The sequence below is a fragment of the Panthera uncia genome, chromosome D4, assembly GCF_023721935.1.
Source record: "Panthera uncia isolate 11264 chromosome D4, Puncia_PCG_1.0, whole genome shotgun sequence".
NCBI lineage: Eukaryota > Metazoa > Chordata > Mammalia > Carnivora > Felidae > Panthera > Panthera uncia.
In genome coordinates, this window is record NC_064807.1 from 27,697,192 (window position 1) to 27,831,295 (window position 134,104).

Sequence of the window (134,104 nt, forward strand, 5' to 3'; positions counted from 1 at the left end):
ATTATCATGCAGATGGATATAAAAAGAAAGCCAGACAAAATAGACTTTAAAACAAAGACTGTAACAAGAGACAAAGAAGGATACTATATAATCATAAACAGAATAATCCAACAAGAATATATTAACAATTATAAATGTGTATGAACCCCACATGGAAGCACCCAAATACCTAAAGCAGTTAATAACAAACATAAAGGAACTAATTGATAGTAATCTAATAATAGTAGGGGACTTTAACACCCCACTTACATCAATGGACAGATCATCCAAAGAGAAAAATCAACAAGGAAATAGTGGCATTAAGTAACACCTTGGACCAGATGAATTTAACAGATATATTCAGAACATTACATCTTAAAACAGCAGAATACACATTCTTCTCAAGTACACATAGAATATTCTCCAGAATAGATCACAAAATATGTCTCAACAAATTCAAAAAGGTCAAAGTCATACCATGCATCTTCTCTGAAAACAATGCTATGAAACTAGAAATCGATCACAAAAAAAAAAAAAAAAAAAAAAAACTTGGAAAGACCACAAATACATGGAGTTTACATAACATGCTACTAAACAATGAACAGGTTAACCAAGAAATAAAGGAGGAAATTTAAAAATACATAGAGAAAATGAAAATGAAAATACAACATTCCAAAATCTCTGGGATGCAGCAAAAGCTGCTCTAAGATGGAAGTTTACAGCAGTACAGGCCTACATCAAGAAGGAAGAAAAATTCCAAGTAAATAATCTAACCTTACACCAAGGATCTACAAAAAGAAGAACAAACAAAACCCCAAACCAGTAGAAAGAAGTAAAAAATAAAGATTAGAGCAGAAACAAACAAAATAGAAACTAAAAACAAGGAAACAATAGAATAGATAAATGAAACCAGGAGCTGGTTCATTTAAGAACATCAACAAAATTGATAAACCTTTAGCCAAACTCATCACAGAGAGAAAGAGAGAGAGCTCAAATAAACAAAATCAGAAATGAAAGAAGAGAAATAACCACCGATCCCACAGAAACAGAAAAGATTGTAAGAGAATATTACAAAAAATTATATGCCAACAAACTAAACAACCTAGAAGAAATGGATAAATTCCTAGGAACACATAACCTCCCAAAGATGAATCAGAAAGAAATAGAAAATTTGAACAGACCAATTACCAATAATGAAATTGGATCAATAATCAAAAACTCCCAACAAAGAAAAGTCCAGGACCAGACAGTGAATTCTACTGCACATTGCAAGAAGAGTTAAAACCTATTTTTCTCAAATTATCCCAAAAATAGAAAAGAAAAGAAAACTTCCAAATTCATTCTATGAGGCCAGTATTACCCTGATACCAAAACAAAAGACACCACACACATAAAAAAAAGAACTACAGATCAATATCTATTATAAACATATGCAAAAATCCTCAACAAAATACTAGCAAACCAAATCCAACAATACATAAAAACTCATTCACCATGGTCAAGTGGGATTTAATCCTGGGATGCAAAGATGGTTCAATATTCACAAATCAATGAATGTGATACATCACATCAAGAAGAGAAAGGGTAAAAGCCATATGATCATTTCAGTAGATGCAGGAAAATCCTTGACAAAGTAAATCTATTCATGATTTAAAAAAAAGAAACCTCAACAAAGTAGGTTTAGAGGGAATATATCTCAACATAATAAAGGTCATGTATGAAAACCCACAGCTAATAGCATTCTTAATGGTGAAAAACTGAGAGCTTTTCCCTTAAGGTCAGGAACAAGACAAGGATGTTCACTCTCACTACTTTTATTCAACATAGTACTGGAAGTCCTAGTCACACCAACCGGACAAGAAAAAGTAATAAATCAGTAAGGAAAAAGTAAAACTTTAACTATTTGCAGATGACATAATAAAATCCTAAAGACTCCACCAAAAATTACTAGAGAAATGATAGATGAATTCAGTAAATTCACAGGATACAAAATCAATGTACAGAAATCTGTCATATTTCTATACACTGACAATGAAGCATCAGAAAAAGAAATTATGGAAACAAATTCATTTACAATTGCACCAAAAACAATAAAATACCTAGGAATAAACTTAAGCAGGAGACGAAAGACCTCTACTTTGAAAACTATAAAACATTGATGAAAGAAATTGAAGATGACATAAACAAATGGAAGATATTCCATGGATCAGAAGAACAAATATTGTTTGAATGTCCATATTGCACAAAGCAATCTACATATTTAATGCAATCCCATCAAAATACCAACAGCATTTTTCACAGAGCTAGAACGAACAATCCTAACATTTGTATGGAACCACAAAAGGCCTTGAATAGCCAAACCAATCTTGAAAAGGAAAATTAAAGCTGGAAGTATCACAACTCCAGATTTCAAGTTATACTACAAAGCTGTAGTTATCAAAACAGTATGGTAATCAAAACAGTATGGTACTGGCACAAAAATAGACACATAGATCAATAGAACAAGATAGAAAGTCCAGAAACAAACCCATGATTATATGGTCAGTTAATCTTTGACAAAGGCAAGAACTTGCAATGAGAAAAAGAATCTCTTACAAATGGTGTTGGGAAAACAGGACAGCAATATGCAAAAGAATGAAACTGGAACACTTACTTACACCATATACAAAAATAAACTCAAAATGGATTAAGGTCCTGAATGGATACCAGACCTGGAACCATAAAAATCTTAGAAGAGAGCACAGGAAGTAATTTCACTGACATTTTTACATATGACACCTGAGGCAAGGGAAACAAAAGCAAGAATAAACTATTGGGACTACATCAAAATAAAATCTTCTGCACAGCAAAGCAAACAATCAACAAAACTAATAGGCAATCTATGGAATTGGAGAAGATATTTGCAAATGACATATCCAGTAAAGGCTTAGTATCCAAAATATATAAAAAGCCTACAGAACTCAACACCCAAATAACAAATAATCTGATTTAAAAAATGGGCAGAAGACATGAACAGACATTTCTCCAAAGAAGACATTCAACTGGTCAACAGACATGGAAAAATGCTCAACATCTCTCATCATCAGGGAAATGCAAATCAAAGCTACAAGGAGATATCACCTCACAACTTACCAGAATGACTGAAATCAAAAACACAAGAAACCACCAGCGTTAATGAGGATGTGGAGAAAAAAAAAACACTCATGCACTGTTGTGTACTGCATCTTCTTTATCCGTTCACCTATCAGTGGACACTTGGGCTGCTTCTATTTTATATATATATTTATAATATGTATATAAATACATACATACATAATATGTATAAATACAAACTTATATATATGGATGTGTGTATATATATATACATATATGACTCAAGATATGTATATATTAAGTCATAATATATTGAGCCATTAAAAAAGAATGAAATCTTGTCATTTACAACAACATGGATAGAGCTATAGAGTATAATGCTAAGCAAAATAAGACAGTCAGAGAAAGACAAATACTACATGATTTCACTCATATGTGGAATTTAAGAAACCAAACAAATGAACAAAGGGGGAAAAAAGAGGCAATCCCCCCAAAAAGATTCTTAACTATAAAGAACAAAGAGATGGTTACCAGAGGAGAGGAGGGTGCGGGGGATGGGTCAAATAGGTAAATGGGATTAAGAGTACACTCATCTTGATGAGCACTGAGTAATATACAGAATTGTTGAATCTCTATATTGTACTCCTGAAACTAATATAACACTGTATGCTAATTATACTGGAATTAAAATAAAAATTAAAGGGGTGGCTGGGTGAGTCCAGTGACCGACTCTCGATTTCAGTTCAGGTCATGATCCCAGGGTTGTGGGATTCTCTCTCTCTCTCTTCTTCTGCCCCACTCCCACACTTGCTCCCTCGCTCTCTCTCTCAAAAATTAAATTAAATTAAATTTTAATATTCCATGCTCACACACATATACACAAACAGAAATGTATTCATAACAAAATAGAAAGGAAATGCTCATGACAATTACAGTCTCTATCACTGGCACTGGTCACGTGGTCCTACATAGCTGGTATTTATAACTACTTTCTTCCATTAGGCATTCTGTATTTCCTTAACCTTCAGTTTGCACCTGAGCTAGTTGTGGTTCTTTACACGATATGGTGACCCTAACCTTCATCTCTTATGGGTCCAGGCCATTATTAGTCCTGCCTAGATTGGACTGTTGTAATTTTCCACTGACCTTAATCATAGGCCACCCAGAGAGATCTCTTGTATTCCAGACATACCCTTCCTTACCTCCACTGTGGAGTAGCAAGTAAGGAACATTCACACGAATGAGCTCCTTCTTTACCTGTTGACTCAGAGGCATGAGGAACCCAAAGTGGCTGGGAGGTAGTATTAACTTCCACACCAATAGCTTCACTGTTGTGTGGCTTCACTATTTTCTTCTTAAACTAAGATATCTAGGCCAGAAGAGCGTAAGGTTATAAGAACAATAAACAAAAATTTACTAGTAGGTCACTAGAGGTAATAGTGAGTGGTGCCATTTCCATTTCCACCCCTTAATTCTCAGACCTTTTTATCTTGTTTGTTGGGGAAAAAGCACCATATTGGATGCTTATTCACACCACATACAAACTCCTAGAGAACCTTACCTTAGCTTTAAATGTATTGCCACCATGTTGGCACTGTAATTGAGCCTTCAAAAGGTCATTCCACCATTCTATCAAGCCAGCTGTTCTGGATGGCAGGGAACATAATACCAATGAGTTCCGTGAGCATGGGACCATTACTGCACTTCATTGGCTGCAAAGTGTGGTCCTTGAACACAGAAATGCTGTGTGTAATACCATGACCATGGATAAGGCATTCTACAAATCCATGGATGGTAGTTTTGGCAGAAGCATTTTGTGCAAGGAAGGCAAATCTGCTGTATTCAGACTGTTCCAGGAAGAACAGAAGACTGCCCATTCCATGACAGATGTGGTCCAATGTAATCAACCTGCCACCATGTAGCTGGCTGATCACCCTGGAGAATGGTGTCATATCAGGGACTCAGTGTTGGTCTCTGCTGCCAGCAGATTGGGCACTCAGCAGTGTCCATGGCCAGGTTACCTTTGTGAGTAGAAGTCCATGTTGCTGAGCCCATGCACAACCTCCATCCCTGCCACCATGGCCACTTTGTTCATGGGCCTGTTGGGCAATAAATGGGGTAGGTGGGGAAAGAAGCTGAATGCTATTCATAGAACAGGTCATCTTACCCACTCCTCCTATTAAAATCCTCCTCTGCTGAGTTCACCCTTTGGTAAGCATTCACATGAGACACAGATATCTTCATATTTTCTACCCATTAAGAGAGGTTTACCCACATACCTTTTCCCTAAATTTCCTTGGGGCCATTTATCCAATCATGGTCCTTCCAAGTCTCTGGTCATCCTACTAAACCATCAGCCAAGCTCATGAGTCAGACTATAATCCCATGTCTGGCCATTTCTCCTTCCAAGCAAAGGGAAAAACTACATGCACCACTAGAAGTTCTGTCCACAGATAGGATCTCCCTTCCCCACTGTTCAAATATGTCCCAAAGGAGCTTTGGTGCTACAGTTGTCTATTTTTGGGTGGTGCTTGTCCATCATAGAGAACCAATTGTAAACTAAACCTCAGTCTTCTCTTTCTCTACCAACAGACTATAGAGAGATCTCAGTGAGGCCATAAGTGCAGGTTGGAAAGAGAAGGCAGAGGTTGGGTACATGGGCATTTGGGTCCCTTCCTAAGGTAAATAACCTACTTGTGCCCTCAGGGCCTACTTAGGCCTGATTGTGCACATACCACTTCCATCTGATGGAGTGTTGATGTGCATGTCCAACTTTATGGCTTGGTGCATCAGATAACATCCATAAATGATAGGCATCCCAGGTCCCACTGTAATCTAATGACCTGTGGTTAAACTTTCAGTCTCTACTAAGGCATGATAAGGTAGACCAAGACCTACTTATCAAAAGGAGAGTAGGGCTCTCCTCTAAAATCCTCAGGGTCTGTGCTGTGATTCACCTATAGGGGACTGGCAAAAGTTCCAAAGAGCACCCCTATCTGCCACTGATGCTTCAAGCACCATTGGATGCGACCCAAGTGGCCAAGTGGCCTGAATAGCAACTGAACCTTATTCTTACCTCACTCACAGAAGCAGTATTTTGGGTCACTCAGCAAATAGGCTGGAGTAACATATCCAAATGAGGAATATGTTGCCTCTAAAATCCAAAGGTAACCTTGTACCTCTGTTTTGGTTGTAAAAAAAAGCAACAACTTATCCTTCCCCTTAGGTGTGATATCTCACCCTGCCCCATACCACTGGACAGCCAGAAATTTCACTGAAGTAGAGGTTCTTTATTTTTTGTCTGATTTATTTCCCATCCTCTAACACATAAAAGTCTTATGAATATGTCTGGAGAAGTTGCTACTTCTTGCTCAGAGGTCCAATCAACATAATGTCACAGGTGTAATGGACCACAGCGGTATCTTCTGGAAAGGAGGGGTAATCATGATCCAAGGAAACTAAATTATGACATAGGACTGGAAAGTGTACACATCCCTTAGGTAGGACACACTTAGTGTATTGCTGACCTTTCTAGCTAAAAGCAAGCTGCTTCTGGTTGGTCTTATGACAGGGATTAGAAAAAGGGCATTTGGCCAGATCAAAGATGCTCACCAATACCAGGAGTAGTGTTAATTTGCTCAACTAATGCAAGCACATTTGGTTTTCATTGCAACTAAAGCCACCACGTAGTTAAGCTTATGATAACCCATGTTCTCCAAAATACATCTGTCTTCTCCACAGGCCAAATAGGAGAGGCAGATAGGGACGTGGTGGGAATTACCACACCTGCACCCTTAAATTACTTGGTGGTGGCACTAATCGCTGCAACCTCTCCAGGAATGTGATGTTGCTTTTGGTTGTTTTCTCAGGTAGAGGCAGTTCTGGTGGCTTCGACTTGACTCTCCCACCATAATCATCCTCACTTCCTGTCAGGGAACCAATGTGGGGATTCTGCCAGATATATGGCTATATATATCTATTTCAGTTATGCATTCTAGCACCAGGGAAATAACCACAGGATGGTTTCAAGACCTATCAGGCCCAATGGGAAATGGAACTGTGCAAAACCCCATTGATTGCCTGACTTCCATGAGCCTATACTCTATTGGACCATGGTGATATTTGAGGTCTGGAATTAGTGCCAATTCAGAGTGTCTAGCAGTCCCTGGAAGGTCTAATTATTTCCAATGTAGAGTTATCCTGGTAAAATGCCATAGGTACATTGGGGATAGCTGGTAGAAAGATAAACAGGGTAATTTTTGGTAGTGTACCAGTGTCCTTCCTTAGGGGGACCTAGACTCCCCTTCATTCAAGGGTTCTGGGTCTATAAACGGACTCAAGTCTGGGAATTGATTGAGAGGTATTATCTTCTGTTTTGTGATTCAGGGTAGTTTCTTGTTCACTTGACTTGGAATTTTTCTGCTTCATTAAAATTTAGCAGTCTTTTTATCTATTTTAGTTCTAGGAACACTGTGATCAACCAGCCAACACCACAGGTGTGCATGAGGCAGACAATTCTGATTGCTGCTCTGACTCTGCTGTCCATCACAGTGATGGCACCGGCCCTGCCTTGGGCTGCTGAGTGTTGCCACTGGGCCTATCACAAATTCATTTCTCACAAGGTGGTAAAAAAAATATGTCTTCTGCATCCTCCCAGTGTGGGTGTGAATGTCTTAAGTGATAAATCCAATCTAACATTCCAACCTTCCTATACCTGTGAATCCCTGCCTCTACATTAAACTAGGGCAGGTCCGGCATTTCCAACTCACTCACTATGGACCTTTTGGTCCATGTATCACAACCAACCAAACAAACTGCTAGACCCAAGCTGCAACATTAAATGCAGAACCTCTTCTTAGGGAGAAGAGATATGAATTCACATCAATGAATTCATTCTTATCCAAGTTTATGTTCTTCTTCCCACTGCCTCACTCCCTTAAGATCCATTCTTATACATGTTCCCCAGAGTTGGTTACATAAGTTAGAAAACTCGAGTAGTTCCTTTGGAGTATAGTGCACCTCCTCATGGGTCACACTTCATACCTCACCTTTAGGGGCCTGTTGGGACTAGACTCTATTTACAGGTCTAGAAGCAAAGAAGGGAGATAGGGGTGGGTCCTTTCTTAGTCTTAGCCTGTCTTAAACTGTCTTTGGCTAGCCAGGCTACCATAACAAAATATCACAGACTGGTTGGCTGAAATAATAGAAATTTATTTCTCACAGTTCTGGAGGCTTGAAAGTTCAAGCTGAATGTGATAGAGGATTGGCTTTATGGTAAGAGCTCTCTTACTGTCTTGTACATGGCCAGCTTCTTGTGGTGTCTTCAAATGGCCTTTCCTTGCTATGTGAGCTGGGAAGACACAGACTGAGAGAGACAGAGATCTGTTTCTGTTCATGTTCTTACAAAGTTACCAACCTATCATATTAGGACCTGACCCTCTCACCTCATTTGACATCAATTACATCTTAAAATGCTTTATATCCAAACAAGGTCACATTGGGCATTAGACTTTAGCATATGAATTTGGGGCAGAATACAATTCATGACAAAGGCCATGAATTTGTAGGGAAGAAATGATTCTTTTTACCGTTCTTGACTAAAAATTAGCATTCCCTTCATCTATATATGTCACCAACAAATCAGAGTAATATTTACAGTACCCATGACTTTGTCATCATAGGAAATCAGATATTTCATATCAATTATGGTTGGTCTAGATATCTTATAAAAGTATTTACTCTTGTCACTATTTTGAAGTTAGAACACTTAGAAGATCCCCCACTGGAGGTACACATATTATCATGTTACCCAATTTGATTGATATATTTTGATAAATATATTTCAATATCCAGTTACCTTGTTAGTACATGTATTTTATTTCAAACATTTGAGAGCATTATTGTGAGACAGGACCCATGGGTATCATCTGATTGCCAGAGGTTCCAGGGCTGAGAGGCCCCCATTATGGTTGTTGGATTTGGGGTCACACTCTGCTGGTTAACAACTATCAGGATCACCCAGGATTGTCTCAGAAGTGATGTGTGGAAAGGTGAGCTGACAGTTAGCCATGAAGTCCACTGAAGACAAAGAAGTTTAATGATCAAGGCCTCTAAATTCAAAATTGAGAGCATAATATTTGATAACCAGTACAGCACAATCATGGTCAAGAACTCTGGAACTATGTGAAGGAGTCCTGAAGCTTTGAAAATAAAGATAAAAATTACCATCATGTTGATAGAATATTAGCAACCTACCTTCTCTCATAGAATTAATTCTGCACTAGCCAGCACATAGCACATAGCACCACATGGTAGTACCAGCCCCGGGATTGAAGGCTGGCAGTCATTAAAGATAATCAAAGAGAATGCAGAGGACAACAGCTAATGCTCTATGCTGCAGTCCTGGGGACAGCAACCAAGGGACCACAGTCTTCCCTGGGGCCCCATGCCATTACCCCAGGCACAGTCTCTAACCCTCTGCCATTGTGTCCATTCAACATTTCTGGAAAGTGCCTCCTTTGTCTGTGACTTGCACTGATTCATGGGGAGATCCTCCCTTCTCAAACCAGGAACCACAACTTCTTCTCCTAGCAGAAAACTCCTCCACTCCTGAGTTATTTCTTTTAGAGTAGGTCCTGAGGTGCGGTTGTCAGGGCTGAGGGGAGACTGTATCAGATGTTGAGAGAGGCCCTGTAGTGGCCTGCAGACCTATGTCATACATGACAGTGATACTTTCAGAAATGTCAGTGTTATTTTCAGGTTTATGTTTCTTTTCTGGGGACATGACTCCTCTACAGTCAGGGACATCTTTGTCCCACAGAAGATCAGGATTTGAATAGCAGGAACAAAAAGAGGACAGAGTCACTGTTCAGCATTTGACATCCTGAATACAATTCCTGAGTCCACAAGAGTCTTGAGCACCAAGCTTTGAAGAGAGAAAAAGGGTGTCCTAATCCCAGGGCCCAAAAGGAAAATGTCCTTTAAGGTCACTGTCATCAAGGTATGAAGTGTCCATTGTCTATGGACGAGAAGGGAGAAGGGTCTCCCCAATACTGGGAAAGGGCAGAGGGTTCTCAAAGGCCAAGGGCAGGAGTCTGCTTGCATTCAGGCTGTGCATGGCTTGGGCCTAGAACAGGTGGCTCTGGAAGATTCCCAGGCACTGCCTTTGGCCACAAAATGATCAGGTCACACATCCTGGAATGACAAAGGGCAGCAAATACAGTTGTCCCTAAGACCCCAGAACACTTGTACAGGCATGGGGAGGAGAAGCTCCTTAAAGAAACAAAGAGACTAGATTTTACTTGAGTACTTACAAGTCACATTTTATTTTAAGAAGAATAGTGAAATATGATAGTTCTCTTCTAGTTCTACTCAGCCATTAACAAGGATAAAGGTTTACAAACAATAAAAGAAAATGTCTGACTCTCTAATGGGTTAAGACATTTTTGCCATACCAGCCACGTGCGCTCAGCTTTGGGTTCCTGTGTCTGGACTACTTCCCCACCCTCTAGTCTCCTCCACCTGACTTGTATGCTTTCCTGTTGCAAAGGGAACTGTTCTCAGTTGATGCCTCCTGACTCGCATAGTGGAGGCTCAATGAGCTCAGAGGAATCCCAGCAGCCTGGGCAATATCCAATCCAAGCTGTGCCAAATGGTGTTACTAGAAAGGTCAGGCTTGGTGCCTATGATCATCTGTACAGGAGAAGATCCCGCCCCAGGCACACAGGGCTTGGGTTGAACACAGGTGAAATGTGGGCCCACAGCCGCCTTTTCCAGGCACCACAGGGCAATCTACACACTGCACATGCATTTCCAGGGGCCGGACAGGAGATATGCTGTTGCAGGGAAGATACACAGCCTGCTGCACCCCTGCTTGCTCAAAGCTTGTGATCCAGACAGGTGGGGCAGCAGAAAGTCCCAGCTGGCTGGTCACACTCACAGGACTGCACCAGGGAGCTGGACCCCAGGAGGTCAGCACTGCCCTCCTGAGACCACACACCACCATCGTGCCCTACTTGTTGCTTGTTCTTTTTCCAGGAGAGAGGGAAACAACTTCCCACACTCACCTGCTCACTGGGAAGCAAGTTGAATTGCTTTTTACTGTGGTGAAATACGCATAACAAAATTGACCCCTTTTAACCATTTTCATTTAGTGCAGTCACATTGTTGCAACCCTCACCACCATCCATTTCCAGAACATTCCTCATCTCAAACTGAACTCTGTCCCCATGAAACAGTAACTCCCCACTCCCCTCTCCTCCCAGCCCTCCAATTTCAACTGTGATGAGGGTAACATTTTTGGAAGGCTTATGTTCATTTTTATTGACTTTATTTTATGCAACCCACCCTTGATTCACCAGAAGCATCCATTGCCTTGGGAAGTGTAGTAAAGGAGAGATAAAAATAAGAGTCAAATATTCAGGCTTTGAGCTCTTGCCTTTCAATAAAAAGCCAGGCTTTATGGAAGGACAAACCATCCTTCCAAATGCCAGAAGCTCAGGAGAAGCTGGGTGGGACCTAGGCCATCCCGACTCACAATCGTTTTGTCTCCCACTGTGCTCGTCTTCAGGAAATGAAAGATGTCAGCAAGCAGCATGATAACTGTGTTAACAAATGTTTACGTGGCTATCGTGGATGAGGATTCCAGGCTTCTATGTAATGTGGAAGGAAGGACAGGGATGGGAAGTTTAGACAGCAAGTGTCAGGATACTCAGGGATTAAAACCTGTTCTTCCCATTCTCCATCCCCGTGTCTATGGAACAGAGACGCACTGACCCCTGTGTTTCATGACAGGGCCGTGGTCTGACATGTGCATGACTCCAGGTTTCCTACTAACGCTGAGATCTGTGAGCGCGTTTCAAGAGCAGCCAGAATCACTGTGCTTCCCAAAGTGAGGTCCAGCCTGTGGGACAGGAGGTGAGTTTTATAGCATCAGGTGATGGAACCCACATGGCCTCTAAATATATCATGGGAATGGGCCTGTGGGGCTTTCTTTGTACTTCTATACACCACTTTTTCTGGAAAAAGCATAACAATGAAGTTTAAAACCTCACTGCCCAGAACAAACTGGTCACAAATCTAGAAAACAGAAATAAGAGCCACTGGATTATTTTTTCGCCCACGATTAAATTATTCAATTTAAAGAAATAGCCAAGTATTCCCAGACTCTAACTTTCCTCATTTTTTCAATCTATTCTTCTCTTTTAAAGTGACACTATAAATAATTAAATAATTAACATAAAATTAATTACTTTAAGTAATTAAAATTAAACATGCTTTGTGATGACAAAAGAAATAGGAATTGTTGCCCTTCTTTTTTTTTTAAATGTTTATTTATTTATATTGAAAGAGAGAGAGAGAGAGAGGAAGCAGGAGAGGGGCAGAGAGAAAAGGAAACAGAGAATCCCAAGCAGGCTCTGCACTGTCAGCACAGAGCCCGGCACAGAGCTGGACACGGGATTCAATTGCAGAAACCTTGAGATCAAGACCTGAGCTGAAATCGAGTCAGACATTTAACCGACTGAGCCCCCCACACACCCTGGTACCCTTTGCTCTTTATAAGCAGTCTTACTTTGCAAAACGAAGTCTCAGTCTCCATGTTCTTCATGAAATTTTACTATTCCATGAAAATCCCAAAGTATGGGAACCTCTGACACACAGGAGGGCTGCTCAGGGTTCCAGAGTCAGTAAATGAGAAGCTCATCTTTATTGGAAAACAGGCTCAAACTACACACTTTGGGAACTGAGGTAGTAAAATTTATTTGTATTTATCTTCAGGACAGCATCTTGCCAAAATGATGAATGACACCTAATCAAGTGCACTTTGTCCAGTTTGTGGGCGTAAGTTAGATGTCACGAAGAGAAACAATCGGAACATTCTAGAAGATAACCAGTTTTGCATGTTTGTCCTAGGACTGCGTGTTCTCTATATGGAAGGGTCTTTCGTGGGGTCCTCACTATTCACTGCCCCTGTTGACCAATAAAGTCTTCCAGTCATTTCTCAATGGGAGTGCGGGCAAGGCCCAGCTGGACAGCAGGCTCCCAGATGCAGAGACATGAGGAGGCTGGAGAAACGGGGACCTGAGCCAGGTGGCAGGGGAGTCTCATATGGAGAAGAGCCCAGAGCAAAATGCATCCCCAGCGAGGGGAGCCCGCAAAGGATCTCAGCCCCTCAAACCAGATGAAGGACACAAACCCCCATAGAGTGGTTAATGAGAGTCAACAATCAATGAACACTCAAAATAGGTCACTAGATGAGAAATCTTCACATGTCTGAAGATTCTAAAGCTTATGTATGAAAAAAATATCTAACTTGATAGAAGTTTTCCAGATTTGAAAAAAATCTTCAAAATTCTTACAGTATTACCAATAGTGAGTTTTGAAGCTGGAGGTTTTCAAAAATATCAACTATAATATTGACTAATCATTTTTGTCTTTCATCATGGTAGGAAGATTGAATTTTCTTTCCATTCCTACTAAAACTTCACATTATAAAAGCTGTTATATGGTAAGATAATGTAGCAAAAAAGCATTATAAAGTGTGTAAACAGTTAATTAACAAATTCATATATTTTTAGAAAAAGTTCTCGGGGTGTCCTATTAGTCACCCTGACTGTGGGAAATGGGCACTCATGGATAAATCAGTGAGGGTCACAGCTCTTGGCCATGAGAATAGGTCTTTAGAGCCAGAAAAACCCTTGACTCATGAAACACAGACACAAAACACACACACACACAACACACACATGCATACACAAACATTTATAGACAAATGCACACGTATGCATACACACTTTCACAGTATTCACATATAAGTGTACACTCAACACACACACACACACACACACACACACACTACATTACCATATAAATACTTAGCACAGGAGAATAACAGGCCCCCAGGTGTGGGAAGATGGCCTGACACTTAGTCTGAATTGTTAGTAATTGATGGCACAATTTTGTCTAAATCTCTTAAACCCTTTGTCTCCAGATCCCAAGACTGAGTTGAAGCAAACCATCTGTAAGTCTCTTTCAGTTGTAAATTCTGTGATTTCAGGAGGACAAGGAACATCATCTACCCAGAGCTGGCCTTAGGCCCTTCTCTGCCCTGACAGGAGCCCTACAGGCTGGAGTCACAGCCTTGGGCACCAGCCAGGCCCCCTCACCAAACAGCAGTCCCTCACAGCCCCATCTATGGGGAAACTCTGCTCTAGAAACTTGTGGAACTTCTTTCCTGCCCCTCCTCCCTATGCCCACAGTCTTCTTCATTCCTTAGGAGCAAAGACTTGGCCCTGTGAGCAACAGTCACAACCAGCAAGCAACTGAGGCTGGGGTTTGGGGAGATTAGCAGCTGTCCCCTGGTTCATTTCCTGCTCCTGCCACACACATTTCCAGAGGTGCCTGTGACAGGGGCCTGACCATTCCTTAAAATCCCCTTTTAGGGGCTCCTCCCTCTCCCTCCTCCAGGGTGTTCATCAGGGACTGTGCTCCCGTCCCTGTCCTGGCCTGTGTCTGGAAGCTGCTAAGTCCCAGGCCTGAGGGGGTTGAGGCCCCAGCCTCTCAGTAGCATGTGACCTTTGGCTGCAAACATCAAGTCTGATCTTGCTCTCAGGTGGCCACCCAAAATACAGCTCCAATCCCTGAAAATAACCCCCCAGGGCCAATTTTTCAGGCAGCTGTGGAGTTGAGCCCCATGACTGGCTCTGTGAGCAGGTACATTGTCATCCACCTTGTGCCCCTGTCATGAGCCCCAGGCTGATGCCCATGATAGGTGCTCAGCAAATGTCTAGGGACCATGAATCAGACAACCTCATAAGCAATTTGGCCTGATTAAGTCCTCAAGAATCCAAAGTCTTTATGGCCTTTATCCCATGTATGCATTCAAACAGGGGGGAAAAAAAAAAGATTCACAGCAAACAAAAGACAAAGATGCCAAACAAAATTCTTACCTTCTTTTCCTACAGCAACCACTTTAAAAGTTGTTTCTGAAATACCAAGTTCTTCCAAAACAGCAATCTATCATTTTTTCTATCCCCATTCCCCTTCTTTGGGGGCCCTGCTTTGTTGGATTCTCTAAACACAACAGACGACCTTGCATATTCCTCCGCAAGCTAAAATATTCCCGGATACTTTTAGGTTTCAGCTTTATCTTTTTTAACTTCATTTTTTAAAAACTGTGGTAAAAGAAGCATAAAAGGCCAGAGGCAGCCGGTACGTGGGCATTGCTGTGCACCGCCACCACCAGCCGTCTCCAGAACGTCTCTCATCTTGCGCAACTGGAAACGTCGTCGTTGTATCCTTCAAGGAAGGCATTCCACTTTGAGGCTCACTTCCCCTGACATCCCTCCGGGTTTTACAGCCTGGCTGCCATCTAGCGGCTGCTTATGCAGGAACAGCCAGGCCGGCCCTTCATGTTGGAGGGGCTTTTCCAGGGTCACGCCATGAAGGTGTAGGGGCCAACGGCAGCTGCCAGAAATGTGCCACTTTGGCATTTTGATTATTATAAATAAAAATTACTTAAGACACTCAGACCCTCCCCCATTCCCCTGAAAGCAGGAAAGAACTCTCCCTGTGGCAGGCGCCCTCCCTGCGCCAGGAGACAGACGTTCTCGTCACCGGAGAAGGGGATTCAGAGCCCAGAAGGCTGTATAAACAACCCTGTTACTTATTCCTAATTTCGCACCGAGTCCAAATCCTGTTCAGAATTACTTACTGATTGAATCTCCTGGAGTTAAATTTTCCTGATTTTTTTCAGTTCCTCAAAGATCCATTGTCTCTCTGGGAGAAGACATTTATAAATGACATATCCAATAAAGGGTTAATATCTAAAATATATACGGAACTGATACAACTCAACACCCAAAAAACAAATTATCCACTTAAAAAACGGGCAGAAGACATGAACAGACCTTTCTCCAAAGAAGACATCCAGATGGCTAACAGACACATGAAAAGATGCTCAACATCAATGATCATTAATGAAATGCAAGTCAAAACTACAATGAGGTATCACCTCACACCTGTCAGAATGGCTAAAATCAAAAACACAAGAAACAACAAGTGTTGGCGAGGATGTGGGAAAAAAGGAACCCTCGTGCATTGTTGGTGGGAATGTAAAGTGGTGCAGCCACTGTGAATGTTACTCAAAAAGTTAAATCCAGCAATCACACAACTGAGTATTTACCCCAAGAATACAAAAACACCAATTCAAAGGGATACATGCACCCCTGTGTTTATAGCAGGATTACTTACAATGGTCAAATTAGAGAAGCACCCCAAGTGTCTATCGATAGACGAATGAGTAAAGAAGATGTGGTATATATACAATGGAATATTATTCAGGCACAAAAAGAAATGAAATCTTGCTATTTGCAACCACATAGATGGAGCTAGAGAGTATTATGCTAAGCAAAATAAGTCAGTCAGAGAAAGACCATATGATTTCACTCTTATGTGGAATTTAAGAAACTAAACAAAGGAAAAAAAGAGATACAGGGAGGGAGAGAGACAGAGAGAGAGAGAGAGAGAGAGAGGAATCAAGAAACAGGGGGCCTTGTAGGCTTGAGACTGTCCTCCACCTCATGCACTCCTGAGGGCTTACGGGGTCTCTTAACTTCCACCTTCTCCTTATACTTCCTGAGTGGGAACTTGACACTTTTGAACACTCAGAGATCAAATTAAACTATGTGTTTCTTTAGTCTGCAGACTGTAAGCATTTGTCTTCTTTTAACAAATTCTGAGGTTAGGTAAATTCAACCTCAGATGATCACTTTGGATGCCGTCACCTTTCTGCCACCTCTGAAACCCCAGCACTATTTCTGAATCCACCCCTCATGTCTAGGGGCTTACCCTCAATCCTTATGGACCCACAACACAAATTCCTGGCAATCTGCTGTGTTCGGTCCTTCCTCACCTGTAAAGTACTGACATAGTCTTCACTAGCAAGTGGGGACGATGTACCCAAAACTGACTCTATGACATCCGTCCTTTAACTTAGCTGGGTTGTAACCATCTAAGGTCAAATGACCATGATATCTAGTGCACTTTTTTATTTTGGAAATCCTATGTGTGTATTTACTTTTCTAACATGTGAAGTTTTTTCCTTATTAAAATAGTGTACTTTTGTGTTTATAGATCATTGGTCACATTTTGTTCCATTTAAGGGTTGAATCAAACAGTGAAAGAGCAGCTGACATGAGATGTGCATATTTACAACTGTAAGAGCCAGAGGCCACCCAGCCTTTCCCCTAGTGGACCCCTGGCACATTCAGTTATATCCCTAGAGCTCAATCACATTTTTTACTTTACAAAAAGTTATTAGAAACTTCCCCACTACCCCTTTATTTTTAATTTTGCCTCAAAAGGTGACATTTATTCAAAGGAAAAGAAAAAAGAAGAAATGATAAGATGTCCATCACTTGGCTCCCTTCCCTCCCCCCCTCCTCACTACTACTCAAGTGTCTTACTTCAGCTCCGGTCGTGATCTCAAAGTTCGTGAGTTCGAGCCCCATGTCGGGCTCTGTGCTAACACCTGCTTCCAGTTTTGTGTCTCCCTCTCTCTCTGCCCCTCCCCCACCCTTGCTCACTCTCTCTTTCTCTCTCTCTCAAAAATAAATAAAGAAAATTTTTAATTTTTTTATTTTAAAAGGTAAAACTTCATACATCCTTTTAAAACAATAAAATTTCAACATATTAGACGAGTCAATCATACAAAGCTGTTTACAGCAGTAATAAGCAAAGTAGTAACATTTTACCAGTATAAAATACCACAGAATCAAATCACAACTTGTATCCTCAAAGGTTCAAGTGTTTTATCCCACATAATAAAGTGTGGTCAGCTTTAAAATTCATTTTCTGGATGTTTTGTTGCCAATCAAGGTCTTCTTCCCACCATCATCTCACACAGTAGGAAAGCTGGCCAAAGAGGCGATTCCACAATGGTTGTCCCGGTCTTTGGCCATCTTTATGTAGCCATCCATGCCCCAGTCAGTACCCCAGCTGAAAGAAGACAGCATTTGCCATTTTATTCAAATAAATCAAATACATTTGTCTTTATTAACAATGGGACTTGATACTGAGCAGTGCACCAGAGGCCAAGACAGATTCAGAAAGTATCAGGAGAGGCTGTTCTTGTTCATGGTTTACGTTCCAAACCTGCACAGAAAGCTATTCCCCCAACCTTTCACGAAACTGCAAAATGAGAGACAGGAAAAAGAAACTCTCAGGGCAAGATGTATTTCAGAAATAAGAAAATTTTCAAGTTTAGAAATGCAGTGGTACCAAAACTATAGCAAGGACCTTAGCAAACTTGAGACAGTACCTTATTAGTATCAGCCAATGAATATGTCTGTGTTCCCCCCGTGTGGGGTAAAGACTTCTGCGACTTCAGCAGTGTGCTCAAGGGTTTGAGGACCTGCATCCAGACACTAATTCCAAAAAGGATTCCCTTTTCAATTTCAAAGATAAGTATTTTTGGCTTTTTATACCTGTTTTTGATAATCCAGTATTTTTGGTTCTCTGTCTCTGTTCCGTCAGCACCATAGCCAACCACCAGAACACCGTGACCCACGTCTTCACTGCTACAGCTTGGATCATAATAAATGCCTGGAAAAGTAAAATTCAATGCTGGGGTGACATGTGGCTTATCAACCATGCTGGTAGGCATATCAAACTTCATTAAATATTTAATGAATATTTAAATTACATATTACATAAATTACACTAAATATTGAAATAACATAAATCCAGAGAGATTTTAAAAACAAGATTTTTTAATATGCTAGAGATTTAGGCCCTCATCTAATGCCACCAGAAATACAAGTTGGCACAAACTCTTTTCCAAATAACTTGCCAAGAAGCATAAATGACCGCTTATTGATGCCTTGTCATTCTACTTTTAGGATGTCAGCCTGGGGATACAGCACAAAATACAAAATTATTTGAGCCAAGAGGTTTTTTTTTCTAGTTTCAATTATATTAATACAATTCCTTAGAAATTTCGAAAGGTCTGGTAACTAAAAAAATGTAAATTGAGCTATACCAAATCAAATTCTGTAGCCATTTAAATATATTTATGACAAGCTTAAAATCATGAAGATATGATTCAAGTAATGTCACACAGAAACAACAGGCGCAAATACTACATGTACAGAATGAACAACCATGTTAATCAACACACTCAAAATTCTACATTGTATTCTAAATACCTACTAGCCAATTATATGGTACGTCATGGTACCATTTTTCTACCTAAATTTCCATATGAACAAATGCTTACCTTCTTTATAGAAGCGGAAGGTATCCAGGCTTGCATCTATAGCAGCAGAGATGGGCCCCACAGCTGCCAATGTGATCATAAGTTCATTCTCCTTACTAGGGACGTCCCAGTAGTCAGTGACATTGGCAACAGAGTTCTCAGGCCTGTATTTGCAGGAGTCTCCCTTTCAAAGGTAAAGGGGAAGAGACTTGATTACTACCATCCACCTCCTGGGGAACATGAGTTCAAAACAGTTTCAAACTTACTGAATTCAAGACAAATTTGTTATAATTCACCCCAGGAGCTGAAATGCTATTTATTGGTTGTTTTGAAATTGAAAAATCAGCAGGTGTATATTCAATGACACACTCTCGGTCTCCTTGTCCATAAGAAATTTTTCAATCTGGAGAAATCCATACCAGTATACAGAATGGTATACTGTACTTATCTCCACATAACATAGAAGTAGGAACAACTATATGGTAACCATCAAGGCAGAGAACTATGCCGGATTAATAAATTTTAATGACAGTTCTGACAGTCTGCAGATACAAAGTCTACAATCTAAAATGTGACTATAAATATGGTAGCTGTTGTCTTTGAACCTGTTCAACTTGGATAACAAGACAAGAAGCTCTCTTTACCTGTGCATGATATGGATAGGATTCCTCTGAGTCCAGGCCGCCGTTGTCCTTAACATACTGGAAAGCATCATCAATTAGGCCACCACTGTAGCCCTCATTGCCTTCAGTCTGAGAGCAGTCCACCAGGTTCTGCTCACTCAGTGAAACAAGTCTGCCAGTTTTCCGGAACATCTGTCCTTCAAGGGCACCAGTTGCACTAAAAGCCCAACAACAAAGACAATAACCCTGAAAACAAAATTGAAAAGCTCTTAGTCTACAAAATAAATAGGAAGAGTTTGACAACAGCCCATAGATCTAAAACTTCCTAAAACAACAAACTGCATATTCTTCCTCAACATCCATAGCAAGGACACTAATTCCTTTTGTCTTCTATTCTTTTTTTTTAATGTTGTATTTAATTTTTGAGAGAGACAGAGACAGAGACAGAGTACAAGCAGGGGAGGGGCAGAGAGAGAGGGAGACATAGAATCTGAAGCAAGCTCCAGGCTCTGATCTGTCAGCCCCATTGTGGGCCTCAAACTCACAAACCGAGATCACAAAACTGAGATCACAAAACTGGGATCATGATCTCAGTCGAAGTTGGACACTTGACCAACCGAGCCACCCAGGTGCCCCTGTCTTCTATTCTTGAGAGGGACCTGCTGAATATTGTCACACCTGATCCTTCACAGGAGTTACATAGCCTTTCTCTCTCCAGTCCACAGATGAGGGGATCTCAACAAAGAAAGGTGCTTGGAACACTTTCCACTTCTTGCGCTTCTGGATTTTAAGGCCATTCATCACCTGCCTGAATTCTTCATTGGTCTTCAAGGAAAAGGAAATAGAATGTTGACAAGCGTGAGATTTTTTTTTAAGTGCTGTGAGGAAAATAAAAAAAACAAAAAATAAACAAATATATAAATAAATAAATAAATAAATAAATAAATAAATGATATTGTGAGGAGGACACACATAACATTCAGCAATCCATGCCACACTCACCATGTCACCAAAGGCATTCATTGCCATTGTGAAGGTGTGTTTCCCTTGACTGTGTTCCCGATTGTGCTGTTCAATCATTTTCATATTCCTCTCCCACACTGCTCTCCTCCATACTTCATCCTGCAGAGAAACAAGTATCTTATCATCTTGATTTCTATTTGAAAGCAAATCACCTGCACCAAGTGGATGTGCTCCCAGCAAGGAGGAGAAACCACAGCCAGGGATGGCCTGATGCTTCTGTGAGCTGTTCTCCAGCAACCACATAGCAGGACATATGCCCACGTTGTATACAGTCAAGGTGCCCTGCTTACTGCCTTGGTAAGAGCTGGTAAGAGCAGACTCAAGCTACTCTGTGTTATGAACTCCCACCAGCGTGGAACATTCTCTGCAAGTTTCACTGGGCAGTTTAGATGTTACCAACCATGCCATAGAGTTTCCCATGTGTTGCCTTCCACTGGGACCATCGTGCATCTAAGTTTTGATAGAGCTGTGGAGCAGCTGAGGCTACCCCCAAGCAAAGGGCAGCCAGGAAGAGTAAAGGATGCATGTTTCAAAAACCTGGGAAGGGAAAAGAAATGAGTATCTGATCAGGCCAAGCTGTCTGAAAAGCCAACCTCCTTTTTTCTGAGATGTAAAAGCCACCCCGGTGAAGTAAAAACATTGAATTTATCCTCCCGAGTATTTCCACAGAGCTGTGGAAGGAGGAAGGCTGAGGATGTGGGATGTGCGGGACACTGCCCTGCGACCTCCCCTTCTTCCGGGGGACTTGGATCTCAGGGAAGGGGGTGGGGGGAGGGCCCCGCAGGAAAACCTGCGGGGATCAGGGGGCCGCGGCTGGAGGGGCCAGACCTGCAGATAGAGCTTCCTGGTAGCCCCAAACTCCCGACTCCCAAGGCTGGAGGCCGCGCTGGTTCCGAGAGTGTCCCTCCCGACCCCCTGCTCAGGTCTTGCGCTGGAAAATCCCCTGTGACAGGTGCAACTGTGCAGGTGCAGTCACAGGTGTGGGTCCGGGGGCTTCCCACTCTTCCCAGGGAGAAGAGTGCATCCTAGGTGCATTTAAGGCCTGGGACTCTGCCTGGAGGGCTCCGCCCCCACCACCTGCTCCCACCACGATTGGTTGAGCCGATATGTGGGCAGGACCTCCGTGCTCTGGGACTCCAGTCTTGCTCCGTGGCTGGGTTCATGCTTGACCTACCTAGGGAGGTCTTAACCGTCTCAGTGGTATCCTGGCCAGGAGAGCTGGGGGACCAGGAACAGGACTGAGGAGGGAGGGCGGAGTGGTGGTATATGGCGCCTGCCTGGGGACCCGAATGAACTAATTACCCTGAATCCATGAGCTGGCTAGTGGCTCATGAAAAGTAGTTCATAAGGAAGCCTAAATGGGTTTTCAGCGTCACCCTGCATGTCCTTTAGTCACCGAATTTTTGGTAAAAATCTCCCAGAGGATTGAGAACAGGATAATCTAGTCTAGTGGTTCCTGTTTACTCCAGGCAAATGTGGGGCAGGTAGACGAAGTGGCTAATGCCCACCTTCGGATGTGTTATCACTGTTACAGGAAGGGATGCTCTGAGTTTGGGAAGACTCTGGAGTGGACTGGAAATGAAAACTCGGGACGCAATTGGACAAGGCTCAAATCCTTGGACGAAAAAAGGGCAGACGGGAGGGGTGTCCAGGGAAGGCGTGGCATTTTGTAATGCTCCTGTCCTACCTCTGACTGTCAAGAATTCTTCTTCCCTCTCAAACCTTTCTCCAAACCGACAGTAACATATTATTTATTGGGGGGGGGGGGGGTGGAGAATGGTTTAAAGAAATGGAGGAAAAGTAGAATCTAGAAACTACATTTACCTCTTCAGTATCCAACCTGGTTTTCTTGAGATTTAAGAACTTTAAGAAAAATTAGCAAAACAGCGTTTATCAGGAAACCATGAATTTGCTGTCTGACGACCGGTTTTGCTCTCCTTAGAAACACGATTCCATATGTCTACACCGCCTACTTCTCTGGACCTATGTCAATGATACACCCTAGTGACCTTCCTCACACATCTTCAGGACTTCTCTGCTCCCGGACAGCCATGGTCAAAGGGATTCTGAACACCGCCTGGAGTCAGGGTTGGGCCAGCATGGCCATTCTGCAGCTCTCTCCATGTGGGCCCCTCAGGCCCTGCAACACCCTCAGCCTGTTTCTTCAGTGAGGACATGAGGCAATAACTACATTTTACTCAGAGGATTAAATGAGATAATACATGTCAGGCATGAGCATAGAGTAGGGCTAATTTAATACTGCTTCCTTGTGAGGGCTGTTGAACAGAAATCCACAGGCCCAAAATGGTGTCACTTAGGTTAAGGGCCCAAGTCAGGAAACCAAGACTTAATACCTAACCCAACTGCAGGTTCAACCCCTAGCAAGGAAACCCTGAAAGAGTCAATTTCCTGGTCCACACTGGGGAATTTACTGAGAGACTTTCTGCTCTCATTAGCAGGGCTACCTTGTCCAAACAATGCATTCTTTGCTAATAAATTCCATTCTTCTCTTTTGGCTATTCCCCTGCTTCTTATTTATTTTTAAGATTTTATTCTTAAGTAATCTCTGCACCCAATGTGGGCTCGAACTCACAACCTCGAGATCAAGAGTGGCATACTCTACTGACTGAGCCAGCCAGACTCCCCTGCCCTGTCTTTTAAAATCTTTCTTTGGTCTAGCTCAGCTGAGTTCCCTTCTACTTGCCAGATGGGATACTGCCTGATTCATGGGTTGTCTAATAAAGCCAATTACATCAAGTTTACTTGGCTGAATTGTGCAATTTAACAGATTTGGAACAGAACAGGAACAAGCTCTGGAGTAAACTTCCAGCAGCATTCAGGACAAGGAGAAATACAAGGCATGGTTTCAAGGTCTTCCTTCTTTCCTAACACTGTGGGTAAGCTCCTCTGGGTCAAAGGTCCATTCTATTTGTCTCTAACTTTGCCTTGAAGCTCCTGATCCCATTAACCATCCATTACAGGTCAGGTCAGCTTGAGCTGCAGATGGTTATGCCAGGAGCCCAATGGTGCTGGTGTGTTTGCCAGGACTTCCACTGACCTGACAGAAGGGTCACCCTGAGGCAACCCCTGCCTTTCATGCCACATTCCTCAGCAAGAGGTTCCCAAGGGAATGGATGGTGGTGCTCATAGGGCCTTCCTAGTGACGAGACACAATGCTGCTGATATATGAAGGAACATGTTTGTCCTGTTTGTGTAAATAAAGGCTATTGCTAGCAGGATCTTGGAAGCCAAAAAGCCACAAACATTGGTAGGCAAGGGTCTAGCATTTAAAGGCTGCTAGAGCTCTGGCCACCTCAAGAATCTGCCATGATAGAATAAGTTGGTCATAGAATAGGTTAGATGGACACTAGGCCACCCTCCAGCTCAAGAAAACTTCCATGCAATAAAAATACACCGTAAAACACACACTATCCCCAGTCCTGTGGCACTTCCCTCTTAGGTATTAGTTCCCCTCTGAGAAAGCCAAATTGAAGGGATCCTTCAATTCTAAAGAGTCAGGTGTGCTAGCTTCCAGCACACTTGCTTATTTTGTGCCTAAAAACTATGGTCCCAGAAGTTATATCAGCAAGATATATAGCTTTCTAGATATCAGTAGATAGCAACAGATATCTAACAAAATGGAAAAAAATTCTTAAAAATAACCTAGAATTACAGTGGCCACCATGAGGAACCTTCCAGTTAGGCCAGATTGTTCATTTAAGAAGTGTACATGAAAGTCAGGCATCCCAATCTAAATAAACAGAGTGGGGTGCCTACTTTAATTCATATGCAGAAGCCTCCAAAAGGCTTCAAGATTATAAAATTGTCCCAGTGAAAGATTCACTACAAAAGGCTACTGAACAATTAGAAACACGAGAGGTGCTTAGGACCAAAGACTGTAAAACTGACTTATGTCCTCCACCTCCTCAGCCCTCCTTTCCCTGAACTCTGTGTCTGCCATTTTCCCATCCCAGGTGCCTTTCCACCTGAAGAGACACCCACCTTTTTTACAGGACACCACCTGAGATTACAGGTGGTCCTCCTGAGAACCTTTCATCCTTGGTCAAAGACTGAACTAAGGCTCACAGTAAAACATTTCATAAACACAGCCAGGGTCCTCAAGAGTTTTCATTTGTTTGTTTGTTTTATTCTTAAATAGATTCCCCCTGAGCCCAGGTGAGAGAAGGAAATAAAAATTCACATCATCCCTTCCTTTCCAACTCCAGACCTATTGGCTATGAATCCTTCTTTCCTGGGAAAAACTATTTCCTTCTTGTTCCTTTTGTTTTACATCCTAAGAACATGGTTTGGCTTTCCACTTGCCTCAGCTCTCTCTTTGGCCGTCTTTGGGAGTGGGTCTAGATTTTGTAAAAATAGTATCTTTTACACCCTCTTTGAGGATACCTCTTGGGTCCATGAAATCATTTAATACAATCAGAAATCTTTACCGTGTTTTGGCTAAAACCCAACAAAATATTTATTTTTAATTTAATAGCTTTATAGTCAGAAATCTGGCCCAATTAAAAGCTGATATTCAGAGCCTGATAGATTTTTGTTTTTTAGCTTCTCCCTTAAAGCAAAATGCACTCAGAGGAAAAAGAAGGCTTTCTACAGGCGGATGGGTGTGTCAGTCCTTTGATATTATTTAGGCAACAACCAATTGTTTGAGAAACTAAACACTGCTGTCCCTGTGAAACTGGGAAAAATACTAGCAGAGAATGGAACAGAAGGCAGATTTGTTAAGCTACACGTAAGTCACTATTGATCACTGTGGCAGAATTTTAGCTATGTGTTGTTTAAAATAATTGTAGTTATAAACAGAGAACACTTCCACAATCACGTAAGGTAACAAAATACTATTGATAAGATCACAGGACATATTGCCCCAGTACACTACATTTTATTAACTCACTGACGTACAATAGAGACATTTTGCAGAGTTACAGTCTTTGAAGTAGAACAGACCCCCTCCCAATCAGACATGGAAGCAAAGACTAGAAGACAGCATCTTAAGAATGTGACTTCATTCTCCAACAGTCCTTGAATGCCACTCCACCCGGAGACCCTGGCTGTAATTCTTGCCCTTAAAAATCCTCATTTGTAAGCCAGGGGACAATTTGAGACCTTGAGCATTAGCTCCCTGCTCTCCTGGGTGACAACACACCAATAAATAGCCTATCTTTCTTCACTGCAACAGCTGGGTGTTCCTTTACTGGCTTGCAGTGCATTAGGCGGACAAACAGTCTTTAGTTCCATTATACTTCTTTTATGAACCCAGGCTTTACAGGACCAGAGGTGTGCTTTCAAAAACAATTCAAAGACCACCAATCCTTTTTACCAATCCCAACACCTCCCTTATTTATTTTAAAAGGCTTATAAGTACTGTAAAGAAGAAACGTCCTTCTAGAAAGTGTTTGTATTTTTTTCCCAGTGCCTTTACAATGTAAATACTTAGCTTTCAGCCTGGTCTTCTCCAGGAACTCCTTATGGCCCATCTCTTTAAGATAAAAATTCCAAGAAGATATTTCTTCTCAAGTAAAAACAAGGAGGAAAGGCCAATGAAAATTTGACCCTCCAAATAGAAATACAATTTTAAGTTTCTTCTCCACATATTTTTTTCAAAAAATAGCTTTAGCCATGTAGACCAATAACCTTAACTTATTCCATCCACTAAAAAACCCAAACCCAGATCCAGCTTTTATAAGTAGTAAATTTTGTACCTATTTTATGGCAGTAATTTTAAAACAGAAGGTGTAAGGTCTGTGTCTATATATTCAAGAAGCTGCGTGAAACTCAGACAAGATGAACTCTCTGTGCTCAGAGACTCACTCTCAGCCTCCCAGAATGGCAATGCATACCTACACGTCACCTCTTCTTGATATATTCATCTACCAACTGACACTTGGGCTGCTTCCATAATTTGGCTACTGTAAATAATGCTGCACTAAACACAGAGGTGAATATATCCTTTTGAATTAGTGTTTTTGTATGCTTTGGGTAAATACCGAGTAGTGCAATCACTTGTTCATATGGCAGTTTTATTTTTAATTTTTTGAGGAACCTCCATACTATTTTTCACAGTGGCTATACCAGTTTGTATTCCCACCAACAGTGCATGCACTAGACTTCCTTTTTCTTCACATCTTCATCAATGCTTATCATTTTTTGTATTTTTTATTTTAGCCATTATGACAAGTGTGAAGTGATATCTCATTGTAGTTTTGATTTGCATTTCCTCCATGATGACTGATGTTAAGCATCTTTTCATGTGTCTGTTGGCCATCTGAATGTCCTTTTTGGAAAAATGTCTCTTTGTGTCTTCTTCCCTTCTCCCCCCCCCTCCCTTTTTTAATTGGATTATTTGGGTTTCTAGGTGCTAAGTTTATCAGTTCTTTTTACATTTTGGATATTAACGTTTTATTGGATATGTCATTTACAAATATCTTCTCCTATTCAGTAGGTTGTCTTTTAATTTTGTTGATTGTTTCTTTCTTTTTATTTCTTTTTTTTATACCTTCTCTCTGCCTTTTAAAATGTTTCTTTTGCTTAGTTCAGTGGAATTTCCCTCTATTTGCTAGGTGGAATGCTGCCCAATTCATGAATCATTTAATAAAGCCAATATAGATCTTCCAATTTACTTGGTTGAATTGTTATTTAAGAGGTCAAAGACAAAATCTTTCCAGAGGCCTTGCTTATTTCAGAAAATAGTTATTCAAGAATTTCATACACAGGCAATTCCTACTTACTTTTTACTTTCCACGAGCCAGGTCACAAGATTGGTGAAATGTACCATAAAGTATAGTGGTAAGCAAGCTTATATGTTACAAGCCAAGATACAGCTAGTAATATTCTTAAATTTGGCTTCTGAAATGATATATTACTCATACATGTCTTAGGACTACACTCACAGAATCTAAAATAAAATTCATTGTCTCCTGTTTTACCCATCATGCCAGAGATAATGTTCTATTGTAAATTACAGATAGCTTTTCTTGCCTATTTGAATTTAGGAGGTCATTTGAGGGTGCTTAGGTGGCTCAAGTTTCCTTAAAAATGATGAGATTACAAGGAGATGACATTTCATACCCAGCAGAATGGATGAAATTGACAAGGGTGCAATACTAAGTGTGGGTGGAGATGTGGGACTGTAACTGAAATAACATGAGTTTGCTCCCTAGTGAATTACAGGTAGAGACTACAACAAGTGGAGTTGTTACCACAAAGAAAACTGTGTTTGCATCAAATAAGGAGATCACAGGAAGTCTTTTTGTGAAGACATGAGTCCCTAGGTGGGGATAAAAGGGTTTCTTTTATGTAGGGTTAGGATGAGCATTCAGAAAAGGGAGTTTTGTTTTCCATGTAAAGGCAGGCAGATGGTTGCACAGGTGTACTTAAAATACCTATACATGTTATGTTAATGAAGCGTGGGTGGATATTTTAACATTATAATGAGGTAGAGGTAACTGCTGGACACCCCAAGGTCCATCCACACAGATATGAGTCTGCCATTGATCAAGCCCAAAGTGGTCTAGGCCAGCTAAAGCTCTTTCTGTTGTTTGCCTATAAAAGATTAACATGCCTGTGAAGAATGAGGGTGAGTGGGTGTCTCCAGGTGACAGTTTTAACTTTATAAACACTATGGGGCACAGTTTCAGAACCACAGGAACTCTCAGACATTACTAGTGAGTGTAAAAGGTAAACCACTCTGGACAGGGGCTCATCAGCTTCTTATAAGGGTAATTATACACCAGCCCACCAGCTCAACAATTCCAGTGTTAGGATCTGCCCAAGTGAGAATGTTCACAGAAGCTTTACTCATAATAACTTCCAACTGGAAACACATGGAGGGGTGTCCATCCAAGGAGAGTGGGTAAACACATGGTAGTATATTAATACTCAACAATTTAAAAAGAACAAAGTATCTCTATGTGCAGCAACAAACATGAATCTCAAAAATACTATGTCAAGTAAAAGAAGGCACATATGAAAAGAACATAGTATATGAAGTTTGAGCAGGCAAAACCAATCTATGGTGATAGAGACCATAACAATGGTTACCTGCAAGGGAAATATTGACTGGAAAGGGGCACAAGAGAACTTTCTAGAAGGATGGAGATTTCTATATTGTGATCCTGGGGATAGTTACTTGGGTGTAGATACTGGTCAAGATTGACCAGGCTATTCATTTAAGATATGTTAATTTTAATCTGTGTTAAATTCTACCTCAATAGAAACTGCATTACCATAAAATTCGTGAGATCAGGGCAAAAATGGAAAGTTACATTGTAAAAAATAGAAATCTGTATCAGGATATTGAGCAGATTCCCAACTTTTCTATGAAAAAAAAAAAACTATAAAAAAGTAGCCAAGATCTTTCTATTGGCCCTAGAGCTATGCCCCAAGTAAGATTACTGTGCTTGATGTGGTAGAAATAAGAGGTGACAGTAAGCCTCCCTCGGAAAAGCAGTTGGGAAAGGAAAGCCTGACCTCCAGCCTCTCCGGTCAGCAGTGCCTGCAGCCTGGGTTCACCAGAAGCCACAGGGCAGCTGTCAGCAGACCCAGTGGTCCAAACTCAGGGTGAGCTCCTGGGAAGTCTGTCCACCCATCCGGGCCTTACTCTCTTCTTCTGTAAATTATTCTAAAATAGCTGACACAGGATTTAAATACCATTCTTTCATCTTTAAAGCTGCAAGAGAACAATTAGTTACTGATTTCACATTTATTTGTAAAACAATAAAAATTTCCTCCAGATCCTTAGTCTGTGTTTCTAAAGTAGAGCATTAGAACATTTCCCAGGGAGAGATGCCTGGGTGGCTCAGTCAGTTGCGTGTCTGACTTTGGCTCAGGTCATGATCTTGCAGTTTGTGGGTTCAAGCCCTGCATTGGGCTCTGTGCTGCCAGCTCAGAGCCTGGAGCCTGCTTTGGATTCTGTGTCTCCCTCTCTCTCTGCCCCTCCCCTGCTCATGCTGTGTCTCTGAATAATAAATGAATGTTAAAAATTTTTTTAAAAAAAGAAAAAAAGAACATCTCCCAGGGAAACTAAGATGTGTGCACCTGCTGGGAAAGAGCAGAAGAGGGGGAGACACGGGAACTGACTTTCCTTCAGGAGGAAAGCTGTTTTTTCTTCTGTATTTGACTTTTCTGTTTGAAAAGTTTGTTTTTCTGCTCTGCTATGAGGGACCTCATCTCTACTAAGCTATGTGCTCTAAATCTTTCTATAGAAAATAAAAACTCTGCAATAGTGCTTGCTTTCAAAGATTTACAATATGTTTATGCATCTTGGGAAAAAATTTATTAGTCTAGCCAACCATTTATTGAGGGTAGTTGTCCAGTTCACTATTCCAAATTATTGGAGATTACAAGGCCTTTAAGAATTCACACTATTATTTTATATCACATCCATTATAGTTTTCAAATATCTCACATCTTTCTAGTAGCACCAGAATGATCCATTAATAGGGGGAAAAATCACTTCCAGACAATTTAACAGTAACTGAAAAAGATATTCACAGTGAGCATTTGTGACTTTACTCTAGCAGGCGACTTCCCCCCAACCTCCGTAAGATATGGGCAGGAAATGTTGTATTTTGACTGATTTAAAGTCATAGCAGCTGGTTTTTCATTAATTGTTACTATCTGCCTTCCAATGACCAGAAAATTACAAGTGTATCATTGACTTACTAAAATAACCACTTCACTTTGGTTTCACTTTATCAGCAACAAGAACAAGTTACTTGCAACTTTTAATTCAGATATTCTACAATCATCATTATCATCACCACCTTGGTAGCATTTGTCAACACTTATGATATGCTAAGTATTGTTAGTTAAAATATATCACTGCATTTGTTTCCATAGTAACTTCTCTGTGAGAGAGCCTCTGAACACTTGCTCCCTTTCCCAATAATCTAAATTTGGAGGGTGGTGGGGGGTATTCTAATTTAGTGTATGCAAAGAACAAAAAATCTTTGAGTTTGAGTTAGTGCTGAGTGAAACCTGAGTAACAGCTCAAGTGGTTGTGAGATCTCCTTGAAGACCACATGAAAGGTAAGCCGAACCAATTGAACTTCTTCTAAAAGGCATTTGGGAAGAGATATTGGGATGTTCACAGAATTGACCTCAGGCTGGAAAAACAGATGTCAGGACCAAAACAACCAGAATCCAGGGCAACAATGGCATCTGAGTTGCAGGACATATTCAGCAGCGTTGTTGGGGCTCAGCTGTTGGAATGAATAGATTCACACTGTTTCTTCCATCCTGCATAACTCTGCTCAAGATTCAAGATCTGGAAGACAACATCTGTTAATATCCCATCTGCGTCTAGAGAAAAGCATGCCACCTTGATTATAGCTCCGGCAAGACTGCTTATAATGGAGAAATCATATAGTGATTTCTCAAAAAGAAATTAGAAGAAAAGAGAAGAGAAAAGGAGAGGAGAGGAGAGGAGAGGAGAGGAGAGGAGAGGAGAAGAGAGAGAAGAGAAGAGAAGAGAAGAGAAGAGAAGAGAAGAGAAGAGAAGAAATTGCATTGCTCCCACCAGGACAAGAGGAAATGCATGCTGGTGCCTAAGAAATAGCCTTTGTTCAACACACCAACTGCTCCTTAGCTTTCTCAACATACAGAGAAGCTTTTTCTTTCATTAAACTTTTTCTTTTGAGATAATTATAGAGTCACATGCACTTGTAAAAATAATATAGAGAAATCCCATGTCCCTTTTGTTGGCATAAAAATAGACACAGATCAATGGAACAGAATATAAAACCTAGAAATAAACCCACGAATACATGGCCAATTAATTTACAACAAAGAAGGTGAGAATGTACAATGGGGAAAGAATAATCTCCTCATAAATGCTGTTGGGAAAACTGGGCCACCACACCAGAAGAATGAAACTGAACCACTTTCTTATACCATTAAAAAAATCTAAGACCTAAGAGCATGAAACTTCCAGAAGAAAGCAGAGGCAGCGAGCTCTTTGACATAGGTGTCGGTGATGATTTTTTGAATCTGACTCCAAAAGCAGCAAAAGCAAAAACAAACAAGTGGGAAAGCTATAGAAAACTAAAAAGCTTCTGCTCAGCAGAGAAAACCATTAACAAAATGAAAAGCCAGCCTACCGAATGGGAGAAAATATTTGCAAACCACACATCTGATAAGGGTTTAATATCCAAAATATATAGAGAACACATACAATTTAATAGCAAAAAAAAAAAAAGGTTAAAAAATGGTCAGAAGATATGGACAGACATTTTTCCAAAGAAGACACACAGATGGCCAACAGCACATGAAAAGATGCTCATAATCATTAATTATCAGGAAATGCAAATGAAAACCACAATGAGCTATCACCTACACCTGTTAGAACAACTATTTTCAAAAGGACAATAATTAAGAACCATGGCAAGGATGTTGAGAAAAGGGAACTCTTGTGCATTGTTGGTGGCAAAGTAAACTGGTGCAGCCACTTTGGACCTGTGGAACATAGGGTGAGTTTTATAGTGTCAGGGGATAGAATCCACATGACCATGAAATATTTCATGGGAAGGGGCCTGTGGGGCTTTCTCCACACTTCTATACACAGTGTAGAGCTTTGCCAGGACAAACAAAACAATAATAAACTTGAAAGCCATACTGCCCACAACTAAATGGTCATTACTGCAGTGAAATATAGCAATAAGGACAAATGGATAGGTTTTTTTTCTGAGATTAAATTATTCCTTTGAAATAAATGTCCATTATCTTAAGACTCTAACTTTTCTATTTTTTCTTTTAAACTTTCTTCCTTTCTTCCTTCCTTCCTTTCTTTCTTTCTTTCTTTCATTCTTTCTTTCTTTCTTTCTTTATATTTAGAGAGAACATACCTCAATATAATAAAAGCCATATATGACATACCCACAGCTAACATCACACTCAATGGTGAAAAACTGAGAGCTTGTGCCTTGAGGTCATGAACAAGACGAGGATGTCCAATCTTGCCACTTTTATTCAGCATAGTTCTAGAAGTCCTAGCCACAGCAATCAGAGAAGAAACATAAAAGACATTCAAATTGGAAAAGAAGAAATAAAACTCACTATTTTCAGATGACATGATACTATATATAGGTAACTCTAAAGACTCCACCAAAAAAACATTAGAACTAATAAACAGATTCAGTCAAATTTCAAGATACAAAATTAATATACAGAAATCTGTTGCATTTCTATACACTAATAATGAAGTAGCAGGAAAATTTTTAAGAAAAAAATTCTAGGGGCGCCTGGGTGGCTCAGTCGGCTAAGCGTCCGACTTCGGCTCAGGTCATGATCTCACAGTTCGTGAGTTCAAGCCCCGTGTCGGGCTCTGTGCTGACAGCTCAGAGCCTGGAGCCTGTTTCAGATTCTGTGTCTCCCTCTCTCTCTGACCCTCCCCCGTTCATACTCTGTCTCTCTCTGTCTCAAAAGTAAATAAACGTTAAAAAAAATAAAAATAAAAATAAAGAAAAAGAAAAAATTCTATTTATAATTGCACTCCCCCCCAAAAAAATAAATAAATAAATAAAATAAAATAAAATAAAATAAAATACCTAGGAATTAATTTAACCAAGGAGGTAAAAGACCTATACTCTAAAAACTATAACACATTGATAAAGAAATTGAAGACAATACAAACAAATGGAAAGATATTCCATGCTCATGGGTTGGAAGAACAAATATTATTTAAATGTCCCTACTACCCAAACAAATCTACAGATCTAATACAATCCTTATCAAAATCTCAATAGTATTTTTCACAGAACTAGAACAAATAATCCTAAACTTTATATGGAACCACAAGAACCTTAAATAGCCAAAGCAATATTGTGAAACAACAGAGCTAGAAGTATCATAATCCCAGATTTCAAGATACACTACAAATGTAGAGTAATAAGAACAATATGGTACTGGCACAAATATAGACACAGAATTCAGTGGAACTGGATAGAAAGCCCAGAAATGCTTATATGGTCAATTAATCTATGACAAAAAAAGGCAAGAATATGCAATGAAGAAAGACAATCTCTTCAATAAATGGTGCTGGGAAAACTGGATAGCTACATGCAAAAGAATGAAACTAGACCACTTTCATACACCATACACAAAAATAAACTCAAAATGAATTAAAGAACTAAATAGCTTTAAAGATGTGAAATCATAAAACTCCTGAAAGAAAACATAGGCAGTAATCTCTTGGACATCAGCCTTAGCAACACGTCTCTGGATATGTCTCTTCAGGCAAGGAAAACAAAAGCAAAAAGAAATTATTGTGACCACACCAAAATAAAAAGCTTTTTCACAGTGAATGAAACCATAAATAAAATGAAAAGGCAACCTATTTAATGTGAAAAAAATATTTGCAAATTAGATATCTGGTAAGAAGTTGGTACCCAAAACATGTAATGAATTCATACAACTGAGCATCAAAAAAACACACAAATAATCAGAATTTAAAAAGGACACAGAGGGGCGCCTGGGTGGCTCAGTCGGTTGGGCGTCCGACTTCAGCTCAGGTCACGATCTCACGGTCCGTGAGTTCGAGCCCCGCGTCGGGCTCTGGGCTGATGGCTCAGAGCCTGGAGCCTGCTTCTGATTCTGTGTCTCCCTCTCTCTCTGCCCCTCCCCTGTTCATGCTCTGTCTCTCTCTGTCTCAAAAATAAATAAACGTTAAAAAAAATTTTTTTAAATAAAAAGGACACAGGAACTGAATATACATTTTTGCAAGGAAGATCCACAGATGGGCAACAGATACATGAAAAGGTGCTCAACATCTCTGATCATCAAGGAAATGCAAATCAAAACCACAATGAGATATCACCCTATACCAGTCAAAATAGCTAATATCAAAAAGACAAGAAAGAACAAGTATTGGTAAGAAAAGAAAACCCTCATGCACTGTTGGTGGCAATGAAAACTGGTGCAGCCACTGTGGAAAGCAGTATGAATGTTCCTCAAAAAGAAATATCATATGATCCAATAATTTCACTACTCGGTATTTACCCAAAGAAGATGAAAACATTAATTTAAAAAGATATATACACCCTTATGTTTATGGCAGCCTTATTTACAATAGCCAAGGTATGGAAGCAGCCCAAGTGTCCACTGATGGATGAATGGAGAAAGAAGAGGTGACATATATACACAATGGAATATTACTCAGCTATAAAAAGGAATGAGATCTTGCCATTTGCAACAACATGGATGGACTTAGAAGGTATTATGCTAAGTGAAATAAGTCAGGCAGAGAAAGACAAATACCATATGATTTCATTTATGTGTGGAATCTAAAAAACAAAACAAATGAACAAACAAGCAAACCAAAAACCAAAACAGGCCCATAAATACAGAAAACAAGTCAGCCGTTCCTACAAAGGAGGAGGTGGGGGATGGGAAAAATAGATGAAAAGGACTAAGAGCCACAAACTCCCACTTACAAAATAAATGCCTCACCACAACGGAAAGTACAGCACAGGAAATATAGCAATAATGTCGTATTAACTTTGTGTAGTGATAGGTGAAGTACACGTCCGGTGGTGAGCATTGTATAATGTACAGTATGGTCAAATCACTATGTTACACACCTGAAACTAATATAACATTGTGTGTTAAAATTATAAATTTTTAAAAAACTGGATAGAGTTTCCCCAGATCAAAAAATAATCTTAAATATTTATATGGCACTACCAATGAGCTTTGAAGCTGAACGTTTTCAAAACTATCACTAACTATATATTAACAATGATGATGGTGGAATAGTGATATTCTCAAAGTTGTTATATGTAGCAAAAAACTGTAGTGAGAGTATTATAAGTTGGGTCAACAGCTAATAAAATAATGTTTTTCCAGGGGGAAAAAAACAGATCTAGAGAAACACACATGTAATTTTGTGCACAGCAATAAATGCTTCTCTCCTTGAATTTTAATTGCTTTGCGACAACCCATACACACAAAAGGAGTTCCATGTCCAATCAAAAATACAAAAAAGGAAATTGTGCGGACAGATGTTGATCCCATCTTTATTTATAACAGGGAAATATGCCTCAGTGTTTCCTGGTCAGGAACAGTTACGTGAATCGAGATAAGGCAACACCATTGTCCTATGTGCCATAAAAACTGGTGTTTCTGGAGAGCTTCCAATAACATTGAAAAGTAGCTGTCATGGTGTCAGGTTTAAAAAAAAAAGCAGTATATATAATTGTACATTTTGCATGATTTCAGTTATGTGAAAATATGTCAGAAAAAAAAAAAGATAAAACTTTTTTTTATCTTGGATAAAACTTCCATTGCATCAAAGGGCCCCGAAAGCCAAGGGTGTTGCCTGAGCTTCAGAGATGGCCAGTACTGAAAGACTTTGGTTTGCTGACTTGCAGAGGCGGGACTGTCACCAAAAATGCCTGGCCTCTCCTTTCCACGAGAGTACAGTCACGGATTCACATGATTCATCAGAGTCAGCACGGGCCTCGTTCTCGGGTGACTGGCCTTCCCTTCTTGGAAGACAGAAAGATTATCATCAGCACTGGCTGTGATGCAACCCGAGGGCTCTGCAGGACCCCGTGGGGCTCACACAGGGGCGGGGATGGTGGGGAGCTGGGGGGAAGAAGAGAGTCCTCACCTGCTCTGTGAGTCTCCCTAACTGTGGGGAACAGGCACTCGTGTATGGATCGGTGAGGGTCATGGCTCTTGGCCGGGAGAACAGGTCTTTAGGGACAGAGAATCCTTTACCTCATGAAAACACACACACACACACATTTATACACAGTACACACATCACACACATACATACACAAAAACACAAACATATATATACAGGCACACATACCCTTACCCATAGGGACACACACACACAGTTCACATATGCACATGTGCATACACACATACACACACATACACACACTTATGCACGTAAGACACACATGCACACGTATGCATACTCAACTTTCACCGTATACACATATAAGTGTACACCCGTGACACACACATGCACACACACACTACTTTACCATATAAATACTTAGCACAGGAGAATAACAGGCCCCCAGGTGTGGGCAGTTGGCCTGATACTTAGTCTGAATTGTTAGCAACTGATGGTACAGTTTTGTCTAAATCTCTTAAACCCTTTGTCTCCAGACCCCAAGACTGAGGTTGAAGCAAACCATCTGTAAGTCTCTTTCAGTTGTAATTTCTGTGATCTCAGGGGGACAAGGAACATCATCTACCCAGAGCTGGCCTCAGGCCTTTCACTGTGCCCCTGACAGGAGCATCGCAGGCTGGAGTCACAGCCTCGGGCACCCGGCCAGGCCCCCTCACCAAATGTCAGCCCTGAGAGGGAGGGCACATCACAGCCCCATCTCAAGGGAACCTCTGCTGTAGAAACTTGTGCAACTTCTTTCCTGCCCCTCCTCCGTATGCCCACACTCTTCTTCATCCTTTCCGAGCGAAGACTTGGCCCTGTGAGCAATAGTCACGACCAGCAAGCATCCGAGGCTGGGGTTCTGGGAGATTAGCAGCTGTCCCCTGGGCCATTTCCCGCTCCTGACACACACATTTCCGGAGGTGCCCATGACAGGGGGCTGACCATTCCTTAAAATCCCCTTCCAGGGGCTCCTCCCTGGCCCTCCTTTCCAGGATGTTCAGCGGGGACCTGCGCTCCCATCCCGGTCCTGGCCCCTGTCTGGAAGCTGCTGAGTCCAGAGGGGTTTGAGGGGGTTGAGGCCCCAGCCTCTCAGAAGCACGTGACCTTTGGTTGCAAAGATGAAGTCTGATCTAACTCACCCAAAATACAGCTCCAATCTTGAAAATAACCCCCCAGAGCCAATTTTTCAGGTACTGTTGACTTGAGCCCAATGATGGGCCTGGGTAAACAGCCATATGGTCACCTGGCTTTGTACCCCTGTGCTCAGCAAAGGTCTGGGGGATAATGAATCAGATAACCTCACTCCTCATAAACAATTTGGCCTTATTAAGCCCTCAAGAATCTAAAGTCATGAAAGGACTATGGCATCATCTCATATATGGATTAAAACTGAAAAAAAGAAAATTAAACAGCAAACAAAAGAGAAAAGAGCCAAACCTCGTCTCCCTATGATAACCACTTTAAATATTTTTTGAAATAACAAAATATCATGAAGATGCTTCCAGTTGCCATTTTCTGAATGCCTCCACTATGCCAGACACTCTACCAAGTGCTTGAATAAACAAGGACTCATACAGTCTTCATGGATGAGTCTCAAAGAAATTTATTGATCCCTGCTCTAAACTGTGTCTCAACAGGGCAGAAGCTGGTGTTCAAGTGACATGGGCCCAACTGGGGTTCCTGGGAGCTCAGAAGGTGCAGCACCAAAGATTCAGTGGCTGATGGAGATAGTAAACCTTCCCTGGTAACATTTAAAGCTTCACCCCCTTGGAAATGATTGAGAGCACTTGAAATTTTGCCTGTGGGAAAAAACTGCCTGGCCTGTATCACAGCATCAGCCGTGAGTGGAGATGTATTCAAGAATCACTCTTCTCATACTTGCATTTGTCAAACTGCTAATGGGATTATATTTTATAAGTTTTCTCATCCAAGTGGATTTTTGGCTCTGCCTAGAAAATGTATTGATTTACTCAGCAGTCATTTATTAAACACCTACTGTGTGCCTGGGGCTTTGCTAGGTGCCCAGGACAGCATGGTGTCTGGTTTCACTAGGGGTATTGACCAGCCATGCTTCACTGGGTCATCGCAAGGTCACTTTGTGTGGCTCTTCCTCTGTCCTTCGTGGGGCTGTGACACATGCAGCGGGAGAGGCCCCCTGTGGGGGGGGGGTGATTTACAGTCCGGGCAAAGGGACTCTAGGCGCGCTCCCCGGTGCGGTGGGCGGGCTACTGTACCGTTCAGATAGGCGTTCTGGATGTCGATGGCCTTGGTGGACTGGTCATCAGCCGCGCAGTGCGGGTGTTGGGGCGGGGCCACCACCACCTCTAGGGTCCCCCTGGTGAGACCGGGCTCGAACATCATGCTGCGGCTCCTGATGTTCACATGCTCCCAGCCCGGGTACAGGTTGCTGATGCTCAAGGAGCCTGCAGGCGGAGGGGAGGCAGTGAGACCCCGCCCCACGGCGGAGTGTGTGTGTGTGTGTGTGTGTGTGTGTGTGCGCGTGCGCCCCTCCCACCTCGCCATGCCCTGTCCCTTCCCAGGACACTCTTGTCCCCACTCCTGCTACTTGGGGCTGGGCCTTGTGGACCCGTCACGTGTGCTGTCCAGAGTAGACTTCATCCTCAACAGAATCTTCTGTCACTGAGCCCCATGACCAAGTCTCCCTCAGCACTGCCTGAAGGACGCTGCTATACACCGTGACCCTGGCTGATAACCTGGCCTTCCTGAGCCTCATTTTATCAAGAATCTACTTCCAGATTCTTACAGATGTGGAAGATGAATATAGGGGATAAAATCTCACCCTCCTGGGAACCCACGTGTCACTTGATGTGTAGCTGATTGAGTGTAACTCCTAGGCTTCTGGGGCATAATCTTCATACCCAATGAGGACTTAGAAAAAGTCCAGATCATAGATCTAAATAGATCTCTCTCCCTCTCCCCCACCTTCTGTCTGTGTGACACACACACACACACACACCATCTCATAACTGCCCCCACCCCTACCCCCACCTGTGGTTGGGTCTGGAGTGAACTTCAAAATTGACATTGTGTGAGAAACTCTCTGAAGGCCTCTATTCTTATCTTTACAAAATGGAATTCCCTCACTAGGGGGATTCAGGAAAAATAACTTCCCAGGTGGCACAATTCCCTCTTGGTCCCTGTGGATGTTTCTTAGGCATCCATGGGCAACCCTGCAGTTCTGGATGTGAATCCACCCATAATTGTGTCTGCAGAAGGAAGGGAAGACAGCAAAGCCAGCCTCCCAGGCAGGCTCCATGCATGTGCATGGACCATTCGTGAAATCATTAAGGAGCCTTTCAAGACCACCAACCAATTTTGAGACACCCAGGAACGTGCTTCCACAGGAACCCAACTGTGCTGCTCTCTGCTCTCAAGTCACTGGATGTGCCCAGAATTCCAAGAAGAAAGCCTAAGGGGAGGACCCATCCTGGGGCCCATATTGGGGATCTGTGCAATCTGGAAACTGTGCTGTCCAAGTTCGTTGTGTCTTCTGGGGGCCAATTCCCCAAGAAGAACCCAACACCATCTGCGATTGGCAACATTGCAATTTGGACCCTTACGACTATGACCGTGATTTTGGTGAGGACTTGTCCTTGCTATTGCAGAGGCATCTTCGATTACAGGCCAAGAAGGGCCCTCCATGGGGCTGACCACACCTAAGGCCACCAAGGTAGTGGGACTCAGGTGACATGAGCCAAGCAACCAACACAAAGCCAGCACTCCTCCTAGACTGTGCCAGGAGACAGCACAAAAGCAAGCATGGAGTGGAGAGAAAGGAGCCAGGGAGGAGGCCCCTACTCGCCAGCTTGGATTGTAGGGGTGAGGGTGGGAACCTTGTGGAGCTGGTAGAGGAGAGTCTGGGCCAGCATCTTCTGAAGAAATTTTCAGCAGCCCACACTTGAGAGATCCTCCCAGAGTGGTCTTCCCAGACCCCTAAGGGCCCAGCAGCTTCACTATGACTCAAGATTGGAGGTTCTATGTGGGTCTCACCTGCTGGACGAAGGGTCCTCAGTATGTATCCTAAACACAGGTGACAGAGGGTGTATTACTCACAGAAAAAGAGAAGGCCCTGAGCAGATTGTCATTGTTGATTCTCATGTTTGGAATCCCTGGCTGCTTCCTTCCTGGTCTGCAATTCTTTTTGTCTTTTTTTAAAGGTATTATTGACATATAACATTTTATTTGTTTCAAATATGCAACATAACGATTCAGAATTTGTATATATTGTGGAATGATCATCGTAATAAGTCTAGTTTACATCTTTCACCACACATACTTAGAAACATTTCTTCTCTTGTGAGGAGAACTTTGGCGGTCTATGCTCTTAGCAACTTTCAAATGCGTGGCACAGTATTACCTGTAGTTCCCATGCTGTACATCACATCTCTAGACTTACTTGTTGTATTTCTGAAGGTTTGTACCCTGGTCTGCGATTATTACCCATGTTGCAGATATGTTCTATTCTGTCCCATTGCATCAAAAACAATGCATGCAAAGTGCACATAACAGGTAATTGACCGTTTTAGCCATTTCAGAGTGGACGGAAGCTCTGAGGCTTTACTACATGCACAGTGTGTACACACAACACTCACTGGGTTCCAGAGCATTTCCATCCTCTAAGGAAGCTCCGTAGCTATAACCAGTCACCCCCTCTCCCTGCCTGGCCCCTGGCAACCACCAATGTGCTCTCTGTCACCAGGGATGTGCCTGCGTCCAAAATATTTTGATACACCAGGAATGGGCTGGAGGAACTCCCATGAAGCCCTCAATTTAAAAGGCACCCAGGGTCAGCCTGTCAGGGTAGTCCAGGGACACCTGTTCCTCTGTGTGGAGGGGTCCTGTTCTGTCATGACACCGTGATGGCACCAGATGCTCAGAAGAGGCATCAGGAAATACAAACATGAATGCTGTGGTGGGGCCGGGGACCCCATAAACTTCCCACTGTTCTCTCTCAGCCCTACAGGGAGAAGCAGGATAATTCATAGATTCACTCACTCGCTCACTCTGTTCATAAGAGGCTCATGAGATTTATAGAGAGACTTGGAGAATCTGAACGCAATAGATTTTGATGCAGAAGTACAACAGAAGGTTCTGAAATCTCTTTCCCACTGCAGGTGGTGGCACAGGGACTGGTGGGGGCCCAGACCAGTGACCCAGGAGAGGTAACTGCCATCCACCTGACAGGTGTGCTCTCCAAGGTAGACTGTGGTTCTGATATAGAGAGGGCCTGAGGAAGACAGTGAAGTGCTCCCAGCTAGCTCTGAAGGTGAGAGGCACCGATTTCTTTGGACGGAGCACAAGTCCCTCTGTGGTCTCTACCTACCAGGAGATCCAAGACCACCTGTACCCTGGTGGCCAAAAAGCCCCTCCTGGTTAGACCTTCCTACAGTAAACCCAGAGAATGAGGAGCTGGGACTATGATGTTTCCTAAATTCTGCTTCTTGCCTTGAAATATTCCTCTGTGTGTCCCTGCTCCTCAGGGAGGCTGGTGTGACTGGAGGCAGACATGAGACCTGGTGTGTCCATGGCTGTGGGCCTCTAACAGGGGAGGATGCCAGGCTTGGGAAGAAGAGTGGAAAGCAGAAGAGAACCCGAGGATCATTCTAAACCAGTCCTGCCTTCCAAGTTTTCATATTGGTGTATTTATGTAAGTGAGAGGTAGGATATGTGCTATTTCCGTTTGTTCACTCTAACCTTATATTTTACATATTTACCCAGGGATGGGAGCCTCCTTTTGCACTCCTGCCCATGGCTCACAAAGTGTCTGAGCCTGGATAACCAGATCCAAGTGCCCTCATATCTCACTGGCCTCCAAGATCACCTTCTACCTGGCCTCTCTGGGCAGTGGAAGGGAAATTCTTAAAACCAGAGTCAGATCTTGTGCCCACCTGCTAAACCCTCCTGGACCAAACCCAATCTCCTTACCTAGGTATGTAAGGCCCCCTACCTTTCTGATTAGATCCCCTCAGGCACCTTTCTCCCAGACCACCATGCTCAAACCCTGGTGCCAGCCCCCATCCACCCTCCTTTAGGTTTCTTTCCTAGGTGACACCCAACTCCCTACTGCCCCAGGCCTTTTGCACTCACTATTCTCCCTGCCATCCCCAGCCCCTCTTCTGGCTGCCTCTTCTTTCTTGTCCTTCACATGTTGGTTTAAATGTCACCATTAGAGAGGTGTCCCCTGAGCAGTCAGTGGAGAGTAACCATGGCCCCAATCTCTTTCTCTCATTTCACCCTGTTTGAATCCCTACACTTATACCAGACCAGCAATCCTTTCTGTAAAGTGACTGGTGTTCTCAATTGTGAATGCCATGTCTCCCAAACCACTCATAAACAATAGGAAATGAAAGAGGTGTTTTTGTTCCAGTAACACTTTATTAAAAAAAAAAAAAAAAACAACAGGTGGTGGGCCAGCTTTTGTACATAGGCCACTCTGCCAATCCCTGACTTACCCCGTCTGGCAGTTTTCTTATTTGCTTATAGGCTGTGGTCTTTCCTGTGCCTGGGACAGTTGTTGGCATATAGTAGACACTGTGGTTATCTTTGAAGCCCTGGTGAATCTGTTTCTTCTACTTTTCCTTTTTTTCAGTGCTTTTTCGCACTGGCAACTTAGCTCCACTTTCTCATTAGCAAAGGTGATTGAACCTCAGCAGACCGACATCAGTATCTGGGAAAGCCAGAGGAGGCATGGAGAGCTTACATTGTTTTCCCCACAAGGCAGGATGCAATGGGTCCCAGCATGGCAGGAGCAGCAACTCTCAGTGATGCAAATGCAGCTTATTTGTGCTGAATTTTAAATTTGGGGCAAACTCTACACCTTGTCTTATTTTCCAAAATATTCCTGGGCACCTTTCTTCACTGTGTTGTCTTAGGCTTGGAAAAAGTAAGTACTTTAATATCAGCTTGCAAACAATCTGATTAGGAGGATAATCAAACAAAACAAAAATGAGCTAACTTCCTAACCCCCTGAAACTAGGATGCTCAAGTCAGATCAGAGGAATAAGCCCACTGCCCCAATCAAAGGAGGGACACAGAGACCCGGAGCACAGTGAAGCGAGGCTATAATCAACATTCTTGCAGGAGTGGGTGTCTGATGGACAGGCACACTCAAGGCAGTCACAACAATTTATCTCCTAGCATGTAAGTCCCTCCCTGGTTCCTCATTGGCTGAAGACTACAGAGGTTACACCCTTACCCGGATGTTGCCTTTGCATATGTAAGGCAAAAAGCAGTCTGGTTAGAACAAATGTACATTCCTTGAGGTGACACAGAGACTTCAGTTTTTTGGCGCATGCTCATTGCAAAGCCCACAAAAATAAGCCCCTGAAATGGAGAGGGGAGGAACCAGAAGTGAAGTGTCTAAGGATTTGGGACTCCATTGTGGGAGGACAGGGTTCGTACATATTTCCAATATGCTGTAAACCTATTGTTAATTAGACAACAGTTTTATTTGGTATTTCTGAAAATGAATCGTCTCCCTTACTTCTTACAATCCCTCCTCTTGTTTTCTACATTAATTCCATTTTCATATATAGGTTATTTTGAGTATAAGGCACAGACATTTTCTTCTTAAGAGGAACCTTAAGCCCAAGACAGTCTGCTGTGGTCAGAAGCTCCCAGCATTGTTGCAAAATATGTTTGTTTGTTTGTTTGTTTGTTTGTTTTTTCCACTCAGGTCCTAACCTTTCTCTTTCTGCCTACCGAACCCCATCCTTTCCTATCATATTCCCTCTTTGAACATATGACTCCTAACTACCATTAGGAATTGAGATGATGACCAATCTTAACTGTTTCCTGCTGAAAGGGAGCGATAACAGGGGCACAGCAGTCAGGGCAGGGTCAGAGGTCAATCGAGAGGTTCAAAATAATGGGAGGGTATTTGGAACATCTGGGCTAGCAAAATTTTCTTGGATGTCTTATTTTTCTGGCATATGTGACAGCTTCTACAAATGACATATAAAAAGAATATTAAAAATGAACTATTGGGACCTCATCAAAATAAAAAGCTTCTGCACAGTGAAGGAAAGGAAACAATCAGCAAAACTAAAAGGCAACCGATGGAATGGGAGAAGATATTTGCAAATGACATTTCAGATAAAGGGTTAGTATCCAAAATATATAAAGAACTTAGCAAACTCAACACCCAAAAAACAAATAACCCAGTGAAGAAATGGGCAAAAGACATGAATAGACACTTCTCCAAAGAAGACATCCAGATGGCAAACCGACACATGAAAAAATGCTCCACATCACTCATCATCAGGGAAATACAAATCAAAACCATGATGAGATACCACCTCACACCTGTCAGAATGGCTAACATTAACAACTCAGGCAAAACAGATGTTGGCGAGGATGAGGAGAGAGAGGATCTCTCTTGCACTGCTGGTGGGAATGCAAGCCGGTGCAGCCACTCTGGAAAACAGTATGGAGGTTCCTCAAAAAATTAAAAATATAACTACCCTGTGAACCAACAATTGCACTACTAGATATTTATCCAAGGGATACAGGTATGCTGTTTTGAAGGGACACATGCACCCCAATGTTTATAGCAGCACTATCAACAATAGCCAAAGTATGGAAAGAGCCCAAATGTCCATCTATAGATGAATGGATAAAGAAGATATAGTATATATATACCATGGAGTCTTACTTGGCAATCAAAAAGAATGAAATCTTGCCATTTGCAACTATGTGGATGGAACTAGAGGGTATTATGCTAAGAGAAATTAGTCAGTCCGAGAAAGACAAATATCATATGACTTCACTCGTATGAGGACTTTAAGACACAGAACAGATGAACACAGGGTAAGGGAAGCAAAAATAATATAAAAACAGGAAGGGGGACAAAACATAAGAGACTCTTAAATATGGAGAACAGAGGGTTGCTGGAGGGGTTGTGGGAGGGGGGATGGGCTAAATGGGTAAGAGGCATTAAGGAATCTACTCCTGAAATCATTGTTGCACTATATGCTAACTAATTTGGATGTAAATTTAAAAAAATAAAATTAAAAAAATAAAAATTAATTAGTTAAAAATAAATAAATAAATAGAATATTAGACCAACAAAAAATATTCCAAATGCAATGTTTCCAAGGAGGAGGTCACAACATCATGGAAGGGAAAGTTGCGTTGTAGCCATCCAAAAAGTACCTGACATGTCTAGTCATTTTCTTTTTTTTTTAACTATAGTTTTTCCTCCCTCTTCCGTATTTATTTGGATCTTGTGATATTGTTGGTTAGAATAATTAAGGATTTGATCTAGTTTTGGTTCTCAATCCTCAAATCTTCCTTTGCCCATCCAGTTTCCATAGGAACAACTCCATGAGGTGCATTTAATTTTACCTCAAGGAAATATCGATCTTCCATACACAGATTATTATAAGTGCAGGCAATTGTTTATCGATCCGGAGCTAGTAGCACTATAGTCCCTAATTCAGTCATCTTAAATCTCACAATGAAAGAGCTACTTGTAATCTTATCATGGTGTTGCATCCCTCTGTTTCTCCTTCCAACACTCTAGCTTCTTATGGGGACTACATGCCTGTTACATTACGGACGGGGAGAGCCTAGATAAGGTGAGCAGCAGGGAGCAGAAGTGCATGTTTTAAGTCTGGATATATATAGATCTAGGACCCAAGGAGAAGAAGGTTGAGGTGGAAGTCTTCCCTTCCTCCTCCTCTAGGTCTGCTTTGGGTACAGGCAACGGACCCTTGGTGCCCTCCTTTCATCATTGTGAACCCTTGAAAAGGGTTGCTGATAGGCCAAGATCGACCTTATACATATCTCAATTTTCTCTTAAGATCCCCAAAACACGGAGCATAGGGGACTTCTCCCAGTTTCCCCTCAGATTTCCAAAACAAGTCAAACTGTAGCATAGCACTGTAATTGATATTTCCCTCTGGTGGCCAGTTTTCCTCCTCCAGTTTGTATTGGGGCTGAGCCTCGGTGCAAAAGCAAATGAGTTGCTTTTTCTTTAGGATTGTGGATCAAAATCATCCCAACTTTTCAGAATGCATACCGAAGGAGTATTGGCCTTGTTTGGGGAATTGCCCATCTATAGGAAAAAGGAGAAAAAGGCATCCTTTATCTCAATTTCCTATAGCTGGTCAGGAAAAGCCTCATCTCTTGGCCCTGCATTTTGACTGGCAAATCGACTGGTAGCCAAAAGCCCTGTAAGTCTCTCGAAGTGCTGGGAGTAGTCGCTCTCACTACCTCTGAGAGCTGACCATCTTCCCTGGTTTCTCCTACCCCTCCATTTCCTGCCTGCGGGACTTCGGGGATATTGCCTGTGACCAAGCAAGATTCCCTTGGTTGTCAAGGGAGACATTAATTTTATTTTGGCTCAACAGTAATTTACATATTGATCATAATCAAACTGTTCCTGTTTACAAATACATTTTTTTAAATTTTTTAAAATGTTTTATTTATTTTTGACAGAGAGAGAGAGAGACAGAGCATGAGCAGGGGAGGGGCAGGGAGAGAGGGAGACACAGAATCCGAAGCAGCTCCAGGCTCTGAGCTGTCAGCACAGAGCCCGACGCGGGGCTCAAACTCACAGACCGCGAGATCATGACCTGAGCCGAAGTCAGATGCTCAACCGACTGAGCCACCCAGGCGCCCCTTTACAAATACATCTTAAAGGGCTGGCAAAAACCATTTCTTTTTCCTAAGGATAAAATCAGCCATTGAGGGGAACTAAAAGGGCCAAAGCCGAGGTTTATTCCCCTGCCTTGTTTTGTCAATGCCCACATAAATATGTTCCAGCCATGTGGGTGTCCATTTTAAGGTCTCTAGATTGGTACAAGTCAGCATACACTGGGCTGAGTGTAGCAAAATGGCTCCCATGTATCCCAGTAAGAGTCCTTCATATATCACAGTCCTCCACTCCTCATATGCCACAGGCATCTATTCTTATGCCTTCCAGAAACAACACAAATATGGAGCATTTGGAGGCCAACAGCAAGGACAATGCCACCGTCTCCCCAGCCTCTGGATCAAAGGTGTTGGGGGGCAATTTCAACCAAGCCTTGAGCAAAACAACTCAAAAGGGCATATTGTTCTGCCCTTTTGGTTTAAATCATAGTTCTTTCCATCTTTTTGGGCAAAGCAGAAAAAAAACCCTTTACCTTTTTAATCAAAAACAGACCAGCAATCCAAGAAAACTTTGTGTTTTTTTTTAACAGAGAGTAAAGGATAATTTTAATCTTATATCCGTGTACTTTTAAAATCCATAAATTTTAACCTTAGTCCGTCCTGACCACACATAAAATTCCTTTCCAAAGATTTCCCTTCACAAACATTCTACAACTTTCCTTTGCATTTAGATCATGTCTCCAGCCATTCTTCTTCAAACAACCAGTCTCATTTAGCACAAAATTATTTTCTTTTACCTCCAACAAAAATGTATTTCCATTATATATGTACATATATGTATATATTTTTACATATCTACTTTTACATACAAAGTTGCTATTCTTATTTCCATTGTTATGCCCAAAATTCGTGATCCCCAAAGACCACCAGGGAGCCAAGTCCGATGCAAAAGCAAAGAGCCTTTATTCGAGCTAGCTGGAGCTCAATCCCCTACCTGCACCGACACAGCGGTGAGATACTGGAGAGAGAGCGCGAGTTTCAAAAGCACAAAGGTTTTATAGGGGTCTAGGGATAGTCAGTGAGGTAATGGTCGTGGCCTTAGCCGATTGGCTGGGGAAGGGTCAGAGTCCCATTACACACGTGCTGGGCGTGGTTTGATGGGGAAGTTACTCAAGGGGAGGAGGCATGGTCTGAGGTTTGAGCGGGAATTTCTTTCTGTGGCCATGTCGGTGACATAGTCACTCAAGATGGAGGATACAGAACAAGATGGAGGACACAGAACAAAATGGAGTTGGCCGGCCTAGGTCTTCTCTTTCACCATCAGTCTTAACTGCATTTAGCAGAATTTTAACTCTTAGAAACCTTAGTCTCCAGTGAAAACTAAGTAGTTACCAATTGTGAACTATTACATCAGCATTTTTTAAATGGCAAATTTATGCACAAAGCATATTTACCAACAGACCCAAATGGCCTTAGTTTCTTTGCAATAAGAAATTAAAAACAAATCTATGTTTGGTCATCACTGCTTTAGCATTTATCTCATTAGATATCCAATGAATTTAATCCCATTTATCATGCAAGCAAAACTTTAAAGTTTCAGACTATCAAAGACTTTGAAAGCGATCTTACAATTACTCATCCATAAAAATTTCGAGAAGCCATCATTTTAAGTCATCATTTTGCTAACAAATTGCAACAGAGATAACATGAGCTTATTTGACCTTCAGAAAACCTAGGTAATAAAACAAAAACATTAAGGCACCAAGGCAGCCATGAGTTCCTCAAGGAGGGTCACGTTCTTCATGTTTTCAGGTGTCTATCAGTGGGCTGCAAGCTGTAATGAGACTTCTTTAAGCTACATTTCTCTTGCCTTTGTTTTCCTCATCATTTTTCTCCCCAAGGGGGTCATCTACTTCCCCCTTTCCTTTCAGTCATCTTCTCCACAGTAGTTACCATAATTTTTGCTTTCTGTTTTTGTCTCTCTTCATCCCTTTTATCTTTTGTGCCTCCCTGAGCAGTTCTTCTATCTGCTTCTCATTCCATCCATCCATCTTCTGTAAATTTCTGGCATTATCAGGCCAACTTCTAGTGGCAAAATTAACCTTCAGGAGACCCTGCCCCATTGGACTTTCTGGATATGGACCTGAATATTTCCTCATGTGATCCCTAAGTCTCTCTAAGAAAACAGTTGGGGTTTCTTCCTTCTCTTGCTATATCTCAAAAAGCTTGCCAACATTCTGATATCTTGGAGCTGATTCCCTGATTTCTTTGATTATTAGCTCTCTTACATCCTGCATCTTAATCCTGTCCCCAGGATCATTATTGTCCTAATTAGGGTCTACATTGGGAAACTTTTATTCAGCTGGCTGACCAACCTAGCCAGGAAAGTAAGTCTCATATTTAATGCTGGTAACTCTAAATACATGTTTATCTTAATTAAACCAACAAACTTAAGTTAGTTTAAACATTGAATATATTCCACTTGCATCCACTTAAAAGTGAATCACTTGTTCCCCATTGTCAGTTTTCCTGGGACACCCTTGGGGGAATCTGAAGTAGGCAGTCCAACTGGGTGCTCTTCCCTCCTTGACATCCAGGATGAGAGGAGCAGCCAATGGTGCCTGAGGCACAGAGGAGGGTATGGAATCAGTTATGCATGGCCACACCCTAGGTGGTGCAGAAACAGGAGGAGGGGGAAGGGAAGGCAGAAGAGGTGAGGTGCTAGCAGAAAGCAGAGAAAGAAGATTCCCAGTTCTAAATCTTGTTAGCTCAGACAGAGGAGCAGATGCCATGTTTTTTACCCACCAAAGTGGAAATATGGAGTCTATGTCAGGCCAGAGAAGACAGGGAATTTCCCCAAAACAAAAGGAAGGAGTTTGGCAGCTGCTTGGGAATATTCCTTAAAGTCTCCCTCCTGAAGTAGACTAACTAGAGACAGTTGGCTCCAATTATCATAGTCATTAACCCAGGAAATGAATGAGGGAGAAGCCCCCACATACAGCTAGAATAACTTGAGTCTATCAGGAAGGAGGAACAGTGAGAGTATCAGAGTCCCCTTCATTAGGGATGCCCTGTGTTTACTCCAGCAACCTGGGTTTATTCAGAGGAGGCCTGTTTAGACAATCATAACCAGCAGAGAGCCCCTTTCCTCCAGTGTACTAGAACTTTTGTCATTCACATAAAGAACTAGAGCCTGATAGAATCAGTCTTCCTCTGAGCCAAAAAGCAGACTGCCCTTTAATTGGGTCTTTAGTCCAAACAAAGCAACAGAATTTGATCATTTTATGTTTGTTCTTATTCCTTGTACAAGAAGCATCCTCCCAGTACTGTAACATTTGCCCCAGAGGACTCTCTGGGAGAATCTAAAGAGACTCGACCTCTTTCCGTGTATCTCTTCCCTTACCCCTAGGCCTAGAATTTTTGTTCCCCATCTTCCATCAGGCTAGTTCCTGCTCCTGAGTTTCCCTCAACCCACCTTAATGGAGGTTTCTTGCATTCTCCAGAGCCTGCTTCATCTGTCTCCAGCCATTTCCCTTGCAGGAGAAGGGAACTGCAGATCGAGACACTGCATTCCTTTCGTATCTAGGATACATCTCAGTCACACACACTCAGCCTGAGGATTTCTGACCACAAAGGCACTAGTTAGAGTCCAATTTTCCTACCTTGGTCTATGCACAGAGTTACCAGGTCGCTGCAGTGCCTGTCTTTTACTCTTTCCGCAGTGTCACTTATTCTGTCTCCAAAGGAAAAAAATCTCAAGCTCCACAGACCCCACAGAGGACAGGGCCCTCCCACAAAAGACCACCCAAACCAGGGTGGGATGTGTCTCTCCTCTTACAAGAGGACCTGGACACTGCAGGTCAAGGTCCTTCCTGGACAAGCCCCCAAATGTGAGAAATAAGCCCACTGACCCAATCAAAGGAGGGACACGAAGACCCAGAGCACAATGAAGCAAAGCTTTAATCAACATCTTGCAAGAGTGGGTGTCTCCTAGACAGGCACACTCAAGGCAGTTACAGCAGACAATTTATCTCCTAGCATGTAAGTCCCTCCCCTGCTTCCTCATTGGCTGAGGACTACAGAGGTTACAGCATTACCCAGACCTTGCCTATGCCCATGCAAGGCAAAAAGTAGTCTGATGAGAACAAATATACATTCCTTGAAGTGATGCAGAGACATCAGTTTTTTGGCGCATATTCATTGCAAAGCCTGAAAAATAAGCCCCTGAATCTGAGAGGGGAAGAACCAGGAAGTGAAGTGTCTAAGGGTTTGGGACTCCATTGTGGGGAGTTCTGGGCAGGTTTGGGCAGCTGCATTGGCCTGGTCAGTTGAGGGGGTGGTGGGGAGGCACAGGGAAGAGTTGGAGGGGCCGCTCCTTTTGTAAGAAGGTGGTTCCCACAACCCAAAGTGTGGTTGTGGGGCTCCTGAGCCCCCAGAGCAGCAGTGGGCTGCTTCGCCAGCTCGCTAGTGGTGAACAAGCCTTGATTTGCAGCACCGGCTGCTTCCTGGGATGTAAATACTGTCACCAGGGCTGATTCCAAGCCCCCAGTGTGAGGACACTGAACACGCAGGTGGGAAGAGACGCATGTGGTGGGCTCTGCGGGGGGGCACCAGAGGCTCCAGCACATGGCTGCCCCCCAATCACTTCGTGGTGAACTGGGTCACAGCACACCTCGCCCAGCTCAGGCCTGTCCCGGCTTCTTCCTTCCCCCACAAGCTCTGGCCTGGCCACCCCCACCCCCACCCTGCCCAGACGCACTGGCTGCAAGGTCTCATCTCCCCAAGGTCAGCCCCCCTGAGCTGTCTCAGGACCCAAGTAGCCTCTCTCTGTGCTCTGGCCAGTCCTCTGCTGCCCCCTGCAGGTCAAGAAGAAGGGGTCTTTCTGTTGCTAATTTAGCCCACTTGGAAACCTATGTTATTGGCCACCCCCCTGCTTTGCAGATATAGACTTCTAGCATGAATGTGTTTAGGATCCACAAGAGGGGGTCTTACAGAGAGTAGCTCCCCCAAGGGGTGTCAGGAAATGTGTATAATCAGTTTTTGATTTCACATTGAATGGCGAGGGGCGCTATGATTGGAGCTGCTTGGGGTCTTCATGTCTTATAAGGACAGGAAGCCCCACCCACCCCAAAATGCCCACTGCACCCTGGTGAGAAACACTGGGAATATCAAGAAAAAGTGACATGGAAAGGAAATAAGTATAAATTGCCCTCTGCCTTTCCCTTAGCCATGGTTACTGATTGTGATCACTCTCCTCTTCCAGATGGTCTGAGTTATAGCTGCAAATACATCTATTGTCTTGGCCTCTCTGCAGGTATGGTCTGCTCCTCATGACAAACTACCAGGGAGTTAGCACCTGGCCCAGGGGCACACAGTAGAGCAAGGCCAGAATGCAAACATTCAGCTCCTACTCTTTTTCTTCTTGGACAGAAAGCCAGGGAATTTGGGGGGAAATCTCAGCTCTCTTTTTCTATGCCTGACACTTTGCTGGTTCTTTCCACTCAGTTTTCTCTAATCTGCTCAAGTATGTGTGTTGTGAGGGTGTCTGTTTCCATCTTACGGGTGAAGAAGCCCAGGAGGCCGAGTGACTGCCACACAGCTGGTGAGGGGTACATTCAGGATTTCAACCTACTCCTTCTGACTCCAAAGTTCAAACTTTCCACTACACTGACAGGCCTTTCTTTTGGGAGCCTGAGTAGTGTCTCTTAGGGCACAGTGTTTTGCAAACTATAAAATGCTGGGCAAGTGGAGGTCATTTGGTTGATGTTGGCTTTCTTGTCATTGCAGAGGCTCCATGAAGGACCTTGGTCACTGAAGTTCCTCTGCCTGTGTACCATGCAGATCTTGGGTCTCCAAGAGAAATGTTATCACCAAAAACACCAAAAGACAACTTTAGTCAAGGCTCAGATTTTTTCAATGGGAACAGTGGTTCCCAAAGTTTGCCACACGATGAAATCACCTGGGAGCACTCACAACTGCAGTGTCCAGGTGGCATCCAGACCTAGGGAAGCAGAGTGTCCAGAGGGAGTGGACATGTGCAGGCACAAGGAGGTGCTAAGGACCCCAGCGATTCCAGTGTGCGGTCAGATTTGGGAACCACTAACCTGAAGCCTTTTCTTATGTCAGTAAGGATCTGGGCAGTTGGGCATGAATTCCTGGTTGGGCTGTGGTGTCCGACAAGATCCCTAATTGACCCCAAAGCAAACGAGAAGCCCTCACCTGCCCGTTGGAGACACCTGGGGACTTTAAGGGAGAGCGAGAGATGGGTGGGAGACTGCCTCCCCGGAGCACCCACATGAGCTTCCAGCTTCGGCCCAAGGCAGTGGTTCTCAGCCGGGGCCATCTCGCACCACCCAGGGAACACTTGGCAATGTCTGAATGTTACTGGACCCCCAAGACCAGGTTTTTGAGTCTCAACCCTAAACTTGAGAGAAAGTAGGCAGGCAGAACTTATTAGAGATAGCCTGTGTACGAGGGAGCCAACAAGCAGGAGGAATGTTGCTCCCAGAAGGGACAGCATGCAAGGCTTATAAAGGCACGTTTCCAAAGGGTGACAGCAAGCAGTGGGGAAGCATCCTTCAGTCCCACAGTCATTATCTTGTGGTTGTTACTTTTTAGTGGATACAAGACAATCACAGGATGCCTTTCCCCATGTTCAACGTTCCTTTAGAACTTCTGGAAAACAGAAATACTTGTGCAAGGAGCCTTTAAATTGCTACTTTAATTTTGCCCAGACCACCGTTACTCCCCAATGGCTCTTATCTCTCCCTTGTTCTCCCTTCCAGAAGGAGATTTTTGTCTCTAAGCCTATGGAAACATTTAACCCTTGCCTTAGGCCAGTGGCTTTATAGGAGTTAAGTCCCTTTTGCTTTCCCTATATTGTCTCATGAAGACACTTTGGGTTGTCACGTGTTTGGGAAGGCGATGCTGCTGGCATCTGACGCCCAAGCCAGAGATGAGCTAAACATTCCGCATGCGCAGGACAGCCCCGCCCACACAGTAGAGATTGATCTGGTCCCAGACGTCAACAGTGCTGAGGCTGAGAAACGCTGGTCTCATGAAACCCCGCGCATGGCTCAGATTATGACTCCAGTTGAGAAATTCAAAGATGTGTTAATCAGATTCGGGCGTCCGTGAGCTTCCGTGGGAATGGAACTTTAACTGTTACTGATAAACATTGAGAGAGGGGCCGAGATGCTTCTAACTCTTGTTGAAAAGATACTGTTTGTATTGGCATGGAAATTGCAATTTTCTACTTTCGAATTTGTAATGACTTTAAAACTGCAGTCCCTAAGCCTCCATTTCCTCCTTGGGGGCACGTGAGCAGCCTCCGTGCCTGCCTCCCCCAGGCGACTCCCAGGGTCAGTGCAGGCACAGCCCCGAGAGCTGGACCAAGCGCATGATATCGGGAGGTGCTCCCTACATGTTAGCCGGTGTTGTGCTTATTCATGGCACAGAAATGGAAGTGAATTTGCTCGCTACGAAACTGCAGCCCTATGAAAATTCTCTAATTGAAAGGTGCTGTGAACTCTAATGTCCTCCTTTTATGTTCACTGAAACTCTTTAGGTCAAAATGGTCTGAAAACTAAGCCTTTTCTTTGAAGTGCACGGTTATTACCAGCAGCTAGCCTCAAATGAGTGCTGAGATTTGTGCATACACAGAATCTAGGTGGGTCCTGGCTGGCTCAGGCTGTAGAGCGAGCGATTCTTGATCTCGAGGCTGTGCGATCAAGCCCCATGTTGGGTGTAGACATTACTTAAAAATAAAATCTTAAAAGAAAAAAAAAAAAAAGCAGGTGGCTCAGTCGGTTAAGTGACCAACTTCCCTCAAGTCATGATTTTGCTCTTCATGAGTTCGAGCCCCGCATGAGACTCTGTGCCGACAGCTCAGAGCCTGGAGCCTGCTTCAGATTCTGTGTGTGTTCCTCTCTCTCTCTCTGCTCCTCCCCAACTCGTGCTCTGTCTCTGTCTCAAAAATAAATAAACATTAAGAATTTTTTTAAAAAATCCAGGACACGCTCTGCCCACCTTCTTTGTTTCCAGTGCCCGTTGCACTTGTTTCTGCCTCTGAAGGCAGAACTAGTGTATGGAACAAGCAGCCCTTGTGCGAAGGAAAGAAACAAATCCTCTTTCTCCAACAGGATGGGAAGACAGCAGAACTGGCTAAATCAGAACAGTACGAGCACGTAGCAGGTCTGCTTGCAAGGCAGAAGCTCTGTTTATTGGTCTGAAATTGTTTTTATGTGAAAAATTCTTTTTCCTTGTAAACGATGAGATGAACAAAGTGAGGCATTGGACCCCCACCCCCACCCCCATCCTGTGGTTTGCATACAGTTAGCGAAACACATATCAGTTTCCTCTTCTGTGTTTGGACATGGAAATCATGTGACCTCCTTACAGTTGGTATGCCTGGTTTCCCTCCTCCCACCCTCTCTGTAATAACCGTCCCCACAAAGTAGACAGGAAATGAGAAGGCTGACTGCTTCTTTCCTTCTTAATGTGTTGAGCTCCCAGATATCACATGATACACTCCAGTAGAGGAAACACTGTGACTCTAAGGTTTAAGGATACAGGACAGAAGTTAGTAAATGCAGGGGTGTCTTTCCCGCCCACATCATAGGAATGTGTATCAAGAGTCTTTAAAATAGTCACACCCTTTAAGCTAGGAACTCCATGTCTGGGACTCTATCCTAAAGAAATGTAGGGGGGAAAAGTTTTATGTGCAAAGATATTCATTGCAGTGTTATTTATAATATGGTAACAAAAATTAAAAACATCAGATGACCAACAATAATGTCTAGTAAATTGTTATGCAGCTACAGGATAGAATGGTTTGGGGACATTAAAATATTGTTGAAGAGGTTTTAGCAGCAGGACTTTAATGCTTAGGTTGTTCCTGGCTTCAAAGCGGAAGATAATATTAAGGGCACATTATAATCCCACCTATGTTTTTTAAATAAGCATAGGGGGAGCCTGGGGGGCTCAGTTGGTTGAGCGTCAGACTTCCGCTCAGGTCATGATCTCGTGGTTTGTGAGTTCGAGCCCCGCGTCGGGCTCTGTGCTGACAGCTTGGAGCCTGGAGCCTGCTTCAGATTCTGTGTCTCCTCCTCTCTCTGCCCCTCCCTTGCTCATGTGCTCTGTCTGTCTGTCTCTCAGTAATAAATAAACGTTAAAAAATTTTTTAAATAAGCATAGGAACAAAATGTTAACAGTGGTGTTTTGGGATTTTACTACTGTGATTAACACTTTCTTCTTTAAATGGTAATGTATTTTTCCCAAATTTTCTCTAATACAGTTGACAGTTAAATAACATAGGTTTGACTGTGAGGACACACTTCCATGCGGGTTGATTTGTCTCTCAGTGCCCTTCAGTGGGCTCAGTGCTGATTCCTTGCCAGCCTTCCCCGGTGCTGAGCTCACATGCTGTGTGGTGAGCCACAGTCTCCTTCCATGGGTCACCAGGGCCTGTTCCCTTTAGCAGAGTCTCCTGGACTCCGTGCTCACTGAGACCCGTGATTTGTTTGCTACAGTCATTCCCTCAGAAGGTTCTAGACTCAGCTTCCTGTTGAGCCGGAAAGGGAGGAGTTGGCTGCCACATTCTTAGTTTTTTTTTAGTAAATAAGTCCCCAAATAAGTAACTGCTTGGGGTTTTGGGGACACCCGGTCCCAGAATCTGGTTCTTGAAAGTGGTTGAGGGTCACAGGAGCGACCCTGGAGAATACGTCAGCAAGGACTTGTGGTAGATTGTCAGGAGGAGCAGGCAATAGAAGCCAAGGCAGAGAAGCCAAGACAGTAGATGAATTTGCAGTGATAAGTCTGGTCATCTGGAGGGGGAGAGTAATCACACTAGGAACCACGGATAAGGGAAAGGAAGAGGACAATTTCTACATAGGAGCATCTTGTCACCAATTTCCTTTCTTTTTTTTTTTTTAATGTTTATTTATTATTGAGAGATAGAGACAGAGCACAAGCATGGGAGGGACAGAGAGAGGAGGAGACACAGAACCCGAAGCAGGCTCCAGTCTCTGAGCAGTCAGCACAGAGTCCCACGTGGGGCTCGAACTCACTACCGTGAGATCATGACCTGAGTCGAAGTCAGATGTTCAACCGACAGAACCACACAGGCGCCCCACAAATTTCCTTTCCATGTCATTTCTTCTTGATGTTCCCAGTGTTTCTCACCAGGGTGCGGTGGGCATTTTGGGGTGAGTGGGACTTCCTGTCCTTGTAAGACATGAGAACCCCAAGGAGCTCCAGTCATAGTCCCCCGCCCCCATTCATTGAACTCAAAAACTGATTTTACACATTTCCTTACCCTCTGTCAAGACCCCCTCCTGTGAATCCTAAACATATTCATGGGGAGAAGTCTGTATCTACACAGCGGGTTGGGGGGGGGGGTGGCTTTAAATTGCCTGACCATTCCATAGGTTTCCAAGTGGGCCAAATTAGCAACAGAAACACCCCCTTGTGTTCGCCTCTAATCACGTAGAAGAGCCAGGAATTTATCTTTAAAAAACATGGTTAAAGAAGCCACGGGCTTCTGGTTCCAGAAATACAACCTAAGTCATCTTGTTGACCTGCAGGGGGCAGCAGAGGACTAGCCAGAGCACAGGAAGCGGCTACTTGGGTCCTGAGACAGCTCAGGGGGCTGACCCTGGGGAGATGAGACCTTGCAGCCAGTGCATCTGGGCAGGGTGGGGGTGGGGGTGGCCAGGCCAGAGCTTGTGGGGGAAGGAAGAAGCCGGGACAGGCCTGAGCTGGGCGAGGTGTGCTGTGACCCAGTTCACCCCGAAGTGATTGGGGGTCAGCCGTGTGCTGGAGCCTCTGGTGCCCCCTGCAGAACCCACCATACGTGTCTCTTCCCACTTGGGTGTTCAGTGCCCTCACACTGGGGGCTTGGAATCAGCCCTGGTGGCAGTATTTGCATCCCAGGAAGCAGCCGGTGCTGCAAATCAAGGCTTGTTCGCCCCCAGCGAGCTGGCGAAGCAGCCCATCACTGCTCTGGGGGCTCAGGAGCCCCACAGCCACACCTTGGGGTGTGGGAACCACCTTCTTACAAAAGGAGCGGCCCCTCCGACTCTGCCCTATGCCCCCTCACAACTGACTAGGCCAGTGCAACTGCCCAGACCTGCTCAGAAGTGTGCTGTTGCTTAGTCAGACCAATTCTGCCTCCCAGGAAGACGAGGGGTGCTTATTAGGATGTTGGGGAGGGAGTACAGGTAGATGTCATGAGTGCATGTAGTTTTACTATCACCACAGGTGCCCTTCCGATCTGATTTTAACATCCTAGTCTGAGGGATGGTTAGGAAGTTACCTTATTTTTATTTTGTTTGATTAGCCTCCTAATCAGATTGTTTGCAAGCTGATATTAGAGTAGTTACTTTCTCTAAGCCTAAGACAACACAGTGAAGAAAGGTGCCCAGGAATATTTTGGAAAATGAGACAAGGTGTACAGTTTGCCCCAAATTTAAAATTCAGCACAAATAAGCTGCATTTGCATCACTAAGAGTTGCTGCTCCTTCCATGCTGGGACCCATTGCATCCTGCCTTGTGGGGAAAGCAATGTAAGCTCTCCGTGCTGTCCTCTGGCTTTCCCAGATACTGATGTCTGTCTCCTGAGGTTCAGTCATCTTTGCTAATGAGAAAGTGGAGCTAAGTTGCCAGTGAGAAAAAGCACTGAAAGAAAGGAAAAGTAGAAGAAACAGATTCACCAGGGCTTCAAAGATAACCACAGTGTCTGCTGTATGCCAACAACTGTTCCAGGCACAGCAGAGACCGTGGTGAGCACAGAGCACAGTGTCCACAGTGTGCAAGACTCAACTTGTAAACAAATAAGAAAACTGCCCGATGGGGGAAGTCAAGGGTGGGCAAAGAGTGGCCTATGAACCAAAGCTGGCCCACCACCTGTTTTTGTAAATAAGGTTTTATTGGAACAAAAACACCTGTTTCATTTCCTATTGCTTATGAGTGGTTTGGGAGACATGGCATTCACAATTGAGAACACCAGTCACTTTACAGAGAGGATTGCTGGCCTGGTGTAAGTGCACGGATGCAAACAGGGTGAAATGAGAGAAAGAGTTTGGGGCCATGGCTACTTTCCACTGACTGCCCACGGGACCCTTCTCCAAATGTGACATTTAAACCAACATGTGAAGGACAAGCAAGAAGAGGCAGCCAGAGAAAGGATTGGGGAAGGCAGAGAGATCAGTGAGTGCAAAGGGCCTGGGGCAGTAGGGAGTTGGGTGTCACCCAGGAAACAAACCAAAAGGAGGGTTGATGCGTGCTGGCACCAGGGCTTGAGCATGGTGGTCTGGGAGAAAGGTGCCTGAGGGGATCTAATCAGAAAGGTAGGGGGCCTTACATACCTAGGTAAGGAGATTGGGTTTGGTCCAGGAGGGTTTAGCAGGTGGGCACAAGATCTGACTCTGGTTTTAAGAATTTCCCTTCCACTGCCCAGAGAGGCCAGGTAGAAGGTGATCTTGGAGGCCAGTGAGATATGAGGGCACTTGGATGGGGTTATCCAGGCTCAGATACTTTGTGAGCCATGGGCAGGAGTGCAAAGGAAGCCCCCATCCCTGGGTAAATATGTAAAATACAAGGTTAGAGTGAACAAACAGGGAAATAGCTCATACTTTGACTCCCACTTACATAAATACACTATCTGACCACCTGGAAGGCAGGACTGGTTTAGAATTCTGATTCCTCGAGTTCCCTGCTGCTTCTTCCCTCACCCCCCAACTCTCCAGCTCTTCACAAGCCTGGCATCCTTCCCTGCAAGAGGCCAACAGCCATGCACACCCCAGCCTCACCTCTGCCTCCAGCCACACCTGCCTGCCTGGGGAAGGCAGTGGGGGAACACACAGGAGAATATTTCAAGGCAGGAGCCAGAATTTATGAATAAAGACAATTTTCAACTTTTAACCTTTGTGGACCCTGCTTCTGGGCTCACAGAGAAGCTATACTGAGATTTACCAAGTCAAAGTGACTTAGCAAAACCTGAAAGCATAGGCTCTATTTCTGCCCCGAGCACACACCTGCCCCGAGCATATATCCTCTTTGCTAGCAAAATGACCAAAAAGAAGCATTCCGAACATGAAAATAAGAAAAAGAATAAAAATCCTGGTTCCCATAAGATTAAAATCATGCAGATTGGCATATGCTAAAAACATAAGATAAAGTCTGTAACTTTCTGGAATATCCTCCATCATGATAATTTGTAACTCTTTATGTAAATATATTTTATTATATGTATTTAACATATAAATATATATATATTATTTTTATATATATTATATATATAACCATATATATATGACCCTACACTAAATGTTCCTTTCTGGGAGCATTCTCTTCTTTGAGAAGATTGTGTCTCCTAGCAGTTGTCCTATCTTGGACTCCAATAAAACTTGCTTTTTTTCCTTTAGAAATTCTAAAATGTTTGCTCATTTTGCGTAGACAACCATAGTCCCAGCTCCTCCCTTCCCAGGCGTTACTTCAGGAAGGTCTGACCAGACAGAGTTTTGTGACCACCAGGACACAGGTGGTCTTGGGGCTCCCGGGAGGTAGAGAGCACAGAGGGACTTGTGTTCTCCCTCCAAAAATCGGTGTTCTCCCACCTTCAGAGCTAGACGGGAGCAACTCGCACTCACTTCTTCCTCAGACCCTCTCTGTATCAGAAACACAGCCAACCTTGGAGAGCACCCCTGTCGGGTGGATGGCAGCTGCCTTCCCTGGGACACTGCTCTGGGCCTGCCACTTGCCTTTGCATCATCATTTGGTGGTGACAAGTGAAAATGCACCCATCAGCCAGGGGGGAGAGATTTCAGAAACCTCCATGTGTACTTCCATATTAAAATTGGTCTCCGTGGAGACCCCACAGGCCCTGCACCCTTACTGTCGCCGCCACACCATGGAGGATGTTCAACACCTGGTGCCTGACAGCCACTTGGAGGAGCTGCTGCCGATCCTAGATGCCGTGGACATTTGTGCCTGGGACCTGAGCAGCAGGACCATGAGGGACATCCCTAACCTGATCAAAACAGACAAACTACACCATTCCTGGATGGTGAAGGAGGATGAAGAGAGGGTCTACGGGTAAACAACTGCAAGATTGCCAATCGCAGGGCCGAGCTGCTGGTGCTTCTGGTCAACCACAGCCAGGGCATGGAGGTGCAGGAGCGAGGGCTAGAGATGGAAATGATGAAGTGCTGCCTCCGGCTGGACTCTGTGTGCAGCACCGCGGAGAACATCATGGCTACCACACCCCCAGGGTTGCTGACAGTGAAGCATTACCTGAGCCCCCAGCAGCTGAGGGAGCACCATGAGCCCGTCATGATCTACCAGCCACGGGACTTCTTCCGGGAGCAGACCTTGAAGGAGACCTCGCTAACACCATGGGTGGGTACAAGGAAAGCTTCAGCAGCATCATGTGCTTTGGGTGTCATGACGTGTACTCACAGGCCAGCCTAGGGATGGACATCCATGCATCAGATCTGAACCTCCTGACCCGGAGGAAACTGTGTCATCTGCTGGACCCGCCCGACCCCATGGGGAAGGACTGGTGCCTTCTGGCCATGAACTTGGGTCTCCCCGACCTTGTGGCAAAGTACAACACCAATAACAGGGCTTCCAAGGAGTTCCTCCCAAGCCCGGTCCACGCTCTGCTCCGGGAATGGGCCCCCTACCCCGAGAGCACGGTCGGCATCCTCATGTCCAAACTGTGGGAGCTGGGGCATCGGGACGCAGCAGACTTTCTACTGAAGGCGTCCTCAGTGTTCAAAATCAACTTCGATGGCAATGGCCAGGAGGCCTATGACTCCAGCTGTAACAGTGGCACATCTTATAATTCCATCAGCTCTGTCGTGTCCCAGTGAGGGCAGCCTTTGGCTTGGGCAGGGTGTCTTCGGACTGCAGAGCAGGGGGATGCAGCCCATAGTCCTGGCAGAAATTCCCCCATCCCTCCCTGTGCCCACATCCTGAAGGTCCCCGCCCTCCCTCCTGCTTCACCAGTTTCTCTGCCACTACCTCCCTCCTCCCACACATTCCACTGTGTGTGAACGGTCTTTGTAGTTACAGAGCAGACCACAGCCTGTCCTTTGGCCAATTGAGAAGCCAGTATCCCTCCTCCCTGTGTCCTAGATCATCTCTCATCCACCAGCACCTTGCTTCTTACTGATAATTTTACTGGAATTCCTAACTTTTCAATGAAAATTTTTTAACTACTGTATGAATTGTCCTAAAAAAAAAAAAAGTACATTTATCCCAAATGTGTTTCTTATAGTCTTTTCCTTGTCAGGCCATGTCCTCTGCTTATCCCTTTGATGTTCGTAGGACAGACTCCCATGTGTGGAATCCCACTGTCTGACTGACAAACAGACAACATGTGAGGCCTTTGCAGAAGAGGCTGTGTCTGAGACCATCCAGGGAACGCTCCCTCTGTGTCCCCTGCTGTCTGCTGATCACCGCCTGAGGTGCTCCCCCCTGAGTTGCGGTTTTTCCAGAAATTTTTGTGTTTCATTTCACACGGAAAGGGGAGGAAGGAATCCTCTTCTAGAGTGATTTCACACACAGTGTTGTTTTCATGGTAAGACACGTCCTTGCTGCTCTTGTGTAAACGTCAACGTGCGCGTCCACGCGGAACCCTCAGAGTGTCCGCTGATCATTCCCGCTCATCTCAGGTAGAAGGTGACACAGCTGCAGGAAAGGAAGGTCTGCGGGAGGACTCAGCAGACCCCTGACTCCTGCTCGGTGGCAGTCCGCTGTCATTTGCGCGGAGCAGATGGTTTTCACATGTAGATCCTGGTTCGATGACTTCCTGTCTGTGAAGTCCGACAAAGAATGCGAGGAAGCAAGATTTCCTGCAGTGATTTTAAGTAGTGATGGAGTTTTAAGTTGAAGTGAGGGAACACGTCCTAATTCTTCTGTCCTGAGAAGCGTGTAATTTTAATGTTATAGCATCTATCACTTATCTATCTACATGCAGTATGTGTATATACATGTATTAATAAAGTTAAGTTTACTTAATCTATAAGATGTAGTCAATAAGTTGCTGATTTTTCTTTTTTGTTCTTTTTCCTTTTGTTTCATTTTTTTATAAATAAAATGTCCCTTGTTTCATTAGTTTGTTGGAGTTTCATTCAAAAGGAATCCTTTTTCTCTCTTTTTTCTTCAATTGCCAAAACCCCACATGGCAGGGCAAACCAAACTGAAGTCCAGGAAGTCAATTAACCTAAACTCCCGTGTGGAAATACCGGGCTCATTTGGGGGCATTAGTACTAAAACTGGGGATGGTAGGGGGAAGCGGGAAGAGCCCAGATGGTTTTCACACTGTTGTCACTTGAAGAAGGGAGTCCCTTCCATTGTCCTTGGGTGATCCAACACCACTGGGGTCCTTGAGTGCCGGCCAGGCACATGGGGAGCTTTTTCTGTCTGTACAGAGGTGCGGGGACCAACCCACAGGAGCAAGAGAAAACCTACTGCCAAAGATTCGTATCTCCTGCCCTTCTTTCCAGACAGAGCCCGCGGCCCAGGCCAGCTTTGACTTGCATGGAAACGCTCAGTGACAAAACCTGCATTTAGTAAAACCTAAACACTGTTTAAAGAAAGGAGAAAGGATTGGAAGGAAAAATAAGATGGTAACGATGATTTTTTTCCGTGGGGCTGGGAATACTGTTTATTTCTGTCTTGCCCAAATTGTCTGCAATAAAAATGGTCTGTCTATGTTATAATGAGAAAAAAAAAAAAAAAACGAATGAAATGATACTAAAAGCTGCACATTGACATGCCAGGAAAGGATGGCACTGAGATAGAAGCTTTGGTCACTCTAGAAGAGTGGACGATCTTTTTTTGTGTTGCCTCCATCCTGAAAGGTCACTTCACTCTCTCCTCCTTCAAAAAGAGTGTCACAGGGGAGGAACATGGCACAAGGCCACTGGAACCCAGAGGCAAGGGGTTGGTCTCTGCCTTCATCTGTATGTAAAATCCCAGAGAAGGATCTGGTCCCACATGGGTCCTGGAGTAGCCTTGTGCAAAATGTGATAGCCTCGTCCTGGGACCATGGGTTGAGTTTGGGAAAGAAGCCCAAGAAGGAAATTCTGTTAACAGGAAAAAGGGGACAGAGGGAGGATGCTGGGCAAATAAAAGCAAAGGAAAGCAAGAGTTTTTATACTTCTCTTTCATGCAGGTGCCTGGATTGGCAAGTGTTCACAAGGATGCAGAACCACTGGGATGCCTGAAGTGTTGAAGCCATAATAGGAATCATTACAACCCAAATCCAAAGGGCTTAAAGACCACTGACCTCACTGTCCCATCCTGGGAAAGGCCATGGAGGCAGGCCAGGGAGCCTTTTGACATCTTTAGTGCATGAACTCAGGTGAAGCTGGAACTGTCTGGCAAAGTCTCACCATGAGAAGCCAGCTCCACCCACTACAGGAGGGAAGAAACCAGAACACGTCTCATTTCCTTCAGCCACAGTGAGACTCATAGGGTGCAAGTTCTTAGGAGCCAGAAAGCAAAGCCTCCTAGGATCTTTTTCTTAGTGTTGCCGTGAAATGCACTTGGGAACCTGCTCTTTGTCTCCTATGGGCGGTGCTGACCATTGGCACAAAGTCCACCCTTAGGCTGCTCTCTGGTGCCTGTGGTCTCCTTTTGGACAGGAGATTCCCAGGGACCACAGCAGCTAGAGGACACTGTGGGAGTTCTGACTAGTTCCAAATCTGGATGGCACTGTAGGTGGAGATTCTGGTGGACAGTTTGCAGAAAGGGGGTTTTAATTACAACTACAGGATTCCCTGAAATGTTGAAATTGACCGGCTCCCCTCGTGTGCTGAGTCCACACGGGTCTTACTAAACCCTGATGGGGTGACCCTGAAAAGCCACTCCAAAGCGAAGGGCTGACTTAGGTCTTCCTACATAAACAGCGGCTACATGCCTGTGAGGCAGTAAAATTGAGAGGGTGGTCAGGAGATCCGAGCTTGACAAGTGGAAGGCCTTCACAAAGGGTAAAACAGTAGATCCAGTTCTGAAGACGAAAAGAGTTCTGGGGACAGATGCTAGTGATGGTGCATGGCAATGTGCATGTGCTTGTAAATGTGGTTAAAATGAACAATTTTATATTCTATTTTACTACAATTTTTTTAAATAGAGAAAATATATAAAGGTAGAACATTAAAAAAAAAAATCCAGGTAACAATAAGGCTTGCAGAGGGATGCAGAAGATTATCTGCTGTGTTTAGACCATCCAGCAAAGCAGGACTCCCAAAAAGAGGGATATAGAAAAAAAAAAAAGATAGATTTTGTTTTGGAAGAATTTCATGTGTGTTATTTCAAAAAAAAATTCTTTAAGGGATGTCTGGGTGGCTCAGTCAATTAAGCATCTCACTCTTGATCTCAGCTCAGGTCTTGATCTCAGGGTCATGAGCTCAGGCCCAGCTCTGCACTGGGTGTGGAGCCTACTTAAAAAAAAAAAAATTCTTTAAAGTGGTATCATGGGAAGAAGAAGTAAGAATTTAGTTTGGCTTCTTTTCTCTTTTTCTTTACTACTCAATTTTTTTTTTCCTCAGTTTCAATTCATACATGGGATAACGCCATAGTCTTTTCAGGACATTGGATTCTGGAAGACTTAATCAGGCCAAACTTTATGGGGAGTAATGTTGTCTGATTCATTATACCCCAGACCTTTGCTGAGCACCTACTATGGGTGCCAGCCCCAGGCTCACAACAGGGCACAGAGACAGGTGACCATGTGTCTGCTCACCCAGGCTCATCACAGGGATCCACTCCACAGCTGCCTGAAAAGGTGGCTCTGAGGGGCTATTTCCAGAGACCTTTGCTATGCTTTGGGTGGCCACCTGAGGGTAGATCAGACTTCATCTTTGCAACCAAAGATTGTGCATTTCTGAGAGGCTGGAGCCTCAGACCCCTCTGAACTCAGCCGCTTCCAGACACGGGTCAGGATAGGGTTGGGAATGCAGGTCCCTGCTGAACACCCTGGAGGAGGGAGGACCAGGGAGGAGCCCCTGGAAGGGGATTTTAAGGAGGTCAGTCCCCTGTCATGGGCACCTCTGGAAATGTGTGTGGCAGGAGCAGGAAATGGCCCAGCGGACAGCTGCTAATCTCCCAGAACCCCAGCTTCGGATGCTTGCTGGTCGTGACTATTGCTCACAGGGCCAAGTCTTTGCTCGAAAAAGATGAAGAAGAGTGTAGGTGTAGGGAGGAGGGGCAGGAAAGAAGTTGCACAGGTTTCTACAGCAGAGGTTCCCCCGAGATGGGCCTGTGATGTGCCCTCCTTCTCGGGGCTGATGCTTGGTGAGGGGGCCTGGCCGGGTGCCCGAGGTTGTCACTCCAGCCTGCGGGGCTCCTGTCAGGGCACAGAGAAGGTCCTGAGGCCAGCTCTGGTTAGATGATGTGCCTTGTCCCCCTTAAATCATGGAATTTTATAACTGAAAGAAATTTACAGATGGTTTTATTCAGCCACACTCTGTGGGGTCTAGAAACAAAGAGCTTAAGAGATTTAGACAAAATTGTACCATCAGTTATTAACAATTCAGACTAAGTATCAGGACATCTGACCACACCTGGGGATTCACTTTTCTCCTGTGCTAAGTATTTATATTATAATGAAGTATGTGTGTATTGTGCTGAGTGCATGTGTAAATGTGTATATTGTGTAACTGTCTATGCATATGTATGCATCTGTATATATGTGCATAAGCGTATGTGCATAAGTATATGTGTCATGCATATCTGCAGGTGCATATGTGTAACTGTGTATTGTGCCTATAGGTAAATTTTATGTGGGTACATACATGCATAATGTGCGTGTGAGAGAGTATGCCTGTGTATATATGTGCATAAGTGTGTTTTCATGTGTGTGTACCTGTATAGTGTGTGTATTTTATATATGCTTGTGTATATGTGAGTGTGTGTTTCACAAATTAAAGGATTGTCTGTCCCTAAAGACCTGTTCTCCCGGCCAAGAGTCATGACCCTCACCGGTCCATCCATGAGTGCCTGTTCCCCACAGTTAAGGAGGCTCACAGAGCAGGTGAGGACTGTCTTCTTCCCCCCAGCTCCCCACCATCCCCACCCCTGTGTGAGCCCCACAGGGTCCTGCAGAGCCCTCAGGTTGCATCACAGCCAGTACTGATGATAATCTTTCTGTCTTCCAAGAAGAGAAGGCCAGTCATCTTATAGTCATCTTATAGGGAGACCGGTGCTGACTCCTGTGAATCATGATTCTGTGACCAGCCCTCACATGGTACAGAGAAACGTGGAATTTATTGCTGACAGTCCAGTGTACTAGAAGTCAGCGAAACAAAGTCCTTTGGTGCTGACTCTCCCTGGAACTCGGGCAACAACCCTCTGGGATTTGAGGACAATTTGATGCAATGAAAGTCTTTATTCCCTTCAATTTTTTTCCTAGACATATTTTAATGTAACTGAAATCACAAAATGTACAGTTTTACATCCTGCCTTTTTAAAATTATTTTTTAATGTTTATTTATTCATCTTAGAGAGAGAGCATAAGTGGGGGAGAGGCACAGAGAAGGAGAGGCAGAATCCCAAGCAGGCTTTCCACATTAGAACAGAGCCCGATGTGGGGCTCGAATTCACGACCTGAGATATCATGACGTGAGATCATGACGTGAGCCAAGATCAGGAGTCAGATGCTTAACTAACTGCGCCACCCAGGCGCCCCTACATCCTGCCTTTTTTCACCTAATGTGTCATAACAGCAAAAATTCAATGTTATTAGAAGCTCTTCAGAAAGTACAGTGTTAATGGCAGCATACACTTACATGTTCCCTACCATGAAACACACATTTTTCCCTATTAGAAATAAAGCTGAGAGGGGTGCCTGAGTGGCTCAGGCAGTTAAGTGTCTAACTTTAGTTTTTGGCTCAGGTCATGATCTCACAGTTCGTGGTTTTGAGCCCAACATTGGGCTCGGGGCTGACAGTGCAGAGCCTGCTTGAGATTCTCTTGTCTCCCTCTCTCTTTGCCCCTCCCCCACTCACTCTTTATCTTTTCCTCTCAAAAATAAACATGAAAGAAAGAAAGAAAGAAAGAAAGAAAGAAAGAAAGAAAGAAAGTTGGGATAACCAAGTTCCTGGACTTTTCTTCTGTATTTTGCATTGGATATGAATTTTTTTTTTTTTGCTTTGTCACATGACAATTAAAGTCCAAGGAGAGAAGCACTTCTTACTGAGGAGAGAAGCACTTCTTGTATTTATATGGCTCTTTCTCTGGTTTCCTTTTTCCCCAGAATGCATTACTATATGGATAGACTGTTGACACACCTCATAATGCTTTTAATACAGTTTTTGCTACATATAACAGATTTCATAATAGCACTCTGACCAAAACAGAAAGATGATTCAATCATTCCAACATGAGAAATGAAAATGATTTGTCAGTAATTATAGTTACTGATAGTTTAGAAAACTTTCAGTTTCAAAATGTATTCTTGGTACTACCATGCACATTTTTAGGATTATTTTCAAATCTGGGAACCTCTATCATGTTGTATTTTTTTCTTATTGAAAGCTGTAGGCTTTTCTGATGAGGAGTTTTTTTATCTAGTGACCTATTTTGAATGTTTCTTGATTGTCAACTCTGGTTAACCAGTCTGTGGGGGTCATCGTCCTTCTCTGTCTGGTTTGAGGGGTTGAGTTCCTCTGCGGGCTCCCCTTGTTGGGGACACAGCCTTACTAGTGCTCCGGGTTCTTCTCCGTGAGAGTCTCCCCTGCCACCTGGCCCAGGTCCCCACTTCCCCAGCCTCCTCACATCCCTGCTCCTGGAGGCCTGCCATCCAGCTGGGGGCTCTGCCCCCCTCCCATTGGGAAAGGACTGGGGGACCTTATCACTGTAAATGGTGAAGATGCCAAGAAAGACTCTTCTTTCATGTGGAGAACACTCAGCCCCAGGGCCAACATGCAAAAATGGTTATCTTCTAGAATGTTCTGATTTGTGGTCTTATCTGATTGCTTTCTCCTGCTGACACCTAACTTATCCTCCATAGTCGGGACAAAGGTGGACTTCAGGCCCAGTTAGGTTCTCATTCATCATTTTGGCAAGAATGCTGTCCTAAAAATAAGAAATAAAAATTAATTGTACTATTCTGTGTCCTCAAAGAGTGTAGCCTGAAGCTGTTTTCCAATGAAGGTGAGAAGCTGTTTTCTCATCTACCGACTCCTCAACCCTGAGAAGCCCTACTGTGTGCCAGTGGTTCCCATACTTTGGGATTTTCATGAAATAGTAAAATTTCACGAAGAACATAGGGGCTGACACTTTCTTATACAAAGTAAGACTACTTAGAAACTGTTGTCACCAGTCATCACAAAAAATATATATTTTTTAAAGATTTTATTTTTAGGTAATCTCTACATGAGGTTCAAATTTACAACCCTGAGATTAAGAGTCACGTGCTCCACTGGCCGAGCCAAACCAAGCAACCCACTAAAATTTGTCTTTCATATGTGAAGACATCATAAAAGAAAGAGTAGATTTCAAAAATCAAAAAGGGTACAGTCTTGGAATATTGGATATTTATTTCAATTAAATAATTAACCTTAAGAAAAAAATCACCCAGTGGTCCTTATTTCTCTACCTCACTAAACTATTGAACGCATTGTTGTGGTTTTAAAAAGTTTACTGTATGGTTTGTTCTGTATTGTGTGTAGAAATGCAGGGAAAGCCCACAGGCCCTTTTCCATGTAATATTTCATGGCCGCGTGGATCCCATCCCCTGACACTGTAAAACTCACCCTGTGTTCCACAGGCAGGGCCTCACTTTGGGAAGACCAGTGATTCTGGCTGCTCTTGAAACATGTAACAGATCTCAGTGTTAGGAGAAAACCTGGAGTCACACACATGTCAGACCATGGCCCTGTCATGAAACACAAGGGTTGACAGGTCTCTGCTCCAAAAAAGCCCGGGATAAGGAAAGGGAAAAGTAGTTTTTAATTCATAAGCGCGCTGACACTTGCCTCCTGAATTTCCCATCCCTGTTCTGTCTCCAGGTTACATAGAAACCTTGATATCTGGGGCACTTGGGTGGCTCAGTCTGTTAATCGTCAGACTTCGGCTCAGGTCATGATCTCGAGGTTGTGAGTTGGAACACGGCCTCGGGCTTTGTGCTGACAGCTCAGAGCCTGGAGCCCATTTGGGATTCTGTGTCTCCCTCTCTCTCTGCCCCTCCCCTGCTCACACTCTGTCTCTCTTTCAAATATAAGTAAATGTTAAGAAAAAAACTTTTTTAAATAAAATAAACCTGGATTCCACGTCTACAATAGCCACATAAATATTTGTTAAAATAGTGATTATGCTGCTTGCTATTGTTTTCAATCTCCTAAAGACATATATAGTGGAAGACAAAATGATCTTGAGTCAGGACAGCATAGGGTGCACAGCCTTTCCTGTGTTTTTTTGGCAATTGGTAGCACAGTGTCTCTCTCTTTATAAAGCCTGGGTTTATGTTGAAAGCCATGAGCTCAAAAATCTTGTTTTGAAAGTTAAAGACTGAACATGTGACTCTTTTTCCTATCATTTCATTTTAATAATCCTAAGACTTTCTAAGGCAATGCATAGCTCTGGCTGAATGAGGGGCGGGTTGCACACAAGAAAGTCAACAAGAAGTGAATGTTACCCTTTCAACCTTACCACCTGGGAGACTCAGGGGAGAGCAGGGCGTGCCTAGCTCCCTGGTGCTGTCCTGTGAGTGTGACCAGCCAGCCGGGACCCTGTGCTTCCCCCACCTGTCTAGATCATGAGCTCTGAGCAAGCAGGGGTGCAGCAGGCTGTACATCTTCCCTAAGGCAGCGTATTTCCTGTCTGGCCCCTGCAAACGCTTGCACTCTTTGTAGACTGCTGCAGGGTGCCTGCAGTAGGGGGCAGTGGGGTCACATTTCACCTGTATTCAGCCCAAGCCGCGTGCGCCTGGGGCGGGATCTCTTCCTGTGCAGGTGATCCTTAGCAGCACACCCTGACCTTTCTAGTATATCCATTTGGCACAGCCTAAATCTTGTTTGTGCCCGGACTGCCTGGAGCTCACCAAACACTCCAGTATGGAAATCATGGGGCATCAACTGAGGACAATTTCCTTTGCAACAGGAAAACACACAACTCAGGAGGAGGAGACTCAACTGGGAAGGAGTTCACCAGCCAGGAGGCACAGGCTGAGCGCACATGGCTGATGCGGCAAAAATGTCCTAACCCATTAGAGAGACTGTGGCATTTTCTCTGTTTGTCAACCTTCACCCTGTTAGTGGCTGAGTGGGACTAGAAGTTAGTGATTCCACTGCAATGATAGGAATGGCCTAAGGAGAAGCGGTAACCTTAATCCCCCACATTCCAGCAACCCTGTGCATTTCCTTTCATTTTTTGGGAAATGAGTCCCTTTCAGCTTTAACATGACTCCAACACTGCCCTTGGGTATAATTACTGTCCACACTGTCGAGAACTATCATATTCCTTTATTATTCTTAAAATGAATCTGACTTGGAACCATTCATGCAAAATCTAGCCTCTTTCATTCTTCAACAAGTGTCTCCTCATGGAGAGTGCAAAGGTCCTGGGGTCTTATGGGCAGTCTGTGTTTCCTACTCTTGGTCATTTCAAATATGTGACCTGTACCCCTTCTTGCCAAAGGCTGTGCTGGGAATCTTCCAGAGCCCACCAGCCACACATGAGTGTAAGCATGAGTGTAGGCAAGTGGTTCCCTTCAGAGCAGCCTCCTGCCCCTCTCCCAGTGTTAGGGAGACACCTCTCCCCTCTCCCACTATTGAGTGGGAGACTTATTCTTCCCTGCAATGACATTATGGGAGGTTTTCAGACTGGGCCCTAGGATTAGAAAATCTTTTTCTCTCTCTTTAAAGCCTGGCTTTCAGGCCCCTCCTGGACTCAGGAATTCTAATTGGAATGTCAAGTGCTGGACAGTGACCCTTCTTTGCATTCCTGTTGTTAAAATTCTGATTGTCTATGAGACAAGGATGTCCCTGGTTGTAGAGTAGACCTGTCCCTAGAAATGGAACACAAACAGGAAAAGAATACAGACATTTCAGACAGTATCACTCCCCTGTGTCACACATGACACAGGTCTGCAGGCCACTACAGGGCCCCTCTCTGCATCTGATACAGTCTCCCTCAGCCCTGACAACTGTACCCTAAGACCTACTCTAGAAGAAATAACTCAGGGTGGAGGATCTTCTTCTAGGAGAAGAGGGTGATGGTTCCTGCAGGGAGAAGGGAGGTCTCCCCATACACAGTCACAGACACAGGAGGCACTTTCCAGAAATGTTGAGTGGACACAGTGGCAGAGGGTTAGTGACTGTGCCTGGGGTAATGATGTGGGGGCCCAGGGAAGACTGTGGTCCCTTGGTTGCTGTCCCCACACTGCAGCATAAAGTATTAGCCATTGTCCTCTGCAATTCTCTTTAATGATCTTTATTGATGTCCAGCCTTCAATCCCGGGTCTGGTACAGCCTTGTGTGTTGCCTTGTCTGGAGTTACAGCCCCTGAGATCAAACCCTGGCTCCCTGCTCACCAGCTGAGGAAGCTGCCAAGCCCCTCCAAGCTTCAGTTCATTCATCTGTAAGGTACGATAAGGGGTATTATGGTAAACAAAGGCCATCATCCAAAGCAGAGCATTGGTGAGTGAGCCATACATCCCAGTTGTCTACTGGCTTCAAGAAGCCACAAAGACCAGAATTTTGGATGCATTTTTCCCCTTTTTTTGCTTATCTGTACTTTTAAAATTTTTCATAACGACTGTTTTGGTTTTTTAGCAAAAAAAAAGGGGGGGGAGGGGGGAAAGAAAAAGAAGAAGAAACAGAAGGAACCAAAGAAAAAACAGAAAAAACTCCCAGAAGGACAATGGCCAAGGTCCCTCTGAGAGTCCTTGAAAACAGCCACTGCCAAGTTGTTCATAAAAACTCTAATGAGACGAGACAAGCCAGGGTGACAATGCGCTTACTGTCCCATCCCCAGGGGCACAATATAAGGAATGTGTGACATTGTGGTTCATGAGCCAGGTAACTGGTTGGCTAATTGTTCCTCTTGGGAATAAAACAGCCACATACTCCATATTTACAAAAAACCACTGCCTTTTCCATTAGATTACAAATAGGTCAGGACCTAGAGACTGAAATTTTAAGGCAACTGTTCATTCATATTTGTTGGCAAGTTCAGTTTGCCAGGACCAATTGGAGAGTGGATCCACTAGACACCTACAAAGTCATTTTTCACTTGCCTGTTATTTTTCTGAAAACATGCAAGAGAAGAGGGGGAAGAACACCAGATTCCCAGATGGATCACCGATGACCAAGGTTCACCAAGACGAGGCCTGGACTCAGCATTGCATTTTGCCAACAGTCTGCCCACAGTTGACCTATTTCAGTGCGTTGTGCACATTTGGGGGCTCCACAAGCAAGGAAATGCTGGGGGGAAGCCATGATGATGGAAGCTGGTTTGGGTGAGAGTCTCCAAGGTCACCTTAGTCCTTCGCTCTCCATCCAGCCTTGAGCACAGAGCACACCGGAGGCAGCATGTTGGCATGGCTCCAGCTGAGACTTATGGCCTCGTGTTCCTAATCCTCTGTCCACCTCTGCTGGGTCTGGTGACCTCAGGTGTTTGCCCCCTGCCCCACAGCCCTCAAGGGCTTATCATGTGTCCTATTGTATCTGGACTGTCTGATATTCTAAAACTTTCAGTGATATATCTTAAGATATGACACCAACAAGGATGTTTTGATGATAAGAGCCCTCTTAAATTCCAGAACATCATTTAGCATAATAATAGTAGCTACATTCTAGGGATTGTATGCTGACCACCATATCCTCTATAATCCTTAGAAATAGACATTTTTTATTCCTTTTGACAGGTGAGACTATAGACCCTCCAAGGTGAAGTGTCTTGCCAAAGTTACATGACTGTTGAGAAGCAGAATCAAAATTTGAAACTAAAACTGTTTTGCTTCAAAATCAATGGCCTGAATTAGTAAATATTTATTTACATATCATGTCTCTTGCCTGCCAACCACCATGTTCACCACTCACCTGATATATGATTGGCCTAAAATAAATATTTGTTGAATGAATGAATGCTATCTCCCCTCCAGACCTAGGGAATGGAGGCATAATGGTGGAATGACAGATCATTGTTTTGTTTTGCAGTTCATTGAACTATTAGGGCCAGTTGCCTATGGCTCCAAGGAGTCCAGCCAACTCCATGGTGCCTATAAAAGGGGGGATGCCTTGTTGCATTGCAGAAGTACGTTAGTTCAAAACTTCTATAAGATTTCTTTTTTCTTTATCTGCACTCTGCATGTTAGATTCATTAGCTCTAGCTGTTATAAATCCAAAAAATTCTGAATTAAGTAGAAAACATGAACAAAGAGGCGCCTGGGTGGCTCAGTGGGTTGAGCATCCGAGTTCAGCTTAGGTCATGATCTTGCACTTCCTGAGTTTGAGCCCCGTGTCAGGATCTGTGCTGACATCTCAGAGCCTAGAGCCTGCTTCGGATTCTGTGTCTCCCTCTCTCTCTGCCCCTCCCCTGCTCACGCTCTCTCTTAAAAATAAACTTAAAAAAAAAAAAAAAAGAAAAAAGGAAACATAAACAAAATGATTTTCAAAAGGGAAAAAACTAACTCTAGCTCAAATGGAAATTCCTTGCCCAAAATATCACTTCCTCTAAAAAATATGGCTAGCTTTGTTTAAGGTCATCCGTGGATTGCTGACAACTTTCTAGAAAGGTTTTTGAATGTTTCTTTTGGCCACTGGGGACAGAACTGCTGAAGCACCAGGGAGCATAAAGGAAATGGTCAGATGGAGGAGGCTGAGGGAAGCGGAAGGCCCAGCGGTGATCCCTCAGGGCTGTGTCAGCATGATGAGAAGGCGGGACCCACATGCCCCAGGCAGAAGGGCCTGTCCCTCCGACCCCACGTCATGGGAGAAAGGACTTGACTTTCTCCCACAGATGAGAGTCATTATTAATTACATTGGAAGTGCAGGATGCATTTCTGCCCCTTTCTCCACCCAACCTCCCACAAATAGAAGCCTCAGGTAATAGTAGCTTGCCCTGATACCAGGAGCTAGTTCAGTCAAATGTATTTTTAATTTCAACATCTCCTGAAAATCCTGGCACATTCCCCAGCTAGTTACGTTTCCAGTTGTGTTTCTTAAATGCTTAGTTACATAAATTAATATTCATATATAAACATATTTTCCTCCATTGAAAATATTCTTACAAACTGCCATGGAAGTCCTGGCATTACATGTAAATTAAAGTAATAACCACCGAAGTAAAAGTCATTTAAGCAAATTTCTTAAATCTAAAGAAAAACATGTCGGATACTGAGGAACATAATACTCCATAACACAGAGAGTGGGAAAGAAAAAGCAGTTTCTACATTTTGCCTTTCTTTTATTAAGCCAGATTTTTCTGTAAATGACACGTTTCTGTCAGTTCTGAGGAAAGAAGAATCCCTGCCTGGGGGAGGCAGGACAGGAGCCTTACCAAATGCCATGCCTTCCCCGGACACCCCTCTCCGTCTGCCCCTTTCCCTGAAAGGACTTGAGCCTTGCCCAGCGCATGCCCCGTGTGGGGCACTGTCAGCCCTCTCCAGATTCTTCATAACCCAGGGGCATCCCATCCCGACACAGTGATAACACCTCCCCCTGTGGGCTCTGCATCCTCCGCCAACCCTCCGGGAGATTTTAACCCAAAACGCTAGAACTAAAGGACAGGAAGGGTGACGCTGAAAACCCACTTGGGGCTCCCTGTGAGGTTCTTTACGTGAACCACCTGCCAACACATAAATTCGTGGTAATTAGTTGATCCGGGTCCCCAGGGAGACGCCGGACCCCTCCACGGGGCTGTCACTGGTCCCCCGGCTCACCTCCCCCGGGGCCACTGAAGCAGGTAGGGCCTCCTCTCTGGGACAATTGATCCAGGCAACTCACTCCCCAGGCTAACAGAGCTCCAGGGCACAGAAGCCCCGCCCACAGGCTGGCTCAGCCACTCGCAGCCTGAGCAAGGCGAGCAGGGCGGGGCTGGCCGGGCCGAATCCTAGGTCTTAAACGGGCGGCTGCCGGCCCAGTGCAGGGCCTTCTGGACTCCCGGACCTGCACCTGTGACTGAGATTGCTCAGCTGCACCTACCACAGCTGGTCTGCCCCCGCCAAACCCGAGCAGGGGGGCCATCCGAGGAACCAGCGAGGCCACCTGCCTTGGGGGTCGGAGGTTCGTGGCTCCCAGGAGGCGCTGTCCCCGGGCCTGACCTCTCCTTATGCGGCAGCCTGAGCCTCCGACGCCGCGCTGCGAGGCCCTCCCCTCCCTGCGCCAAGATCCAAATCCCTTGCCAGTGGGAGGCGGATCTCAGGGAGGGGAGCAGGGCAGCAGGCCCCCAGCACATCCCACATCCTCAGCCTTCCTTCCCAGCCCTGTGCAAACGCTTGGGAGGATAAATTCAATTCCACCTTAGTGGCTCTAACATCTCAGAAGAAAGGAGGATGGCTTGGTCTAATTAGAAACTCATTTCCCTTTCTAGGTTTTGAAACATGCATCCTTCTCTCTTCCTGGCTGCCCTTTGCTTGGGAATAGCCTCAGCTGCTCCGCAACTCAACCAGAGCTTAGATGAACTATGGTCCCAGTGGAAGGCAACACACAGGAAGCTATATGACATGGTTGGTAACATTTAAACTGCACAGAGGGACCCCCGCAGAGAACAGTCTGTGCTGGTGGGAGTTCATAGCAGGGAGTAGCTTCTTGAGGCTGCTCTTACCAAGGCAGTAAGCGGGGCACCTTGACTGTACGTGGGCATATGTCCTGCTGTGTGGTTGCTGGAGTACAGCTTGCAGAAGCATCAGGCCATCCCTGGCTGTGGTTTCTCCTCCTCTCTGTGAGCACACCCGCTAGGTGCAGGTGAGTTGGTTTTAAATAGAAATAAAGATGATGAATTATATGTTTGTCTCCAGGATGAAGAAGGATGGAGGAAAGAGGTGTGGGAGAAGAATATGAAAATGATCAGACAGCACAATTGGGAACACAGCCAAGGGAAACACAGCTTCACGGTGGCAATGAATGGCTTTGGTGACATGGTGAGTGTGGCATGGATTGCTGACTTTTTGTGCTTCCTCTCCCCAATACTTTACCAAAAAAATCTCATGCTTGTCAAACATTGTATTCCCTTTTCCTTGAAGACCAATGAAGAATCCAAGCAGGTGATGAATGGCCTTCAAATGCAGAAGCACAAGAAGGGGAAAGTGTTCCAAGCACCTCTCTTTGCTAAGATCCCTTCATCTGTGGACTGGAGAGAGAAAGGCTATGTAACTCCTGTGAAGGATCAGGTGAGACAATGTTCAGCAGGTCCCTCTCAAGAGTAAAGGCTAAAGGAATCAGTGTCCTTGCTATGGTAGACTGAGAAACAATGTGCAGTTCGCCATGTTTTAAGAGTTTTCAAATCTGTGGGCTGTTGTCAAATCTTGATATTTGTTTTGTAGACTGAGAGCTTTATGATTTGTTTTCAGGGTCCATGTGGTTCTTGTTGGGCTTTTAGTGCAACTGGTGCTCTTGAAGGACAGATGTTCCGGAAAACTGGCAAACTTGTTTCACTGAGTGAGCAGAACCTGGTGGACTGCTCTCAGGCTGAAGGCAATGAGGGTTGCAATGGTGGCCTAATGAATAATGCCTTCCAGTATGTTAAGGACAACGGAGGCCTGGACTCAGAGGAATCCTATCCATATCATGCACAGGTGAGTGGAGCTCTTTACCTGTCATTCCAGTTCTGTTTTTTAGAGTTAAATACATTTGAAGAAAACAGATACCACATTTAATATGTGCATTTTATTTTTAACGTTTATTTATTTTTGAGAGAGAGAGAGAGTGGAGGAGGGGCAGAGAGAGAAAGAGACACAGAATCTGAAGCAGGCTCCAGGCTCTGAGCTCTCAGCACAGAACCCAATGCGGGGCTCGAACTCATGAATCATGAGGTCATGACCCGAGCTGAAGTCAGACGCTTTAACTGCTTAACCGACTAAGCCACCCAGGCATCGCTTAATATGAATATGCACATTTTAAATTGTAGACTCTAGATCTGCAAACTGTCAGATCTGTCATTAAACTGTATCGGCCGGGCACATTTCTCTGCTTAGATCGTTACCATATAGCTGTTCCTATTTCTATGTTTGTGGTGATATACATACCATTCTATATATATTGCAAATTTCTCCAGAGCAACAAAATTCTTATGGACAGGTAGACTGAGAGCGTCTCATTAAATACACACCAGCGAATATTTCCATTTCAAAACAACCAATAGCATTTGAACTCCTGGGATGTGTTAACAAACCTGACTTGGAAATCTTTTACCTGTAAGCTGTCTTGAAGTCATGTTCCCAGTGGATGGTAGTAATTAAGTCTTTTCCCCTTCACCTTTGAAAGGATGAATCCTGCAAATACAAGCCCCAGGATTCTGCTGCCAATGACACTGGCTTCTTTGACATCCCTCAGCAGGAGAAGGCCCTCATGGTGGCTGTAGCAACCAAGGGTCCCATCTCTGTTGGTATAGATGCAAGCCATTTTACCTTCCAGTTCTATCATGAAGGTAAGCCCTGTCTATGTAGAAATTTAGGCAGAAAAATGGGGAAACCACCATAAGGTACAGCAAGATTGACTCTTTGTTATGTAGAAGTCGATGTAGAATTTTGGAGGGTGTAGATTTAACATCATTCTGTACATGTAATTTTTGTGCCTGTTGTTTGTTTGACATGACTTGAACCACATCCCCACAATTTTAAGTACGCCATAAATATATTTAAATGGCTATATAGTTCAATTGGCATACTTTAATTTACTTTCTTCTAATTGTTAGACCATGAAACATTCCAAAGAATTTTACCACTGTTGTTGAGATTGGACAACAATCCCTTGGCTCAAGTAATTTAGTGTTCTGTGCTGTTTCCTTAAGCTGACATCCTAAAAGTCAAATCACAAGGTTTCAATGAGTGCTCTTTTAAGCCTCTTGACAGGTTGTTTTATGCTTCTTGCCAAATTGTCTTTCTGCCGGTACTAGATGAGAGCCTCAATCCCTAGCCTAGCTCAGAAAAGATCTGCTTCTAACTCTTATCTGGTGTTATGTCATTTCGCTGAAGGTTGAAATGCCTCCCTTACTCTGGTTGATAGGCTGGGTTGCTATCACATGTCACATGGGAATCCTCACCCTAGCATTGAGTTTCACTTTTCCAGGCATTTATTATGATCCAGACTGCAGCAGTGAAGACCTGGACCATGGTGTTCTGGTGATTGGCTATGGCACTGAAATAGGACAGTCGATAAACAATACATATTGGATCGTCAAGAACAGGTATAAGAAGCCAAAAATACTTATCTTTAAAATTGAAAAGGGAATCCTTTCCGAAATCAGTGTTTGGAGGCATGTTCTCAAACCCTTGAGCACACTTCTGAAATCACAGAAGTCTTTACTCTACGTAGGGGAAACACAGACATATTCATTTCATGACAACATGAAGACACTGTCTCAAGCTTGCTAAGGTAGTGCTATAGTTTTGGTACCACTGCATTTCTAAATTGGAAATTTTTCCTTATTTCAGAAACACATCTGATCCCAAGTGCTTTGGGGTCTCTCATTTTGTGGGCTGTGAAAGGTCTGGGGATAGAATTCTGTGCTGGGTTAGAATCCAATCATGAACAAGAATGGCCTCTCCTGATTCTTCCTGAATCTGCCGTAGCCTCTGGTGCACTGCTCAGTATCGGGTATTGTTCATAAAGATAAATGTGTTTGTTTGTAATCAATGGCAAACCCTGTCTTCTTTCAGCTGGGGTGCAAATTGGGGCATAGATGGCTACATAAAGATGGCCAAAGACCGGAAAAACCACTGTGGAATCGCCACCATGGCCAGCTTTCCTGTTGTATGAGATGATCTCTGTAGAAGGCCTTGATTGGGAACAGAATACTACGAAGAAGAATTTTATCTTACAACTGACCACACCTTATTGTGTGGAGCAAAACACTTGGAGCTCGAACTTGTGATTTGATTCTGTGACATTTTATACCAGTAAAATGTTACTTCTTTAAATACTGCTTTGAACAGCTTTGTGTGATTGATTTGTCTAATAACTTCTGAATGTTTATATTTTGTACTGATGTATAAAGTTTTACCTTTTAAAATAAAACCATTTCAAAGTAGAAGTGGGGTCAGTTTTCAATATATTAACTTTCTGTAGAATCAAGCTGTTAAATAACAAAAACTCAACCAAGTAAATTATAAAGAGCTAATTGGTTCAATGAAGGATTTATGGTTCATGAAGGATTCATGAAGGATTTATGAATCAGGCAGCTTCTCATCTATCTAGCAAGTAGAAGAGAGCTCCAAGAGCTACAGAAAAAGAAAGGTTTGTAAAGGTAGAGAGGGAACAGAAAAAAGGAAATTATTAGCAAAGAATCTTATTTTAGGCAAGATCACTTTCCTAAGAAGAGAAAGAGTCTGTTGATGTATTTCCTAGTGCTGACCAGGACATTCCCATTATTACTGGTTAAAGGTTATATTTCAGTGGGAAGGGAGTTGAAACTGCAGTTAGGTTAGATACTGAGTCTTCATTTGCTGATTTGCTTCATTTAACTAAGTGCTACCATATTGGGCCTGTAGCTCAAAAGACCTAACAATGTGCCCATGGTCCACTAGGAGAATGCTGGGTGGGGTCTGGCTCTTGTAGTTGTAAATAGGCACATGTCATCTCAGCTGCCCTTTGGCTGTGTCTGTCCCAACCTTTGAATGGAGCAAATAGGAAATACATTTGAGGGCAGGAGGCAAAACTAGTGGAAGATGAGGGTTATTTAGGAATTGTGTCTGCACAGAGATGTGTTCAGTGCTGTCTTCCAGCCTCCAGTGATCAGGATGTTCTCTTGCTGGAAACTTTCTCAGGGGAGAACACCTTTCTCAGGGAAATTTTATGACCTGCTTCTGGAAAGGGGATGTCAGAGAGCCCTTCCTGCATCTATCTGCTGCTTCTCAAGTGCCTTCATCTCAAAATAACCAATATGCCACTGTGGCTTATTTTGGAGTAGCGTGTCCTGAACCCCTACATCCTTATTGGGTCATTTGAAAGTCTTAGGAGCAAAACTGAGGTCTCCAAGGGAAGAAGGAATTCGGCCTCAAGACTGTGGCATAGGGTGTGTATCTGTGTGTCTGTGTGTCTGTGTGTCTGTCTGTGTGTGTCAGGGCAGGAAGGCTTGAATCCTATTGGTTGTGTTTCTCTGGAGAACTCAGACTGGTACACAGACCCATCTTATAGACCCACCCACCATGTCCTACTTTCCTGCATATCTTTCTCATGCCTTTTCCCCTTCTTTGCAAATAATAATAATAATAATGATAGAAGATGGTTAGATTTCATTACAGGAAGTGAATACAGAGAGTAAAGATGGTGTTGTCATCAGGTTAGGTGGAGCAAAAGGGCTTAGCATGGTGCCAATATATTTATTTCTTTCCACATTTGTCTATTGTGATGTCCCTTGAACTAGGGAAGGGATTTATTTCCATGTTCATAAAAGCTGGAGCAGGTTTCTAAGTAATTCGCAACTTTCTCAAACCACTGAAGAGCTTTCCACAGTCAACCATCTCCCTACTGCTGGACACTTCGATCCTTCCCATCTTTTTGCTCTTACAGACAATATGTAACTTTAGAAAGGCTCATCTAGGTTTTCCTGCTGACCCGCAGGTCAGAGGCCCTGCTTATCTAAACTTCTCAATGTCCACAGAGCTGCCACATTGCCGTCCCGTGGCCGTCCTGTGATCTGTCTCTCCAGCAGGCAGAAGAGGGCCATGTCCCAGCACCTGAGGACATCTGAAAGGATCAGTCACTGCTGTTTATTGTGCATCTGCTAAGTGAGAACAGATGGGCCATGTTCTTCTCATTTCCTGATCCTTAGGGAGTCTCACCATCTTCCCACTAGTTTATAGACTATTTGTATTTTTCTCTTCACAAACTGCAGTTTTATATCCTTAGTTTATCTCTCTGGGGGGGGTGGTTTATCTTTTTTCTCTTAATATGTATGATCCTTAATGTGCCTTTTATTACCTGTCACAAACATTTTCTCCTGCACTTTGGAGTGACTTAACTTTGTGTGGGGGATGTTGTTAAATCGCATCTCTTTCCTTTATACATTTTTCTTGCTGTCTTTTGGTCCCGTTTAGGGTCATAAATATATCCCTTTCATACTTCCATTTTTTATGTTTAATTCTGGAATCCGTCTGTAATATGTTTTGCAAATCCACTTCTATTTTTTTCCCAGACGACTAGCTAATTATCCACCATTCTCTTCCCACTGATTTGAAACAGCATGCCTTCTTCTTATTTTTAAAAAACATCTATTAAAATAATCATATGGCTTTTCTCCTTGTGTTAATGGCTCTGCCTTCCAGTTGCTGAAGCCCATTTGCCCAGAGTACAATGCAAACCAGTGAATAGTCCCACCTTCCCCAAGTGGGGCCAGACCCATAAAGAGTACTTTGGGAAATGCTAGAGAATGGAAAGCAAACCAAGAGGCACCTGGGTGGCTGAGTTGGTTAAGTGTCCAATGTCGGCACAGGTTATGATCTCATGGCTCATGGGTTCGAGCCCCACATTGGGCTCTGTGCTGACAGCTCAGAACCTGGAGTCTGCTTCAGATTCTGTCTCCAACTCTCTCTGCCCCTTCCTCTCTCTCTCTCTCTTACTCTCTCTCTCAAAAATAAACATTATTATTATTATTTTTTTAGAAAATGGAAAGAACACCTGGATTCCCCCTGAGACAGGCCCAAACATTTAACCTGGGAAGGCAATCAGGAGAGAATGAGAAACCAAGAAGAAAGGGATCCTCAGATCACTTAGACCAGAGATCCCACCAATAATTCTTCTGTCCCCTGCCTATGGAAGGACAGTCACTCAGGCACCATTCCACCAATTCCCTCGAATCTTTGATATGTGGCCTCTGAGAATGGAGTGGGGGAGTCCTAAGCTCTTCCCAGCTCCTTGTTTCAGGATTTCACTTACAGGGACCCACGGTCTCAGCCTGAAGAAGGAGGCGTATGAATGGTGCATGGATCTTCTGAGCGTCCGCCACACTTATCAAAGCAACACACACCATGACCGAAGGTGCTGTCTCTCACCTCTGTTTCCAGCAAAACCTTCTCCTCATGGCTGTGCAGTCTTTAGACCAGGTGCTGTACGCTCACCAAATCAAAGTGTTCCTAAGAGATTTTGAAGTGAAGACTTCAGTTGGGATCTTTGAGATAAACATTTCAGATGAAGTCTATAATAAAGTAGCCCATTGGTTAAAATCAGAATGTTTCTTAAAAAAAAAAATTGATGTGTCCTTTGGAGAGGCTGAAAGCATTTCAATTGCATATTAAAATTTTGCCGCTATTGTTACTGCTGCCAAGCCATATTTAGCTGAGGAACAACGCTGAGTCCTGAATTATACACATGCTGACATCTGCATTGGGTTGTATGAACCACCCACCCAAAGCCACAGTGAGAAAGGAGAGCCTCGCTTCTGTCCATGGCTCCTCCTAGTCCCCACCTCCCCACCACCATTGCCTAATGCATTACTTTAGTGGACTTTCTAATGTTGAGTCACTCTTGAATCCCTGGGTTAAGCCTGATGTTGTCCTGATGCATCTTTGTTTTAAGTACTTCTGGATTTGATTTGTCAATATTTCATTAAGGATTTTTGTCCTCTGGGTCCATATACACATATAGTAATTCTTGTGAAAACAAGCTGAGGTTCCTGATGTATATGCCACCCCAATCGCAATGCTGACATAATTTTGAAAAATGATTGATATTTAACTATGCACTCTGGTCAGGCCCTAGGATAAATTAAAATCTTCTCCCCAAAATGAAAATTCAAAGTTAAGGGGTTGAGAAAAGTAGGTATTAATTTTTAAATCTTAACTCTGTTTCATATGTGGCTTAGTCAACAGGTGACCACACCTTTCTGTTCAAACAATTATTGGGCATCCAAATCATCACTCCCGAAAAAGGCTCAATCTGAAGCTTCAGAATTTAATAGCCATAGGATTTCTAACTCAAAACGTATCCAAAGTAAGACAAAAGCTCTTCCGTAACTGCCAGCCATTTAAGTACATGTAAATATACATTTAAATATAGAATATATATTAAATACATTTATCTCTTTCACAAGAAAGGAAATGAATCACTACAGGAAAATACATTAGGTTCAAATTATAAGCCAACCAAGACAAATTCTTAGCTAATCTCTGGACTTTTTGCCGCAAGTCGGTAGTTGCCAATTCCCTGGCTGGCAGACTTAGAACTATATCTCTACTAGCTGCCGCCCATGAAAGAAGACAAATCAAAGTTTTTCTTTTCACACGTGGGTTTTTATTTTGAGCCCTTTACACTGAGCACAGAACCGCCTCTAGGGTCTGGATCTGTGACAAGCAGTTCACTGCTGTTCTGGATGTGACTCAGGAGCTTTGCCTTTTGTTACTCGTCACCATTGTTTCCACTTATCGTTTATTTAGGGCCCTTAATAGAAGGGACAAGGCAAAGAGAAGACAGCTTGCAGGGTCAAACCCACTACCTGCCTGCCTGGCTTTTCTGTACACAGGTGAGGTATTCCTGCACATCATCCGGGGACCCTAGAATGAGGGGAACTCGTTGGTGAATGGACTCCGGCTTCACATCCAGAACAGGCTGGGTGCCTGTGGTTGCCATGCCTCCCGCCTGCTCTATGATGTAGGACACGGGATTGCACTCGTACAGGAGCCGGAGCTGTGGAGAAACAGAGTCAGGTGGACAAGCTTGGCAAGCTGCCAAAAGTCCTATGACACACCCCTAAAGCTCAGTGAAGGAATTACAACTGCTGAACTTCTGTCTCATTAGCATGAGCACACTGGGCACCCCAGCAGAGTGGGCTTCCTGAAGTCAGGGCCCTCCAGAAGGCTGGGTGCATCAGACGTTGTTCATCATCACATCTTTGGGGCACTGCTGGTCAGTATCTACCCATCTTGTGACCTTTGTGTTCATAGGAGACCTGCCTCCTTGTCTGGAAGTATGAGATCTAGATACTAGTTTCTTACAGTTTGGCAATGAGGCAAATTGACGCTGAGGCCTGGTCAGGAGCCTCTGTACGTGAGGCCTTATGACTAGGAAGGAGTCCAGCTTGGGTGGGATGGGAGGTCACCTGGAGAATACTAGGTAGCCTCTCAGGATAACCTCAGTGTCTGAGATCATATGGAGGAATTCCACATCTCAAGCATCAACTTGACGAGGTAGGTTGCTAGTATTTAAATGGTCTTTTCTCTTAGCCCCCGAGACTGAATTAACTTCTACTGCTTGCACTCCAATAGCACATCCCTCTTCATATATTTGTCACACTGAGCTCTGTTTAGTAACTGCCTTCCTCCTTATATGCTCCCCCTTGAAGGCAGCAACAGAGTCTGTCTTGGTTGGTCATTGTGATATCTCCGTTCCCAGGACTTGCTGACACAAGGAAGTGTCCAAACAAGGCTACTGCATCCGTTACCCAAGGGTTCCCAGTGGAGGGCCACAGGGGGCAGGGTAAGGAGAGTAAAGTCAGCCTTTGTCCTGCTTGCCAAGTTGTGCGTGTGGACCCAGGGCTGAGACTGTCCTGAGGAAGGGCTGCCTTTTCTAAGAGGCACTAAGGGAACTAGCAGGTGTCTGCCCTGCATCCAGTGAGTACTTAAAAAGTTGAAATGAAATGGGCTGGGCCGAATGCTTTTTGGGATCTATTTCTGTGATTATGTTGTGATTCCCTCCTCCTCACCACCCCCACCCCCACCAGACACACACACACATATCACATTAGATCCAGGGGGATGGTCCAGCTGCATGTTCTACCTCAATATCGTACCACCTTCTCCTTCCTTCCCCAATAGGTACAAAATTTGCATTTAAAAGAAAACCAGTTCATTTCTGTAATCAGCTTCCAAAGTGGTTGGCCCAGCTCTCTGCAGCTTTTTCTTTTCTATTCTTTTCTTCAAATCAATTCTGAAGATCATTTGAAACTACCTTGAGAAGCAGTCATATTCTGTGCTGGTTTTTGAATTATTATTTCACAGTGAGGAGCAAAAGATCTCTGGTCTAGGTTGGAGAGCCGGACATTCAGGAGACAGTAAGTTAAGATTCCAGAGGGCATTTACTGCCATTTTGGTAAAACAGTGTATGCTGCCCTCTCCCTAGACCTCTAGCTCTCAGAGTTGTGGGCATCCTAGCAGAGTGCAAAGAAGCCCCAGTGGGTGTGGACACACTTGGATTGGCTAGTTTTGTCTCTGATCATCCACAGGAGGGACACTGGAAGCCAATCGGTCCTAGGTCAGCTTATAGACCTCAGCCCCTTCTTCCCTTGCCTGGGAATTTGGGATGTCAGCAATAAAGTCTCAGACTGTAACCAAGTAGCCTTTGTTTGTACCATGTTGATTCAGATACTTTAAAAAAACAACATAGGATTCTCGCATAAAGTTTGTCCAAGGCTGCCCTTCACCTTAAGTTTCCCTTAGAGTAAATCCACCTTAAGACACAATTCTCAGGTTTTCAGAGTTTGGCCTGCTGTCTTCATGATCTACTTTATTCTGCAGTTAAAATCTAAATGGATAAAAAGAGACAAGCACACATAGGAGGAAAGGTGTACACAACCACCCCACCCCCAAAATACACACCAGTGTGGTCACAGAGACCACAAAAGCTAAAACACTGAGTTCAGGAACCAATGGTATTTTCAATAGGGATGATGGTTATGGTGTTATGAATATAGATCTATATATGGAATTATATGTACTTACAGAAATGTCTAGGTCATTATATGTGGATATTTTCTGACTTATTTTAAATCATTTTATTTTGTTTTACTTGTATTTAAATCCAAATTAGTTAACATATAGTGTAATAATGATTTCAGTAGAATTTGGTGAATCATCACTTTTAAGTCATTTTAACAATTATTAATAATTAGCCTAATGTTTTCTGTGTTGAACTGAGTAGGCAGCAAGAGTGGTTGTATTTAAGCATTTCCTCATTTTCTGGATCTCATTCAATCCTCCAGGCCAGCCCCTCTCATGCAGACTTATCTGTGATTCTTACTCCCAAAGGTTATAACATACATGAACTAAACACTCGCATGAAGAGAAATTCTGATACACCAATCTGCATATTAAAAATCTTCCTTCTGGTCCCATGTGCTCTGAGATTTCTTACCATGGCTTTGAATCCGGCATTCCAATAATTCAAATTGCACACCCTGGGAGACATATATACATGTGGCTAATTGTTGCTGTGCCCCAAGAATACAGTAGATCTGTGTTTTGATGTGTCTACTTACCTATGATTTCTGTGATTGGCTAAAAAACAGACACGTTTCTATGGGAGGGTCTATTCAAGACAGATGCACTTGGATCATAAGATTCCCACCTAATAATACAAGTATTTTGGGGTTTGTGTCATAAACTAGCAGTAAGATCTTCCAGGAGCTACCTTTGTAGAAATATTGAATAAGTTCTGATCTGTTTTTATTCTAGAGTTTGGGAACTCTCTAGGGGCTTCATGGGTAGACTTCAGGTCATCTGTGAACCCCCTAAAAACGTATGTAGTGTGTATGTTTATGTGCATTTTTTTTCTGGAATGTGAGTCCATACTCTTCATTAGATCTTTAAAGGATCCTTAATCTAGAATCAGGTGGTGCTGAAGCTACAGGTCAGGCACAATATGTAGAAAGTGGTAGATGAACACAGCTGACTCATGGTGAGTTACAGGCATGAGGAAAAGGGGAAGTGAAGGCCAGTGAAAATTGCCAACAACGACAATTTTCGTCTCTCCCACAGCCTCAAATTCATTAATGGGAAATAGCCCTCATTTCTCTTCCACATGCCCACTGACAAGTTGACGCGAAAAGGACAGAGCAGTAACTAAAAAGCAGACATGAAGAGAAAGGGAACTCCAACTGGCTTACGGACCAGAGCCACTGGACAAAAGAGAATTACCTTGCCCTTAGGACTTTTCTGGTTCGCTGGGTATAGGAAGATCCCTCCATACACCAGGGTGCGGTGCACATCAGCCACCATGGAGCCCACATATCTGGCCCCATAGGGAGCACTGCCATCCTAAAAGGCAGAGAGAGGAGATAAGATGCTCATCTGAATTAGATACTCCATTACCAAAGTATCCTGGTTTAGGAAGTTTGCAACGCACGGGAAATTAACTATTAAAGGCTTCTAAGGAAAGAGGGAGACCCCAAAAGCATTTAGGCTTGGATTAGACAGCAAGAGAAATTCACCCAACAAAACAAATTGGAATGCAATAAAAACAGGCACTGTAGGTGATTCCAAACCCTGAGTATTAGATGCAATGCAAAATCTGCAATATGCTCTCCTAGATAACAACATGAGTAGCCATGTTCAGAAATCTTGTATAAATTCAGCTCAATAAATAATTTTCAGGGGCACCTGGGCGGCTCAGTCAGTTAAGTGTCCAAATCCTGATTTTGGCTCAAGTCATTATCTCACGGTTTATGAGACTGAGCCCCATGCTAACATGGGGCCTGCTTGGGATTTTCTCTCTCTCTCTCTCTCTCTCTCTCTCTCAAAATAAATAAATAAACATTAAAACAATTTTTTTTCAGCATCTTCTTTATGCCAGGCACCAGGCTGGGCCCCGAGGAGGCCAAAATTGGGAAGACAGTCCCAAGGAAATCACCAACTAAAGGGGGAGGCTAGCATACATAAATGAGTAAAAATAAATGAATTTGCAATTCAATGGTAAGAAGATGAATAATCCAATGTTACAAAAAACCGAAAAGCTTACCTTATACCATATGACAAATTAACTCAAAGTTGATAGATGACCTAAACATAAGAGCTAAGACTCTAAAACTCTTAGAAAATATCAAGACTTTTTGGGGAAGAAACTCGAAAGAAATGATATTAAAATTATCTGCCAAAGTAAACCTGAACATTTATGAAAATGAAGAACAAGAGAAACATATGTATCTCTACCAAATCTAAGAACATATAGTGAACTAACAATGTTTACATATTTAAAGAAGAAATGCAAACACCAAACAGTAGATCAGAATAGAGCATGGTCCTGGGCCTAAAGATAGACAAGAAATTCATTTATGGTTAACATGACCTTCCAATCAACATGGAAGAGCACTATACAGAGAGCAGCACTGGGCTAGCTGCTTAGAAAACAGGTGTGTAAGACTCCTACCCTCATTCTTGACAACCAAATTACTTCAAGATGGAGATAGACTTAAAAAGAGAAACTCACAAATAATTTAGAATAAGGCTGTCCAATGAAATTCTTTGTGATGATGAAAATGCTTTTTATCACCATGTTCAACTGTTCAACATGGCAGCCCCTGACCACATGTGGCTGTTGAGCTCTGGCAATGAGACTAGTATAGATGAAAATGGAATTTTACATGTTATTTAATGGTAATTAATTTAAATTTAAATAGCGACATGTGGGTAGTAGCTATGTATTGGACAGCACAGAAGAAGGAAACATGAATACGTTAATTTATAATTTGGTACACAAAATCCATTAGATATAACAAAAAATAAATATATAGAAAAGACCCTGAATAGCCAAAGCAATCTTGAAAAAGAAAACCAAAGCAGGAGGCATCACAATCCCAGACTTCAAGCTATACTACAAAGCTGTAACCATCAAGAAAGTATGGTACTGGCACAAGAACAGACACTCAGATCAATGGAACAGAACAGAGAACCCAAAAATGGACCCACAAATGTGTGGCCAACTAATCTTTGACAAAGCAGGAAAGAATATCCAACAGAATAAAGACAGTCTTTTCAGCAAATGGTGCTGGGAAAACTGGACCGCGACATGCAGAAGAATGAACCTGGACCACTTTGTTACACCATACACAAAAATAAACTCAAAATGGATGAAAGACCTAAATGTAAGACAGGAAGCCATCAAAATCCTCGAGGAGAAAGCAGGCAAAAACCTCTTTGATCTTGGCCGCAGCAACTTCTTACTCAACACATCTCCGGAGGCAAGGGAAACAAAAGCAAAATGAACTACTGGGACCTCATCAAAATAAAATCTTCTGCACAACGAAGGAAACAATCAGCAAAACTAAAAGGCAACTGACAGAATGGGAGAAGATATTTGCAGATGACATATCAGATAAAGGGTTAGTATCCAAAATCTATAAAGAACTTATCAAACTCAACACCCAAAAAACAAATAATCCAGTGAAGAAATGGGCAAAAGACATGAATAGACACTTCTCCAAAGAAGACATCCAGGTGGCCAACTGACACATGAAAAAATGCTCCACATCACTCATCATCAGGGAAATACAAATCAAAACCACAATGAGATGCCACCTTACACCTGTCAGAATGGCTAACATTAACAACTCAGGCAACAACAGATATTGGTGAGGATGCGGAGAAAGAAGATCTCTTTTGCATTGTTGGTGGCAATGCAAGCTGGTGCAGCCACTCTGGAAAATAGTATGGACGTTCCTCAAAAAACTAAAAATAAACCCTACAACCCAGAATTGCACTACCAGGCATTTATCCACGGGATACAGGTGTGCTGTTTCGAAGGGACACATGCACCCCCCATGTTTATAACAGCACTATCAACAATAGCCAAAGTATGGAAAGAGCCCAAATGTCCACCGACGGATGAATGGATAAAGAAGATGTGGTATATATATACAATGGAATATTACTCAGCAATCAAAAAGAATGAAATCTTGCCATTTGCAACTATGTGGATGGAAGTGGAGGGTATTATGCTAAGTGAAATTAGTCAGAGAAGGACAAATATCATATGACTTCACTCATATGAGGACTTTAAGAGACAAAACAGATGAACCTAAGGGAAGGGAAGCAAAAATAATATAAAAACAGAGAGGGGTACAAAACGTAAGAGACTCATAAATATGGAGAACAAACTCAGGGTTACTGGAGGGATTGTGGGAGGGGGGATGGGCTAAATGGGTAAGGGGCACTAAGGAATCTACTCCTGAAATCATTGTTTCACTATATGATAACTAATTTGGATGTAAATTTTAAAAAATAAAAAATCAATAAATAAAATAAAAATAAATAAATATAACATGAAATTGTAAGCATCTCTATAGGATCAAAAGTTGAAAGTCCCGATATATTCCTAATATGAATAACACACAAAGGCTATTTTCCTTCATTTACTAAGAACTTATACAAAGCAACAAGAAAAAGATAAATAATACTAATTAAATATTTGAAAAGATAGAAATAGGCAATTTACCAAGACAAAAGTAGATGCTTAATAAATACAAGCAAACATGTATGACATAAATCATAATTAATTACACACTAGTCAAGCCACAAGGTTCATTGTTTACCATCAGATGGACAGAAATTTTTAAAGATTCACCATATCTAGCACCATCAGGGATGCAGGGAAACGGGTACTCTTTCATATGGCACCAGAGACTAAATTGATGCAACTTTTGTGGAAGAGTATTTGATAACATTAACATGTTAAGTGCTCATATACTTGGATCCAGTAACCCCAGTAAGCAATGTGCTGTGCACATCTACTTGCACAAGGTCACGAGTGGACACATTTGGGCATCTCCATTACAGCTCTGGGTCTCCTGGTGGAAAATCAGAGGCAAGCAAAGCTTTTCTCCATAAGGAATTAGCTCATTCTCTCCTCTCAACACAAGGCTGGGCAGCCCCTTCAGTCAATGCCACAAATCTGTCTGTGCTTATGTAGAACAATCTTCAAGTCATGAAAGAGAAAATCAGGTGAGACTAATATGCTCTACCTGATCTTAAGGGGTGAAGGGGTAGATATGGAGATGGATGTGCATAATCCCTCCCGCTGTCCCAGCTCAAAGAATAGAAGCAACACTGAGCAGTGGTCATCCCTGGAAAGAGCAACTTGGCTGGGGGTATGGGAGGGGGGAGGCTTTTGCTTTTAATTTTGTATATTTCTGTATGTTTTACATTTCCTCATCTTAGATCACATTTTAAAATTGAAGTAAAATTCACATCAGATAAAATTAACAACTTTAAAGTGCATAATTCAGTGGCATTTAGTACACGTTCATAATGTTGTGCAACAATGACTGTCAGATTACAGAACATTTCCATCAGCCAAAGGCAAACCCTGTACCCATTAATTAGACCCTGCCATCCCCTCCCTCAGCCCCTGGCAACCACTAATCTGACTCTATACATTAACCTTGTCCTTGCATCTGGCTCCTTCTGCTCAGCATAAATGTTTCTGAGACTCACCCATGCTGTGGTATGCAACAGTACTTCACTCCTTTTTGTGACTGAATAATACTACCGTGTGTGGATGTACCATCACTTATTCATCCATTCTTCAGTTGATGGACATTGAATTGTTTCCATCTTTGGTTATTATAAATAACGTTGCTATGAACATTTGTGTATAAGGTGGGGCTTTGTGTGTGTGTGTGTGTGTGTGTGTGTGCGTGTGCGTGTGTGTGTGTGTGTGTGTGTGTGTTTAAATCCCTGTTTTCAGTTATCCGGGGTATATACATAAAAGCACAATTGTTGGGTCAGATTGTAATTCTATGTTTAACTTTTGAGATATATTACTTTTTAAATTTTGTTAACAAGAATAGAAATCGGAGTTTCAGTCAAGTAGAAACATTGCAAACTATTTTTTGCCTTCTTCTTTGGACCTTTCTTTTTTGTTTTTTTTTTTTTTTTTTATTTTTTTTTTTTTTTGGGGGGGGGGCATGAATGAGAGAGGGGCAGAGAGAGAGAGAATCCCACGAGGGGCAGAGAGAGAAAGAGAGCAGGAGGGAGAGAAAATCCCATGCTGACAGCACAGAGCCCAAAGCGGGGCTTGAGCTCACCTGATGAGGGGCTCTAGCTCATGAGATCATGACCTGAGATGAAGTTGGATGCTTAACTGACTGAGCCACTCAGGTAACTCTGGGCCTTCCTTTATTTAAAAATAGTAAAAAGTACTTAATAAAATAAAGCAACAGCTTCAAGCCAACACCCATCAGGCCAACCTCTCCTGCTTTCATCTCTGCCCCTCTCTCTTCACAGAGAATTTTTGAGGAAGGGGGCACAGATTATTTTCCCTAATTTTCTTTTAATTTCTTTAAGGGATCACTGCAAACCTCCACTACAGCCAGGAGGATGCCCACCACCCTGTTGAGTGTATTCCCATTTGTCCAAAGTCAAAATTCCTTTTTGTATTTTTAGGTAGAAATTCTGGGATCCAACTCTAGGTTTCATTCTGTTCTTCTGATCAGTCAGAATTGGACGCTCCCAAGACCATCTGGCACTTGAGTCAAAATGGATCATTGTTTTTACATCCAGAAGAAAGTACCTCCCTGGACTCTCAAGCATTGCCTGAGAAAATTATCAAGCATTCACACTAGTTTCCAGCCATTGCATGTAGACTAAACTTTCTAAGCCAGAAAGCGACTTTCCCTAACAACTAATCCCTAGTCTTCAGTTTATGGAACTTGTAAGGGATTTTATGTAAAAGTAAGCAAGCAAAACCAAAACGTCCTATAGGCAAAACAATGCCTTTTATGCTAAGAACAGATACATAGTAAATCTCAGGTTTCACATTAAAAGGCAACTGGAGGATTCTGGAGATTTGCTTTATATTGGGAAATAGGTACCTTCCTTTGCTGTTTAAAAGGGTCTCATCTTTGATTCCATATAGAAATATTGGTTAATATGTTGGGCTCAGCAGTCTACCATTTCTGTGATAAGTGAACACTGACTTTTTAATTCCAATGACATGCCCCAGAGTTTGGTGAGAGAGGGTCCCACTTGTAAACAAGCTTGAGCCCCTCTTCCAACTTAGACCAGAATTTACGCTTCTGGTCTAGAAATTCTTTGGCTCTGCTCCCATGCCTGTCTTAAAAGCTCTCTTAGTATGGTGGACATACTGACTGGAGTGTTTGGGCTGCATTAACAGCCACATGAAGTCTAGAACGTGGTAATCCCTTTGAGAGACAAAAAACGTCCTAAAGCTTGGGGTAAACACAAGGCCCTGATATTAGGGCATATGAATGGGACTTTCAAATAGAATTAATTATTCCATCTAAAATGGAATGACCAGGGGCGCCTGGGTGGCTCAGTCGGTTGGACGGCCGACTTCGGCTCAGGTCATGATCTCGCTGTCTGTGAGTTCGAGCCCCGCGTCGGGCTCTGTGCTGACCGCGCAGAGCCTGGAGCCTGTTTCGGATTCTGTGTCTCCCTCTCTCTCTGACCCTCCCCCGTTCATGCTCTGTCTCTCTCTGTCTCAAAAATAAATAAACGTTAAAAAAATAAATAAAATAAAATGGAATGACCAGAATCTACATAGGTGGTAGCTCAGTAAACAAATGACTTGAGAAGTTCAGGCCTGAATCCTGAATTTTGAAAATGTAGTCTGTCTTCTTCATAAACAATGTCTCCTAAAAAAACTAACTGGGGAATATTATCTTGAGTAGGTAACTTTAGCTATAAAAGACTTTGGTCATTTATGAAGAAAGGCAGGGTCAGTCATTCTCATACCAACCAGAGCCATAATCAGTGGCACCGACCTCTGTCAGCCAGGCTCCCAAAGCCACCACCCAAACAGGGATCCAGTGAGGCAGCATTCTCCCTGCTACTGTGTTAGACTTCCTTCACTCACCTCTGGAAATTTCTTCTTCTGCACATATTCCGAAGTGCCAGCATCAAAATACTTGGCATAGCCCTCATTCAGACTGAAAATCTTTCCTTTCTTTTTTATCTTGACATCTTTTTCCACCAGGATAAATTCACCGAGAGCCTAGAAAGATGAAGAGAAACACCTGGAAGAAGAGAGAAACCAGGAAACAGAAGCCCACAGCACACTGCCGAGCAATCAGAGAGCATCAAAAAATGTGGGACTGCTGGAGGAACCCAGGGGTGCCACATCCTTCCATAGCTCCACGAGCAAGAGATGAAATAATTCAAAGGAAAGCAGGAACGGTTCCTTGGTAATGTTCACTGCCTGCCCAGTTACTCATTTATAGGGAAGCTTGCAGTATTTATCCCCCAAGTTCTCATCCCCAGTTAATTCCTAATGTTTCAAGGGAGTTTTGTGCCAAAGACAATGAGAGGAAGAAGTTTCACGGATTGGATTTGTCATAAGGGTGGGCGATGCAGTTCCCCTACCAATGTGTGGTCCATTTATGTAAATGACTCAGTCTTAGAAACCATTAAAAGTTCCTGATATCCCAGTGACTCTTACACAAGTTAAGGAGGAAATCCCTTCCATCAGAAACTGTATTCACTTGGCATAAGGAGTAAAATGGATAAAAATTTTTAAAATCTTCAGAATCATTAATAAAAATGTGGCAGTGCCCCCACTGTGGTTGCTCTGCAGGATATCCCCAGTGTACCCCTTTATCTGAGTGCTGGTATTATAAGGACATCCCTCAGGTACCTGTTTATCTGAGTACTTATGGATGTGATTAGGCGGTTGCAGGTATCACTTTGAAAGGCTAGATATCTCTCTAAGTCACTAAGAGGAAAACCAGGCTTGGAAATGTAATCAGCTTTAATGAACTTCAAAGACTAAGAAAGTGAAAATCCCCCACGATGACAGCTCACAGCTGGCAGCTAGACTAGAAGGTTCCTAATAAACATAGGAATTTACATTCCAAGAGTATAAAGAGGCAAGACCATGTTGACCATGTCTGAAATAAGACAAGGATAAGAATACTCAACAGCCACAAAAGTAACTAAGCATCCCTCTCTTCTGTATGTGATGATTGCTTCTTTCCCAATGAATCTCTACCCTCACTTTAATCTTCCCACCTCCTAGATAAAAATTATTGATATACAATCATTAATTGTGCCCACTTCTAGACAACTCCCAAACCAGAACTAACCCTCTCTTTCTTGAATCCTCCTGAGATCAAGCAAAAGCCCACTTGCTATATAGTTAAGTCCATCCCAACTCCCTCCTACCACAACACTCTACAGTTCCTCTAGAACACATCCTCCCTTGTTCAGTAAACCCAACTTCTTTTTATTAGAGGCAAGTTCTTGGTGGTTTTTAGTTCATTAAATTTAATAACTTGCTGTGGACATTTGTTGCTTTGGAACAGCCCAGTGTGGAGTAATACTTCCTAAAAGCAGCCTGACTCCCTTTGAAGAACTAACTCTCCTCAGTGGATGCCAATCTAGGAAGACTAGACTGAGCCTCCTCTAGCTCAGTTCATGCATTTGACTTATCTTGGCAAATTAAATTCTCCTCCCTGGCAAGTGAACCTGGAGTGAGAGACACAGAATCAGAGGTAGTGTCCAAACCAGACTGGCCAAGCTGCAAGCCCATTCCTGTGACTCCTGCTTCCTGGTCCTCAAGACCTGCCCATTTCAGCTTTCATTTTGAGCTTTACCATTAATGCAGTAACATCCTTTACTTAATTGGGAAGAACATGTATGTTAGAGGCAGTCCTACAAACCCAGCTGTCCAATAGGGTAGTCACTTAAGTTAATTAAAATAAAATAAAATTTAAAACCCAGTTTCTTAATCACACTAATCATGTTACAAGTATTCAATAGCCACATGGGGCCAGTGGCTACCAAATTGGACAGCACAGATTATAGAACATATCCATGGTCACAGAAAGTTCTATTGCATGGTGCTGCTCTAAAAAGTCCATGTTACTGTCTAGACATTGGCAACATTATGATTTTTTAAATCATTGTATTCCCATAAGCCAAAGAGGTTTAACACATTTTTAGATTAGAAACTCCTTATGGACAGGGTCTGGGTTGATAAGACAGACCCCTAAGAACCCTTCAAATGCCCTCCATTACACAAAAGTCTTTAACGTTTTTTGATGTTGGTGTTGGCTCACCAACTAGACTCTCTGGCCCCAAAAAGCAAGTATTAAGAATGACCAGAAAACTATCCCAGGGGACTGGAATTAAAGCACAGAGGCACATGGAGTCCTAAGTACTGATGCTGCCATATTGGGTACCTACAGGGTCAAGCATGAAGAGGTCCACTCCCTGCCCAGTGGAAAGAGCCACGAGGGTTGCACTGCCATAGAGGGCATAGCCCGCAGCCACAATATTTCGGCCTGGCTGCAAAGCATCCTTTTCGGAAGGCTCGTCGTCTGAGGTCTGCGGAAGAGAAAAGAGGAACATGGTGTGTTATTGTCTCTGGACAGAACCCTTTGCCAGAGGCCGCTGGCACTGAAGGAAGCGCAGTTCTCAGCATTTTGAGCTGAAGCACATGCACCTGGAGGGAATGAGCTGCCATATTAATGAACAGTTCTACCTGAGCCATTTTGCAAAGGCCATTCTTGGACTTCTCCCTGGTTTCTGAACACATTCGTCTGCATCCTGCCAAGAAATCACTCAAGATGCTAAAACCACAGCCTCTCTTCATAGTCATAAGCAAGAGGGAAAAATCTTTATCAACTCCATTGTGTAGATGAAGCACTCAGAATCTAAATGTTTGGATAACTCACCCGACATCAAGAAGCCTCAGAGGTGGAGTCAAACCCAGGCAGCCTGGCCCAGGGCTCTTCCCTGTTCCATGTGTTGTACCTTGAAGGCCTAGTCCTTGCCTGCTCCCCACCTCCATCCCCACACCACAATGAGCCCATGTCTACAGTTCGGAACATTTTCTTCAGGAAGCCTCCCCCTTTGCCATGGCAGCAATGCAGGTGTGAGTGAGAATTCAGAGACAGGACAGGTGGGGATGCCAAGGAAGAAGCAACAAATATTCTCGATGGAGGGATAGAGCTGCAGCTGAGACTCTATTTCATAACCCAGTTTCCCCAATACCTCTCGAAGGTTCCTTCCCTCCCCACCTCCTTATGCTCTAAAAGGCAAGTTTATCAAAACTTATGAGTTTGGTGGGGCATCTGGGTGTATCAGTCGGTTAAGTGTCCAACTTCAGCTCAGGTCATGATCTCATGGTTGGTAAGTTTAGGCCCTGCATTGGACTCTGTGCTGATAGCTCAGAGCCTGGAGCCTGCTTCGGATTCTCTCTCTCTCTCTCTCTCTCTCTCTCTCTCTCAAAAATAAACACTTAGGGGCGCCTGGGTGGCTCAGTCGGGTGAGCGTCCGACTTCAGCTCAGGTCACGATCTTGCGGTCCGTGAGTTCGAGCCCCGCATCGGGCTCTGGGCTGATGGCTCAGAGCCTGGAGCCTGCTTCCGATTCTGTGTCTCCCTCTCTCTCTGCCCCTCCCCCATTCATGCTCTGTCTCTCTCTGTCTCAAAAATAAATAAATGTTAAAAAAAATTTAAAAAAAATAAATAAACATTTAAAAAATTTCTTAAAAATAAAAGAGAAGAGATGGAGGTCAGGGGAGGTACCCACACAACATCTTGAAACCAGTGAGTGATAAAGCTGGGACAGACCCACATCTCCCAATGCTAAGCCAGCATCCTTCATCCTTCAACACTGTCACAGAACATGGGGCTAGTCTGACCGTTGCAAACAATATCCTAACAACTTGATTATAATTACCAAACCTTACCCTTCTTTAAAAATGGCATGTTCCTTTTAATAGTTTTTCCTTTTCCCATCTTACATTCTTTCAAATAACTTTTTTTTTTTGCAAATAATTACATTTCCATCTGACTTGGACACATATTCAATAAATTGGCCTTACTTCCAGATTTACTGGTCACATACAGATTCTGAGAACCAGATCCCAGAGCAGATTCTCAAACTGGACCAGCAGCATCAGTATCGCCAGGGATCTTGTTAGGAGAGCAAATATTTGTCCCCCCTCCTCCCCCAATCTGGCTAGGCCTACAGAATCAGAAACTCTGGACCTCCAGAGTCAAGCTTCCAGGTGATTCTGAAACAGGATAGTTTGGGAACCACAGCTTTAAAGAATGAGCTCTAAAGACTTTTCAGAAAATTGAAAGGTTTTTAATTAAAACTTTTAGTCTTCACCATTGATGCTCCTAAAACACCTCCATTCGGCCATCAGAAGGACCACATTTTCTGTGTATGAAACTAGGGTTCCTTCCCACTGATTTTTCCCTGACCAGAGGCTGTTCTATCTTTGAGCTGTGATCCTGTAGCCCCTGCACAGGGTACCACCCTCTCCGTGGCCCTCTGGCCTCTTCCCCATGGCTGGAGGAGAACCACTCCTTCCCCTTGGCTTCACTAGCTTTTAATAACAGGTAGAACTCTCTGGTCTAAAGAAATAACAAAAAATACATTCCAGATCCCAAAACTTCCCTCTAGCCATTGCCCTATCTCTGTCTTCATGTAGATCCTGGAGTCTGAAATGCCTGTCTACAGTAGCTGTCTTTCTTCTCCTGCTACCACCGCAGGCTACCAGCTGTCCACTCTATCAGGAGCACACTGTCCAGTCCTCCTGACCTAACCCCTGGGCAATGTTGGGTCCCTTGACTACTGTCACCTTCTTAGGTCCCTTGACCACTGTCACCTGCTTGGGTCTCTCCTAAGCATCTGTCCACTTCCCTCTTTTCTGGACTGCAATATTGTGATTTATAAGAAATATGTATTTGCTCCTTCAGATGACCAAAATGCATTTCTCCTATATATTTGGTTTTTGCCCACAGTCCCTGGCTCACAACTTCCAAAACACTCAGACTTTCCTAAGTGTTGAGAGTGATGAAGGTGTCTTTGTCATGATGATGAGTGACTTTGGGACAGCACCTAAGGAGGAGGGCTGGTTGCCCAGAGAATCAACCACGTGATCACATGATTAGAAGGCTGAAACTTTCTTCTTCACCCTCTGACCTCCTGGAGAGGTGAGGAGATGGAGATTGAATCAATTGCCAATGGCCAGTGATTTAATCAACCATGCCTATGTAATGAAGCCTCCATAAAACCCGAAAAGGACAAGGTTTGAAGAACTTCTGGATTGGTAAACATCTGGAGATACAAGGAAAGTGGTGTACCTGGAAAGGACAGGGAAGTTCTGCACCCTTTCCCGCTTACCCTGCCCTAGGGATCTCTTCCATCTGGCTGTTCCTGAGTTATATCCTTTAATAATAAACTGGTGATCTAACAACATGTTTCTCTGAGTTCTGTGAGCTGCTCTAGCAAATTAATCAAACCTGAGGAGGGGGTCTTGGGAACCTCTGATTTATAACCAGTCAGAAGCACAGGAAAAACCTCGGCTCTCGACTGGCATCTGAATTGAGTTGCTGGCAGGGGCAGTGGAGGGAGTCATTGGAGCTTTCAATCTATAGCATGTTGGTCAGAAGTACAGGCTTGCCTTGTAGGACTGAGCCCTTAACCCCTGGAATCTGATGCTATCTCCAGATAGATAGTGTCAGAATTGAGTTGATTTCTTGGACACCTGCTGGTGTCTGAGAATTGCTTGATGCTATGTGGGGACCCCATGGCATCCCCATGTTGGAATTGGGTCCAGGAACCTTTCATGGACTTCTTTTGAACTCTCTCGCTGTGCGTTCTCATTTGTTTTTGCCATCCCCTATTCTTCTGATCCCTTAATGCAGGTACTCCTCCTGGTTCTCCGCAGTGCAAAATGGACTTTCTTAACTGCCACCCTATCCAATGTGGAGACTCTGAATTGCTGTGAGACAGAAAAATTTAATGACGTCTGGGGTAGATGCCTGACCCAAACTTCCCCAATCACAGTCTACCCAGAAATCCAGATTTGGGGCTAGAACACTCTGGTTTATGTCAACTTGGGAGCTGTGGGATGGCACCTTTCTTCTGCCATTGGCCAAAGAAGCAGAGAAAACTTGGTCCACAGAAAGAAGGAGTGAACTGGCCACGTGGCAGGAAGGCAAGATAAGAGACTCTTTTCTGGTCCTAGCTTTCCCTGAGGCTGGCCATATTCCTACCTTGGAGTTTCCTAATCCATTCCTGCCATTCCTGCCATTTACACCAGAGCCCTAACTAATAAAGCTCTCTTCTTAGTCTGCACACTGCTCAGTAATCTCACCCACAACCAGAGTTCAAAGCCCTACACACACTCCCAGTCCTCCATCTTCATCTCCCCTGAGAGCCCAGCCTTGGAGTCACCTGCCCACCAGATATCCCTAGTCAGGTATCCCACAGATACCCCAAACTCAATATCATCTAAGATGGAATTTGTCTGCCCCATCTCAACCCCAAAATCCCTGCTCTTCTGCCATTGCTTCCTGTCTCAGCAAATGGCACTGTCATTTGCCCAGTAGAAACCTCAGGGTCACCTGCCCCTCCCTTTCCCTGACCACCCTCCTTGCCCTTACCCCATGCCCTCCACTCAGTCACTGAGCCCAGTCTCTCCTAGCACCCACTCTTCACAACTCCATGGCCTCCTCTCCATCCTTACCATCACCGCTTGGCCCCAAGTGACCTTTACCTCCTTCCTGATCCCCCAACTCCACCCTTGCCCCACTCTGGTCCATGTCACTTCTCGCTTAAAACACGTTATTGACTTCCCACTGCCTCAACGTCTGATATTAACTCATTTTACCAGGTATTCCATGATCTGTCCCCCATTGGTTGACCAGCCTTGTCCAACACCATCCTCCACCCCACACCCAGGCCCCACGCTGCAAAAATACCGAGCTTCTTTTCTCTTCTTGAACATTCCACCACCCTGCATCTGAGCTCCAAGAATCTGTATATGACTTTCTTTCTAGCCAGCATGGCCCAATCTTTTCTCCTCACACCTTCTGCCTGAGGAACTCATAGTTAACCTTCACATCCCAGGTGAAGCATCATCTTTCCATGGAGGCCTTCTCTGACCTCTTGGTTAGTCTTCCAGGTACTTAGTGCTTCTCCTGGGAAGCTCCCAACACACCTTCATTAGTGCTGTTTAATGTCTGCCTTCCTAAATAGACTGTAAGCTGCATGGTGGCAGGTGCCAGTTGTCTTGTTCAGGCCTGTTTTCCCACCATGAGGTGCAATCTGGCACATGGTTATGGCATTCAGTTGATTCACACATGCAAACATCCATGCAAGTTAATACATGTGCATATATATGCATGCATACATACATTTTCAGGAGCATGCTGGACAGGCAATTGCAAGGCATTCCCAAATTTCATCAACCTCTTATATAAATTTAGACTTTCCTGAATTTTAACCTTTTATTTTAAAATAATTAAAGATTCACTGGAAGTTGCACAGATAGTACAGAGATCCCATGTACCTTTCATCCAATTTCCTTCAATAGTTGCACTGTAAATATTTTGCTACAGTACAATATCAAAACCAGGAAATTGGCATTGGTATTAAGTCTGTGTACCACTCTGTGCCATCTTGTCACATGTGTAGACACCACATAAAGACACAGAACTATACCATCAGGCACAGAAGTCTCCCTCATGCTACCCCTTTATGGTCATTCCCACCCTCCGCCCCTCCCTGCTATCCCTAACCCCTGCGACCACTGATCCAGCTCTATAAATATGCCTTTTAGAGAATATCACATAAATGGGATCATAAAGTTTGTGAACTTCTGAAATTTTTTACTCAGCATGAAACCCATGAGATCCATCAAAGTTGTTACATGTATTGATAGTTTATTCCATCTTATTGCTGAGTGGTTCCCCATGGTATGAATGTATCACTATTCAACCATTCATCTGTTGTAGGACGTTTGGGTTATTTTCAGCTGTGGGCTATTACAAATAAAGCTGCCATGAGCAATCACGTGCAGGTTTTTGTGTGGACATAAATCTTCAATTCTCTGGGAAAAATGCAAAAACTGCCAAACTTTTCCTGAGTGGCTGTGTCACTTCACATTTCCACTAACAATGCATGCCCTTGTAGCAGTTGGTATTGTCACTGTTTTCTATTTCAGGGGTTCTATTAGGTATGTAGTGATGACTCATCATGGTCTTACTTTGCATTTCCCTAATGGCTAGTGATGTTGAACATCTTTTATGTGCTTCTTTGCCAAGGAACTTCTTTTCACCTGTTTGGTGACACGTCTCTTTATGTTTTATGTTCTAATTGGATTGTTTCGAGTTTTTTACTGTTGAGTTTTGAGTCCTTTGTCAAACTCTCATTCTGTAGCTTGTGCGCTCATCCTCTTTACAGAGTGTGCTTTTTGAAGAATTGCTCATCTAACTTGTCCAATTTATGCAGGTAGAGGTGTTTATAGTATTCCCTTTTTATCCTTTAGATGTCTCCTTTTTTTCAATATCAAAACAACTCTGAGATGAATAGTCTAGTGAACAAATACATGTTTCCCTGATTATTTTCCCCAGAGAAATTCCAAATAATGAAATTATTGGGTGAAAGACTTTTGATATATATTGAAAAGTTGCCCCTCAGAAAGACTGCATTAACTTATAGCTTTACCATCAGTGATAAAAAGCATTCACTTTAATTCAACCTCATGAACATAAAAGAGCACTATCTTTTCAACTTGGCCAATTTGGTGACTGAAAAAAAAATGATATTTCTTTTGTTTTAATTTCCATTTTTTATAGTTAACAAAGTAAACTTCATAGCCTTCTTGTCCATTTTTATTTCTTATTTTGTAAGTTGCCTGTTTCATATCTTTGCATATTTTTCTCTCAGGGCATTTGTATTCTTGTTGTTTATTGTAATACCTTTTTACATATGAGAGATATTAATGCCATATATTTGTTACACCTATTTTCCTCAATTGTCATCTGCTTTTTAATTTTATTTACAGTGTCCTTTTCTTTTGCAGTGCAGTTTTTCTAGTAATTGAAATTATTAACTACAGCCCACATTATTTTCTTCTCTTGTCTTTATGGTTAGATAGAATTTCCCCTACATCAAAACAAAGCCAGACAAATATTATTCTGTTTTTGCTCCAGTTTCATCTCCCATCTCTCCATCAAGTCCATTAAACCATCTGTAATTTACTTTAGTGCATGGAAAAAAGAAAGGCTCATTTTTTTCTGGTTCTGAGACTTCAAAAATCTACTTCACATTAGTAATCTCTATTGCCATGACACTTCTCTCAGAAAATCTCAGAATAGTTTGCAAATGATTTGGTGTTATCTTTATCAGGTGTTTTTTTTTTAATGTTTTATTTATTTTTTGAGAGACAGAGCACAAATGGGGGAAGGGCAGGGAGGTAGGGGGACAGAAGATCCAAAGCAGGCTCTGCACTGACAGGCTGACTGCAGGGGGCCTGATGCGGGGCTCGAACCCATGAACTGTGAGATCATGACCTGTGCCAAAGTCGGATGCTCAACCAACTGAGCCACCCAGGTGCCCCTCTCGGGTCTTTTTATTTCTTCCTACCCCAAGAAAATATCTAAATCTGTCACGGGTAAAGGAAGGGATGCATCATATGGCAACTTACCAGTAAAGTTAGTGACAATTGCAAAGGCTCAATGTGTTGGTGGTAGAGGGTATGGAAAAGTAGACTATTTTTCTTTTTGTTGAGGTATAACTTAAACATAGCAAAGCACACAAATCTGAATTGTTCAGTTCAATGAATTTTTACATACGTGTAGTATATATTCATGTAACTACTGAGATTAGCTTGCAGAATATTTCCAGGGCACCTGGGTGGCTCAGTCGGTTACACATCTGGCTCTTGACTTCAGCTCAGGTCATGATCTCACAGTTTGTGGGTTTGAGCCCTATATTGGGCTCTGCATTGACAGTACAGAGCCTGCTTGGCATTCTCTCTCTCTTCCTCTCTCTCTGCCCCTCCCCTGCTCTTGTCACTCTCCCTCTCTCTCTCTCTTTCAAAATAAATACACTTTAATTAAAAAAAAAAATTACAGAACATCTCCAACAACCTAGCAGTCTCTGGATACCTCTTCAGTCATTATCACAGCCTCCAAAGGTATCATGTGGACATCAAAAGGATAATCGCCTTTGCCTGTTTTCATATAAATGAAATTACAAAGCATGTGTTCTTTTGCATCTGCTTATGTTTCACAACATTACGTCTTTGCAATTTTATCTATGTCTTTGCATTCAGAAACTTCTTGTTCTTTTTCATTGCTATGTAGTTTTCTGTTATATGAATATATCACAATTATTTATCCATTCTAATGTTGATACACACTTGGGCTTTGTTTTCTAGTTAGGGGCTACTATGAATAATTTGTGCATGTCTTTGGGCAGTCACAAGTGCTCGCTTATCCTAGGTGAGTACCAGCAGTAGACTTGCTGGGCCACAATGTATTACTACATGTTTATCATCACAGGTGCCATGCCAACCTTTCCAAAGTATTTGTATTACTTTTTACTGCCGTCAACAATGTACAATTCCAGTTTCTTCATCAACACTTGGTATACATTTTTCATTTGAGCCATTCTTGTGGGGATGAATGATGTCTCATTGTTTAACATCCATTTCCCAGATGACTAACGACTTTGAGCATCTTCCTTGTGCTTATTAACCAGTTGTGTGGAAAATATCTCTTTAGTGAAGTGCTTATTCAAGCTTTTGCCCATCCCTTTGATTATACTGATGGTATTTTTTTATTGATTTGTAGAAGCCCTTGATTTATTCTGCATAGGCGTTCCTTGTTGGAAATATGTATTGAAAATCTTTTCTCCCAGTCTTTTCACTTATCTTGTCTTATGATGAATGAAAGTTCTTAATCTTAATGAACTACAGTTTATTAGCCTTTTTTTTCATGGTTAGTGCTTTCTGTGTCCTATTTAAGAAATATTTACCTTCCCCAAAGTCAGGAAGATATTGTCCTATGTTATTTTCTAGAAACATATTGGTAGTTGCCAGAAGCAGGGGTGGAAGGGTGAGGGGGAAATGAGTGAAGGTGGTCAAAGGGTACAAACTTCCAGTAAATAGATGAATAAATCCTAAGGATGTAATGTACAGTGTGGCGACTATAGTTAACAATACTGATTGTATGCTTGAAAGTTGCTATGAGAGTAGATCTTAAAGGTCTCATCACCAGACAAAAATTTTGTTTAACTATGGTGATGGATGTTCACCAAACTTACTGTGGTTATCATTTCAATATACATATATTATATATATCAAATCATTATGTTGTTCACCTATTCTAATACAATGCTATACATCAATCAGATCTCAGTAAAATTGGGAGTGGGGGCAAGGAGCTATTAAGAGCCATGATGGCAGAGTTGGAGAGCCTGTTTGAATTCTTGTCCTTCACGTACCAACTGGTGATTTTAGTTGAGTTACTTAACTTCTCTGTGCTTCAATTTGTTCCCTAGTAAAAAAAAAAAAATGTAAAAAAAAAAATGGTAGCAGTGTGTGCACCTGCCTCATGGGCTGAGGTGATGAGTGACCCAGGAGCACTGTGCTTGTAGGTGGGCAGAAGAGTTCCTGACTCATGCTCAACAGTCAACAGTATCGGCCACAATGAAAAAGCCAATATTGAAAGCTACCTCAAAGATACAACTGGTGTCTTTTTTCAGAATCTCATAAAGATCATACCACCTATCTCTTTATTTTTATTTCCAAGCTATACTTCAAAAAGAGAAGTCACGTTCCTTTATACACCTATCTCATTTTGGCTTAACCTTCAAATATCATATTAGTCTTTCACTTTCTCAAACACCAGAGAAAGTGTCTTGGGTCATTTTCTCCTGCTCCCTCAGCAAAATTCTCCTTTTCTCTCTTCACAAGAAAAAGAGAGAGACAGAGAGAGAAAGAGAGAGAGAGAGAAACACCAATTGGGAAACATTCTCAGAGTATTCCTCTAGCCTGGGCTGGCTTGGCTTACATTTGGTTCTCCAAAACAGAAGTAACAGAGCCCCCATCCTGCTCCTTGATTTTCTTCACAGAAAGAAAGTTTAGGCTAATTCACATATTCTGCTAAGGTTAGGTTTCTGCTAAGCTTTTGCCCCTGAAAATCAAATTCTGGCCTCTTTCTTTGGACAACCGTCAGCCAAGCACAAATAATCTTGCAATATCAATATCTACAGACAACACACTGGGCGACATGGGATGTACCCAATCCTCCCCCACATTTATAATCTAAGAGCATGAAGGAAAACACTCATAGAAAGTTAATTACATACACATTACATGATTAGTGACAAATTGGTAGCATAGAAATCAGTGATGCCTGTGTGTGTTTGATCATAGTTTAGTAGAAAGAATGTGTGCTGTGGAGCCAGAGGTATGGGCCTCTAAGACCAGCCCAGAGGGCAGATTACCCAACCGAACAATCCTTAAGACCATCCAGAGCCTGTAGTGTCCCTTCGGCCTGACAGCCCCCCTGGGGAAAAGGCTCAGCCATTCTGATTAGAGTGAGGACTGATCTCAAACTGAGATATACTGTGGACTATGTTGTGTGACATGAAGTTTCTGGTAATACTGGGTGGTCACCAACCCACCCATAAGATCCTCTGTTGGCAGGTATGTGGTGTATACGCGAAATGGCCCCAAACAGGTCCTAATGCCCAGAGTCTGTGACTAGGTTGCATTACATGGCACAAGGGACTTTGCAGATGCAATTAGGGTCACTAATTTAAAATAGAAAGGTATCATTGTGGATTTTCCAGATGGGCCCAATCTAATCAAATGAGCCCTTAAAAGCAGAGAACTTTCTGTGGCTGAGGACAGGGGAGACAAGGCAAAGTGGGGATATCAGAGAGATTAGAAGCTTGAGCAAGACTTGGCCTGCCTTCACTGCCTTGGAGGAGAAAGGAAGCACAAGCCCGGGAATATAGGAAGCCTCTAGAAGCTGAGAATGACCCCAGTATCAGCCGGAAAAAAAAAAAAAAAAAAAAAAAAAAAAAAAAACAACAAAAACCAAGGACCTCCATCCTACAGCAGAATGGAACTGAATTCTGCCAACAACCTAAAAGAGCCTGGAAGCTAATTCCCCACCCCCCAGCCTTTCGATAGGAAGCCAGGCTGGCTGACACCCAGATTTTGGCCTTATGAGACCCTGAGCAGAGAACTCAGTCATGCCTTTCAGACTTCTGACCTACAGAATGGTATATACTAAATGGGGGTTATTTTAAGCCTCCAAATGTGTGGTTATTACAGCAGCAATAGAAAACTAATGCAATAAGATTTGAGAAACATAAAGAAGAAACAGAGGAGTCCTCAAATGCCACCTGGAACCTAATACTCTATCTGATATTTGTGCCACTCCCATTTTCTTAAAACCAAGACTCATCTGTCCTCTTATTTTACCTTCCCACCCATGCAGTGAAGAAGTCAGATGGAAAATTACCGTACCAGCTCTTCCAATGAGGAGCCCGAGGCCAGAGTGAGTTATGGTTTGCTTACAATGGTGGGTCTGGTCAGTGGGAAGATAGAGGCTAGAACTCCAAACTTGTGGCTCCCAGGCCAGGAACCTTCCAGAAGCCACCAAGAGGGAAAAGGCATTAAAGATCAGACTCACCTTTCTGTAGATGGCAAAGATGGTTCCAATGGAGGCCAGGCAGTCGATGTTAGAAGATCCATCCAGTGGGTCAAAGCAGACCACGTACTTCCCCTAAATGCACAGAGAGAAGAACCACCTGATTGGTGCCCTTCCAACCAATACACTCTGTGAAGTGGCAGTGCATGGTCGGTACCACTACATCAAAAGTGACCCAGAGCAAAGGGATATCCTTACCAAAAACTGCAATTACTTAAGGAGGGCAAAGTGTGTCAGCATCTATGAATCCTGAGCTCGGGGCCAACGTGCCCATAGACAGATGAGTCGATGCCCACATGGGGCGGCGGAAATCCCATCCACCTCCATGCCTCCTCTGGCTCTGCCCTTCCCTCCAGGGTGGGCCCATGGGGGCCTCATAGCAGTGGAGGGTGTGAGAGGAAACCATGTCTGAAACTGGCACCTGGCCGGGAAGAGATAGAGGAGCTGAAGATAAACCTGCGCGAGCTCTACCCATATCCACAGTAAAGTCAGTAAAGTCAGTTATGGATTTATTCATGATTCTTTCTGAACCTCTATGCAGACAGGCTTTTCTCACTGGGGAGCAGTTTTGCCAAAAGACTTCAGAAAATCTCAGAACAATGTCCCAGGGCCTCTGGATCTGTCTTATTAAGAGAGCTGGCATGTATACATACGTCAGGAGAATAAAAATACTGTCCCAGGTTTTGCTGCATCCAACCCACCTGTCCTGTGTGAAGGCCAGAAGACAGATCTGGATCTTTCCAGCCCACCCACACCGCTGTCACAGGCTGCTCCAGCCAACATTCCACGGGAAGAAATCATCAGATACTTTTTACAGGCCTCCTATGTGCAAGGTTCTGGGAGAGCTTTAGTGATGGGGACCAGAGTTTCCTGGCTAATTAGGCTAATTAAATACTGGTAATATAACATCAAGTAAGATGGAAGTCATTTCTCCCACCACTAAAATTACTTTTCCCTGACTTTCTGGTGACTTAATGCCCTAGCTTAAGCTATTTTTTTTTTCCCCTCTCTCACTGGGGGTGGAGATGGGCTAAAAAATGGGATAATCCATAAGTTTGGAAATTTCCCATTCTCCCTGTGGATAATTCAACTGAACCCATTCAATCATTCATGCATTCATTCAACAGATATCTTTTGAACATCTAGCATATGCTGGAAAATGTTCAAAGAACTGGTGTGGAAGTAGGCATAGAATATTCAAGAACCAGCACTAAGACCTGTATAGATCAGGCCAAATGGGGAAGAAAACAATAGATTAGATAGGAGAGATGATTGAGAGGCATGTAACAGTGGGAACTGAAAGCTGAAAATAATAGGTGTGATTTAGCTTAAATTGTGTGAGACAACAAGAGTAAAGTGCTTTGCACAGTCCCTGGTATAAGGTAGATGTTTCATACATTTGCTTTTACCTTTTTCATCCTCTCAGCTAATTATGAAGAAATGGTCTCCAACACCCAATATATAAAACAAGGCCCAGTCCCAGTATTTACTTTGTATCACAGCTGGACATGGGTTGAATTGTTGCCCACTAGCAAACCTCTGACATTAATGAACTGTTTTTGTGAAACCAGAGTAGCTACAGACCCTGCCTGGTCATGCCCTGCACTAACCAAGTTTGCCATTGTATTAAGGCAAGAGGGCACAATCTTTACAGTTTCTTTTCTATATTGGCTAACAGTTTGTCAGGAATGAAGAAATCTCTGATGAAACCAGAGCCCCTTGGAGAAGTGTGTGTTGGGGAGAGGGAGAATAGAAGTGGGGATGGGAAGAGTACAGGTCTGCTCTTCCCAGGAGCTCTAGTTTTTACTGGACTCGATGGTTTTGAAACCACAAAAAATGCAGCACTTGTTCCTGGCAAATGAAGACAAAACCCCACCCACTGAGGCATTTTCAGGAAATTACTCTTTACCCTGAATGAATCACCCCCCTGTTGTGGATTTTTTTTTTCCACTAGACAGCGTAAGACTTCTAAAAAAGTATGCAATCTCCCCCCCCCTCCCCCAGAAAATAAAAGTTAAGGAATAGGAATATCCCAGGAACTAAAGAAAAGCAACCAGATTCTTCCCAACTCAGTAGTACCATCTACTGGTGGCTAGGGGAACTGCATCCCGTCCCCACACGCACCCTCTTCTCCTTGGGGGTGATAATCGCGTCTTTATTCTCCTCAGAGACCAGGACACAGGTGCCGTAGGAGGACTGGAGCATGTTGATCACCAGAGAATTGGATAACACGTCCAGTTTCTTCACCTCATCCCCGGTCACGTTCACGCTTCCCGCAATTCCATACCTAAGAAGACGAAAGACTGAATGAAATTGTTAAGGGAATCCAAAACTCCATCAGAGAAGCCCAGATGGGGGTGGCGAGGGGGGGGGGACGCACCCGGGTGGCTCAGTTAGTTAAGCATGCCACTTCTGCTCAGGTCATGATCTCACCGTTTGTGCGTTCGAGCCCCACATCAGGCTCTTTGCTCTCAGCACAGAGCGTGCTTCATTCAGATCCTCTGTCCCCCCTCTCTCTGCCCCTCCCCTGCTTGCACTTTCTTTCTCTCTCCCTCTCTCCATCTCTCTCTCTCAAAATAAATAAACTTTAAAAAAAAAAAAGGCCCAGACACCATTATTATAAGCCACTTTTCCCTTCATTGCTGCCAAATCTCCAATTTATACAGACCAAGTGCAACGTGTCTCAAAGCTGTGATTCTCAACCTTGCTTCCTTTACACCGTGAGGATATTGTCATAGCCCCGTATTCTCCCAACAACGCTAACTGGAATTCAATCTTATAAAAATACAAACCTGCAATGGGCAGTGGGAGGTGAAGGGAAAGAGCCAATTCATAAAGTCAGACATGTTGCCATCATTACTAACCCCAAAACTAAAGGACCATGGCTTCCCAGCACAGGAATTTCAAGTATCACCCTCAAATAATGGCCTGGTGGACTGAATGAGAAATTTGCCCTGTGGTGGCTTTGCATTACTTAAGATGGAAATTTGGGGACAGACTTAACTAATTTAATTTTGTTCTTCGTTACCATTTCAAGCGACGTAAGAAAAATTCTATCTAGCTTTATGTTTTAGAATATCAGTATGCAAAGGTCTCCTAACTTCCACCGTCATGGGCAGGGTCCTTCTAAAATACCAACAAGATCACTCTGGTCTCACCCAGAATCCCCAAGTTCCCCATGGTGGACTTAAGGCCTCACCAAGGAAGCCCTGTTCCCATGCTGGCATTGCCTCTTGTCCCACTGACCTCACTCAGCCAGTCTCAGCCTCTGGAATCCACTAGGCACACACTTGTCTTACACCGACCCCTCGGTTGGCTGCCCCATCCCCGCACTCTTCCCGCCAAGAGTGGCATGGCTATACCCACTCAAGCCTTTTTCATCTCAACAGCCACAAAAGTCCTGTGGCCACTAGTACCCAGCAAGATGCTCCTCTCTTCTTCACCCTCACTTATGGTGTTCACTCCACAGGAATGCTGTCTGCCTACCATGAGCTTCTCCCTACTCTCCCTCCTGATCCATTCCAGAGGCTTCCTTGGCCCCAACACCACCAGGCACACCCCTGTCATCTTTCCACAGCAGTTTGTGATCTGTTCATGGGAATACCTTTCCTGGTAGATTATCTGCTCACTGAAGGCTAGAACAGTGGCTTATTATACTGGTTTCCACAGCACCCAAGGATGTGGTAAATGCTCAATATATGTTCACTGAATTATGAAGAAAGCATGGCAGGAAAATAATTTCTCTACATCCCCACACCTTTTTTAAAGCCATGTATTTGCTGAAGGAATCCTCGGGTGGCTCTAACAGGTAGCCCGGTTGAGAACCACTGATGTACCCTAAGCAGGGGACAATTCACTTCCCACCCTCTTCCTTGACTGACAACCTTCCTCCAGGTGCCCTTTACCCTTAACCCCCATTAGCACCCCTCCTTCCAGAAAGAATGGAAGCACATTCATAATGAGATCTGTCTGACACCTGCTCCAAGTTAGATCATGGATACAGCAGAGCTTTATAATCCACAGGACAATATCTTTTACTATTTTTTGAAAGCTTTACTGATAATTTTTGAATGGGATATTCTACCACTTTGGCAGAAACCCATGAAGATGCTTCCAGGAGAAGGATTCTAGCATTCCCTTCTTCCTACAGCAATGAACAGACAAAAGAGAAGAAAAAACATGAACATTTTTTATCACGTTTGCATTCATTGAGCTTGTGCCTAAAATGTCTTCCCAAAAAGAGGAAGCAAAGAATGAGGGGCTTGAGGCTCCCTAGATGAAAAAAGGGGCAGGAGCATGTGAAAATCCTATTTTCAGGAGCAGAATTGTTCCAGGACAGAGAACAACCTTTTAGCAATATGAGAAGCAATTCCAGGGTCCTCTTAAAATAACCTCAGCATTTTGTTAGAAAGAAGGATTTTCCAGGCAATGGGCATCTCACACTGCCACTTTGGTGTTTCAGTGAGGGGTCAGGAGAAGGATGACATCTGAATTGGCAGAATGTGGGGCTTCTGCCAGCCTGAGGACCCCGGCCTCAGCCTCTGAGAAAATAGTGGATCCTGAAGTCTTGATTCCATGGGCTACACCTGCCACCTAGTGGACATTCAGCAGCATGGAACAGCCAGCGGGCAAATTTCCCCAGATCTAGGCTTGGACCCACTGTAATAATGAGCATTTACTGAGCATTTATTATGGATCTGGCGCTGTTGAAATTATCATCACATGGAGTCAATAAGCTTTACAACAATCCTATAAGTTAGGGGCTATTCCCATCCCCTCTGTTTTACAAATGGGGAACTGAGGTCCTAACAAGAGTAGACAGTCACATGGAAGGCAGCCAAGTTAAATGAACACATTATCCAGTTCCTGAGTCTACTTCATCTGGACACTCGACAACCACAAATTTAGAGTTCTGAAGCCGCGTAGTACAACTGTACCACCGCATCCACTGCCTAGCTAAGCGTCCTGCACAGAAGATGAGCACATTAAGGCGGGTAAATAATACTGAAAAGCAGTGGAGATGCCCAGAAAATGGCTCTAAGCATAGCAGAGCCATATGCAGGGACAGGTGAAGTCACTACTTAGTGTCACTCAGCACAGCCCATCACCTGGTGGGATCAGGACAGAGGCAAATGGCTGTACCTCGCGTTCATAAAGACCGTTACAAGTAAAGGTTGGCCATTATTGGTCTATGAGGCAATACAGTTATAGCAATACACAGAGATCAGGGAGGGCCGATCATAATGCGTCTTTAAATTGGATGTCATTACTGGGTTACAAAACCTTATCCGTTATAAATAAATCCTATAGTTATCTTGTGAGAATTACATCTTGTGATATAACGCTATCAAATTTTTGGTTCAAAAGTACTAAATTGTTAAGAATTACTATTTTAAATTATTAGACTTTATTTCTTCATTTGGGGGAATAATAATAATGGGCCCCTTCACCTTTGGAGAGGACCTTTGCTACAAAAAAAAAATGGAAGTGCAAAGAAAGTCAGCTTCTTTTCAGCACAGACTTAAACTGGACTCTTGGCTGTGTGAACGTTAAGGAAAACCTCACTAAAATTGAGTCAGGAGGCCAGAAGGGGGAGCCCTCACACTGTAGCACTGGAGGTCATTGCAGGAAGTGTCAATTCCAGACTAACACAAAAATCCTCCGGGGAAAGAATCATCAGTTAGGGGCTCCTAGAAGGAAGGATGTACATTGCCTCTCCTGCAAGAAATTGACTTGCCAACTCAGCCAATAAGAAACCATTATGGCCCCGAACTCTTGCTTTTCACCAATGGACTTTGGTTCAAAACAGCTCCTGCCAATGTCCTCCTTCATAAAATAAACTTCTTCTCCTTTGTTAAACCAGCCTATGGTTTTTGGCATAGTTCACTTGTCCCATATTGTAATTCTCTTACTATTCCCAAATAAACTCATTTTTGGGGGGTAAAATAACTGACTTATTGGGGTATCTGGGTGGCTCAGTCCGTTAAGCTCAGGTCATGATTTCAGGGTCATAAGATTGGAACCCCACATTGGGTTCTGCACTGGGCTTGGAGCCTGCTTAAGATTCACTCTCTGCCTCTCCCTCTGCCCCTCCTCCTGCGCTCGCTCTCTCTCTCTCTCTCTCTCACAGTAAAATAAAATAAAATAACTGGCTTATTTTTTAAGGTCAGCAGCTGTGACATTCAGCAGCCATAGTATGAACTTGGCCTTCTTCTGTGCTTGGATAAAGTACTGAAGAGAACAAAGTGGAAGAATGCTCTTCATTTCCTCCTCCTGGACCCAGAACCTCCCAGCTTCCTGCACACCAAGTAGAGAAAAAGATAATGAGTCTCAGAGAAGAAATAAAAAACTGTTTTGAAAGCAAAAGACTCCTTCCCTCAGTAAGGACAGAGACGCAGGGCAGGAAGTCATTTTGTAAATGATTGCTAGCTCCTAACACAATGGCAAAGTTCATGGCAATAAAATGCTACTACCTGTAAAAATCATAAAGCAAAATCTCAAGTCCTATTTGCTGTTTCTTTGTGCCATAAGAAACAAGCTGGGATAATACAGTCTATGTTTTTAATGCAACCAGCCACTGAGCTTCTCAACGTTATAATACATGGCAACTGGAAAAATTATATATTTTTTTCTTCATACCATGTCTCCAAGTATTTCGTTCCTTTCTGGAAACAAGTCAAAGGCCCCTTTATCAACAGACAGAAACTTTAAAAGCGTCTTCCCTCCAGAGCACAGAGGCAAATAGCTTTTGACATGGTCGCCTGCCCAAGTGACCTGCACCTGTGGCTTTGCCCACGCCCCACTTGGGCCCGAATCCCTATACATCAGGGGCAGGTCTGTGCACCCACACCTACTCCCCCAGGACTCACAGGTGGGCCAGCCCGGCCTTGCGCACAGCCGAGGATATGGCTTTGATGGCTGTCAGCATGGAGTTCAGCAGCTGTGTGAGCTCCCCGGTCCCTTTGGCCTGACGCCCCTTTTCCATAACGTAGCGAGTCAGGGTGAGCATGTCCGTTTCAAAGGGGCTGCTGTCTGACATGGTGGCGGATAAGTGTTCAAAATCTTCTTCTCCTGGAAAGCCTTGTTTATCTCTGAAATCTGTGGCTCTTTGGTATCAGAGCTGGTTTGCTCTAGCCCTGCCAGGACCTTTAACGAAAAAGTGCCCCAACCCACGTGATTAAGATAACTGGGCAAGCCCTCAAGGAAATCTCTCTGGCAAGGTTGATGTTGAAGGCTGCCAATGCACCATAAGCAAGCTGTAAATAGAATCAGGCAGCCCAGAAACACACCTACTTTCTTTTGATGAACCTTTTTATTTAAAGATCCTAAGAAGGAGCCATTTAGAAACTGGTGGAAGATGAGAAATCCAGCCACTAAAAAATGATCCCTAGAACCCTCTCATTCAAGGACTCAGAAGGATTCTTTGCATATATCTACTGTAGAATCCAGTTCCCCAATCACTCTAAGAGGCAGACTGGCAGATCTTACCTAGGGTATAGGTCACACAATAAAATATGGCAATCCTGGGACCTCTCAGCCAGGGGTCTTTTATATACTTTTGCAAAGGATGCTTTTTATTTCCAAAAAGACATATGCCTGAGTGGATATCCTTAAAAGCCACCCAAATCTAGAAGAAAAAAATTACATTCCTAGCACAGTGCCTAGCATCAGGTTATTTTTATCAATTCCTTTAGATTTGCACATCTAATTCAAAAATACTACTTTCTTGGGATGCCTGGGTAGCTGAATAGGTTAAATGTCCGACTTTAGCTCAGGTCATGATCTCGCAGTTTATGAGTTCAAGCCCTGCTTCGGACTCTGTGCTGACAGCTCAGAGCCTAGAGCCTGCTTTGGATTCTGTGTCTCCCTCTCTCTCTGCCCCTCCCCCACTAGTGTTCTTTCTCTCTCTCTCTCTCTCTCTCAAAAATAAACATAAAAAATTTTTAGATACTACTTTCTTACTGAAAAGGAAACACTACAGAAGTATATAAAAGAAAAAGTGAGAGTCCTCACCACCAGCCCATCTCCCAGCCTACTCTCTAGAAATAACTGAGCTGGTGGGGGTCTGTACTGGTATTAGGCACTGGCAGGGGCCTGGGTGGCATAGACCAAGACCTTTCTCTAGGGGCACATAGACCTGGCACTGAGTCCCAACCTAATTATCTGCTAGTTGTCCTGGGAAAGTTCCTGAAGCCTCAGTTTCCTCTCCTATAAATGGGAATAGAAGTAAAACATCTATGTTATAGAGTGGTTTTCAGGATTAAAAGTGATAAGATGTGCCTGGCACAGAGCAGATGCCCAGTACTTGGTAGTTATTACTACCCTTCCAAATTTTTGATGCATATATAATTATTATGTATACATATATAACTCCACTTTATAAAATAGAGGAATATGCATGCTGCTTTGTAGAATACATTGGTCTGCAATATGATTTTTCTTTTGATGGTTATTTCAATCAGAATGTGTTCAGCTGCAAGTAAGAGAAAACTCAGATGATTTAAATATTGTAGGGGGTTATTTTTCTCATATTTTCTCATGCGTTCACGAGGAAGTGGCTGCTAGCATTTATTTAGCTCTTTAAAGGCTCCATTTTAGGGGCCCCTCTGTCTCTTCTGTTACCCTGGGTCAGCTGGCTTCTGCCTCCAAGCTGAAACATCTTATGAGCACAAAATGGCAACCACCATTCTGCCCATCTAGCCCACACTGAAGGCCCAAAGAAGGGAGAAGGGCACTCTAATCACATCAGTTCCCTTTTATTAGAAAAGAAATATTTCCTCAGAACACCCCCCCCCCCACACACACACACACACACACACGCACCAGTAGATTTCCACTTCCATAGCTTCGGCCAGATTTGTTTCACATGGTGACCCCTCACTGCAAGAGTTGGGCACTGGTATTGGATCAACCAATCTAAGGTGGCTGCCATAGCCTACCATCTTGGAAATACACATCCATGTTGGTACATAGAGGTATGCTGCATTCTAGTGTGTGAACAATTAATTTACTTTGGAAATGTGCATCCTTGAGATAATGCTTCCACAAGCTTCCTTATCTTTGTGCATGCTCTTGTGTGAGGCCTTCAGTCAGAACATTTTCATGTTGATATCACCAGGATCTAAACCAGAAAGCTCTCATTCTTTTCGGAAAGCTTCAGGGAACTGTAAGAACTATAGAAGGGAACTTTCTTTGATCCTGATGTGTCATGTTGCCATTAACAAATAACTAAGCTTTGTCTTTCAAGTGAGAGATCAACAATGATTCTTCTGACATAATTATAGGAAGACCAGTGGCTGCATGTTAGGAGTTCTGGGCCAGTAAGTGAATATAAGAGAAGAGGGTGTCCTGCTTGTAGGTTTCCAGGTTTCCTTTGAAGTACAACATTGTCTTCAAAGGATTTGAAGGTGAACATTGGATTTGAAGGATTTCAAATCCTTTGTACTTCAAAGGATTTGAAGTACAACATTGTCTTCAAAGGATTTGAGAGTGAAAAACAATGCCAGTTGCAGTGGGCCTTTACATCTTTCCTAAAGAAATGATTATGTATATTCACACAAACACCCATTCACAAATATTAATAGCAGCTCTATTTATGTAAGAGACTGCAACCCCAAATGCTCTTCAGTGAATGGATAAGCAAACTGGGGTAGATCCATAAAATGGACTACTATTCAGCAAGAAAAAAGAACAACCTTGCTACACGCAGCACTAGAACGAATCTCAAAGACATCGTGCTAAGTGAAAGAAGCCAGTCAAGGTGGCCGGGGTGGCTCAGTTGGTTGAGCATCCAACTCTCAACTTCAGCTCAGGTCATGATCCTAGGATCGTGGGATCGTGCTCTGCATCAGGCTCCATGCATAACATGGAGCCTGCTTAAGATTATCTCTCTTTCCCCTGCCCCTCCTCCTGGCTCGTGCTCTCTCTCTCTCTTTCTAAAATAAATGAAAAGAATTTTTAAAGAAAGAAGCCAGTCTCAAAGACTATATATAGTATGATTCCATTTATATTTTGAAAATACAAAATTATATACAAAGAGAACAATTCTGTGGCCATGTGGGGAGGGTCAGGACAAGGGAGGGTTTTTTGGCCTGATGGAACTTTTCTGTATCCTAATTATGGTGATGGAAATTTGAATCTATTTAAAACCCAAATAATTCTACATTTTTTTAAAATTCATTTTACTGTAAAACAAAATGCAAGGTGGATCATGGACAGTCTGCAAACTGTACTAGGCCATGACAAAGTTAGTAGAAAAATTGGCAGTATTTAGAAATTTCTATAGCAACTTCTCTGTGTTACATTTGCTCTGACTATATTAAAATGCAATTTAAATCTAGCAATAAAATGTCATTTAAATTTAAATGAAGTTACAACCTAACACTAAACAGTTGGGGCCTGCCTTTTGTAGGTAATCGTTTTTTATTTCATTTTTCCAGGTTTTCTTTTTGGACCATTTTAGCCATTTTTAAGCATACAGTGCAATGTCATTAAGTACATTCACAGTGTTGTGCGACCATCACCACCATCATCTCCAGAACTTTTTCATCTCCCCCAGCTGAAACTCTGCTTAAACAATAACTCTCATTCTTGGCCTTTCCTGTAATTCTTTATATTACATTTTATAAAGTATCTGTTAACAAGAGATTGGAAGTGAAACCCACCAATCAGTGCTTCGGCACAACTCCCTGGAGAAGCTCTGGGCCCAGCACACTACAGATGCTAAGAGTAGGCAGAAGACTGGAGAATTTGGAGACCAGGAAGGAGAAGTATTGGCTAGTGTCATTTATAAGCGGTCAGTTACTCATCTTAAAGGGAACTGGGGAGGGTCTGCTATTTTTGCCACTGTCTGGCTTAGGCTGGCAGCTGGGTACAGCAATCATACCCTTTTGCAGCTACATTTAAATGTTAGAAGTTCGAGTTACCCAATGGTCTAAAATTGCAACTGATGACCTTTCAGCAAATGCCAAAGTTCTTTCAGGGCACACAACAGGGTGGAAACATAGAACAGCCGTGGAGAAAGCCTGGAGAAAAGGAGAGAGCATCCAGCTTACATTTATTTCAGGGCCACTGATACACCGGGGACCTCAAAGCTCTCTATGGCCTTGCTCCACTTTGGGAAAGATGCTCACAGACCTGAGTCAAAGTGAGTAAGGGCAAGCAGACCTTCCTGATAGTTGAGACAATCTTGCTCTTACATCAGATCTGAAGACAAAAGCAGGGATCTAAAATGTGACTTAGGGTATCAACGGAGGGACCATTCTTTGTTAGCCAAACTCTACTGAGATAGTTTACGTACACTCTCTCAGGCAATGTCAACATATGGGGGGGGGGGGGGTTGTTTTTTTTTTAGTTTTCACTCAGAAAAGATTTTATTCTAAGAATGATGCCATCAGGTAAAAATGAAAAACAATGCAGTTGTGGCACAATGTTTAAAAATATCTATACCTCTTCCCTCGTAGGACTGCAGTGTTTCCTATGTACCTGAGCATGGAACACGGAGCGCCCTTATAAGCTGCTCCACATGGGGACTCTGATTCCTTGCAGGTCAACCTACTTTTCCTCATGTACTAATGAAATCGGCTTAAGCCTCAACTTTGCAGGATTAACAGAACACAAAGATGGAAAATTAAGAATCCAATTTCTACTTTCCTGTAATATGGTTATACCAAGTCCAGTCTTCACTGTATAAAAAATACATAGGAAAGTGCTGTATACATTCTTCACATGGAAAAAACAAAGTTAAAGCAGACCTGACCTATGTCAGACCTGCATTTTAGTTCTGTGGTGACCACTGTGCCTCAGGCTATGCATTTAAAAAAAAATTAAGACTTCGTTTTTTAGAGCAGATTAAGCTTACAGCAAAATTGAGAGGAGATACAGAGATTTCCCATTTCCTCCCACACCCACACATGCACAGCCTCCCCTGTGACCAACATCATTCACCAGAGTGATATGTGTGTGTGTGAATATATATATATATATATATATATATATATATAAACAAATGATGAACACATCATTATCACCCAAAGTCCATAGTTTGCCTTAGGGTTTACTCTTGATGTTGTACATTCTATGGGTTTAGACAAATGTATAATGGCATACATGTATCATTATAACACCATACAGAGTATTTTCACTGCCCCAGAAATCCTCTGTGCTCTTCCTACTTACCTGTCCTCCTCCGCCTATCCCTAGTAACCACTGATCTTTTTACTGTCTCCATTGTATAACAGAAGGTCATATAGTTAGAATCATACACCCTGTAGCCTTTTCAGATTGGCTTCTTTCACTTAGAAATATGCATCTGAGTTTCTTCCATGGCTTTTCATGGTTTTTGAGTGCTGAATAATAGTCCATTGTCTAAGTGTACCACAGTTTATTTATCCACTCACCCATGGAAGGGCATCCTGATCGCTTCCAATCTTTGGCAATTGTTAATAAAGCTGCTATAAATTACTTTCTGCAGATTTTTTGTACAATGTAAGTTTTCAGCTCCCTTGGGTAAGTATCAAGTCCTGTGATTGCTGAATCATGTGGGGAGTATGTTTAATTTGTAAGAAACTGCCAAGCTGTCTTTCAGAGTGTCTGCACTACTTTGCACTCCCACCAGCAATGGATGGGAGGTCCCCGTTGCTCCACATCCTCGTCAGCATTTGGTGATGTCAGTGTTCTGGATTTTGGCCATTCTAAAAGGTATGTAGGGGTGTTGCTTTAATTTGCATTTCCCTGATGACATCTTCCCATATGCTTATTTGCCATTTTGCCATCCATATATCTTCTTTGATGAGGTATCTGTTAAGGTCTGTGGCTCATTTTTTAATCAGCTGTTTTCTTATTGTTGAATTTTTAGAGAGTTCTTCATATATTTTGGATAACAGTCCTTTATCAGATATGTCTTTTTCAAATATTTTCTCCCAGTCTGTGACCTGTCTTCTCATCCTCTTGACACTGTCTTTCCCAAAGAAGCTTTTTATCTTAATGAAGTCCAGCCTATCAATCATTTCTTTCATGGACCATGTCTTTGGTGTCATATCTAAAAAGTCATTGCCACAACCAAGCTCATCTAGGTTTTCTCCTATATTACCTTCTAGGAGTTTCACATTTATATTTGTATTTATATTGAGTTTAATTTTTGTGAGGGCTGTAAGTTCTGTGTCTGGATTCATTTTGTGCATGTGGATGTCTGGTTGTTCCAGCACCATTTGTTCAAGAGACTATCTTTGCTCCATTGCATTGTCTTTATCAAATATCAGTTGACTATATTTATGGGGGTCTGCTTGTGGGCTCTCTATCCTGTTTCATTGGTCTATTTGTTTATTCTTTTACCAATACCACACAGTCTTAATTGCTATAGATTTATAGTACATCTTAAAGTCGGTAGCATCAGTCCTCCAGCTGTGTTCTTCTCCTTCAAAATTGTGTCAGCTATTCTGGGTCTTTTGCCTCTCCATATAAACTTTAGAATCAGTTTGTCAATATCCATAAAGTAACTTGCTGGGAAATTGGTTGGGATTGCACTGAATCTATAAATCAAGTTGGGAAGAACTGACATTTTGACAATATTGAGTCTTTCTATCCATGAACATAGAATAACTCTCCCTCAAGTTCATCTTTGAACTTTCATGCTTCAGAGTTTTGTAGATCTTATACATATTTTGATAGATTTATATCTAAGTATTTCATTGTGTTGGGTGCTTCATCTAGGGATGAATCCTTCTTTGGCTTCTCCAGCTTCTGGTGGCTATTGGCATTCTTTGGTTTCTTTGGCTTGTGGAGACTCTAGTCTCTGCTTCCATCTTCACGTTGCATTCTCTGTGTGTCTCTTCTAAAAACACATTTCATTGGATTTTGGACCCACCCAGGTAATTCAGGATGATCTTATCTCAAGTCCCTTAATTAAATCTGCAAAGACCCTCTTCCTAAATAAGTTCATATTCACAGGTTCCAGAGGTTTGGATGTGGACATGTGGGTTTTGTTTTTTTTTTTTGAGGGGGGTGGGCAGAGGGACACCATTCAACCTGCTATAGTAATCTTGAAATTATTTCCAATTCTGAAGCTGGGGACCACAGTCGCTCTGAGAATTTTGAGAAACAGTGATTTTCATCCTCAGTTTCTACTCTTTTCCTGGTCAGTCACAGGGTGTCCTGTCGAAAGCCCAGTAGCATAGCATGGTGGCAAACCATGGCAGATAGGTGCTTCAAGTCGAACTGGACTTAGCTTTGGGTGAAAGACACAAAGCAGCAAGTATGTCATTGTGGAGAAACTTCTCTATTGATTTACTTTAAAATATTTAGAATTTAAGCTTAACTCCAGGAATGGTTTCAACTTGGAACATGAGGAGTAAGGCTATGGAAACTCTAAGTACCAAAGTCAGACCTGTAGGTGGCAGCAGGGAGGCGTGGGGACCTCTACCAATCCTGCTAATGATGTTACTGAAGAACCTAACAGAAAATTCCTAGCAGTCAAATATTTGAGTGGTTAAAAGGGATGCTTTCCTTTGCAAAGAGAACATTATGTGTTTTGATTAGTAGGAGAGAGCTCCCATTTTAGGGACAGCATGACATGTGGAGCCTGAGAACCAGCAGACCTGAGTTCCTGCCAAGTCTCTACATAATGCACCACAAACACCATCCCTTCGCCCTTATCCGTGAAGGGCATCTCAGGGTTTCCAAGGTCAAATCCAACTTTGAGATTCCATGGATCATCAGAGGAGAATCACTGTTCATGCTGCTGATTCTGGGTCTGTCTTCCTTTCTCAGAGAAAAAGAGAAAGACTCAATGCATCCATAGCAGAAAACAGGCACCAGATGAAAACTCTTAGTTAAATAAGCCAACGGCCCCATCGAAAGACACCATACAGAACGTAAAACAAAAACAGGGAGAAGGTATCTTTTTGTGATTTTGCTTGGCTTCCTCACGGCAGCGGGGTAGGAGACTATTATCTCCCATCTAGCTGTCTTTATAGTAAGAAATGGCTCCCAGACCACCACATCTCCCTCAGTGCTTCGAGAACCAGAAGTTACAAGACCTAAGCTACAAGGTTAAAAATCAAAAGGTGCTTTGTGAGTTCAGGAGACTTCCCTGAGAGGTCCAGCCACAGCTGGAGTGGGAAAAATACTAGCTTTGGGTCTAGTCAGTGGACAAAAGCGGACCCAATGCTTAAACTCAAACTAAGTTCCTTGTTGGAAAACATGAAATTGGCAGGGATTATTTGGAGGGAAAAGAGCAGGATTTACAGACACATATTTAAACTTACAAGTAAAAATATATATATATTTATCTATTACATATCTATATTTTATTAATACATTAAATATATTAAGTATTTAAAATATTAAATGTTTTAATATGGTAAATATGTTTGATAAAATATTTTACTGTATCAATATAATTATGGATTAATATAGCAAATAACATTTATTATATATTAACATATCTGTTTAAATCTAGAGCTCAAGAAAGCCCACAGATGTTTTTTAACATATAACTTGCCATGATCTGGGAATTCTAGTCCAGGGTCAGCTAAGGGAGACACTGTTTATACAGTGAGCCTAGTGAGAAATAGACTTGCTTGCAATAAATTGTATTTCCTTAAATTACATTTTATGATGAATCTTTTTACTTAAGGTAATTAGACCTTAGGAATTATTAGGCTTTGTTGTTCAATAGAGTGCTATGTTTTTATTGAAAAGTCACTACTGAGTGGCAACATAAGCCTTTAGACTCAGAAGGTTAGGTCATAGATGGGTGGCCCCCTAACTTTTCACCTGTCCAGTTCCCAGGAAGGCATAAACAGCTCTCTCTGCTCAGGTTAGTTCTGCGCACTCAGACCTGAACGGGCAACACAAAGAACAAGGGACACATTAACTCTAAGTTCAGTGGCCAGAGTACCTGGGTTTGTATCCCAGCGCTGCCGCGCATCGGTTGGAGACCTTGGGCAAATTACTTCACCTCTCTGTTCATTCCATCACCTGTGAAATGGGTCATTTATAGATGGTGCCTAGTTGGTAAGGTTGTTGTGAAGATTAAATCAGCTATCTAATTTCTATGCATTCACTGTTATTGTTATTATTATCACTACTACTATTGTTTGACACAAAGCAAGGACGACTCTTTTTTTAGAAATAGAAAGAAGACGTTTATTTCTCTCCTATCCACTCAAAACATGCCATCCATAGCATTACTGAGATAGTAAGGCAGCACCAAGCACTACACAGCATTTGACAGTGAAACTATGCATGCTTTTTATTTCTGCTGTTTAGGAATGTATGATGCGCAGTCAGAAAGGGGTAGCACCGTGTGGGATAAAAGGTCCAGGTAAATGGCACTTCTTTCTGGTGTGGGCAAGGCCACTTCTTCATTTGGCAGCGTGCTTCTTATAGATCTCCAGGAACTCCTTCACGTCTTCAGGCGACCCCAAGATGATTGGCGCCCTCTGGTGGATCTCAGTGGGAACAATGTCCAGTACAGCTTCCTTGCCAGTGGTAGCCAATCCTCCAGCCTTCTCCATGACGTAGGCCATTGGGTTACATTCGTATAGCAGTCTCAACTGAAAAAAAGAGCCAAGAGCAGCGCCCTCACACCAGAATATTACATAGAAAAGGGATTTGTTCTATACCAAACTAATACAGAGCTAGTGGGAGTTTCCAAGGTAACATGTAACTCTCCCTTTCCTTCTATGAGGTTGTAATAGCCCCCACCCCCAAGGCTGCCTCTAAGACCAAATGGTTAACTTAACCATTTGGTTAAATTAAGCCATTCATCAAGCCAGAGCCAGAGCCAGCAATAGATGGCCTGATGCAAATGGGAGACAGACCACCTGGACTCAGGACTGAATGACATTTTGGCAGAACTGATGGTTCCCTTCTCTTTATAGCACGGAGACTGGACCTAATGAGTGACTCGGTGTGTGTTTTGGATGGAGCTTTGCCTATTCTAAAAGCATTAAACATCCATGGTAGTGTCTGGCTGCAGACATCTGGAAAGCAGACTGGCTCCTCCAAACAGTATGATATTGTTTGCAACGCTGTGCACGTTCCTTTTACAATTCTCCAAAGGCTTCAGGGTTGGGATTTAGTATGTTATACATCTTGGCATTTACTTTTAAATATTAACTTTTTTATTGTGTTCATTTTCATGCAGTCTGCCTATTGAGCAGACAGCTTTTTGCAGGTGTTTCCTGACTCTATTTCCATACAGGTGTCATGGCCAGATTTGCAAAATTGAGGGGAAAAAAGGAGGCACCTCAATATCTGTGTTCAGAAACAATTTTTTGAGGCATTAAAGAAAAGTGCTATGGAGCAGGCTAATCACACAGGCTGAGATGCCTGACGTGGCTGTGGCAAGGGCGCTGTTTTAAGCAAATAAGAATGCCTTCAGCAAACTGGACACCACCAGCTGTAAACAGAGATCTGAACATATCTGGAACATATACACTTCTAACTATCCTAAGGGGATTATTGTTCCCATTCCTTTTCTTGCATTAAAAAAAAAAAAAAAAAAAGACAGTCTGTCTATCGGGGAAAACAAAGGGACAATATTTGGGAAGGAAACACACTGTCACTGTGTAGAAGAAAAGCGGGGCATCCCTCAGCCAGTGTTAAGCAAGCACAGCTCACCCCATGGCTTCGGGATTCTGTGGGCATTAGACCAGTGCAGTCAGTGGTAACAGCTTCCCTGAAAGCTCTAGGTTTCCCCAGAGAGTCTTTCTTTCCCTAGGAAGGTTTCATTTTCCAAGCAGCCAATGTCAGCTCATTAGTTATTTCTATTTTATGCCTCTTGAAAACAATCAAAGGAAACCTCTACTTGGATACATATTCGATTTTTCTGCCTTGGCAATGAAGCTGAACTGTTTCATTTCACATTATGAATGGCATTCATTTTTCCCAGGCCAAACCACGCACCCACTGGAAGCACCTGTCCTCACCATAACACTATTACTTATCTTTAGCAATGGAAGGGCTCTCAAGAGACCATTTTGAGCTGATATCACCTGGCTTTAATGAGGACAACCTCTAATCTAGGAAAGAAGATGCCACACATATCCTTAGCATCCTACTGCGGAGCACAATGGCAATATAATAGCTACTGTCATCTTTCTTTCTTCCGAAGTCAAATTCCCTGGGCTGCAAAGGAACTCCAGTGCCTCTCAATCACCTTTCAGGGGATTTGTTTACCTTTCCATTGGGGCTCTTCTTGTTAGCTGGGTACAGAAAGATCCCTCCATAGACCAGGGTGCGGTGGACATCAGCCACCATGGAGCCCACGTACCTGGCGCCATAGGGCGCTGTGTTGTCCTGCAAGGTTAAGATTAACAATAATTAGGGTTGCCGCAAAGAAAATGAGTTCTGTGTCCTCTATGCTCATCTGATTCAACAGCCATTTAATGAACACCTACGAGGCGCTTATTTGGGGCTGTGATAGGCAATGTGATGAATATCCTGTTCCCAAGGAGCAGAAACGAATAGCCCCATTCTTACACATCTCACAATAGGTCAAATTACCTGCAGAAGCCCCAACCGGGGATGGGTTGATTCTGGTTATGGGGTTGGGATGGCCATCACAAAATCATACGTTTTACCGGGACATTGCAGGCTGAGAAGGATTTTGCCAAGCTAAGGAGCTGGGCAAGGGGGGAAGGGAACCGCCCAAGCAAAGTGTGGCAACACAGAGAAGGCAAATGCAAATGCTGTCCACCAGGGGTCTGGGGAGGACCCTGGTGCAGTGCGTGTGTGCAGGCTTCAGGGGTGGGAGGGGAATCCAGGGTAAGGTGGAAAGAGAGATAGTAAAGCTGGAAAGAGAGCCTGGGGCCAGCTCTGAGGCCCTGAATGCCAAACAGTATCTGGGCTTCCTCCTCAGTGGCATTTAAGTAGGAGTATGACAAAACTGGATATTCCTGCATAGAACCAACTTTATAAACAGCCATTCCTTCTCTTTGTATTTGGTAATTTGTAACCTCTTCAGAAAGATGCCAAGATGGACACTCTTAATCTTGAGATGGTGGATAGAAATCCATTGGACACCACAAGGTGGGCACCTGGGTACGAGAACCACATTCTGTGCCATCTGAGATCAGGGACTACAGAAGTGAAATGTTTCACTGCCATGAACGAACTCATTCATCCGGCGACTTTATTATCCTAATTTTCTTCTGCCAAGAGAAAGTAGCTAAGGCTGATACGGACCCTCGGACTTTGACTTCTGAGGGCAGGGGCTCCAGTGCCCAGGACTAGGTGGGAATTTCATCATGGGGTCAGTGCACAGTGGAATCCAAGGCCCTGTGATCCCTGCCACCTTTAGCCTCCAGGCTAAATCATGAACCAACAGATCTGTGCATAACTCACGGGCCCTTGCCCAGAGCCCTCACTTACCGGGGGGAACTTCTTCCTCTGGACATACTCAGTGACAGCAGGGTCAAATTCCTTGGCATAGCCCTCATTGAGGCTGAAGATATTTCCTTTCTTTTTGATTTTCACGTCCCTGTCCACCAAAATGAACTCTCCAATGGCCTGGAAACAGGAAGGAGAGGGAGAGGTGATGAGCTGCCTCCTCCAGGCTTGTGTGAGGGCTGGGCTGGGCTGGGCTGGGCTGGGCTGAGCTGGGCTGAGCTGGGCTGAGCTGGGCTGGGGGTCCTGAGGCTGGGGAGCACAGGATGCTTCTCCTGGAGCTGGGACACTATGTCCCCAGCCTGCCACTTCAGTAATGGCGAACAGGACAAGGGAAGAGTCAGTGGGCGAAAAGGAAAGAAGAGAAGAGGCTGCTGCAGATGTTGTTAGGGGATCAAAATTTTTGGGTTTGCTTTCAAATGGTTTCAGTAAAACAAGAGAGAAACCATACAAAAACAGGGAGGGCAGAAATAGGTAAAACAGCAGCAAAACCTGAGGGAGATTAAGAATTGTGTGTCCACTCATATGTGGAATTTAATAAACAAAACAAATGAGCAAAGGAAAAAAGAAGAGAGAGAGAAAGACAAACCAAGAACCAAACTCTTAACTACAAAGAACAAACTGATGGTTACCAGAGGGGAGGTCAGTGAGGAGATGGGGTCTGCAAAGTGTTTCTCAGAACTCAGTCCTGCCACCAAGTCCCAGTGCTAAGTTGATGCCTTTAGGGCTGAGGTACTTTAGAGGAGATGGCAATCTGGAAGGAAAGTGTCACCTAACTCCTACTGCTCTGGACTGAGGGTTGTTTGGGGCTCCTACATGTCCTGAGAAGAGGGTGCTTGAAGACCTGTCCTGTGGGGAGGGGGCTGTTCCATGGAGGTAAGAGGGAAGAAAGGAGGTATCAATACACCTGTCTCCAGCCATTTACCTCCCCCCCAGCAGAGAGTGGTTCCTGCAGACAGGGAGTGTGTCTGACCTAGAGAGAGAGGAATAGACGGAGGAAGGGAAGGCAGAATGGAAGGAGAACAGGAAGGATGAGGAAAAGGAGAAAAAGAGACTGGAATTAACAGTGGTCATTGGAAGGCTTCATTGTGAGTGATTCTTCTTTTTTCCTTTTATGCTTTTTTTTTCCAAAAATTCTGACCACAGTTATGTAGAAACATTCTTTTATAATCAGAAAACTAAATAAATAAATAACTATATTTAGAAAAGAATTCTTGAGGGGCGCCTGAGTGACTCAGTCAGTGAGTGACTGGCTCTTGATCTCAACTCAGGTCAGGATCTCATGTTCATGGGATTGAGCCCCGAGTTGGGCTCTGCATGGAGAGCATAGAGCCTATTTAGGATTCTTTCTCCCTCTCTCTCTGCCCTTCCCCTTCCCTCCCTCTCTCTCTCTCTCTCTCTCTCTTTCTCTCAAAATAAATAAACATTTTTTTTAAAGCATTTTAAAAAAGAAAGAAAAAAGTCTTGAAAACAAATCCATCACACAACAGGTGCCGAGAGCTCATGAAGCCATGCTTCCAGATGCCCTGCCCTGGTACCTGGCCAGAGCATGCGAGACATGAAGGAGCAAAGTCTCTTGCAAGTGCAGACAAGAGACTAAAAAGCCTTCTGAAAGTTAAAGCCTGCTGGAAACGCAGAGAGAGCTGTCTCAGTATTTTTAGCAGAAACCATCAGCCAAAATGAAAAGAAAGCGCTAAGGGGGTCCGAGGTTCGCCCCGCAGGCACCAGAGAGCAGTGGGTTAATGAGATGGTGTCCCCAGCAGGGGACCATTACAGCAGGCGTGCACCATTCTTCCAGACACCGAGGGGCCATTAGGTCTCAGGATGGCAAAAGACTATCAAATACACAGAAACTTACTCCCAGAAACACTGGTCTACGATCTGGAAACAAGAAAAGATTTCATTTTTTCTACACGTCCACCAACTCAAAGGTAACAGAGAAGTCACCAGAAGAATGTCTGGGGGAAGCAGTACATCTCTGGCAAAACAGTAAATCTGCAAACATCAGTGATTCCAGAAACTGTCCGCTGGGCTCCGGGTGAACTTTGCTCTGGTTCTGCCACTATTTTCCCCTGAGGTCACCTCATTTGGAGGCTTAATCTGGTATTGTTCCCTTAGCCTCGTTTATCTATTAAGCACCGGTTCTTCCAAGGAGGCAAAGTCCAGTTGTGCAAGATTGTAGGGGGCCAAGGCAGCCTACGTTCTCATTTATACCATCTGCCATGCACAGAGTCCAGGGCCTCACCAGGAACAAACTGTCTCCCGCCAGGTGCCAGCCAGGCATCTATACCTTGTGTTCAGTGCGTCAACAAAAAGCACCAAATAGATGAAGTTTCGTTACTGTCATAGGAGGACCCGTCGAAAACTAAAAGGTATTTATAAGCCCAGTTCTTTTCCCTTTGGGGCACTGTATCGAATGCACAATGAACGTGCCAACCTACTGAATTCTACATTCAACAGTAGGTTTTAAGTGGGCCAGATATTTAAAGAGATTTCTTTCCCCAAGTCACCTGCTTTGTTGAAACCGTCATCTACCTGAATAAAGAGATAATTCTAATCAACAGGCATGTGGAAGGAATTACCAACAAATTAAAACTGTTAATATTTTCACGCCACCTTGGACTCCTATTTGTAAGGTAGCTTTTCTCTATAAGGTGGAAGGAGGAATTATCTTCATTTCCTTCTTTAAGTTCTCTTCCTTGAGTTTTTCAAAGCCTTATCAAAACTGCAAGGGTTCACAGAAGGTGTGCATGCATGAGCACAACATCAAATGAATTCGGTAGCTATTTTTGAAGAAATGTAAGCCACTGCATTGGGACACCCATTCACCTCTGCAAAACAAGCTAGTTAACGGAGATACTCAGTGGCAAACAGACCATCTACAGGCCCTATCTGGTCCATAAATGTGTTTTAGTTGGCTAGCACGTACGTTTTTTAAATCCAGTGTTTCTTGAAACATTGGAAGCCTTGGCAAGACTGGGCCCCTATTCCCAAATAGTAACAATTGCTAGACCTCTCCAGCTAGCTTTCCCCATTCCCCACCATTGCCCCAGTCTTCTTTCCCCAGCACACTGCATTCACTTACGTGGCCTGCCTGGACTTGGTGGACATTTGAATCCATTTGGTAATGTCTGTTCTAAAGAATTAATCTTGGAACAAAGTCCCCTGCTTATGCTCTGGACAAATATTATTTCTCACCTCAGTAGGCTTCTCACGATATACACAGTGCCCCCTCCATCTCCCTCACTCTTTCCCCACTCCATCGTCTCTGCCCCACTGTGGGCCTCATTTCCCACCTCTACATACCCCCCCGCTTCACCCTCCCACACAAATAACAGACATTTGCAGTCACCAGCCAAGCACCTAACTTCACACAGTGTCTCTCACCGGGTCCAGCATGAAGCAGTTGACGCCATTCGCCATGGCCAGGACCAACATGGTGGCACTGCCATACAGGGCGTAGCCGGCAGCCACCAGTTTCCTGCCTGGCTGCAAAGCGTCCTTCTCAGAAGGCTCATCAGCTGAACTCTGGGATAAGAAAGAAAACACAACATGTTTTTGTTTTGTTTTATGTTTCCTTTTTCCAGTTCAATCATTAGCAAGATGCATTATCAAGGTACTCTCCTAATACAACAGGGCATCTTCCTAGAAGGGCCTTCCTCCACACATCAGTAATATCCTGATTACATTACCACAGCAGCCTTCCCCCCATACTGCAGATTTCCTGCATCTGGATCCTTCTTCCAGGCAGGGGCCTCCTCCAATTTTACTAATTTGATATTCCCTCATTTCTCCATTATCACTTTCGAAAAAAAGCATGCCTCCTTGCCAGCTCCCACTAATTTAATCTTATTACAGGCATCAATGTCTTTCACCTGCCTACTCCATCTTTATTTAAACATATTAAGGCTGGGCTGCAGGACTGTTAGTCTGGCGAGGAAATCAATTTTGTGGGCTTTGGCCAGTTGCTGCGCGTGCCTTAGTGGGCAGTGTGGCCTATTGCCTCACACATCCAAGCAATTCTCAGAAATACGGGAATTTAGAAGATCTCTCCAGAGTCATTCCAGGATAGGGCAGTTGCTTTCCATTTTGTTGACCACATCCCACAGTAAAAAAATACACTCACACCACAAACCAGTACCAACACACGTGCACATGCACACGCGACTACACAAATTTAATAAAGCAATACTCACACTTAGAACATTACATGCACCCTAATCTTTTCATTTTTCATTAAAAACATAGCCTACCGGGTCATGTGACCATAGTTTGATACTAAGGAAGGGGACGCCTTAAGGGGATCTTCTTTATTAACACCTGATTGGCTTCTTCAGTCCTCAAAACAGCCCCAAACAAATCTTTCAGCTCAAATACTCTCTACTTGGATTCAAACAGAATAAAAAATGAGCAATTTCTGCCAATTTCATTTATTCCTTCCCCAATCAGAGATTCCAGTAGCTGAAAATAAGTACACACACCTGTATCACAATGCCGGAGATGGAAGTCATCCCAGCAAAAACATCCCTGGTAATTTTTCCCTGTAACTTTGACACTGTGGCCCAGAGGCCATCTACATCAGAATCACTCAGTACACCTATTAAAAATGTGTATTCTGGGGGCGCCTGGGTGGCTCAGTCGGTTAAGCGTCCGACTTCGGCTCAGGTCATGATCTCGTGGTATGTGGGTTCGAGCCCCGCGTTGGGTTCTGTGCTGACTACTCAGAGCCTGGAGCCTGTTTCAGATTCTGTGTCTCCCTCTCTCTCTGCCCCTCCCCTGTTCATGCTCTGTCTCTCTCTGTCTCAAAAATAAATAAATGTTAAAAAAAAATTTTTTTTTAAATGTGTATTCTGGGGATGCAGCCTAAGCTTACTAAGCCAGACTTTCTAAGGGGGAATCTGCATTTTACTGTGCACCATACATGACTCTTGCACTGTAGTTTATAAAAAAGGAAGAGTCCAAAAGCCATTTTTTCTCCTTTTTCCCCTCATTCCCACTCCTGTGTCTAATAAATGGTTTTCACTAAGGCGGTTTGTTGGTTTTTTGGCTGGATTGGGTCATGTTATTTGATTTAGTTTGGTTTGTGTTCATAGAGCAGTGCATTGCATCTAAACACAGACCAAACACGCTATCAAGATTTTGAGTTGTTTTCCCAAACTCCAAATTTTGCCAGTGTCCAACCTGAAAAAAAGAACCAGCTTTCTTCAAAGCCAGTGACATAGGGGAGGACTCAGTCCTCCAATTATCCTCTATCACAACTACTTAACCCTGCCAATGCAGTGAGAAATCAGGTAACAGCAATATGTAAACGAATGAGTTGACTGGGAGCCACTAAAGTCTTGAAATAATCAGTTCTCCAGTAAGAAAAGTCCCTCAAAGACCCATCTCACCCAGAACCATCTGTGCCTGCCTGTGCCAACAGTGCAAGAGTAAACAGCTTTTCCTGAAATGTCGCCACCTGAAAAACTTACCCTCTGACTTCCATAGAATAAGAAATGGTCATGTTGTCTATGATCCACACACTCAGAGAAAATAATGCCATGGAATCATGGATTAGGAGGAATTCTTTCCTAGCCTGATCTTTCTAATGCATGGGTTCCCTCCTTCAAACCCCAGCAGTGAAGGCCTTTGTTCCAAGGGATCCATCACATTCCCATGCAGATGCTCACCGACCCACCGATGAGCCCTAGGCAAAATTAGAGAAAGTCTCTAGACTCTACCTTTCACTACCTATCCCAGGCCCCCACCTGCTGCAGGTATGGGTTTGTTTTACTCCACACCACCTCATGAGGAAGACATCATGGAGTCTGGAGACTTAAGGCAGTGGAAGAGAATATCAGGCAAGAGTGGAGCTATGCTATCTTGTCACTTATCTGGTCTTCCCTCAGAGAGGCAGCCAAATCCTCCTCGGAAGGGCTCACAGGCATTTGAGAGTCCCCCATAACTCAGCCAATATTGTTCATCTATTACACTAGACAACCTAGCCTACAAAAAATAGATAAAACAAAGCCCCTGCCCTCTCAAGGGGTTTATAATCACTAGTGAACATGGGTAGGTTTTGCCTGGTCAGCAACCACAATCCTTCTGATGATAACTGCACTCACTGTTAATCTCCTTAACATACTCCCGGGCCCTCAGCTCTCGGGGGGGGGGGGGGGGGGGGGGGGGG

At 43.2% G+C, this 134,104-nt stretch overlaps 4 protein-coding genes and 1 long non-coding RNA gene across 9 annotated transcripts in view; 1 reads left to right on the plus strand and 4 right to left on the minus strand.

The window, feature by feature from the left end:
- Positions 1-17,698: 17,698 nt before the first annotated feature.
- On the minus strand, positions 17,699-21,499 carry LOC125909385 (procathepsin L). Of its 4 annotated transcripts, XM_049612754.1 has the most exons (8): positions 21,374-21,499; positions 21,333-21,335; positions 20,953-21,072; positions 20,629-20,775; positions 19,972-20,196; positions 19,349-19,511; positions 18,558-18,675; positions 17,699-18,069 (listed from the first exon to the last, which is right to left on the minus strand). In XM_049612754.1, exons 1-8 carry the CDS (start codon positions 21,497-21,499, stop codon positions 17,970-17,972), a joined length of 1,002 nt encoding a protein of 333 aa, XP_049468711.1. In that variant the 3' UTR covers positions 17,699-17,969. The 4 variants fall into 4 exon arrangements, with proteins under 4 accessions (XP_049468711.1, XP_049468625.1, XP_049468550.1 ...); XM_049612668.1 differs by lacking the exon at positions 21,333-21,335 and having other exon boundaries at positions 20,641-20,775; XM_049612593.1 differs by lacking the exon at positions 21,333-21,335.
- A 51,159-nt stretch (positions 21,500-72,658) lies between these two features.
- LOC125910149 (uncharacterized) lies at positions 72,659-76,199 on the minus strand. The gene is made up of 2 exons (XR_007453876.1): positions 76,131-76,199; positions 72,659-72,824 (listed from the first exon to the last, which is right to left on the minus strand). It is a non-coding gene; the product is annotated as an uncharacterized LOC125910149 (long non-coding RNA).
- An 81-nt stretch (positions 76,200-76,280) lies between these two features.
- Positions 76,281-80,332, plus strand: LOC125909195 (procathepsin L-like). The gene is made up of 8 exons (XM_049612248.1): positions 76,281-76,473; positions 76,781-76,916; positions 77,208-77,330; positions 77,433-77,579; positions 77,760-77,984; positions 78,673-78,835; positions 79,477-79,594; positions 80,067-80,332. The coding sequence occupies exons 2-8, from the start codon at positions 76,791-76,793 to the stop codon at positions 80,164-80,166; spliced, it is 1,002 nt and encodes a 333-aa protein (XP_049468205.1). The 5' UTR covers positions 76,281-76,473; positions 76,781-76,790; the 3' UTR covers positions 80,167-80,332.
- Positions 80,333-84,620: 4,288 nt separating this feature from the next.
- Positions 84,621-115,667, minus strand: FBP2 (fructose-bisphosphatase 2). The gene is made up of 7 exons (XM_049613979.1): positions 115,413-115,667; positions 110,668-110,830; positions 108,526-108,618; positions 97,254-97,394; positions 94,927-95,064; positions 88,254-88,373; positions 84,621-85,029 (listed from the first exon to the last, which is right to left on the minus strand). The coding sequence occupies exons 1-7, from the start codon at positions 115,580-115,582 to the stop codon at positions 84,835-84,837; spliced, it is 1,020 nt and encodes a 339-aa protein (XP_049469936.1). The 5' UTR covers positions 115,583-115,667; the 3' UTR covers positions 84,621-84,834.
- A 9,102-nt stretch (positions 115,668-124,769) lies between these two features.
- FBP1 (fructose-bisphosphatase 1) overlaps positions 124,770-134,104 on the minus strand; it is a 30,012-nt gene continuing 20,677 nt past the window's right edge. For both annotated transcript variants that reach the window (XM_049614121.1, XM_049614077.1), the window contains exons 4-7: positions 131,323-131,463; positions 127,921-128,058; positions 126,727-126,846; positions 124,770-125,099 (exon numbers count right to left, since the gene is read on the minus strand). In XM_049614121.1, coding sequence (XP_049470078.1) covers positions 124,908-125,099; positions 126,727-126,846; positions 127,921-128,058; positions 131,323-131,463 — 591 coding nt within the window. In that variant the 3' untranslated portion in view covers positions 124,770-124,907. The remainder of the gene's footprint in view (positions 125,100-126,726; positions 126,847-127,920; positions 128,059-131,322; positions 131,464-134,104) is intronic.

Excerpts from the sequence above, each read along its gene's own strand:
- LOC125909385 (XM_049612754.1), bottom strand. The coding sequence starts at position 21,499 with ATGCATCCTTTACTCTTCCTGGCTGCCCTTTGCTTGGGGGTAGCCTCA. Across the intron at positions 20,776-20,952 it reads TGAATGCCTTTGGTGACATG|ACCAATGAAGAATTCAGGCA; the intron begins GTGAGTGTGGCA and ends TTTTCCTTGAAG. Across the intron at positions 20,197-20,628 it reads TAACTCCTGTGAAGGATCAG|GGTTATTGTCTTTGTTGTTG; the intron begins GTGTGACAATAT and ends TTTTGTTTTCAG.
- LOC125909195 (XM_049612248.1), top strand. The coding sequence starts at position 76,791 with ATGCATCCTTCTCTCTTCCTGGCTGCCCTTTGCTTGGGAATAGCCTCA. Across the intron at positions 77,331-77,432 it reads TGAATGGCTTTGGTGACATG|ACCAATGAAGAATCCAAGCA; the intron begins GTGAGTGTGGCA and ends TTTTCCTTGAAG. Across the intron at positions 77,580-77,759 it reads TAACTCCTGTGAAGGATCAG|GGTCCATGTGGTTCTTGTTG; the intron begins GTGAGACAATGT and ends ATTTGTTTTCAG.
- FBP2 (XM_049613979.1), bottom strand. The coding sequence starts at position 115,582 with ATGTCAGACAGCAGCCCCTTTGAAACGGACATGCTCACCCTGACTCGC. Across the intron at positions 108,619-110,667 it reads TCACCCCCAAGGAGAAGAGG|GGGAAGTACGTGGTCTGCTT; the intron begins GTGCGTGTGGGG and ends CTGTGCATTTAG. Across the intron at positions 97,395-108,525 it reads TCTTTGCCATCTACAGAAAG|ACCTCAGACGACGAGCCTTC; the intron begins GTGAGTCTGATC and ends TCTCTTCCGCAG.